The sequence below is a fragment of the Ovis canadensis genome, chromosome 20, assembly GCF_042477335.2.
Source record: "Ovis canadensis isolate MfBH-ARS-UI-01 breed Bighorn chromosome 20, ARS-UI_OviCan_v2, whole genome shotgun sequence".
Taxonomy (NCBI): Eukaryota; Metazoa; Chordata; class Mammalia; order Artiodactyla; family Bovidae; genus Ovis; species Ovis canadensis.
This window is the reverse complement of record NC_091264.1, coordinates 40,116,123-40,260,301: the sequence shown is the minus strand read 5'-3', so window position 1 is coordinate 40,260,301 and position 144,179 is coordinate 40,116,123. Positions and strand designations below refer to the sequence as shown.

The following is a 144,179-nucleotide window of genomic DNA, read 5'->3' as shown; positions in this document are numbered from 1 at the left end:
AATCTTTCTCTTCACTGTTTTTAGGCATGTATTTTCACCTACACATCTCATGTCATTCCCTAGGAATAAATTCACTAAGATTTTGGTAGTATATTCATTATACTTGGGTGCACATTGAGTTAACACTTGTTAGATGTCTCTGAATTTGATGATTTCAATAGATATTTTTGGTATTTAAGAAACAAACATTTTTTAATTAAAAAAATATTTTCCTAGTCTATCTTATTCTAACCATTAGGTCTCACCCCCAAAGGATTTTAGTCTTTTCCCTCTTCAGGTCTGGATGGCTCCTGTACCTCTCTTATGAAATACTGTATTTCACCTTTTATCATTGCTTGTATTTATTTTCTTCATCAGCATGAAAGCTATTAAAGGCAAGATTTGTCTTATTCATCTTTGTATGATCTCTAATACGTAACAAGTGGTAGGACCTCTGGAAATACATGTTGAGCTGAATTGAATATAATTACTTGGCATAAATGGTATGAGTTGTGCTGTCCCAGATAACTGGTACAAAATATCCAAACCTGCATTCATTATGTTCTTCACATCTGTCAAAAGCCTGCTTATTGCCCTGAATTTTTTTTTTTTTTTTTGGCTGTGCCAAGCAGCATGCAGGATCTTAGTTCCCCAACCAGGAATCAAACGTGTGTCCCCTGCACAGAGCCTTCACCACTGGACCACCAGGGAAGTCCCTGCCCTGAATTTTAGATAATGAATGCTACCAAACATTGCCCAGATGCTCATCACTTTCATGAGTCCTCTCCTTCTGCAGCCACGTCATTCTGTTTTTACTAGCTATGGGTCCATAATTTCATTACAAATTCTGTGTAAACACCCTCTAATTCATCTTCTTCCCGTCTGGTGATTCCTTCTCACCACTGCCAAAGTAACTTCTTAATCCAGGTAGAATCTTATTTTTCCTCCTCAGAAACCTCAAAACGCTCTCAGTTACCCAAAACTTAAACGGCCTCTCCCGAAACCCTCTGCTCTGATCTCAAACCAGGTCTAAATGTGCAGCTTTCAGCTCCACGAGCCTCATTCTGGCCACATGACTCCGTGACCTGCTGTCAAAATTTAGCACACTTTTTTTTCACTCTCTGTTGCCTAATTAGTTCCTTAAATTCCAGCTTCTTCTGAAGCTCAGATTTATGCCGATTCAAGTTTAACAGAAAGAGGTAGAAGGGCAGTATCAAACTTCTCTAGCTATTAGAGGTCACACATTTCTTTCACAGTAAAGGGACAGGACTGAAGCTACAAGCAGAGACTCTTAACATCAGGCCTGGGGCATACTCCACAGTGGTGTCAGACTCCTAGAAAGCGAAAAGGTGCGGAAGCATTTTGACTCTGGAAGAGCAGGCCATTGTGTCCGTTTCCTTCCCTGATCTCCAAACTCGGTGAGTGCCTTTGGTAAAGCAAAAATGGGTTCTCAACTCCCAGTGCAGTTGGCCCTCAAACAACACAGGTTTGAACTGCATGGGTCCACTTAAAGGCAGATTTTTTTCAATAGTCAATACCACAGTACTACCGATCTGAGGTTGATTGAATCCAAGGTTGGTTGAATCCAAGGATGCATAGGAAGCCAGGTTTCAGAGGGCCCACTGTAAAGTTATGTTTGGATTTTGGACTTTGGGGCATTGGTATGCCTGACTCCCTCCCTGTTCAAGGGTCAGCTGTATTTTGAATTCAGTAGGTTTGGTTCAATGCCTGGACATTTGCACTGAGCACCAATGGCTTAGGCAATGACTGTGGTGCAGTCATTTAACAGAAATTTTATAAAAAGATAATGTAGTGATGGAAAAACATTACTGTTAACTAGAAGGTTAAGAAAAAGTAGAGCCAGGGAAATCCCTGGCAGCCTAGTGGTTAGGCCTCAGAGCTTCTACTACAGGGGGCATAAGTTCACTCCTTAGGCAGGGAACTAGGATCCCACATGCCACGTGGTGAGGCCAAAAAAACAAAATCAAAAGGTGGAACCAAAATTGCACAACTGTGTAAAAGATGCATGTTCAAACTGAAAAGAAAGATTCAGTTCAGTCGCTCAGTTGTGTCTGACTCTGTGCAACCCCCTGGACTGCAGCATGTCAGGCTTCCCTGTCCATCACCAACCCCCAGAGCTTACTCAAAGTCATATCCATTGAGTTAGTGATGCCATCCAACCATCTCATTCTCTGTCATCCCCTTCTCCTCCTGCTTTCAATCTTTCCCAGTATCAGGGTCTTTTTCTAGTGAGTCAGTTCTTCACATCAGGTGGCCAAAGTATTGGAGTTTCAGCTTTAGCATCAGTCCTTCCAATGAATATTCAGGACTGATTTCCTTTAGGATGGACTGGTTGGATCTCCTTGTAGTCCAAGGGACTCTCAAGAGTCTTCTCCAGTGTCACAGTTCAAAAGCATCAATTCTTCAGTGCTCAGCTTTCTTTATAATCCAACTCTCACATCCATATATGACTACTGGAAAAACCATAGCTTTGTCTAGATGGACTTTTGTTGGCAAAGTAATGTCTCTGCTTTTTAATATGCTGTCTAGGTTGGTCATGACTTTTCTTCCAAGGAGAAAGCACCTTTTACTTTCATGGCTACAGTCACCATCTTCAGTAATTTTGGACCCCAAGAAAATAAAGTCTGTCACTGTTTCCATTGTTTCCCCATCTATTTGCCATAAAGTGATTGGATTGGAGGCTATGATCTTAGTTTTCTGAATGTTGAATTTTAAGCCAACCTTTTCACTGTCCTCTTTCACTTTCATCAAGAGGCTCTTTAGTTCTTCTTTGCTTTCTGCCATAAGGGTGGTGTCATCTGCATACCTGAGGTTATTGATATTTCTCCCAGCAGTCTTGATTCCAGCTTATGCTTCATCCAGCCCAGCATTTCTCATGATGTTCTCTGCATATAAGTTGAATAAGCAGGGTGACAAAAAAGGTGCAAGATCAATATAAAAGGACAGTTTGATTTGTTAATCTATAATACTGAGAGCAAATCATTGTCTTCCTTTTATATCGAGGGCTATAATGTTGCTTAGCTGATTTTTTAGACGTTTTTAATCATTTTATTTATTTATTCATTTATCAATTTTTGGCTGTGTTGGGCCTTCATTGCTGTATGGGCTACTCTTCATTGTGGTGCCCAGGTTTAGTTGCTTCGAGGCTTGTGGGATCTCCCCAGATCAGGGATCAAACCCGTGTCTCCTGCTTTGGCCAGTGGAGTCTTTGCCACTAAGCCACCAGGGAAGCCCTGCTTCGCTGATTTAAAATCTGTATTCATTAAAACAGATGTGGATTTGGGAATTTATGAACACTTTAGGAAATAGAAACAGCCACAAACAATGGTTTCTGCCCTTCCTATTAAAGTTCTAATTAACATTGTTATGTAAATATTCACAAGATTTTAGGAAGATGGCTTCTTGTCAAGAGACAAAAGACACAAGAAACAATACAAAACTATAACCATTAATTTTGCTCATAAAAATCAATAACTACAGTAACTACTACCACAAGTTTAGAACCCAGAAATGTCCACACCAGGACGATTTAGTGTGCAGACACTGTAATCACATTACATATAATATCACTAGCGCTTTCCCAGAGCCACTTAAAAAGCTAAGGAACCTTGACATTTATATGATGTAGTTATTACTAGAATAAAAGGTTTAGATTATTCCATAGTCCCTTAGCATCTTTTGTTGAAATGCACTCTCTGGCATTACAGATAAGAAGAAATGAGTCAAGAAACTTGCTAATTTATATAATAGTGATTTTTCATAGTCTCCTGTTTGGCGCCATATCTGTAAAGTTAATCTCAGACAATAGAAGCATTTAATAGGAATGCTTCTTCCCCATGCCTCTTTGTTTCCCTGTAATGCTCACATTTTCCATTGCAGTGGGAGGTGATGGATGCTAGAATCATTATCAAGTTAAATTAAACCAATTGTTACTTAAGAGACTCCAGCCAAAGTTGATGCTTCTCTATTTTCAGATAACTACCTCTAATTCTCACATGGTCAAGAGCAAACATAGCCATGAAAGTGAAAGTGTTAGTCGTTCAGTTGTGTTTGACTCTTTGTGATCCCATGGACTGCAGCCCACCAGGCTCCTCTGTCCATGGAATCCTCTGTCCAGGCAAGAATACTGGAGTGGGTAGCCATTCCCTTCTCCAGGGGATCTTCCCGACCCAGGGATTGAAACCCAGTCTCCTGCGTTGCAGGCAGATTCTTTACCATCTGAGTCACCAGCCATGGAATGTCTTAAATAATGGACAGAAATAGCTTTCTTTTCAGAACTGACAAACAGGAATAACTCACATTAGTATCTCAAGGACTTGTGATATCTAAAAACATAATGCAAAGTCCTAGCCGTGATCTGGACATTACAATAGAAGTTAAGGGTAAAGTCCCATCAAAGACACAATTTTCATTGAGATTGGGATGTGGGAATTTGGGTAGTATTAAAAATATACTCCTTACCCACCCCCTCCATACCAGCAACAAAACAACGCTATAGATGTTGGTCCAGGTACAGAATTTTGATAATTATTAAAATAGTCAGACAAGGATATAATCGTAGACCTTAAGAGATCTTTAAAAAGAACTAAGCTACACTAATCTAAAAACAGCAATAGTGGCGGATTCATGTTAATGTATGGCAAAACCAATACAATATTGTAAAGTAATTAGCCTCCAATTAAATAAATTTATATTTTAAAAAATAAAAACAGCAATAAATATAAATTGAGAAGATAAAAACTTATTTGGTACAGTTTAGCATATACTAAGCATCTGATTTGCACAGAGAATATCCCTGCTTTTTTTTTTTTTGGTAGAGTATTGAATTCATATTCTAGATGTAGAGATTTTTCTTCTGTGAACTTGGGTTTTCCCCCCTATATTCCCAGGGTTAGAGTCAGTTTCAGCCCAACTCAGATGAAATTTTACTTCTGTAGATGCCTACATCATTCTGCACAGGCTGGACTTGGTGTCCAGCCCCAGTGATGGCCATCCTTAATCTGGGGCAAGCTCAAAGACTTGGACTGTTTCCTAAACTGTGTGGAAGGCTGTAAGGATGTGCTGGTTGTTGTTGTTGTTCAGTTGCTCAGTCCTGTCTGACTGTCTCCGACCCCATGGACTACAGAACGCCAGGCTTCCCTGTTCTCCCTGTTCTTCACCATCTCCCAAAGCTTGCTCAAACTCATGTCCATTGAGTCAGTGATGCCATCCAACCATCACATCCTCTATCATCTCCTTCTCCTCCTGCCTTCAATCTTTCCCAGCATCAGGATCTTTTCCAATGAGTTGGCTCTTCAAGTCAGGTGGCAAAGTATTGGAGTTTTACCTTCAGCATCAGTCCTTCCAGTGAATAACAGGACTGATTTCCTTTAGGATGGACTGGTTGGATCTCCTTGCAGTCCAAGGGACCCAAGGGACTTTTGGGAGCCTTCTCCAACACCACAGTTCAAAAGCACGTGCTGGGGTCAGGCTCAAATCCCTGAGAACCCACAAGATCAGCCCTGCATCAGTTCTGGGTCTTGGGTCTCACAGTGGCTTTCGAGTGTCAGACAATGTCCAACAGTGGGATTTGTCTTAACTGATGTCTCTCCATCTTCTCCCATACCATTTGTCCTCAGGCCTAGTGCCCATTCTGTGTTTGGATCCGTACGTGCCTGGCTTCTGGGTGGTTGAAAACCTCACAAATAGGACAATGTTGGACACGTGAAGACAGTCATTCTCTAAGAACATTCTTAAACTTAAAACACTGCAATTTTTTGAAAAGTGGGTTTCTTTTCTCTTTTTATTTTGACCATGCCACTCAGAAAGCTTGATGTTAATTCACCAACCAGGGATCGAATCTGTGACTCCTGCAGTGGAATCATGTAGGCTGAACCACTGGACCACCAGAGAAGTTTGGGAAAGTGGGTTTCTATAGTTGAAGTATCAAGGAGTCATAACAAGTGAACCTTCTCACAGTTTTGTATAAAAGATCAAACATGTGGCACTGGTATAAGTAGCCCCAAAGCTTACGCTTCTCTTCAGAAGCCAGAACAGATAGAAAGCATCGCTATGATCACAGCGAAAAAGAATCTCATGCTTGTGATTAACATTAACTGTGCCTCACCTATACCTCTCACCTCACTTGAGCCTCTTGCCTCAGATTAGAAAGCTCTTTCACCCTAGGTACTCATTTGATCCCATAACAATTAAGGAACATTGCACTGGGCTTACTGTCAACTTATCCTGTTACAGTAAAGGAAATACTATCTGTAGAAGGTTCTCACTGCAGCCACAAAGGAAGCCCCACCTAGATTAAATCTTACTGTGCAAGCTCTCCTTCCACCCAGGCTTTTCCTCATATGCCTTTTTATACATAGCATATTCCACCAAATTCTAAATTCTTGGGTTCATCACTATTTGCTACCCTCCGCCCTCCTTATAAAACAGACTTCTTGGTGTCATGGACATTAGTGAGACCCTCACTGCATAAATTTACTCATCCTTCTCAGGGTTCCCAATTGTTTCACCTAGTGCCATCTAATAGAACATAAGGAGAAAGCCACTTACGTAATTTTAAATTTTCTAAAAGTCATATTCTGTGCGTGTGTTTTCAAATTTAATTGCAATTGGCGGATAATTGTTTTGGAAGCCACATTTTTTTCAAAGGAAAAAGTAAAATTAATTTTTCAAACTGCATTAAAAATGCAGTTAAATTCACATTTTAACCACTTTTAAATGTACAGTCCAGTGGCATTAAAGTACACAATGTTGTGCAACCATCATCTATCCATTTCCAGAACATTTTCATCATCCCAAACAGAAATTATGTACTCATTAAATGCTAACTCCCATCTCCCTCTTCTCTAAGACCCCTATAATCTCTATTCTACTTTCTGTCTCTATAAATTTGACTACTTATGTGAGTGAAGTCATATAATATTTTTCCCTCTGTGGCTGGCTTGTTTCACTTAGCATGTTTTCAAGGTTCATCTCTGAGTACCATGTGTCAGAACGTTATGCCTCTTTCAGGCTGAATAATATTTCATTACATACATCATATTTTGATTATTGAGTCATTTGTTGATAGAAATTTAGGTGTGACCATCTTTTGGTTATTATGAATAATGCTGCTGGGAACATTGGTATACAAGTATCTGTCTGGGTCCCATTTTCAATTCTTTAGGCATATTCCAGAATTAGAATATGCCTAAAAGACCAATTTTAAAACCAATTTAAAAAATATATTTTACTTAACCTACTATATCCAAAATGTTACAATTTCAAAATGTAATCAATAGGGAAAAAGGAGATACTTTACAGTATTTTTGTGTGGGGGGGTTTCAAAACCCAGGGTATTTACCATACTTCTCAATTCAGAAGACAAAATTTTCAGCAAAAATTGATCTCTGTTTAGATTTCATAAAATTTATAGCTGAAAAAGTAAGATTCACATACCCACATTGTTCTAAATATACTTTGTGTGTGTGTTAAGTCGCTTCAGTTGTATCTGACTCTTTGCAACCCTATGGGCTGTAGCCTGCCAGGCTCCTCTGTCTAAGGGATTCTCCAGTGGGTAGCCATGCCCTCCTCCAGGGGATCTTCTGGACCCAGGGATCAAACATGCATCACTTTACATCTCCCGCACTGGCAGGCAGGTTCTTTACTGCCAGCGCCACCTGGGAAGCCCAAAATATACTTAAGAACATGTAAATTAATTTAAATGAAGTAGAATTTAAAATTCAGTTCCTCAGTCACATTTCAAGTGCTCAATACCCACATGTGGCCAGTGGCTCCCATACTGAACAGTTGCAGGTCTAATCAACTGAGTAGAAACGCCTCCCTTTGGCCCCACTCAGTCTGCTCCATCCAACCTTACTCAGCTTTCTTCCCACTATTTCCTAAGAACTGATCCTGATCATTAACTCAAGAAATATTTATTGAGCACTGACAATGGGCCAAGCATTGTGCTAACCACCGGATATAATGGGAAACAAATCCATGTCTGTACAGAGCCCAAAAACAGGTGAGGCCAGCAGACATCAAAAACAAGCTATAGTTATAAGCTTTATGAGGGAAAAAAAAGGTGTGATGACAGGACAAGCAGATGTCAAGAAAGTCCCATGAAAAACAATATCTTGAAAGTTTTGATAAGTACCTGGAGAAAACAAAACAACAACAAAAAAAAGATCTGACAGGAGTTATAATAGTGGGCTTTATGTAGAAGAGAAACTTCTCAGAGGAAGAAACGTGAAGCTGAGAAGGAAGGACGGATGAGTTGGGAACAGGAAAGAGAAGAGGGCAAGGTAGTAAGGTGACAGGCAGGGGGTCAGTATGTGTGAAAGGCCTGGGGTGGAGAGAAAGTTTCAGCTCCAAGAAACAGAGATGAGAACAGTGCAAGTATAGACTCTGTGGCCCTGAATGGGGAGGTAAGCTCAACCCAGTGAAGACAGTGGGGCAGATGGGAGGTAAGCAGGACCCAGCTTGTACAGGTCTTTATATCAAAGTAAGGAGTTGAGATTTTGTACCAAATGCAATAGGAAAGCTGTTTAAAAAAAAAAAAAAAGTGCTTAAGAATTGGGCTGCATGTAAGTTAAATTGTTGGACTGGCATGTCTTTCTATTTCTTTAAGATTTTTTTTGGATGTGGACCATTATTAAAGCCTTTATTGAATTTATTACAATACTGCTTCTGTTTTATGCTTTGATCTTTTGAGTGTGAGACATGTAGAATCTTAGATCCTAACTCCCTGATTCCCCTGCATTGGAAGGTGCGCCACTGGACCACCCGGGAAGTCCCTGGCATTTCTTTCTTAAGCCCTCCCTGACTGATGAAGAAAAGTCCTGACTCTCTAGCTTGGAGCCTAAAGAACCTTCTCTCCTTCTTCAACCTTTTGACCTACACTGCTTGGTCAAAGCTGAACTGTGATTCTTGCCTCATAGATATCTATTGTCATTGTATGTACTGCCTGTGTTTACTGTTATTCATATGCTCAGCTCATTAATCCACCTCACTCTAACTGCAATTTTTTTCAGTTGGCAAGAAAAGTTTCTCACCCATTTTCTGTGTATCCATAGCCTGGAATGTGAAGCAGTCAGCTCCCCACCCTCCCCCCGACAATCTGTTAAATTGGATTGAGGTCAAAATCGAATCGTAGTTTGCTACTTTCTCCAAAAAGCATTCTGTGACCTAATTAACTCTTTGATCCAACTTTTCTGTACTCCGGTTGCCACAAAGACTGAAGCTCCTGAGCAAGATCTGGGCAGTCCTCCCGTATCCAGGCTGGCAATACGTAATTCTGAAAGGGATTCTGTTTCAAGTCAGGCTAGGTTCATAAAAGACATCAGCCCACATGTGACCTAGTATTTCAGAGCTTCAACGAACTCTCCTACCTTTCAAAGTTCTGACACAGAAACTGTTCTTCACAGACTTTGCAAGCAATGAAAACCCAACTCTAAGAGGCACTGGCACTGGGCTAGATGTGCCAGCCTCAGCTAAGGATACCAAAAGCATTAGATTCCTTTCTACCCTCCATTTATTATGGATTCCATCATCTGGGACTGAAGAAGAGTGGAAAAGGGCCAGACTTTGTGACATACAAACTGACTTTAGCCAGATTAATATCTGAGCCTGTTTTGATGTCTAAAGTAGGTGATAATATCTATCACTACAGACTGGTTAGGGGCATTAGGTGAGAAGTGAAAATATCTAGTGGCATTTGTGGTCAAACTGCTTTCTGCGCCGTAAGGTTTTGGGTGAGAGGGAGGAGAGAGGGGGAGGAAGGAGGGAGTGACCTTTGCCACCAACAGAAAAGCCACTAGGTTCCCTCTTAATTCTTCACCTAATGGTGAATAAGACATTATGGTAGATAGTTCAGAAGAAAAACAAAAGCCCATTTATGAACATACTAGGAGAGATATTGTCAACACCAATTTTTGAAGATACAAAAATTAATGTAACTTTACCTGAACAGAAGCAGCCTTTTGTTTTACCCCCACTTTCAACAGCCTGGACAAACATTAGCAAAGTCTACGATGAAGACTAATTCCTGGGTTATAAAAGATGACAGTGAAAGATGCCTAAGAACTTCAGGCTTCTCTTCCATCCCTTCCCTAGCATCACACTTGGGCTGAGCTGGCCAAAGACACATTTTCTTGTTCATTCATCTTCCCTTTTTCTCCTGCCCCACACAATTCCACCCAATGGCCGGTCTCAGGACGGGGAGCATCCTTTGTGCTAGTCTGGATGTTCCTCAGGGCTCTCTGGGTCCCAGGGGCATGGGACCACTGCAGTCAGGACTGAAGTAGGAAACAAATGGGACCCTAGGTTGGACAGCTGGTGTTTAGTCAAGTGGAGTAAAACAAACTTTGTCCCCTCACCCAGATACTCCAAGAACAAAGAGAGTGGCAGAAGCCGAGCTCTGCTGAAGTAGAGATAAGATGACCACTCCTGAGGTCAAGGAAAACTTCCTTAGGCACACATCCGCAGGAAAGCTCCTTGGGGATCAACATGGGAGAGGACACCACCCCATAATAATGGTGGACATACCTTCACAGGCTTCTGTAGTGGGATCCATCTTAGCAAAAAGATTCACACTCATGTTAGCAAGTGTCCTAGGACTGGTCATGTGTGAAAAAGTAATAAGATAATTGGTCAAAGATAAACAAAGACCCAGAAGGATTATAATATATAAGGGATTTAAACCACCTCTTTATGCTGCTGCTGCTGCTGCTGCTAAGTCGCTTCAGTCGTGTCCAACTCTGCGCGACCCCATAGACAGCAGCCCACGAGGCTCCCCCATCCCTGGGATTCTCCAGGCAAGAACACTGGAGTGGGTTGCCATTTCCTTCTCCAATGCGTGAAAGTGAAAGTGAAGTTGCTCAGTCCTGTCTGACTCTTAGTGACCCCATGGACTGCAGCCCACCAGGCTCCTCTGTCCATGGGATTTTCCAGGCAAGAGTTCTGGAGTGGGTTGCCATTGCCTTCTCCAACCTCTTTATGGGACTACCCTAAAGATCCACTAGTTATCTGAGCTCCCACTGCAGGGGGCATGCGTGCCATCCTTGGACAGGGACTAAGATCTTGCAAACCATGTGTCTCAGCCAAAAAAACAAATTTTTTTTTCAAGTGTTTAACTGGGAAAATGAAATCCTTAAAAAAAAAAAAAGAAAGAAAGAAAGAAAAGAAAAGAAAATCGTCTCTTTACTATGCACCTCCTCACCAGAGAGGATGCCCATACCCTTTTTCTCAGACTATCTATTTCTGTCTTGCTTCTGACTTAAATAAATAAATTGCTTGTCTGTGTGCTCTCCCATATGTTACGCTGTGTCCCTAATAATAAACTTTGTACCTGTGTCTACAGTGTTTGCCTTTTTGAAACATTTTTTGATTTGTCGGGGGCGGGGGGGAGAGGAGGCCAGGAGAGAGCCAGAGCCACTGTTTCTAGCCTCCAGCCCTGGCGGTCCAGAGGCCAGGATTCCTGGCTTTCATCCAGGATGTCCATGTTCAACTCCTAAGAAGGGATCTAGGGTTTCTCTTGAGGGGCTGGCTGCTGCGAGATCAGGACCACTTTCCATTCTTCCACCGAGGCCCTGACTACCCTCAGAACTAAGACTCCACCTTCCAAGCAGCGCAGCTCTCCGCCTCCTCACCCCCACCCAAGTCCCCGCAGGGTCACCGAGGGGCGGAGGCTGGTCACTGCCCGGGAATGACCCCGGCCAGCACGAGCCCGGGCGGGGAGAGGACGAGAGCGCGCGCCGGGCGCGGCCCCGCCCCATCGCCAGATGCGGCGCCATGGGTGCGCGGTGATTGGCCGGCACTGCCGCTGGATGAATGGGGTGACCGTGGCGGCAGAGCTGGGCGGGGGATGCGGAGGGCGGAGGGCGCCGGGCGGGGGCGGCACCGCCCTGCGCCGCTGCGGGCAGTTAACGGTCCCCACGCCCTGCGAGTGGAGGAGGGGTCCGGGACGGGCTCTGGTCCCCGGGCCCGGCGAGGGTGTGGGGGCCCGGAAGTGATGGAGGATCTGGAGGGGGTGCGGTCCAGACTTGGGGGCGGGATATTGGAGTAGCGAGGAAAAGCGGCGCCCGCCCTCTTTGGCGACACAGCGCCTGTCCACCGCCGAGGATCCCTCCTGGAGGCTCGGAGCACGTTGTGTAAATATGGCTCGGACGGAGCTCTTCGGAGGAAGGGCTACGTTAGGAATCCATGTCCGGACACGCAGCGTTTTTCCATCCCTCCACCAGTACCCTGTTTTGACTTCACATTTTACACTGGGCCATCCAGCAAGTGTCTGTTGAGCACATACTTTATGCCCGGCACACCCCAGTGAACAAGGCGGACTTGTTTCTGCCATCCCGAAGTTTAAAGGCTAATTGGGAAGGTAGGGATAAAATTAGTAAGCAAAACAATCGCAGGTTGTGTGAAGAGCTGTGAACTGAGTGTAAACTAGTGGCCGAGGGAAAAGCGACTCCTGAGGCGGGACTGATTTTAGCCGGCGTAATAGGAGAGATCTATCTGAAAAAGGGACTTTTAAGTTGAGACAGGAAAAGGGGAGATGGGCAGTCTGTTAACTACAGCCTTTGCAAAGGCTCTGCTGCCTCAAGACCCTTTTCTCATTCTCTCCAATATCTGAATTTCTGTGGCACCTTTTTATGCACTTCTTAAGGTACATCACCTTTTATTTTTAACCAAGTATTGTAGTTTTATTATCTCAATTTTTTGCACACACCATGTCCCCTAGAAACAATCAGTAAGTATCAACTTAGTATCCACTGACTTTCAGATACCCTAATAAATGCCCCGGTTAATTTAAAAAGTGAGCAGGCTATTCATGAATGTACCTTGAATATTCATTTTGTTCTTTCCTACTTGTGCTATATATTCATTATGCATGCATGCTAAGTCACTTCAGTCGTTCCCGATTCTATGCGACCCCATGGACGGCAGCCCACCAGGCTCCCCCATCCCTGAGATTCTCCAGGCAAGAACGCTGGAGTGGGTTGCCATTTCCTTCTCCAATGCATAAAAGTGAAAAGTGAAAGAGAAGTCCCTCAGTCGTGTCCGACTCTGCGACCTCATTGACTGCAGCCTACCAGGCTCCTCCATCCATGGGATTTTCCAGGCGAGAGCACTGGAGTGGGTGCCATTGTCTTCTCCATACATTCATTATAGCACCCCTAATCCCTAGTCTATGGGAATTTTTCCTGATTTACTTAACCACAACCCAACTTTCCAGGCTTTCAGCTTTCAGAGCTTAATTCTTAATTGGCTGACCCAGTAAAATAAATGGGTACACTCATTAGTGATGAAAGTACAATGCATTATTCTTACCATATAATTGTGTTTGTTTTTGTGTTTTAATAGTAACCTGTAATGCCTCAATTCAAGGCTTTTGTTGCTCAGTGGCTAAGTCGTGTCTGACTCTGCATCCCCATGAACTGCACCACGCCTGCTTCCCTGTCCTTCACTGTCTCCCGGAATTTGCTCAAACCCATGTCCACTGAGTCGGTGATGCCATCCAACCATCTCCTCCTCTGTCGACCCCTTCTCCTCTTGTCCTCAGTCTTTCCCAGCATCAAGGTCTTTTCCAATGAGTTGACTCTTTGCATCTGGTGGCCAATGTATTGGAGTTTCAGCTTCAGTATTAGTCCTTCCAATTCTGAATCAATATTCAGAATTGATTCCTTTAGGATTGACTGGTTTGATACCCTTGCTGTCCAAGGGACTCTCAAAAGTCTTCTTCAGCACCACAATTCGAATGTATCAATTCTTTGGCACTCAGCTTTCTTTATGGTCCAGCTCTCACATCTGTACATGACTACTGGAAAAACCATAGCTTTGACTATACGGACCTTTGTCGGCAAGATGATGTCTCTGCTTTCTAATACACTGTCTAGGTTTCTCATAGCTTTTCTTCCACGGAGCAAGAGTCTTTTAATTTCATGGCTGCAGCTACCATCTGCAGTGATTTTGGAGCCCAAGAAGATAAAACCTGTCACTATTTCCACATTTTCCCCAACTATTTGCCATGAAGTGATGAGACTAGATGCCATGATCTTAGTTTTTCTAATGTTGAGTTTTAAGCCAGCTTTTTCACTCTCCTGTTTCACTTTCATCAAGAAATTCTTTTGTTTCTCTTTGTTTTCTGTCATTAGAGTGGTATCATCTGCATATCTGAGGTTGTTGACATTTCTCCCAGCAATCTTGATTCCATCTTGTGAGTCATCCAGCCCAGCATTTCACGTGATGTACTCTGCATATAAGTTAAATAAGCAGGGTGACAATATACAGCCTTGACATATTGCTTTCCCAATTTTGAACCAGTCCCTTGTTCCATGTCTGATTCTAACTGTTGCTTCTTGATCTTGTATGGTGGTCTGATATTCCCATCCCATAGGAATTTTCCACAGTTTGTTGTGATCCACACAGTCAAAGGCTTAAGCAGAGTCAATGAGGCAGAAGTAGCTGGGTTTTTTTTGGAATTCCCTTGCTTTTTCTATGATCCAACAGATGTTGGCAATTTGATCTCTGGTTCCTCTGCCTTTTCTAAACCCAACTAGTACATCTAGAAGTTCTCAGTTCAGGTACTGTTGAACCCTAACTTGATGGATTTTGAACATTATCTTGCTAGCATGTGAAATGAGTGCAATTGCGCTGTAGTTTGAACATTCCTTGGCATTGCCTTTCTTTGGTATTGGAATAAAAACTAATTCAAAGTAATAAATAAAAATTGGAAGCACTTGACTAACCCCCTGACTTGAAAAAATGTTTATTGATGTCAGAATGAAAATGAGGGTCTCTTTCCAGTAAGCCCTCATTCAGTGCAGTAGCAGTTTAATTTGATTTGAGGATGGCCTGTCTTGATCGCTATCTCCTCCTTTTCAAATGGGGCAGCCTCTCCCCATATGTATAAAATTGTTTTGTGTGATAACAGAAAACCATAATGGGAAAGGCAAGCTCTTGCAGCTGGAATATTGACCTAGTTATCAAAATACTAGGCATATCTAGATTGTTCTGACAAGTAAAGTAAATAGGTTTTATCTCAATTCTTCTGTCTCTGATTTCTGTTTTTAAAAGTAAACTACTGATGCTATCTTCATGTGTACGTGCTCAGTTGCTTCAGTTGTGTCTGATTCTTTTGCAACCCCGTGGACTGTAGCCTGCCAGACTTCTCTGTCCATGGGGATTCTCCAGGCATGACTACTGGAGTGGGTTGCCATGCCCTCCTCCAGGGGATCTTCCCTACTTGCGTCTCACGGCTCCTGCATTGGCAGGCAGATTCCTTACAGCTAGCACCACCGTAGGATGCATACCTATCGCTTTGTAACAATTATCTCAAAACAGTGGCTTGAAACAACAGTTTTTTGGTTTTGTTTTGCTTTTTCCTTCTTTTCTGTCAAGCCACTTGGCTTGAGGGATATTAGTTCCCCAACCAGGGATTGAACCCAGACCAGAGCAGTGAAGAAAAGAGGAAAAGGGGGTGACAGAGGAGGCAATTGCTGGATAGCATCACCGACTCAATGGATATGAGTTTGAGCGAACTCTGGACGATACAGAAGGACAGGGAAGCCTGGCGTACTGCAGTTCATGGGGTCACAAAGAGTTGGACATGAATTAGCAACTGAACAAAAACAGCAATATGGCAGTGAAAGCGCCAAGTCCCAACCACTGGACTACCAGGGAGTTCTCACATTTTTAACTCAAAGCTTCTATATATGAGAAATCAGTGTGTTGCTTACTTAGGTGGGTTCTCTTCTCCAGGGCTTTTCACAGACTATACCCAAGATGCCCACAAGTCAGGATAAAAGATGCCCTCAGGGCCTGTAATCATCTCAAAGCTTCAGTGGGTAAAAATCCACTTTCAAGCTCACCCAAGTGGTTGGTGTCAGGATGCTGTTCCTTATAGACTGTCACATTGAGGATTTGAGTTCCTAGTTGTCTATTGGCTAGAGGTGACCCTTAGCTTCTTATTATGTGAACATTTCCAACATGGTACTTATTTCAACAAAGCCTGCAAGTCAAGAAGCTATATTTATTTATTTGGCTGTGCTGGATCAAAGTTGTGGCTCACAGGAGCTTCAATCTTCCTTGCAGCATATGGAATCATTTGGTTTTGGCATGCAAGCTCTTAGTTGTGGCATGTGGGATTTAGTTCCCTGACCGGGGATCAAGCCCGGGGCCCCTGCACTGGGAGTTTGGAGTCTTGGCCACCAGACAACTGTGGAAATCCCAGAAGTCACTTTTTGCCTATCTAATCTTGGAAATGTCATTCCATCATTTTTGCCATGTTCTTTCTGTTAGGAGCAAGTTACTAGGTCTTTCAGTTAGGAGCAAGTTACTAGATCTAGTCCATAGACATGAAGATCAGGTGCCAGAGATTACTGGAGGCACTTTCAGAAGCTGCCTACTACATTATGAAAGAACATTAAACTGCTGAAATAAACTTGGGCCTCCCAAAGTCTCTCATGAATATCCTGAAACAGCCTATTATGTTTTATTTGATGTCTTTATCATGAAGAAAGTAACAGTCTTTGGAAATCTTGTTCAGTAAACATTCATTGAATATCTACTATGTATCTGGCATAGCATAAATGCTAGAGAACAAAGATAAATGACATGTCTTCTGGCCTTAAGGAAGAGAAGTATAAGCAAATTATTGCAATATTAACATTATAAGTGATAAAACAAAGGCCTGTACAGAATGCTCGGATTACAGGGAGAATAGGAAAGAGACATTTTGTCCTCGGTCACATCAGAAAGTAAAAAGGGTGCAGGAAGGTGCAGAGAAAAGTGAGAAGATTAGATACAGATTAAGACTATGTAGAAATTAATCTTACTGATCAGCAAAATACACAAATAACAAGATATTATTGTACTTCTAATTTTCTAGACTTTAAATAACTTTATGTCTATAGGGTATCAATCTGACAATAGAATGTATTCATTCTATTGAAATACATCTGATGCAAGTCAATGCATCATTTAAACATTCAGATCAGAAGACAATACTACAAAACCATTAAACCTGAAAGAGAGTTGACTGAGTAAATCTGACATTAAGAAATATATGAAATTAAAATATATATATATTCTTCAACACCAGATGCCAAGCAATAGTTTACAGACATAACTGCACAGCAACATATACTTATAGATTTAATTTGAGACTTAAGATGCCACATTCACGCTTAAGGAAATTTGAGATTGTGAAATGAAATGGCGTTGTATATTTTTGACATGTAAGAACATGTCTAGCTCTGCAGGTACACAAAGGAATAAATTTTAGGACATGTTATGCCTAAAACTAATATATTACATAACCTAGAACAATTAAACCAATTATGGCTAATGTTTGGGAAACTTGTTTTATAAATGACAGAATTAGACCAAAGCATATACTGTACAATATCACTAGCACCCAAGCCATCTAGAACCCACAGCTCAAGTAGGACATAGTCCACATAAGCATGTTCTTAACAACAGAACCACATCACTGCTCTTTGCCAGTTGCGCATAGTTTTTAGCTAGAAGTGTGGTTATCATCTGCTTTTGTCTACTTTCTAGAATTCTTTAGCTCTTTCATATGTTGTAGAATGAAATATATCAATTAAGAAATTTCTGTTTCGATAACCAGAAAAGTAAAAGACACATTGAGAAGCTTTCCTGATACAAGATCGTGTCTTTAGCATAGCTCAGCTTGTAAAGAGGTTGAGGACTGAGACCTGAATTCAATCTTAATTCTGCACTAACTGGCTTTGCAATCTTGGGTATGTCACTTGACTCTTCTGTGGCCCAATTTTCTCATCTCATTATGGTGCTGAAAGGGTAAAAGGAGAGTGTAAATGGAAAAGGTTTTAGAAATTTATGAGTAGTAAAAGGAAAAAGAACTGGTACCAAATTTGACTCATCATCTAAATAATTATCATAAGTCTGTACTTCAAAAGAAAGTACTTGATATTCAAGATAACTGATACATTTATAGAAGAATCAGTCAAGTCGCTCAGTCATGTCTGACTCTGACCCCATAGACTGCAGCACACCAGACTTCGCTGTCCATCACCAACTCCCGGAGCTTGCTCAAACATGTCTATTGAGTCAGTGATGCCATCCAACCATCTCAACCTCTGCTGTCCCCTTCTTATCCTGGCTTCAATCTTTCCTAGCATCAGGCTCTTTTCCAATGAGTCAGTTCTTTGCATCAGGTGGACAAAGTATTAGAACTTCAGCTTCAGCATCATTCCTTCCAATGAATATTCAGGCCTGATTACCTTTAGGATTGACTGGTTTGATCTCCTTGCAGTCCAGAGACTCTCAAGAATCTTCAGCACCACAGTTAAGATGTTCATACCAATTTAAGACAATGGTTTGCCTTTTTCATCACAACCAGAGTTACAGTCTTTTATCCTCTTTTAAAAGGTTAGGTATTCTCTTAGAATGTGTTAACTTTTCAGATTTTTTTAAATTTTATTTGTTTACTTATTTCTGGCTGCACTGGGTTTTCATCGGTGGGTGCGTGCTTTTCTCTAGTTGTGGAGAGCCCCAGGGGCTACTCTCGAGTTGCGTGCTCGGCCTTCTCATTACGGTGGCTTCTCTTATTGTGGAGCACTGGTTGTTGACATGTGGGCCTCAGCAGCTGCGGCGCGCAGGCTCTGGAGCACAAGCTCAATAGTTGGGGTGCACGCCCAGGCTTAGTTGCTCCACAGCATGTGGGATCTTCCAGGACCAGGGATTGAACCCATGTCCCCTGCATTGGCAAGCAGATTCTTAACCACTGGACCACCAGGGAAATCCCTAACTTTTCAGATTTTAACATTTCAGAAAGGTGGCAGGAAAAAAACATCATAATGGGGAACAGAAAAATAATACCCATCAATAGTAATTTTTAAAATTATTGTACTTGGTATTTTTTTTCTCTTAGACTTCATTTTTGGCCAAGTGGTACCTAGTACAAACATATCTTACTGATCTTCGTTTCAGTTTTCTATTCATTTGTTCCTCAATTTATCCACTGAATTAAGTGTAAGGATTGCCTGAGGTCCTACCAGGTGCTAAGCAGTGTTCCAAGTGCTGAGGTTTCAAGCAGTGGTGAAGAGAACAGTCTGTGCTCTCAGTAAGTTAATGGGGGGATGAGGATAAATACATATTAAAAGTGAATTATGCTACGTCTAACAATAAGTGCTAGGGAGAGAAAAAAAAAGCAGAGTAAAAGCTTCCAGAATGGGGGAGGCAAAGAGGGAGATTTTACAAATTTAGAGAGTGATCAAGGAGAACTCTCTAAAAAGAGGACATTTAAAGAGATCAGAGTGAAGCCAGGGTTAAAGCCTCAGAGATTTCTGGGTTAGATTATTCTGGGCAGAATTTTGCTGATGCATGGAGATAAGATGTGAAAGAGAGAGAGGAGTTAAACATAACTCTAAGGTGTTTGTTTTGAAAACACCCCAGGGGGAGCATGTCTGGGGAAAAATCAAGAGCTCATTTTTATTTATTATTCTCAGTTTGAGATAACTTTTAGACAGACACCAAGAGAAGGAGTCACAATAGGCAGTTAAGAATATAAGTCTGGAATTCAGGGGAAAGGTCCAGGCTGGAGAAAATACATTTGAGAGTTAGTAGATTATAGGTGGAATCTAAAGCCATTAAAAGGGGAGTGATAACATCACTTGAGAAGTAAAGATAGAGATGAGGACATAGATCCTTTCTTTCATTATCCAGTTGCTCCTAGATAGAATACTAAATACTCTAAAATGAAGTGGAGAAGACAAGACCAGAGAATCCAGAAATAGTTCAAATTGTTTACATTCGGCAGATATTTATGAGCATCTGCTATTTGCCAGAGGTTCTGCTAGTTGTTGGGTAGCAACATGGTAGCCAGGCATGGGCAGTGCCTTCCAGTAGCTCACATCCATCAAGATGACAGGAATAGAGATAAATCTGGGTACATGTTGACCAGCAATAAAGAGGAGTGACAGCAAAGTAACAATGGAAGTACTAACTAATTCCAAGGTCTGAGAAGGAAAGGAAACTTCCTTTTAATCTCTCTCTCCTGCAAAGACAAAGCAGGCCAATGGTAACCCCAGCAACAAGATAACAGAAAACACAAATTAGAAAAGAAGAAAAAAGTAGGATCACAGGGAAGAAAAACATAAGGCAGAGATTGAATAGCCTCAACCTTAGCTATAAACTAGCTTATGAAAGTGAAAGTATAAGTCACTCAGTCATGTCTGACTCTTTGGGATGCCATGGACTGTACCTGCCAGGTTCCTCTATTTATGAAATTCTCCAGGCAAGAATACCAGAGTGGTTTGCCATGTCCTCCTTAAGGGGATCTTCCCAACCCAGGAATTGAAGCCAGGTCTCCTGCATTACAGGCAGATTCTTTACCATCTGAGCCACCAGTTAACTAGCTTATACCTGGCCTATATTTTAATCAGAATTCAAATATCCAGAGGCAAACAGGGGCTTACATTTTATTACAAAGGACAGGTTTCAGTGAGTTGTACAAATACCTTCACAGCATATATAGTATTTCATCTTTAAATCAAACAACACTCCTTAGAATGGTATGCTGGTGAAACTTTCAATCATATTTCTTAATTCAACTTCAGATGTTGTAACAATAGAAAAAAAAAATGTCCAGTATTTCTCAATACTGAAGCAACCTTCTGATACAAATGGAAGTGTATGGTTGGAGGAGGTCTGGGATCACTGAAGGAAAAATGTTGCCAGAATTTAAAAAATAGAGAAAAGCAGGAGGAGGAAGAAGAGAAGGAATAAAACAGTCAACTATTACATGAAGGTAATTCAACAATCCCTTTCTGGGGGACTCCAGGGATGCTTTATGGAACCAAGCAAGAGATACAGGGCTTTGTATGGCACCTACTTAGGTTCATTTTTGACAAGTTGGTTGTCAGGTTTGGAATGACTTCACCACAGGGTGTAGGACCCAACTTGGTCGGGAAGTTGAGTCTGACACTCACTAACATACTTTTCTTGAACCCTGGCATGGAGTCCTAGCCATTCTTTTGATTAAATATATATATATATACAGCCACAGTTAAGTTGGAGATGGTGGTGCAGATGGAGTAACTCATACTGAGGTCATGGTAGCCAGTTTACACTGCACGGCATAAGATGAGTTAGATGAGGGCAGAAGTTCCTCCCTGAATTATATATGTATTGGGAGCCCTAAGTCTCTGGATAGGGAGAGAATGAGAACATGACCTTACTAGCTTAAGTTTGAGAGGAGTCAACAGTCTTGGGATCTATCTGACAGAGTTTTGGAGTGCAGGAGCAGGAAATAGAAGTACCAGTGTGATGATGGTGAGGCAGGGATAAGAACTCACATACTTATTAAAAACATATTTACTAAGCTCTTATTATATATCAGGACTGTAGTAATATCTGAGAATAAATAATGATCAAAATTCAACACATAGTAAACTCCCTTCCAATAGACTTTGCAGTCTAAAGTAGGGGTCTTCAAAGTGGAGGTACAAGCACCCCACAGACTGAACAAGGTGTGGCAATCAGGAAGCTACAATGCAGAGTGAAAAACACCCTGATGGAAGCCCAGATACACAGACAATAACTAAGGCGCGTTTGTCAAGAGCGTGTGAAAAGACACCCTTTGGGAGATAGGAATAAAATAATAAACTTTATATTTATTTTTGCCTTAAAATGAGAAAAAACTTAATATTTAATGTATGACAACGGTTATATAAGTCCGTATGCATGCGTGCTAAGTCTCTTCAGTCGTGTCTGACTTGGTGCGACGCTATGGACTGTAAGCATGTCAGGCTCCTCCGTCCATGGGATTCTCCAGGCAAGAATACTGGAGTGGGTTGCCATGCCCTCCTCCAAGGGAATCTTTCCAAACCAAAGATTGAACTCAGGCCTCTTATGTCTCCTGCATTGGCAGATGGATTTTTTTTACCACTAGCACCACCTGGGAAGCCCATATAAGTCCATAATTAAAAATAAATACAAATTTGGTGGCTCAGATAGTAAAGTATCTGCCTGCAATGCAGGAGACCTGGGTTCGATTCCTAGGTCAGGAAGATCCCCTGGAGAAGGAAATGGCAACCCACTCCAGTATTCTTGCCTGGAGAATTCCATGGACAGAGGAGCTGGGCAGGCTATAGTTCATGGGGTCTCAAAGAGTTGGACATGACTGAACCAACAACAGATATTTTGATAGTATGGGTTTAAAACATTTTATTGATAGGTAAACACAATAAAAACAATTCTGTGTGGTATAAAACTTGAGATTTTTGGAATATCAAGTTACATTTGAAAATTTTAAAACCTGGAAAGATAGATTCGGATAGGGTGACAGAGTTTTGAACCAGCTCTGGCCTTGAACTTCCAGCTGAAGAGTGAAGAGTTAGGGAGACATCTTTGCTCAACTCTTCTATGCCTCTGACAGATGCTTTTTCACATACCCCTTGACAGAAAGGTATTCATCAATTTATGTATCTTGACTTCTGTCAAAGCAGTTTACCGTTCTGCACAGTAGCTGTTTCCCGACTGTATCATTTTACATGGGGAGGGAATTCTTGAAGTTTTTTACACCAAGCATAACATTGCAAACTGCAGTCAGTGTTTGTGGAGTAGAATGGCAATCAGATATTTAAAAATCTTAGTTATTTTGTGTATGTTTGTGTACATTATCTAATTTGTGTATAGTTTCAACATCTGAATTCTTAAGGCAATGGGCAATGGCCCAGTGCCTGGAACACACCTGGAAAGTGATAAACATCACATTGTAAGTATGTAAAATAAATTTACCTGCATTAAATAGTTGGCTATGTCGGATCCATGGGCTTTGGGTAACAGAAATACAATTAGAGTGCACGGGGAGAAAGGTTCAATTTCTGAGACCTGACATGAAGAAAGCATAGGATACTAGGATGATGAAGGCCTTAAATTATCCAAATATCAATGAAACAGCAAGGGTCTACTCATGCCCCGAACACAAAGCACTTTGTCTTATGTGCTTGTATTTGTCTAGTTGAAAAGATGTCACTTACTCCCTCACCTTATTTCCTACAAAAAGTCTTGAGGAGAAATGGAGTTGGCAGTGATCACTAAGGGAGAATCAGGACCCCTAAGAAAAATCACGGTAAATCTACCAACAAGGAGTTAAACTATAGCATCAGTTTCCAGCGCTTTTTTTGTTGCTGTCCTATTTCGTTAGCTCTAGTACTCTCCCTAGGCATTTAACCCTTTCATCTAAAACCAAGAACTGGCTCCCTTCCAGAAACCGCGAGGAGGCAGCACCACAGTGGGCGTCTGCCGTCCAAACACAGCCACACAACCCTGCCAGGCCTGGCACTGAGAGAAACAGAGTTCAGGGCATCGGGAACTTCACCGGTGCTATTGCGCAGGCTCTGCGTTCCACGCAGGCTTATTAGGAAGAAAGCGGATAAAATTGTCCAGAGACACGTGAACCAGAGGGGACCAACCCGGACCACTGCTCTCCACTGCATCGGATTCTGGAATTTACAATCACGAAAGTTCTATTGTTTCACGATTGGCTCCCAGGCCGCATGACATCATAGCGCTAGATTCGGCCTCCTGGCGGCGATTGGCTGGCCGCGCCATTGTGACGTCACGGTCAGCCCACGTTCTGATTGTAGATACCCGGCGCCTTCCTCTTCCCATCGCGGCTGCTCCTGCTGGCCGGTGCCTCCCTCCAGCCTCCTCCCGGCTCGGCTGGTCCCCGGGCTCCGCCGCCACCGCCGCCTAGCCGCTTCTCCGAGCCGCCGCTGCGCTCTGCCTAAGAGGTAAGCGGGCGGCTCCGGAAAACTTCGGCTGGCCGCCGCTCGGCCATGACACCCGCGCCGGCGCGCGGCCGGCACCGAGGGATGCGACCCCGCTGTTGGGTTCTGAACCCGGTGCGCACGAGCGACTGCCGGCCCGGCCCGCGCTGCGCCCGCGTGGCGAAGGAGCCCGCCGGACTCGGGTCTCAGGGCGCGACGGCAGGCGCCCCGGCCGTTTCTGCGAGATGCTGTCTCACCTGTTTAGCGGTGGAAGCCGCCGGCAGGCAGTGTGCCCACTGACTGGCGCGGCGGGAACGCACCCGGCTCCCCTACGCGAGGCAGGGCGGGTGGGCTCTGCGCTCGGGTTCACCCGCCCGGGTTAGATGAACGCGCGGCCGGAGATCCAGGGGAGAGCCCCGAGAGCGATCGCGCTTCCTCGGAGAACAAAACCTCCGTGAGCCGGGAGAACCGCCGGGCGGTCGCGGCGTGGGTCGGTCCCCTCGGGCCTTTCGTTTTCTCTCTTGCCCTCCCGTCTCTGCCCCCGACCGGGAGGCGAGCCCGCTAGCCTCGGAACACTTTGGGTTTTATTAAAACCAGATAACTGTAGCCAGCGGTCCTCGGAGAGGATGAGGCCGGTGGGGAAGCGCGGGGGCGGGGACTCAGGAACAACCTGGGCTACTCTTGAGGGAATCGGGGCGCGAGGGCGGTGGGGTCGCGGGCTGGAGCAGCTCGCGGCCGGGTCGTGCCTGCTGCGAGTAGCAAGGAAAAGTCCTGTTTTACAGTTTAAACGCAGATAAGACTCGCCCCCCACCCTACCCCAGCGTTCGCAAGCCCGCCTTGGGGTGGAGGGAGTCGTGACTGGAGCAAGACTTGTTCTTCAGAATTGTGTCTTGCCACCAAGCGTTCCATGCCCTTGCACTTTTAGGGTGATGGTTTCCCCTGCTCACGACTGTAGTTGAGCTCAGCTCTTGGCTTCTTGATTGCAAATTTGGATAATGCACTTGGCCCACTTTGGGGTGGGGGTGGGGAGTCCCGAATGGAAGAATCCAGTGCATGACCTACGAACTGGGCTGCGGAACCTGGTGTTTCGACGGGAGAGTGGTGGGGAGCCTTAATTCTTTAATAGCGGGACCGGTGGCAGGAAGTGCTTTCTTTACTGGGTGGCACGGAAGAGCTCGTGTTGCTTGTTAGGTTTTGTAACTTGTTTCCCTAACCACTCAGTAGATAACCTGTTGGTTGCACTTGTTTTGCTGTCGCTCAGCTGACAGCACTTGGGGCAGAATCTAGAGATACGGACACAGCCGGTTTGGCATTCGGTGGCTGTGGATGAACAGTTTAACTTTCCATCCGCGGTGAGGGGACAAGCGCATCACTGTTTCAGTCCGCTTGGATGCTGCCCGGGATTCTCCAGGGAAAGTTCAGCACTTGAAAGAGAAATGTCATTCGTGTCCCTCTTGCATTCTTACCCTAGATTGTAACTTCTCATCGACAGGAAGTTTTTCTGGACAGAGTCTCTTTTTCGCTTTTTCTTTTTTGTTTCTAACTGAAGACAAAAGGAGGAATGTTATTGATGGTAACTGATGACTAGTTTTACAGAATATAGAACAGAACTTAGCTGAAAGTGAAAGTGTATTACAATTTGATAGTCCGATTTTTTTTTTTTTTTTCAAGAAGAGACCGTCATTACTTCAGACTCTGTCCTCAGCTTCTTGACTCAATTTCGAAATCATTTCTGTTCAGGGTTTCATGTTGCAGAATTGTTAGGGATTCCATGAGATGATATAATTGAAAGTGCCCAGCATGGGGGCTTGCCAAATAGTGCTTTGATAAATGTTTCTTCTTCACTTATTTTTCTTCTTGGGGAAGGGAAGTGAGGTTTAGGGGATGTGGCCAGGAATAAAGCTGGAGAATCTCAAATAACTGGGAAAATATTTAAAATTAGGTTTTCACAGACACTAATTCCAGTATTCCAGCAAAGCTGCTTTTGAAAATGAGGTGAGTTATCTCTTTCCCTGGGATCAACTGAGCTTTTTCTTTGGGGGGAGGGGTGTCAGAATTCTTAATTTGGGGGTGTTTGCAAGGATCTCTTTGCCACTACCTCCTCATTTTCTCTCAGCATAACTGTTGATTGTCCTCCTGTTTGTAGAAGTGAGTATCAGTCCTTGGGTGTCTTATTTCCAACTTGAATTACAGAAATCACGACAAAGCTGTTTTCCATCTTTTAGGGTGACTTTGATGCCTAAGTAGATAGTAGAGAGTATGAATCATGGTTTTACTTTTTACTCAGCCCCTTACTCAGCCACATCCTGTCCCTCTCCCCTAAGAAAATTTCTAATTATTTTTAAGCCCTCCTTTATGCCTACCAACTCCTTTGTTACTGGTGGGAACAGTTACTGTTTCCATTAGTTACCCAGTGGCTTTTTCTTTGCATACATTCAGTTTGAGGTATTACTGATGTGGGCACCTTCCTATTAATAGTTGCTTTCCATAGATGATTCTTACAGCCTTCCTGTGGGAAGTGATATCCCCTACCTCTTTTATAAAGAATTGAGAACTGAGGCCTAGAGATGCCAGGTGACTTGTCCAAATCATGTAGATCTGCCTCCTGCAACTTACCTGCCCCGTCCTCTGGCCTTGTGCTGCTCGGATTTGTTCAGTGGGCTCTGCCCTTTATGTAACTCTGTTACTCTGTAACTTAAAAATCTAACCTCATGATTAAAGGTCCATCTTCAAGCCTTCCACTATTAACAATTTGCCATCTTTCACATCTATAAAGTCTGTTCCTTCCTTTTAGCCCACATTTGATTCACTCTTTCTATTAGTTTAATTGGCTTGTCAGTTACTGAGTGTGCGCTGTGTGTGTCTTAGGGTTGTATACAAAGCTGAACAACACAGTTTCTGAAGTAGCTTATACTTTAATTCTTTTACACCTGAACTTAATCTGCACCTTATACTAGAAGGGGATCAGAAGCAGATTTCTGAGGGGAGGGGGTGCTTGTCTCACTGTATCTGAGAAAGCTTTATGGCAGAGCTTGCCAGGTCATCAGCGCCTCACACTGCCCAGTTGGTTAGGATGCTTTTTGTGCAAGAGACAGAGAACCCAGTGCCAGATGGACTTAAATGACCACCTGACCTGAAAAGTCCCAAAGGCAGAACTTATGTTCTGTTTCTCTGAAGTCTTCTCAGATGTTTGTTAGGTCTATAGGCTGATCTTGCAAGATGACTGCCAGTTACAGTCTAGACCGCCTATTGCCATATTCACATATGGAAACTGCCACCACCTTCCAGAGAGTGTCCTTGGCCTTGATTTAGGCCTTGGTTACTTGAAGTAATAACTAGAAGAGTGGAAATCTGATATCCTGGGACCTATCCCAAACTGGGGAAGTGCATTTAAGTTTCACCTCACCTACCTGGCTGCTAAACTACACCTTCAGGGAAAGTCTCTGTGGATATAGGGGTGTGCCAGTATCGGCTATAAGGGCCACCAAGGATGTCAGGCCCCATCAAAGAGAGGATTGAATTAAATGAAATGAAACAGAACAGAATCCACATTTGAATTTCACCTTACCCATCATAGAGGAATCTTACAGGTGCACAGAGGACGGGCATTCTAGGAGAGAAAGTTTAGAGAGCAGACAAGTGCATCATTGGACATTAAAGCAAGTAGCCCAGATGCATGAAGCTGACAGGCAGAAGTGAGAAGAAAGGTTAGTATGACAAGTTGTTGATCATAAGGGTTAACTTTTATTAAACTATTACTACGTGTCAGACTCTGCACTGAGCCCTTACATGGATTTTTCTCAAGTACTATTAGTTGGTACTCTTAAGCATTCCCACTTTACAAGTGAGGAGATGGAGGCTCAGAAGTTTAGATGCTTGCCCAATGTCACAAAGCATTCTAGCCTGGGTGGTCTTGACTTGCTAGGCTAGTGTCTTTCCTGAGATGTTGTCACAAGACCACTGAGACTTTTGGACTGGAACGAGTGTATCATGAATGTTGTGCCCCAAGGACATGAGTGTTGTCAGAGTGCGTGGGATGGATTGGTGAGGATGGACATGGGGCATATGTGGGTAGACTGGGAGGCTGTTGGAGCAAGCCAGGCAGTGGTGAGGCCTCACCTGGAGCCACGGCCATGAGCACACACTGGAGCAAGCTCATCGTTTGAGAATGTCTCTAGGAGAAGATCTACGCAACTTGAAGACCAGCCGGATTGAGGGCCAGCAAGAGGAAGGGTGCTCTCAGGTGTGGGGGTTAGAAGAACTGCAGTGTCATAGAGGGAGGGAGAGGAGGCTTTGCACTCCAGTGGAAACATCTCAAGGGCCCATGATCCATCCAGACTGGCCTTTCTCCCCCTCTGGTCCCCATTCCTCTTTGCAGCCAGTGTTTGTCTGCCACATTTGAAAAACGTGTTTCCACCGCATCTCATCCATTTTCAGGCAGTTTTTCACCTTTTAACATACCTGGGTAGTGATGCAGCTTGTAATCAGTGGCATGGTAAAATCACACAAGCCCTCTTTCTCATTTTAATATTACTGAAATCAGGGTGCTTGTGGATGAGAAAAGGAAAGTCTCAGTACTGGTGAGTTCGTGGAGTCAGTTGCTGGCAGAGTAAGAACCAAGGCCTCTAGGTCCTCTCATCCACTGAATTACCTAAACTTACATTAAATGAACATTGCCTCGTAATACAGGATTATAGTAAAGCATACACATATTCCTTTGTTTATTGAAGCAGCAGTAATCTGAGAGGTTTGGAAGGTACAGTGATTTGGGTAGGGTGCCCTGTCCTTGTATGGAACCCGGCCGCCCTGGTTTGTTATCCTAAACCTGCCTTCAACCTGAAATCAACTCTGGGCCTTGGTCCTTTATTTCAAACAGTTATACCAAGGTGAATTTCAGGATCCTTTCAGAATGAAAATTTTTTATTTTCGCTTTTGCAGAGAGCAAATCCTTTGCTTCTGTTTGATCAGGGATAGAGAATGAAAGTTGAAATCCTTTAGGTCTTTGAAAGGTAGATGTCAGAAATCAGGGATGGAAATTACAGTTTTCTCTTTAAGAAGTTAAACGTAACCGCTGGAGTTACTCCGGCCTAGCAGAGTTAGTTGTTCAGAGAGGTAGACCCTCCTCATGTTGGGGTTTGTGTCATAGAAGCGCCTTCCCACCCCACCCTGATTTCAACCCATAAACGTTACCATTACCAAGCCGCTTGGTTCCTTCTGGCATGTTTGCTCCATGAGGATACTTTTATTTGACTCGAATACATTTGCTTTTAAAATTGTGCGGCCCCTGGATTGAAAATAGTCATACTTGCTGAGGTTTTAGGAAGATTGAACCCTGTCCTCCATGCCCGCTCCCCTTCTTGTCCCATTTGAGCACAGTGATGTGTGATAACCTCAGTGTTTCTTGTATCTTGTTAGACTTCAGTACCTTTTGTTTGATGTCTTCTTGCTGACTGGGGTTTAGAGAATAGTTTTTCACTTAAGATTTCTAGTGCTGGGACTCTCATGCTTTCTCTGATTAGAAAACTGTTTTCTTGAAACAACTGCAGCTTCAAATGACAATCCTGATACTAAGTTCACACTCTCTTGTGAGCACATGCTGGTTACAGGTTCCATCTCTATGTTACAGTTCTTCCCCCGTTGTCAACACTTTCACCCTGTCAGAGCTAACCTCTGATACGTGCATACTAAACAGACCTAATTAGAGCCACACTGCAGAGTTGGCCACTCTGGTCTTTATCTGAGTTATCCAGAACCCTGGAGTACCTGTTCCTTTTGTCTTGGCACGGCACATGCTCCTATAAAGTAATTGTTGTCAATTTCTCCTTCCCCAAAGAATAGTTCTCATGACACCAAATTCAATAATTATTCATTTGCTTCACTGGGAAGTTTCGCCATGTGCTGATGGCCCTTGGGGGTAGCGTTTAGGGTACCTCTGCTTCAGGCTTTGGCAGAAAAAGTACATTACCTTAATATTTATAGGAGCTGTTGACACTTGTATCTACCCTGTTTTTGAGCTGATATGTACCTCTGTGAAAATTTGAGTTTTCCCCTTACAAAACTTCGAAATGTTTACTATGGATCTAAAGTGCATTTATTAAAAGTATCTACTGCTGCTGCTGCTAAGTCACTTCAGTCGTGTCTGACTCTGTGTGACCCCATAGACGGCAGCCCACCAGGCTCCCCCATCCCTGGGACTCTCCAGGCAAGAACACTGGAGTGGGTTACTGTTTCCTTCTCCAATGCATTAAAGTGAAAAGTGAAAGTGAAGTCGTTCAGTCATGTCTGACTCTTAGCGACCCCACGGACTGCAGCCTACGAGCAGGCTCCTCCATCCATGGGATCTTCCAGGCAAGAGTACTGGAGTGGGGTGCCATTGCCTTCTCCGAAAAGTATCTACTACACACTTTTAAAAGTTAGCAAACTAGTAGGAAGGGGACTGGAGAAGAGGCCTTTCAGGTTAGCCGCTGCAGGGAACCAGGGGTCCAGCTCTGCCCTGAGAGCTGGACAGGCATTGGTAGGCCAATCACTCCACCTCTTTGAGACTTCTGTGCCTACTTTGGGGCAGAGGGGCTGTTGAGACTATTAGTATTCTACCTAAAAGTTAAGTAGGGGACTGACTGAATTTGATGAGCATCATTAAAAAATCTCTCTATTGACTAGGATGTTCACTGAAGCATTGTCTATAATAGAAGATTGAGTCAGCTGAGTAAGAAGAATGAATGTTCTTCAGAAGAATGAATGATGCTACAGTTGGGCAGTGTAATACTTTGGGGCTTATGAAGAGAATGAGGCTGATCTGTGGGGTGCTAAATATACTACATGTTAGGTGCTTTTCTAAGGTGCTTCACCTCCAAGGCCCCCCCATGAGGTCAGTACCCCCAGTTTTACAGATGAGGAAATTAAGGCCCAGAAAGGTTAGGTGACTTGTTCAGGCTTCCCAGCTAGCAGGTGGCAGAGGCAGGGTTCAGATCCAGCCTGGTCGAAGGCGTCCAGCATCAGTTTCCTTGTCTGGCCCCAGGCCCACCTGGGTTTGATCTGTAAGGTGTGTAAAACCTGAAGGGTGTGGGCTGGGAGGGAAGGACACCCTCATCCTCTAGGGAGCCTCCAGATTGTTTTGCTTTCCCTTGGGTAGAGATGTACATCGTGTGTGTTTTGAGAACATCTAGGTCCTTCTGACACAGGCCTGATTAAAGGCTGCTTGTTCAGGTTATTGAGACTAACACCTTCCCTACCCCTTTAGTTCTCTTGGGATTCTTTCTCTTTTAGGACTTCTTAGTTTTCTTTCTGGGTGTGGCTCTAAGTAGCATAATGCCTAAAATATGAGGATCACAAAATTCAGAGTGGTTTATATATTAGCATGGAATGTAACCAGGTGGTGAAATAACTGTTGGCTGTAGAGGAGATGATAGATAATTACTGGGTTGTGTTTGCTTTTGAATATACCACATTGTAGTAGGCTTTTTAAAGTACATTTTAACTCTGCCTGTTCCTCTTCTCACCCTCCTCGCACCCTGCACCCGAACAATTATAAAATGTGGGAGTTTAGATTGAATTTTTTTTTATAAAAAAGAAATGTGTTTTCCTGTCATATCTTTATTTATGTTACACTGTTTGAATTAAAATCTAAGACCTTTTCTCTCGAGAGGGTGCATAACTTATCTTTGTTAATTATGTCCCTCCATTCTCTCTTCATTTCAGCTGAGGCTATAACACTGCCTTTGTATATTTTGTATGAATTATCTTGGAGAACATGATAATTTATTTTGAATATTCAAGTAATCACATCAGATAAGAGGCTGCAGTCAGATTTAGAATTACAAGCAGCTGCTCACAGCAGCTGATGTTGCTTAAAAGCCTCTTAAATGTTTGTCTCCTGGCCACGTGCAATTGCAGTCTGATTTGTATATTAGAAATGGGGTTGAAGTAGAGCTCAGTCTCCTGAAGTAGGGTCTTTAAGGGACCAGCTAGAGACTTGCAGAGGATCACCTGTCCTCATCAGTGCAGCCGTTGATTGTCTGCAAGTCTGCTTCATCCAAGGTGGTTGCCTTGTGAAACAGGTCAGAGCTTCTCCAAATAGCCCCTTAAATACAGTGTTTCGGGACTTCATGTCCCGGAGAATGCTTTATATACTGTGCTTGTTATGGCAGCTCCTTTCTGTTTGCTTTGCAAGACATGGTAGGTTTGGAAGAGGCTCAGTGACCCCAGAGGAAGGTGGCTCCAAATGCAGAGTGATGGTGGGTCCCCTATATCGGGCCCTGGTGCAAAGCTCCATGCTTGAGTTTAACATCGTTTTGCAAATGGAACTGGCAGTTTATAAAAGACTTCCAAAATTCAAAATGTAGGTGAATCGTTGCAAAGTACTGTTGGAAACCCAATCTCAGTGGGTGATTGCCTTGCCCACAGATTCACGTATCCACCTGCCCACCTGCTGTCCATCTCAGACATTTATTTCTAATCCACTTCTGTCTTCTGAGCTCCAGATTCATCAGAAGCTCCAACTTCTCATCAGCTGATTCACTTGGTCTCCCTCCAAACCTGTCTCCTGTCTGCCAGCGTGACCTGGCGCATCCCCATCACCAGTTTGCCCAGGCCATCAGTGCCAGGGTCCTTCTCCCATCAACCACATCCTTCCTCCTTTCCTCCATCCGTCACTCGCCAAGTGTTGTCTATTCAGGCTCTGCTGTGTCTGCTGCCACCCTGCCTGCACAGCATGCCAGCCCTTGCAGGGTACCTGGTTTTCCCCAGCTCCTTCCTGCCTCTCTGTGTTCAGGTCCCAAACTGGCTGTCACGGAGATCTTCTGACATGTCAGTGGGATCCGTGCACTCCATACTGAAAGCTTCGCTTACTTTCACTTAGAGCCATCCTTGATCCCGCTTCACTTCCTGCCTGCACCTCTCACTCTGAACACCCCACATCTCCCCACCCGTGCCCTGTCAGCTCCATCTCTGCTCTGCACCGTCTGTGTCCGGATGGCTTCCCTGATTGCTCCCCACTGACAAAAACACACGAAAGCAAAGCCAGCTAAACAGAAAAGGCCCTGTTCCTTGTAAGTCAGACTCACACCCTGGAATCTGATGCTATTTACTCAATTAGCTATTCCTACCCCTTCCGGCTCTTGTAACCTTGGTTATAGCCAGCTGACCTCTGTGTGCGTCAGCCTCCTCATCAGGGGAGGACAGCTAGTGCTTTCCTCCCCTCTCTGCTCCAGGTCTGGCGTGTTCCCTGTGTATCCTTGGTACCTGTGTGCTGTCTGGCATGTGGTAGGTATCTGGCAATTATTTGCATGAATGTTTCTCTCTCTGTGTACCTTTTGGGTATAATCAGCTCTGTAATCTGTGCTTATGGCTTTGTGAAGGTGAGTATGCCTCAGTAGCCTGAGAAGCTTGAGAGTTTGTAACACTGCACAGATGAGGAGCCCCCGCGGGGAAGCCAGCTCTGGGAGATAGCAGCCGTAGGGGGCTGGATTCTCTGCTTAGGGTTGCTGTTCTCCCACCCAGGCTGAGGGAGTAGAGCAAATTGCGAAACGTCCCCCCGCCATCTGCCAGGAGCAGAGGATGCTGTTTCAGTGTGCTGTGTTAAAGGGCCTTGCTTATTTGCATGTTACCTTGTAGAGCTTTTAGGTGGAATAAGCCAGGGATTTATTGTGGCACTGTGCCCAAGGAAGGAAGAGAACCCACACCGGTGTCTAAGCACTCGGCTGTTCCCTGGTCAAATAATGGTTGAAACTGACACTCTCTTTTTAAACTAATTTTGGTTGGCCTCAACACTGAGCCATGGAGAAGGAAATGGCAATCCACTCCAGTATTCTTGCCTGGAGAATCCCATGGACAGAAGAACCTGATGGGCTGCCGTCTGTGGGGTCGCAAAGAGTCCGGCATGACTGAAGTGACTTAGCAGCAGCAGTACCAATGCTGAGCCAAGGTTAAGGAGCCGGTGTAGGTTGGACGGAGCCTGTCTGCTTCAGTTGCCACGTGGTCATTGATTCACTGACCATACGCACTTACTCCCCATTGTGTTCTCTGCTGCCCTCTGCTCCAGTGCGAGGATCCTGCAGAGACTTACGACAGTACACCTACTGACAGATCGTAACCCAGTGGGAGAGGTGAGGTGTGAACTTGATACAATAGATCGCTATTGGTGCTGTGGGTAGGGCTGTGTGTTGCCATTAGGTTTGAGTGCAAGTGACAGAGATCCCAAAATAATCACGGCCCCACTAATGGCATCTCAAAACAAGGTGTTACTTGTATTTTGCACAGAGGGCTGGGGAAAGGGTACGGGGTGACCAGCTGCAGGCTCCTAGCTCACTGTGTGTCGGGCTCAGAGGCAGCAGGATGGAGAAGGAGACAGAGTAGAAGGGGCTGAGGATTCAGTTGTGTTTTCTCTTAAGGGACGTTCCCAGAAACCAACCCCCGACAGTGTCGCTTATGTCTCCCTTGCTGCTGCTGCTAAGTCGCTTCAGTTGTGTCCGACTCTGTGTGACCCCATAGACGGCAGCCCACCGGGCTCCCCCATCCCTGGGATTCCCCAGGCAAGAACACTGGAGTGGGTTGCCATTTCCTTCTCCAATGCATGAAAGTGAAAGATGAAAGTGAAGTCGCTCAGTTGTGGCCGACTCTTCACGACCCCTTGGACTGCAGCCTACAGGCTCCTCCATCCATGGGATTTTCCAGGCAAGAGTACTGGAGTGGGGTGCCATTGCCTTCTCCGATGTCTCCCTTAGCCAGGACTTTAAACATACAGCCACACAAATCCGCAGACAGACTGAGAAATCTCATCTTGATTCTGAGTGGCTGTGGGCAGCTCAGAGTCCTGCTGCTGTACCCGGAATCCTGGTGACCGCCCCCCGGCCTGTACTAGGGTGGATGAGAGTGACTGTGCTGCCCACGTGGAAGTTGGAGTCTGTGGAAGAGACCGACAGGGAACAGATAGTGGTGCCACAGTGATGAGCACCGAGAGCGCAGTGTGGGGTGCTGTGGGCAGACAGGAAGGGACCCCCTAAATCAGACCCAGCGGGCCGGAGAAGGATGCCTGGAGACTGAGCAGACATCTGCCTGCTGGAGAGAGGAAGCAGGCGTTCAGGCAGAGGCTGTGAGGGAGGAGGCAGGTAGCACATGAGGAACTGATTCTAAGGAGAAGCAAAGGAGGAAGTAGGGGCCCGAGGCCGCACTGAGGGATCTGAGCTTTGTCCTAAGAGCCTTTAACTGGTTTTGAAAGGAGTAATCTGGAAAGATGCTTTTTGGGAAGTGGGAAGCAACGCCAAGACCAGAGGCAGGGACCCTCCGTCAGAAGGGAGTGCAGTAGTTCAGCTGACATGATGCTGACCTTGATTAGACAGTGGCTTTCGGGATCGAGGATTTCCTAGAACTGGGAGCAGATTTAGAAATAGTTTGGGCTGCTCTTCACCTGACAGCTGATGAAAGCAAGGCGGAGAGGTCAGATGGCGGGGCCGGGCCGCACAGTCAGCTGGCGGTGGCGCTGGGTCACCCCTCTGCCTGAACTCTCTGTGTCCCTGCCAAATGGCCAGCTGGGGCCACAGGGCTTTGTTGGGCGTCGGAGAGGGCAGGTGGTGTGTGAGCTGGAACGTGGCGCGCGTCTGCTGGGGCGAGCACGGTGCGGACACTGGGAGTGGCGCTGCAGCGGGTGTGGAGCAGAAGTGGGTGAGCTGGGTGCTCCCAGTTCTGCAGGTTGAGATCAGTGGTAGGGGACTTCAGGGAGGTCGGGTAAGGTGAATCGCTCAGGAGTGTTTCGAAATCAAGGAAGGCTTCCCTGTAAGATTAAGTGGTTTAGGCTGAACTCTTTAAGCACTAGGAACCAATTTACATTTGGTATTGAAGAACTGACTTGAGCTTGACGGCACAGTCTGCGTTTAATGTTGGCTATGCCCAGGGCCTCGTATAACGTGCTTGTGGTCAGCAGAATAAAGTCCCTCAAAGATGTGTCCCAGTTTCCCATCACTGTGACTATGTGGATAATTAAGGCTACAGATGGAACTAAGGCTGCCAGCCAGCTGAAGTAGTGTCCTAGGTTATCTAAGTGGGCTCAGTGTAACCAACCCCCAAGGATCCTTAAGGGGCTTCCCTTGTGGCTCAGCTGGTAAAGAGTCCACGTGCAAGGCAGGAGACCTGGGTTCAATCCCTGGGTTGGGAAGATCCCCTGGAGAAGGGAAAGGTTACCCACTCTGGTATTCTGGCCTAGAGAATTCCATGGACTATACAGTCCATGGGGTCACAAAGAGTAGGACATGACTGAATGACTTTCACTTTCACTTTTCAAGGGTCCTTAAATGTGGAAGGAGGGGGGTGGGAAAGAATGAGAAGGGTGGGGTATGAGGAGACTGGGCCCAATGTTGCTGGCCTTCAGGAAGGAGAAGGCAACTGTGAATGGAGCAATAGATCGCAGCCTGTAGAAGCTGGAAAAGGCCAGGAGAAGGATCCTCCCATAAAGCCTCCAAAAAGCAGCAATGCGCATGCCTGGATTTTAGTCCAGTGAGACCCGTTTTGGACTTCTGACCTATAAGATACACTTGTGTTGTTAAAAGAACTTCTGGGGCTTCGTTGGTGGCTCAGACGGTAAAGAATCTGCCTGCAGTTCAGGAGACCCAGGTTCGATCCTTGGGTCATGAAGATCCCCTGGAGAAAGGAATGGCAACCTGCTGCGGTGTTCTTGCCTGGAGAATTCCATGGACAGAGGAGCCTGATGGGCTGCAGTCCATGGTGTCACACAACTGGACATGACTGAGCGACTAATACAACAACAAGCCACTAAGTTTGTGGTCCTTGGTTGCCTGACACAGCGGTCAGTGTGTGCTGAGTGAATGAGTTGTGCTTTAAGAGATCAGTGTGAAAGCTGTATGTATTAGATGCATTGGGTGTGGGGAGGTTCTGGAGGCCAAGGAGTTCATAGGAGATGGTTCTGGCAAAGAGGTGATAGGACAGGACAGGGTGGGGGTAGGGTGACTGGAGTCATAGGGCTGGCCTGGGATCCGTGCAGGGGGGAGCGTGCTTTCAGGACTGGTTTCCTGGAAGGTGATTGGGCAAGAACAGAATCACCTGGACGGAGTCAGGAGGCAGGGAGGCTTGGCTTGTTGGGACTGAGGTGCAGGCACACCATGTGTTTGTAGGTGGCACGAACATGTGGAAACAGCGCTTGAGTGTGGGGTTGGGGACACAGGACTGGGTGTCATTGGTCATGACTTATCTGTTCCCTTTCTTTAAATTTTTTTATGGTGACGAAACTCAGCAGCTCTTTTGAAGGATTTAATAGGTCAGATTCCTTAACGTTAAGAAGTTTTTCCTAGTGTTTTTTGCCTACATTTTTTTTTTCTGCCGCTTGAATTCTATGAACCTTTAAAAAATTTTAGTAAATAAAAATGTTAATACTAAATTATTGTTTTAAAAAACTAGAAATAACATAATCATATGACCCTTGCATAGTTCACCTGGTGTCACACATCATCTTCCCAGAAGCCTCTGTGGCTCCCGTTGGTCTGTCACCCACCCAGTCACTAGTGGTCACATGGTTACTATCCCCGCCTCCAACACACACACCCTGGGTTCTGACCCTATCAGATCTCACCTGCTGAGCTGAGGAGGATGGAGCCTAAATAAAACTTGGCTTGTCCTAGCAAAAGGAAAATGGATGGTACTTGCTAGAACATTTCCACATCTTTTCCTTTTTTAATATCAGTTTACCACTGAACTATATATACACTTGTTTTAGATTTGGTTACGTCCTGAAAGTTCTTGATTTCTGAATTCCTTTGTTCTTTATAATGAACTTGGTTGTAGTGATTGAAGTTACAGGTGTATTGACGTTAGAGGTGTCTTCCTGTAGCACCACACTCAAATTGCCTTCTTACCTGTCAATTGCTGCCGTCTTCCCTCTCTGATCACTGACCTTCTACTTGGTGGCAGTTGCACCATGTAATTTGCATTTACAAGTTTTCAGTGAAGATTGTACTAAATTCAACTTTGAAAAAAGTTTAAAGCCTATAAGATGAATTGACCAATAATGGTGGCGCTAGTGGTAAAGAATCCACCTGCCAGTGCAGGAGACTTAAGAGACAGCGGGTTTGATCCCTGGCTCCGATCCCTGGGTCAGGAAGACGCCCTGGAGAAGGGCATGGCAACCTACTCCAGTATTCTTGCCTGGAGAATCCCATGGACAGAGGAGCCTGGCGGGCTACAGTTCATGGGGTTGCAGAGAGTCAGATATGACTGAAGTGAGTTACCATGCACAGTGTCCGTAAACCACATGTGAAGAAAATGAGTTTAATTTCAGGGAGTTCCACTTCATTCTCCAGAAAAGGAAATAAGATTATTTCCTCCTTATTCTTAGAATGAAGATCCCATTCTTTCTAAGTTAACGAAGTAAACTTTCTCTTTCTTCCCTTTGCCCGTTGATTTGATTAAATAAGACTCGTGGGTGCTACCTTGTTCATTGTCTTTCATGTCAGTTGGTGCCCTGGTAAGATAGAGCCCCCACAGTATCTGGGAAGTGTAAGCAAGGAAAGCAGAGGTAAGCCGCGTTGATCAGGAGGCGGGAGAGGACGTGCCCCTTCTTGACATTTCAGCTACTGTCCCCTCAAAACAGTCATGCTGTTTCTTTTCTCTTGAAATCAAATTGTTTCCCTTAATGAGACGGTCAGCTTGGCATGCAGTCATTTTCTCTGATGTATTCCAATCTCAGAAAGCAAACAGAAAGAACATTTTATAGAGGAACCTGCAAATAGCTCTTCTGTGGCCGTGACCTGCGGTGAATGCCCTGAGCTCTGGTCTGAAAGCCCTGGGTTTCTTCACAGACAGATGGGAGGGCATGATGCACCTTAATAGCAACCGAGTGTTCAGCGGCACATGGATTTCATTCTCTTGTTAGCACTGCTCTCTGTCAAAGGAATAAACGATGGCGATCATGCTTGGAGCTCTGAAATGTCACTCTCAGATTCTTATTTTGGAAAGAAGGGTGCGTCCTGTAAATTTCTCCCTCTTACTCGTATTTATTCTGTCTCTGCTGACCTGCTTTTCTCCATTCAGTGGGGACCCTGCTTTCCTGTTGGTGATTACATTCCCCAGGTGATGTCAGGGACATACTGCCACTGACACACCATTTAGAGGAAGAAGAAAGTGAACCCTGGACAGGGAAGACAGGCTCCCTTGAGTAGGCTGAGAAACCTCCTGCATGAAGCTCCCTTGAGCCCATTAGCATCATGAATCAGAGAACTGAAGACCCGGTGACAACTGGACAACTGAGGTGATAGGCAAATGGAAAGTGTGGTTTTGTTGTGGCAGAAAAATGCTGATTCTGAGCTCTCTCTTTCTCTCGTATATATATGATACATATGTAAGTACTTAAGCACTTTAGCATCTGTATGCTGGCTGATGAGTTAATCCATTCTATTTGTATTACTACCTAATGTGACTTCACCACAGGATGCTTAGGTCTTCTTATTACTTAAAATTTTAGGTTTGGGTGACTGAGTTTCCATGAAGAGTATCTTCATTTGAAAGGAAAGTTAGTATTGTGCTAAAGAAACATTCAGAGTTTTTCACCCACATGCTAATATGAAAATCAGCCCAGCCTGCTATATACAGTCTGATTTACTGGGAAATTGGTAAGAACTTACTTCACAGAGTGCTTTAACTTATGTATATTGTATGTTTTATTCATTATTGCTAGCTGGTGCTTTTTGAGGTATATTTGGGAATTTTGCATTTAAGTTGAGAAGCCAAATTTATAATGCCAGTTTAGAGATGAAACCTTACAGAGGAGGAGAAATGCTGTTTGCAGTTTTTAATACAGCAGCTCTCAGACTTTTTGTTCTTAGGACTTGCACTTTTAAAAGTTGAGAAACTCAGAGAGCTTCTGTTTGTATGGGTTTTGCCTGTTGACATTCATCCTGTTAGACATTGATTTTGAAATCACTTTAAAAAAAAAAAAAAAGAAATCACTTTGGATCTCTGAAGGTTACCTTCATATGTGAACTTCATCAGGTATACTGGTTTTGGTCAATTTAAGGTCTGTAAGTACCATCCTTAGGTAGGGTAATATTTCAAAGTAAATTTATGTCCTCTGACAATGCTGGTTGCTTGCATAGATGCCATACTGGAGGACTGTCAGTTTTTAAAATAAAAATCCAGAGCAGAAAGGAGTAACTTAAGAAGGTCTCAGTGTGGTGTAAATACCTTTTTAGATGTTCACTTTATTTATTTTTTAAATCTCATTCTCTTTGCCATCTGTACATTATTGTATTGGGCCTTCAGATTGGCTGTCTTTTGGAATAGTTGTAAAAACAGCTAATTTCTTTTGTGTTCATGTCTGTTTGATTGATACTTCTTAACTTTTTTTTTTTTTTAATACTAATGATTTTGCTTACCCTCCGAGCTATCAGGGAAGCCAAGCGTCGCATCCCCACATCTCCACCTTGTTCTTTTTAACCATTTAACCTTTACCGCTTTCTTCTGTTACCAGAAGGTCCTTCTGGCCTTTTTGTATGTCTGATCATGTAGCGTTCTGCTTTGGGGAACTGTCGACACACATCCGCCTGCCCTGTCCTTTACTCTGGGGACTTCTTTGAGGCTGTTTATACCCTCGGTTTCTGTGATGTCTTGAGTCCGGTGCCACTGTAGAGGGAGCTGCTCGCTTCCACGTGCTCAGGTGTTTCTATGGGGTACGTTTCCCATTGTCCAGTATAGTAGTCACAAGTCACGGGTAGTAGTTACTACAGCACTTGGAAACTAATGCAACAGAGGTTTTCCACTTACTTTTAATTTACCTTTAAATAGCCCTGTGCGGCTCCCATCTCTCCAGAGGATACAACTCGCAGGGAATCTGAGAGCTTCCTTTTTACTGACTCATGCCTGCCTCCATCTTGACCTCAAGAGTTTCTTGCAAGTTCACCCATTCATTTTTATAGGAGTTTTGTGTATATCTTACCTGTCACTTTTAGAAGTGTTTCGTAGCATATAGGTTTCAGCATCTGTAGACTGTTTTACCACCAGAAACAGAATTAAGAAAGCAAAGGCTATTTGAAGTTGGCTGCTTTTTATGAAATCTTGAGACAGTTCTAGGTGACGTTCAAGGGTAGAATAAAGTTAAGAGAAGGATTTTAGGTTGGGGAGACTTGAACAGACTTATCAGCTACTAAAAAATTGAAGATAAAGGGGGAAGCAGAGTTGAGCAGTCATTTCTTGAAGGAGGCAGGCAAGTAGGAGATGCTGAGCCTCCTTTTATGGATTGGGAGGGAAAGAGTAGCTTTTTTTTTTTTTAAGTATTTGAATTTTTTTTGACACAAAAGTCATATAATGTTAACTTTTTTTAAAAAAATGTTTCGGCCTCACAGCATGGCATGTGGGACCTTAGTTCCAGTTCCTGATCAGGGATCAAGCCTGCCTTGTGCCCCCTGCAGTGGAAGCGTACAGTCTTAACTATTGGACAGCCAGGAAGGCCCCTGAAATTAACCATTTTAAAGTGGACAATTCAGTGGCATGCAGTTCACCCACACTGTGGTACCCCAGCCACCTCTGTCTAATTCCAAATCATTTTCACCCCCCAGAGGAGACCCTGTGCCCATCAGCCATTCTCAGCCCTGCCCTTCCCCACCCCCAGCCTTTGGGCAACACTGATCTTTCTGTCTTTAGACCCTGATACTGGGAAAGATTGAAGGCAGGAGGAGAAGGAAGTGACAGAGGATGAGTTGGTTGGATGGAATCACTGACTCGGTGGACATGAGTTTGAGCTGCTGTAAGGACAGGGAACCCTGGCGTGCTACAGTCCATGGGTTGCAAAGAGTTGGACACAGTTGTGCAACTGAACAACAAAGTCTGCATATTTCATATAAAGCGGATCATACAATATGTAGCCTTTGACGTCTGTTTTCCTTCACTTGGCATAATTGGAGTTTCATCCACCTGTAGCAGGTAACAAGCACCTTGACATTTGAAGGAGAGAGAGAGTTTCAGGGAATGCATACCAACAAGCCTGAATCTCAGCAGAACATGCCAGTTCAGCTAGTTAGATTGTCCAGATTAAGGCTCCACAGGGGCAGATGTGGCAGCAAGAGTATCTGTGGGATGGTTGACTGAAGACACACCCCAGGAGCCAGCACTGGGATGGAGGGGGCAGGCATCGAAGTTCTGGATCTGGTGATGGTAATCGCCACCAGTGAATTGGCTGCCAGCGGGGTAAAGGGGGAAGAGTGGGTGGGGAGGAACCTCCCTTGAGAGGGGCAGGAGTGTCCTGTTTCTAACCGGGATAAATTTGGGAACCTAAGTCAGAGCCCATCTGTAGCAAGGGACCGTCTTTCACATACAGGCCGGGGCACTGTCCCGCCTGCTGCGTGAACCAGTGGACAGACCGCACTTCTGAGCCAGTGAGGTGGAAGCCATGTCTTCCCTTCCGAGCTGGGTGACGAAGCAGTTCTGCTGGCTTGGGGGCTTCTCACACACCCAGAAGCAGGGGATTAGAAAGCAGACCCAGCCTTTTTTGCTGCTGCCCTTTGATGAAGGTCTTAAAGCTGAGTCAGCTGCCCTGGTTGGTGTTGGGAGCAGTGATGGAGACCGCAGTGTTGCCAGCGAGGCCACGCAGAACCAGGCTGTCTTTGCCCAATGACATGAAGGTCAGAGGACTTTCATATCTTCCCATCTTGTCCCCAGTCTGCTCTTGAGCCCAGCGACCATGCACCACTCATCCATCCCACCTTATTATGGGCCCAGCGCCAAGCTGTCCTCCCTGTGAACCTTGCCCTGGAGGGCTGATCGCATCTGGGCAGTGATTCGAGTGCAAACAGAGGAGCTTCACCAAGCCTGGGGCTTTGGGGGAGAGGAGTCAGGGGAGATTTCTCTGAGTGAGGACTTTTATGTAGAGGTGAGTGTAGGGGTCCGAGGGGCAGGAGGCAGAGGGAACTTACCCTGCACAGGGCTTGCCTGCAGAAAGGAGAAGGTGGCAGGAGGTGGGTGTGGTCGGGCCGTGGGCAGGGCAGGGCGGGGAGGGCAGGCTTGGGCTGGAAGCCGGGGTGAGCCAGTGATGCAGGGGCCCTAAGCAAATGAGGGGTTGTGGGTTGTCTGCAGAGAACAAGGTGCGCAGTTGTTGAGAGGCTTCAGGCAGTAGTTGGCCTGCCGGTTTTGGTGGCTCTGGTGCAGTGCGGAGATAGGGGGCAGGGCACGGCAGGAACAGGGTGGATAGCTGAGACTGGCCATCTGGGAGAGCCGGTGGAAGAACACGGTCTGGGGTGGTCGTGCGGCTGGGAGAGGTAGATGTGTGTGAGGCGCAGGGGGAAGCATCAGCGCACGCAGAGATGGTGGTGGTGCCCAGGTGCACCGCCGCTCACCCCCTGTATCCTTCCACGCCTCCTTGCATGCTGTGCTTCAGCTTGAAACAGTTATCCACATTCGGCCTCCTAGGTCTTTGACTTGTTAACCCTTAATAACCTGGCCCCATGCCACCTGTATGAAGTCTGCCCCGATTCCACCGAGAATCAATTCCTTTAACATTTACAGAGCGTTCACATGTTTCAGTATGCTTTAAATCATTGCTGTCAGCTTTCAGGTGAAGGCAGAATCATAGCCCATGTGACCGCTTCATCCTTCTCAGGGCGTCGCAGCCCCCTTTCCCCTCTGCTCTTGGATCGTGTCTTTGCTTTGGCATGAAGTGAGGCGAAGCGTTAATCACTCAGTTGTGTCCGACTCTTTGCGACCCCATGGTCTGTCCATGGAATTTTCCAGGCAAGAATACTAGAGTGGGTTGCCATATCCCTTCTCCCGGGGATCTTCCCGACTCAGGGATCAAACCCGGGTCTGCTCCATTGCAGGCAGATTCTTTACCATCTGAGCTACCAGGGAAGCCCTTTTCCCAAATCCCTTGGCCTGACCACTCCCACTGCTCTTTAAAGGATGGGTCCTAGCTCCACTCCTCTGCGGACGTCTCCCTGGGTGCCCCAGCCCCAGATCTCTCCCTCCTCCCCTCTGTGCTCACCCCTTTGGTGCTGCTTCTCTTTTACCAGGCTCCTTGTGGTCTTAATTTTCTACATGTATGTGATTCCAGATAGACTGGACAGTTGTGGATTCCTCCCGGTCCCCTCCATCAAGAAGAGTGTATGTAAATGGCTGGGATGCTTGTCCAATCCACAAGGGGCTCCTATCCTCAGTTCCTGTGATATATAAGATGTGGGCACTGGAATAGATAACGTTTGACATTTGGATGTAAGTATCATGTGCCTGGTTTGTGATGCAGTAATGGCTATCTTAATCTAGAATTTGTTCTGAAGAGTAATACCCGAATGATTCTTCGGTGCTGTAGTTTTTCTCCATACATGGTTTTGTTCTTGGACAGGACCCTAAACCCCTGAGAGGTTGCTCAGGAGTAAATAGAGAGTGACACACATAGCATCCTGAAGGACCAGCTGGGCACCAATCTTCCTAACAGAAATCAACCCCCTGCTGGGATCTTTACCTTGGAAACTGGGCCTGGGGGCAGAACAGAGACCTGGCAACCTTTAGCATAGTGCCTTTCTACCTTTTTCAAGGGAATGGGGTTATTAGTGTCCAAAAAATAGTCCTTGGCCTCAGGTTAATCTGTACTCCCAGCTTTTGAGGGAAAGTGCTTGTTTATGTAATATCCCACAGGCTATCTCTGCTGTTTGCATGTCTCTGAAAGTTCTTCTGTGTCAAGCTATTTCTACTGTTTCTTGATCCTCTTCGTAGATGGAAACATGCTGATCTGACAATAGAGCATTCCTCAGCTTTTTCTCTTGGTCTAAGACTAGATCATTATCCCAAACTCATTGCTGTAGGTGTCTTTATTTTTAATATCTTCTACCTGTATATCCTTGTTCTAATAGACTGGACAGTTGTGGAATCGAGCATATTTTTAATTGCATCAGTTCGTGTAATATCTAGAGATAGATCCATAACTGATTATATGTGTCGTTGTTGTTGTTTGTTGTTCTCCAGTCACTAAGTCTGGCTTCCCTTGTAGCTCAGTCAATATAGAATCTGCCTGCAATGCAGGAGACCTGGGTTCAATTCCTGGGTCAGGAAGATCCCCTGGAGAAGGAAATGGAAACCCACTCCAGTATTCTTGTCTGGAAAATCCCAAGGACACAGGAGCCTGGCAGGTTACAGTCTGTGGGGTCACAAGAGTCAGACATGACTGAGCGACTAGGCACACACAGTCACTAAGTTTGTGTCCAGTTCTTTGCAACCACATGAACTGCAGCGCACCAGGCTTCTCTGTCCTTCACTATCTACCGGAGTTTGCTCAAATTCATGTCCATTGAGCTGGTGATGCCATCCAGCCATCTCCTCCTCTGTCGTCCCCTTCTCTTCCTGCCCTCAATCTTTCCCACCATCAGGGTCTTTTCCAGTGAGTCAGCTCTTCACATCAGGTGCCCAAAGTATTGGAGCTTCAGCTTCAGCGTCAGTCCTTCCAATGAACACCCAGGACTGATCTCCTTTAGGATGGACTGGTTGGATCTCTTTGCAGTCCAAGGGACTCTCAAGAGTCTTCTCCAACACCACAGTTCAAAAGCATCAATTCTTCGTTGCTCAGCCTTTTTTATGGTCCAGCTCACATCTGTACATGACTACTGGAAAAATATTTTAAAGAAATTTGAGGATTCATTACTCATCTTGGCTCTAGAAACCAACCAGGGCTGCACATGGTAGACACATTTCTCATTCCATATTATGTTATCCCTCAGGGCACTCAAACCAGAAGTCTCCATGTGAGATTTTTTTCAGTCATAGCCTCACTGAAATTACTTTATCACTTTTATTTGCTTTTCTATCATTTCTAAGCAGGTTTGCTACATAAGATTTAATAGGACCGCACTGATGCTGCGTGCAGGACACCAAACTTCTTTCTCATTCATTTGAATGGGGAGGAAAAACAAAATCAGGTTTGTCGTAACCATGGGCCCAGTGACATTCTGCTTTGCACGCCTCTGTCTTGGTGGTTAGGATGCCTCGGGCATAAATCATTCCTTACAAAACCTTAGTTTGTTACTTAGAACCCAGCAGTGTGTTACACATATTTGAAGGTGGCTTTTGGATGCCCTTTTGTATTTTCCTTGCCAAGGTAAACTTAGTCTGATTTTAGTTTGAGCAGTAGTGAAGAACTTAGTTTGTATCCTCTGAAGCAAGTACAGGCTCTGTCATCATGTATAGTACCCTCCAGTGTGTGAGCCTCCGTTTCCTCCTCTGTAAAATGGGCAAAAGACCCTTTACAAGGTTACAAAAATTTGAACTAGGTGGTGCATGTCAGGGTGCCTGGAGTGACACTTAAACACATTGAGTATTCAGTGTCAGTTACTACTCTCATGAACATCATTGTATTTTTTATTTTTAATGATCTTACCACCCTGATGGCGGGGATTCTCTAAAGGAAGAATATTATGATTTTTGTAACGAAATCCTCTTAACTCATTAGTGAGGCATTACAGTCTGTGATGATCCAAGGTTTGTTTGATCCTGGAACAAATCAGGCCAGAGTTAATGCTGTTTCATCCTATTAGACCTGGGGTAGCTTATCCCAATGCCCGCCTGACATTTTGTGGGTCGAAGTTTTCTTTCATTGGGGCTTCCTTTTCCCCAAGGGTGGCCCACTTATCGTCAGGATTTTTACGATGAAAGTAGCAGTTGGTTGATTCTCAGTTGAAGCTTTGGGTTCAACTTTTTTGTTCTGGGTGTGGGTAAGGGGACTCCTTGGGGCTTCTCATTTGTATCCTGTGAAATGCATGGGGACTTTCTCTGTGAGCAAGTCAAGCTATTTTTCTGACTGCTGACTCAGTGCCTCCACATGGGGTTTGGAAAAAAAAAAAGCTGTATTATGATGCTTTTTACTGACAGTAATACTAATGACATAAACGGAATTGGCTGGCTTGGCTACTAATGAGCAAACAATGGCCTGTCCTCTCCAGAATGTTATGTACACAGTTAAAAACCACCTGGAAGCACTATCTTACTTAAAGTTCTTAAACACAGAAAACATTTGGCTTTCTAAAAGCTAGTTTTATGAGCCTCTGTTACTAGAACTGGGTTTACTGATAATTCTGTGGGGTTCCTTTGTGACTGGGTTTGTAGATTCTGTTTTTTAAGAAATAGCCCATGTCCCTAGGCAAAATAGATACTTAAACACTTGGTGTGTACTTTGTTAAATGCAAGATTACTATTGTGTGTGTAAGATGCATGCTTCCTTGGTTTAAAAATTATTAGCTAGACTGAATTCCTGGCCTTAAGGGGGGATCTTTGTGGCATGCAGACAAGTTCCATTTACTAATAACCTGTGTGAGTCGCTCAGTCATGTGCAACTCTTAGCAACCCCATGGATTGCAGCCCACCAGGCTCCTCTGTCCATGGGATTCTCCAGGCAAGAATATTGGAGTGGGTTGCCATTTCCTTCTCCAGGGAATCTTCCCGACCCAGGGATCGAACCTGGGTCCCTTGCACTGCAGGCAGATTCTTTACCAACTGAGCTACCAGGGAAGCCCAGAAAAACTTAAGTGACCAATTAAATACCAGCTTGCATACACAAATCAATCTTTCAGAAAGTAGATGATACACAGAATTTATTATTTTTCCTTTACAACCATTCGCCAGAAATGACTACATACATATATTCGATGTTTCTTCAGCTATTAGGCTTTCTGTATGATTTATATTCTTAATAACATAGAACATGTTGTATCAGACTAAAAAAAAACACCTCTTTTCCCTTCATAACATTACCTAGTCCTGGCCAGGATGCAGTTTTATAGACTACTCACAAATTCCCTGCAGGTGGGAACATTAATAGGTGAAAGTGTTTTGGAAAGAAATTTTGCAAAATATATTATATGAAGACTCTTTGACATAATTGGCCAACTTCTGGGAATCTCATTCAAGAAAATAATACACAATTAAAGTTTTATGTGCAAAGATGTTCATCACAGTGTTATTTAAGAATGCTAAAGATTTGGAAACAGACTAAATGATTGATAATGGAATAATGAAAGCATTTATATAAGCATTACTCTGAAGCTTAGATTAGATTTATGAAGAAAGTAATTGCTGCAGTGTTGAAATGCAAGATTATACAGGTATATGCTTTGTTAAAGCCCAGAAAAAAGTGAAATATATTTGTATTTCATTTCTATATTTATTATGTAGTGTTAGTTCAGTCGCTTAGTCATGTCCAACTCTTTGCGACCCCATGGATCGCAGCACGCCAGGCTTCCCTGTCCATCACCAACTCCCAGAGCTTACTCAAACTCACATCCATCAAGTCGGTGATGCCATCCAACCATCTCATCCTCTGTCATCCCCTTCTCATCCCACCTTCAATCTTTCCCAGCATCAGGGTCTTTTGAAATGAGTCAGTTCTTTGCATCAGGAGGCCAAAGTATTGGAGTTTCAGCTTCAGCATCAGTCCTTCCAATGAATATTCAGGACTGATTTCCTTTAGGATCAACTGATTTGATCCCCTTGTAGTCCAAGGGACTCTCAAGAGTCTTCTCCAACACCATAGCTCTGTGCTAAATGCTATACACTAACCATTTCATCCAATTAGGTATTATTTGCACTTCCATTTGCAGGGAATACTTCAGGTGAGGCGATTGAGGCTTTCAGAGGTTGGCTTGCCCAAGGTCACTCTGTAAATGGCAGAAAGAGGGATGTAGATTTTGCCACACTCTCAGAGGCTTTTTGTTTCTACTTTAAAATAAACCCCTTCCCCCCCCCGCCCCCCAAAAAAGCCCTCTTCGATTTTTTTCAAGTTTCTGCAATAAACATCCCTTTTTTATTTTTATTGTAACATAGAAACTAGAGTGATGGTTAAAAGAACAGCCTCTGGAGTCAGTCTGCCTGCTATGGATGTGACCTTGGATAAAGGACTTAACTGCCCTCCGCCTCAGTGTACTCCCCTGTGAGAAGGGGATGTGGAAAATGCTGGTGGGGGTCAAGTGAGGCCATCCTCGTACAATTATAGCAGAATGACTGGCACATAGTAAGGACTGTTAGTTGCCGTTAGTATCATCATGCTGCTCTTCAGAGAAAAGGACTTGAAAATAAGAAAAATCATTTGAAAAGGTGGGCTGGGCTGTCCTAAGTGGCTTTCAGATTCTTTTGGAGAGATGGGATGGGGGAGTAACTTTGGAAAACTTTTTCGTTAGCAGTCATTAGCACACCATTTAGTGGAGCGAAATAGCAATTTGCTAAATAATTCAATCTCCCTCAAGTGTGTAATTCAGGTTAGAGCATAGCTGGCTTAGTGTTTTCTTAGCAAGAGCACAAATCCCTAAACACATGTGTGGCTTAGGTCCCAGCTTATTTAACCTTGAACTTCTTATACTTAACATGACAGACTCAGTGCCCAGTTCATCTTGCAGACTTTTCTTACAAGAGAACATGTCATTACAGAGAACGTTCACTAGTTTGCACTCAGTAACTCAGTGCACGGCCTGCCTCCTGACTCAGCAGGCACGATGGGTCTGTGATGAATATAATTAGTAGCTGACAGCACATTTCTAAGATCCTCAGAATTTCCCTATTTCCCTTCCCCCCACCCCTATGACTCTGTGCTCCCTGACTCATTGACTATCCTGCCTGTGGGGTGCAGAGTCAGAACCCGTGGGTTTCCTCCTCTCCCTCACCTTGCCTTCCTGCCATCTCTCCTGTGGCCCCTGCCTGATTCCCTCCCCTGCCATGGCCTCACAGTGCCTCCATCTCCTGCGTGGACTATTGTGGCAGTTTTCTGACAGCCTTGATAATCACCCTCTTTCCAGCCTTCCACCCACCCCCAGTTTAAAAGCAAACACTAGCACTCTTACCTGCTTCTCCAACATAGGTTTTCACTTTCCTCTCTCCTCCTCCCATCCCATTTCCCACTGGCAAGCCTCACACGTGCCCCTGTGACCCACTGGTCCCTGCGTAGAATCTGCACATCCTTTGTCAGGGCATCTCCTTCAGCTTGTTAGTTACCTCTTCTCTCTCCCGTGAGACTCTGACTTCTCTGGAGGCGGCTGTACTGTCCTATGGTCCGTGTCCCAGTCCCTCCCAGAATGCCGTGAATGTATGTTTGATGATCATAAAAACAGCTGCCACGTGTGTCTTGACAGCTTGGAGTTGAATTGAGGTGCCCGTGCATTGCCCCCAAGTGTCTCTTATAATCTCACAAGAATCCTGTGGGATGAAGGCATTATTGCACATGTTTATAGATCAATAAACTGAAGTCTGTACAGCCTACCAAAGATCGTACTATAGTGTGAAAGTGTCAGAACCCGGAAGGTAATAACCCACATGACACACAAGTTTCGCGAGATTTTTTTCTTGTAGGACTAGTTGGCACTTCATTATCAGTTCAGTATTAGTTTAGGGCCCATCTGGAGATCTGTCAGCCGTTTACAGCTAGGGCTCCTAATTTGGGAATTGAGGGTTCCTAGGATGTGGGGAGACTCTGTCAGTTTTACCCAAACTCTCTGTCATCTGGGGATAGAGAGGTCACCTTTTTTTTTTTTTAACTTTTGCTTTAATCATATTTTTACAATTGGAGTGGAATCCCCAAAAGGTCTAGAGCTACAAATATCACAATTTCTATGGAAAATAGAATACAGAAAATAGAATTTTCCAAATGCCAGATGACTAGTTTATAAATTAACATCTGGATCACAGGGCTGCCCAGCGTGGCACAGTGGTGAAGAATCCGCCTGCCTATTCAGAGGACGTAAAAGACAGACTGATCCCTGGATTGGGAAGATCCTCTGGAGAAGGAAATAGCAACCCACTTCAGTTTTCTTGCCTGGAAAGTTCCATGACAGTGGAGCCTGGCAGGCTACGGTCCATGGGGTCTCAGAGAGTTGGACACGACTGAGGATGCACGGAAGAACATCAACTATCTGGAACACAGCCCTTTTGTAAAGTAGAGATTATGTGTTTTGATAACTTGAGGGAGTGAATGAATGAAAATGATTCACTTTAGAGGCTAGGTTTTTTAAAAGTAGCAATTTTCTTTAGACTCTGTAAACAGTCATTCCCTTTATCTCTTAAAACCACCTCTTTGTTATTACAGACAGAATGTTTGTGTGCCTCCATTCCACCCCGCCCTCCCTTCCATGGTTCATATGCTGAAACCCTAACTCTCAGTGCCATGGTATTTGGAGGTGAGGCCTTTGGGAAAGGTTTCAATGAACTTTGACCTTGGTCTTGCCAGCCCCTCAAACTGTGAGAATTAAAGGTCTGTTGTTTAAACCACCTGTCTATAGTATTTTTGTTATAGCAGTCTGAGCTAACAAGACACACTCCCTTCCCTTCTCCAACCTGAGGGTATATATTAAATTGTTCATGTATATGAAGATCATCATTGGAGAAAGCCATAATACATTTTCAACATGTCACTGCTTCTGTAGTCCTATTAATTTTCTTCAAGTGCATTTATTTGGTTCTTTCTAGGAATATGTGATAATTTTCCCAGGTCAAAGTAGGATATCATGTATTCTTTTATATCTGTCCCTTCCCCCCCAGTTAAATGTCTTGTCTTGGAACATTTGTGTTTTTAAATGAGCTAAGATTGTTGAGTTCCAGCTAGACAATAGCTCAATTTCTGATCAACGGACCACATTGCCTATCTCTGCCTTTACCGTGATTCCTTAAACACATTTGATGCCCATGAAAGGCCTGTTGCTAAATAGTAACGTGTGCCATTTTACCGCCTAAATTCTTTTCTTGAAATTTCCTGACTGAGCTCTCCTGGAAAGATGTCTTGCAAGTTCTATACATAAATATGTTTTTCTCCTCCTTAACTGTGTCCTTCATTTTCACTTTCAGACCTGTTAGTGCCTCGCTTTCCATGTTCTGGCTGTAGGTGGGCACCTAATTGACTTCATGCTAATCCAGTCACTGGCTTCTGAATCTTCATTTTGTTACAGCAAAATGACTTTTATGATGGCTTGGAGTTGAATGCTGTTACTTGGGGAGAATTGAAATGAAGGGAAAATCTTGTTCTTAGCCAGTCAGAATATTCAGTTACACTCATGTGACTTGCTGAAATACTTGGAGTTCCACTAAAATGGAATCACCTTAGGGCCTCATTCTCTGTATTTCACTTTTAGTGGTCGCCAAGGGGGTTTTAAACACAGTGGCACAATCGTTGAAAGTAGCACTTGGTGAAAAGGAGAAAAGCTTTGCTCAGAAGAGATCTAATCTTGCTGGAGAATTTCCAGAGAGGGTTACAGAAGTCCCCACAGCCCTTGCTCGCCGGTGTCTGTGCTCTGGGCAGTTGTGGGTGTCGAAGCCTCCTTCCCATCCAGGGACACCAGGGCCCCCTGCAGGATAGGACTTGCCACCTACACCGCACACACCCAGGAAACTGGGATCCCAGAACAGTAGGACTCCTCCACTTGATAAAAGTGCTTCTTCACCGTTTTGTGCTTTTCACTGGATGGACAAGAAAATGGCCCCAGAGATAGAAGAAAGCAGTTTTTATTTTCCATAATGGAATAAGCTTTTCTTGATATTTTAATAAAAAAGCATCTAGAATGTGACAGCTCGAAACTGTATTGATACCTAAAGTTTCCTGTGTTCTGTGTAGGAGAATAGAAAATGGCACAGAAGTAACGGAGGACGTGAAGTTCGTATTTAAACCAGACAAGCATAATAGATTTACAGATGTATCCTAGTTATCTATGCCTGCTTTCATCCATGGTTCTGTTAGATTTGATGGGACGTTCAGAATTTGGACTCTAGAACCCTTCAGGATCACAGAATGCCCCCGAATCATCAAAGCTTTGATTTTATTTGGGAAGATTTTATTTGGTATGCTTAATGATTTTCCTACTCTCTGAAAACAAGCCTGTGTGAGAGGTATGGTCCCTTGAAGTTAGTCAGAACATTAGACTGGGGACTTTCCTGGCAGTCCAGTAGTTAAGACTCCATCCTTCCACGGCAGGGGGCATAGGTTCAATCCCTGCTCAGGGAACTAACATCCTATATACCGAGAGGCACTGCCAAAAAAAAAAAACATTAAACTGCTCAAATAGTACTCCCATCACCTGCGTAGTCTGGGTAAATCATATTGGAAAACTAAATCAGATATGAAAATTAAAGTACTGGGAACTCCAACATTTAGGTGAAAGGTTAAGTTTTCATGAATGAGGTCATAATTCACACTGTTCCCTTCTGGCAGAAACTTTTAGGATGCCAGAAGGTGACAACTCTGTGTCAGTGGGCGGTGCGAGGGAGGTGTTTGAATTGTTTAAAACGTCGGTTGCTTACTGGGCTGTTGTTGTTTTTGCTCACTTTTGTGGATCTTTTTAAAAAAATGTGATTTGTTATTTTGAGGTAATTTCAGGTTGAGAAGCAGTTGTAAGAAATAACAGAGATTCTAGAGCCCAGGTACCCTTTACTTAATTCCTTCTCCCTGGTGGCATGGTGCAGAACTGTAGTTTGGTACCACAACCAGTTGCTGACATTGTTAGAGAAAAGAAGTAAAATGTTTCCATCCGCACATGTTGCCTTTTTATAGTCACATCCCTTCTTTCCTGCCTTCACTCCATCTCTGACCCCTGGCAACCACTTATCTCTTTTCCATCTCTGTAATTTTGTCATTTCAAAATGTTATATAAGGGGGTTGGCTTTTTTTCCGCTCACATTAGCTCTCTGGGGATTCATCTGGGTTGTTACGTGTATCAGCAATGTGTTCTTTTTGTTGCTGAGAAGTATTCCCTGATGTGGATGTACCCAGGGTTTGTTTAATTACCTTTTGAGGACCACCTTGGGTGTTTCTGATTTGGTGCGGTTACAGATAAAGCTGCTCTGAGCATTTATGTACAGGCTTTTGTGGGAACGTCAGTCTTTTCTGTGAGATACATGCCCGGGAGCTTCATTTTAATAACAACATACTGTTTAATTGTGTGCCTGTCCCATAATTTAGCAAATTTCTTTTAGATGGATATTTAAATTTAAAGGTCCCCCCAATTTTTCTGCTGCTGCTATCACTGATGACAATCGTATAAGTAAATCCTAATACACTTCTGCTTTTATTTTATTAGTATAAGGACTTCTACAAGTGAGCTTGAGAATGCAGAATTTTAAGGCTTTTTAAAAATATCTCTGTTTTTTTAATGTTTATTTTTAATTTTAAGTGCATCTAATTCCAGAGCATTGTCATTACCTCAAAAACCCCATACACATGGGCAGTTATTTCCCATCCTTCTCTCCCCAGCCCCTGGCAACCACTAATGCACTTTCTGTCTGTATGGATTTGCCTATTCTGGACATTGCCTACAAAATGGAATCGTATAATATGTGACCTTTTGTGTCCGACTTGTGTAATTTAGCATAATGTTTTCAAGGTTCGTCTGTGTTGCAGTATGCATCGGTACTTCATTCCTTTTTATGAATGAAAAACATACAATACCGCCTTTTATTTATTCATCAGTTGGTGGAAATTGGGGTTTCACCTTTTTGGTGAGGCTATTTTAAATATCGCTGCTGTGAATATTTGTGTGCAGGTTTTTATGTGAACATCTGTCTTCATTTCTTCTGCGCTTACCTAAGAGTAGAATTACTGGATCATATGGTAGCTCTGTGTTTCACTTTTTTAGGACCCACCAAGCTATTTTCCACATCAGATGTATGATTTGACAGTCCCAAATGATGTATGCGTGTTCCAGTTTCTCCATGTCCTCACCAACAACTGTGTTTATGATTACAGCATTCTGGTGGGTGTTACATGGATCTTTTTAAAAGTGAAAGGACCAGAGCTATTGGGATGGTACTACCTTGCTGACTGGTAGCCCCCTGACCTACCACGTAGGGAGATCCCTTGGGCACTGCTAATAGAGGACTTGCCAGTGGGGTCAGCAGGCTCTCTCTGGGCTTGTGTAGAGGAAGAGGAGACTGTGGCCCTGCCTGCACCTCATGCCAGAGCACCTGACTTGGGTGCATATCTTCAAGGGCCCAGGAGGCTGGATGTGGTGAGTCGTTGCCTACTCATCCTCTGTGGACCCAATTGCAGAAACTCAGGCTGAAAATTTTCCTTGCTGGCTTTTATCATAACAGTAATTGTTTTACTTTTTTGCGGGAAAAAAGTCTTTCTTGGATCCTGTGAGATTAAAGGCTAGAAAGGCTTGTGGTTTTCGTTTTCACTGGTGACATTTCAAAATTCATTGCAAATCACAAGCTGTCAAAATGATAGCTTTAAGAAGTACTTTTTAAAAAAAAGTCAGCTGTGTGGTGGTTTGCAGAGAGCACAAGATTCATACATAGTAGAGTAACTGACTCTTATCCTAATGTGCCTTTTTCTTTCCCTCATATTGAGTCCCAGGAAACCAAGTTCCAATAAACTAGGACACCTGGCTGCTTTAAGTCATATAAACCTGCAGATAACTAAATGGAACTGTTTGTTGTTTGGCCAGGTTACTCAAAGTCTCTGAACTTTAATTTCCTCATGTAAAAAATGGGGATAAGTCTCCACTGAGCCTTTGAAATTCTGGGTGTGTAATAGATAATAAATGTTAGATTCCTTGTCTGTCAAGCTTCAGACTAGCAATGAAAGTTTTATACTCTTCATAACCAGATTCTGTGCTTTAGAGTATACAAGCCTTTTCATTTCCTTCCAGGTTCTAGTTAAATCAAGGTGTGTCTGTGTGTGTGTATTGGGGCCATATTTCTAGTTGGTGCCTCAGTTGAGTGTGGTAACCAGAAGGAAAATCAGCAAGGGAAAGGGGAGTTGGCTTTGAAACACCCCCTCTAACCCCCACTGACCTGTTAGTTTACTCTATTGCTAAGTAACAGGTTACTGCAGAATTCAGCAGCTTAAAACAGCAGACATTTATTATCCCACACAGTCTCTGAGGGTCAGGAGGCCCAGAGAGGCTGAGCTGGGTGGTTTTGGCTCAGGCTCTGTGATGAGTTGGCTGTGGGGCCGCAGTCACCGGCAGGCCCAGGCCAGAGGGTCCACTTCCTTACTCATGGGGCGGTCATTGGGAGAGGCCTCGGTTTCTTTGTGCATACCCCCCGCCCCCGAGCAGAATGGCTCACAATAGGGCAGCTGGCGCCCCCCGGAGCAGCTAGTCATCTGAGCAGCGTGCTGACCACAATGCCAGTCTCAGTGGCTCTTATAACCTCATCCCAGAAGGGACACACAATCCCTTTTGCTGTATTCCGCTGGTCACACCCACAGCCCCGGTCCAGTGCAGGAGGGGATCGCTGGGGACCATCTTAGGGGCTGCCTTCCGCAGCTGCCAAGTTGATGTGAAGACACCTCAGTCCTCTAATCCAGGAAATGACACCGATCAGAAGTGTCTGAGTATAGGACTGACAATAACGGAGCCTGAGCCCACCACTCGGCCAGGGTCCAGATTCTTCCCATTGTCCACCTTGCGTCCTTCCAGGTAGTATGTCTAGTCGGCTGAGGGCAGATATGTGCCGCGAGTTCTGGCATTGGCAGACACTCGGTGACACCTTTGTATTACCCGAATTAGTGTGACCAGGCACGTGGTTACTGAATCCATCCTGTGCCGAGAACAGCTGCTGGGGGTCACAGGCAGCAAGGCAGATGCTCCCTGGCTGAGCTTTGCAGACCTGGCCACCATTGACACCTGTCAGCCTGGGAAGTGCTGGTTAAGGGCTTCCCTGGAGGCTCAGTGGTAAAGAATCCACCTGCCAGGAGAGCTGGGTTCAGTCCCTGGATCAGGATGATCCCCTGGAGGAGGAAATGACAACCCACTCGAGTATTCTTGCCTGGGAAATCCCATGGACTGAGGAGCCTGATGGGCTACAGTCCATGGGGTCGCAGAGAATCGGACATGAACAACCACAACCACCGACTACTACCGGGGAGTATTCTTTATAATAGCATTCCAGAGTGGACAAGGATTTTACACTACTTAATATGTGCTGACTATATGGTATATATGCTATGTGATACTGTGTTTTAAAAATATAACTGACCTCTAACTTAATGGGCTTAGAGATGACCTCCCCACCCCATCCCCTGCTCCTGCTGGTAGAGCTAGAACAAACAGGGAGTTGTAACTTAATTTGTAGGGATCAAAAACATTTTGTCCTTGACTACTGTCCTAGTCTAGACTGTCATTGTAATACGTAATATGGATACTGTCGGCTGCAGATTTCACTAGTGTCCAAAAGCCCAGTTTATATACACAGAAGTGGTTCCCAGAGAAGGTTACTCATCAAAATTACTGAAGGAACTTAAAAAAAAAAAAAAATTTCTCAGTCCCTTGACTACTAAATCATTTTCTAGAAGTGGGTCCCCGAAAAATTTGTTTTTTAAAGCTTCTAGGTGATTCTGAGATGTGGGTTTATTCATTCATGTTTTCAGCCAGGAATTAGCAGTCTGTCAGGCATAGCTCCAGGCTCTGAAGATACAAATGAGAAGGCCAGAGGTTCTGCCTTTGAAGAGCTTGGAGTTTAATGGGGATTGTGAACAAATGAGCACATAATTACAGGGTGACTGACAGTCACAGCACTTTAAACATCAGCCTGTAATTTTATCACTGATTAAGATAGTGAAAGTAATGATGGGCATCTGAAGATGAGGCCAAGGTGAATTGCCACCATTTTCCCACTGACTTCCCAAACAGGTCTTGTATCTTAGTTGCTCAGTTGTGTCCGACTCTTTGCAACCCCATGGACTAGCCCTCTAGGGTCCCCTGTCCGTGGAATTCTCCAGGCATGAATACTGGAGTGGGTTGCTATTCCCTTCTCCAGGGGATCTTCCCAGGCTAGGGATCAAACCCAGGTCTCTTGCATTGGCAGGGAGATTCTTTATCATCTGAGCCACCAGAAATTTCTAGGGTCTCTTATCCAAGCATCATGGGTGAATACACTGCTTACCACTTTGTTTCAGGAGGGCAGAGGGATGTCCATCTCTGCCGTTTTCCTAGCAAGCATACACTGCTTAGCACACAGTAGGTGCTTGTTAAATATCTGTTAACTTAGTGAGTCAGCAGCCTTTCCAGTGACTGGGGGCATGAAGGGCAGTCGTTCTCAGCATCACCGGGAATGCAGAAATAAAGTCAGTCACCAGACGACCTGATCCCGACGCTTGACCTTTTGCCTTGTCTCCCCTCAGCCTTGTGCGGATTGATGAGTTTCTGTTATCTAAGCTCCTCAGGGGAGCGGAGCTCTCCACCCATCCACAGCAGTCCGGTCTGTATCCACCGGCAGGGGGTTTTCTGTGTCTAGATTTGCTTTGTCTTCTAAATGACAGTGTGCTTCAACCCAAGCCAAATGTCACCTGTCTTATTCTCCTGGTTTCAAATGAAAATTAAGTCATCCAAGAGTAATTTTCTACAGTGAACCCTTCTCCAGATGCTTGTGGGGTAAGTGGGTTGGTGGGTGGGGTTTCTAGTAGGAGAAGAACTTTGATAATATGTTGTATTCTTTAGTTGTGAATAAGAATACCCCCTGGAAGCTAACCAGAGGCCAAGGGGGGGAATCATTTGACATCTAACCTGGGCCTTGGAAAGAGCATAAAGACAGAATGGGGAGGAAGGACCACAGATGATTCATTTAAGAACAGAGCCCCTGGGTGATCCTCCACCACTTTAAAAGAATGGAATATCCTTCTCCGGCAATGGTTAGAATAGTGCTTTTCAGTTAACTGGTGGCCAGCCAAGGAGCTAGAGACAATGGAGGGGGCTTCCCTTTTAACCTATTTTTTTTTTTAATTTTAAAAAAAGCTTTCATAGTTATTTACTTATCTGATTTAGATGGGTCTTAGTTGCCGCAGTCGGGATTTTTCTTTGCAGTGTACCGGCTTCTCTAGCTGCCCCACGGCATGTGGGATTATAGTTCCCTGACCAGGAATCGAACCCATGGCCCTGGCATTGGAAGGCAGATTCTTAACCACTGGACTACCAGGGAAGTCCCTAACCTGTCTAATTTTTGTATAAGGGAATACTTGAGTGTGGCAGCACTTAGCTTCCCCTCGATTGTCCGTTGCACCAGAATGAGGGCCTCAGCCTTCAACCACACTGCTGACCTGCAGCTGGAGTTGGTGGTGCCCCAGCTTTGCAGTGACTTGTCTGAAGCCCAGACAGAGCCATGTCCTTTCTCAGTACACAGCCAGAGAAAACGACTCCATCAGAACATTAACAGGAGTTGGACGTGCCCTTAGAACGAGGGTAAGAAAGTATGAGAAACCTGTGGAGGAAGGAGGAAAGGCACAGATTCCTGAGTTGTCAGAGGGAGGAGGCTGCTGTCGATGTGGCGGATAATTTCTTCCAAGCCAGGATGTAGTCTGGAGTTAACATCTATTTAAGTGCCGGCTTTCTGAAGGGATTCTCTCATCAACTTGCTTTCCTATCTGGAAGTACTTGGATGTTTTTTCCCTTGAGGGTCTTTAGGATAGTTTTATATTTGAACATTCTGAGCAGGTGTGGTTAGCTTCCTCCTCTCACTCCTGAGCTGATTTTCTCCATCTGAGAAAAACCTTTGTAAAGTCAAGAAACAGTGTTGTGACTACCAAATTAAAGTACCATTTAATGTTTTGTGTTGTTGGCAGCGACCTGAACAGCATTCCCCTGCCTGCTTAACAGGAGTGGACTGTTAAGGGGGTGAATGGGTCGGAGAACAGAAAGCGGAGGGAGACTTCCTCCTGACCCCGGGGAGCTGGAAGCTTGGCTTAGCTGACTCATTTTTAGCTGGACCGTGAGATTCTAAATGAGTAAACAAGTAGAACAAGGCATGATGAGGAAGTTAACAGAAGTTAAGTGTCTGCCGAGAGCAGTGTGACTTGACTGATTTCTTACAGAAAAGGGAGCTTTCAAAGCAGACTAGCTGCTCCCTGGTACCACTGTCTTGGCAGCAAGAGAAACCAAGGCTTGACCCTGAAAATAAATCTTCACTGCTAAGCTTTAGAGTCACCAAGAAGCCTAGTTGTGGGTTTATGAAAATTAACCTCCTTTCCTATAGTAATTTTTAAAAATCTTGGTTATCTTTTGAAGCAGATTTACCTTAAGATCCTGGTACTTTTCGTGTGCTCAGCAGCTTTCTCGCTTTCTCCAGCTCCTGGTGTAAACGGCCAAGATGGTTAGCATTTGCACTCTAACTGAGACTCATAACTGCATCCCAAGACCCATGACAGGAGCAGCTCTCTTTAAGCCCAGCCACCTTCCCTTGTGGCCACCCCCTCTGCCTTGTTTGCTCGCAGCTTGTTGTCCCTCTCCAGGGCCAAGTGGAAAGCGAGGGGGGTGGGGGGGGCGGACTGGTTTGCTGGGAAACTTGTAGTATCTTATTTCAAGCCTCCAGCAAATTCTGTGTGATTCTGGATCATAGTGAAAAAAGAATGCTTGTTTAGCCTCACACAGGTGACTCACCTGGCACTTCTCCTGGGCAGAGCTGACTCCTGGACAAATGGATCGTCCACAGGAGCCCGGCTCTCTTTAGGGGGTTCGGATTTTGGCCTTTTGTACTCTGCTATTTCCAGGTTTTTTATTTTCTGAGCTCTGGCAGTTTTGACACTTCTCCTGAAGTTAGGCCTGAGGCTAACCTCAATCCTGAAATGCGTAGTTGGTGTGCCAGGAACTTGCCCGGGGTCACAGGATTAATGCTCCATTTAGGTGAAGGTGCACTGAACTCTGTCGCATCCTGTTTTTAATACAGAGTAATTCCTAGCCCCAGTTAGTAATTTCTTTTCTTAGTGAGGCACGTACAGTGAGACACAACTGTAATACAGCCACATGGTTACCAGAAACACTCTAGAATTTGGTAGTGGGAAGTAATGTTCAACAGTGTCTTTTGGAAAGTGTGCGTAAAAGAGGGATTCTTCAAAACCTGTTCTAATGTACCCACCTCTGTTTTCGACCCTTAGCGTGTTTTCCTTATCATCATTTTGTGTGTGTGGCCCTTGACCTGGTGGAGAACTTTTGGATACTGTCGTGGTTAGATTTTTTTTTTTTTTTTTTTTTTCCTTTAATGGATCCAACCCCTCCCCGTCATGACCTGTGGTTCTGGAAGCCCCTGTAGATTGGGCGGGTGCCAGGGACTCCTGGTTAAAGACGGTGGGGAGGTGATGCTTGGCTTGGTGTCAGCACGGTCAGCCTCCTGGGAGGACTGACATCCCCTTTTCCCGTCTCAGTGTGGGGAACCAGTCACATCAAAGAATGGCTTATTCTTTGCTGAGCTCAGGACCAGAGCTCCTCTCGCATGGGCCCAGTGCCTGGGCTTGGTCCCTGCCAGTACGATTGTCCAGAGCAGCTGTGTGCCTGCGTGGCCCAGCTCGCCCGGAGCCACCAGTAGGATGACTCTGGTGGTAAAGTGACGTTCCCGGCCCACGAGTGGCTCAGAAGATGGGAATCTGCCATGGGTGGGCGGGCTGCAGACCTGGCCATGCACTTGGATTGTGCAAAGTGGGTCATGCCGTTCCCGTGATCCCCAATCACCAGGCAGAGTGTCAAGGGCTTGGCAGGGCCCCCTGCCTCTCCTGTTCTATTAGAAAAGTACAAAAGAGTACAGCTCAGCCCACAGGCCACTCAGCAAGTGCCCAGTTCATCCAGCAGGGCGGGCCGCCCAGCGGGAGAAGTTCACTCGCTGGGACCTTTTGTCCTGTTCTGCAGTGGCTGGGCAGCTGGGGAGCTCACTGTGAAGGGGATGTGGGGACAGGCTGTGAGCACAGCTAAGGTGCCGCCTCTCCTGCCAGCCTGTGGCCACATGCTCCCCACGCCTTGGGGTTGATTTCTGTGAATCTTGGTGGGCAGGAGGAGGGGGGCAGATGTCTCCGGGCCACTGTCCCCAGCCGGCCCTTGAACTGGAGTGCCCTTTCTCTTTGCTCTGTGGTTACCTTCTGCAAGTGGCAACTTCATTTTCCAAAGGAAATTTTTGCTCCACGATCCCATCCCCTTTACCGTGCTTTATTTTTTCATGCCAACATTTACTTTACATATTTTACGCATGTGTGTTCCTGCCCCAGCCTGGAATTTTTGCCCCCAAGGGGCAATTATTATTTCCCACATGTTGCGGGTAGGAACATGGGAGGGACTTCTGTGGTGGCCCAGCAGTAAAGAATTCTCCTGCCAGTGCAAGAGATGCAAATTCAGTCTTTGGGTCGGGAAGATCCCCTGGAGAGGGAAATGGGAACCCACTCCAGTATTCTTGCCTGGAGAATTCCATGGACAGAGGAGCCTGGAGGGCTACAGTCTGTGCGGTTGCAGGCGAGTTAGACACAACTGAGCGACTAAACAGCAACAGCAGCGGGTTGGAGGTTAAATAACTCTAATGGTCCAAGGTCATATTATAGTAAGTGGAGACAATGGGTTTCAAGCCCAGATTGTCTGATAAAGAGCCCGCATGGAACCACGTAACCCCCTGCCAGCCTGTTGTGCTTCTCTGGTTGTATAACTGCTGAGGGGCAAAGGTGGCGTGTCTAATTGTTGGCATTTGGTTGTGTGGGGAGCTGGTGGCTTCTTGGCTGAAAGGAGTCCGCCAGGTGACCTCCTGAGTCACCCCCAGGGAAGGACAAATGTTGGGCCAGAACACTAGTACCTGTGGCTTTCAAAATGTCACTGATGGCTACGCCTGCACCTCCCGCAACCAGGCTGGGTTGACTCAGTTGTTGTAACTATTAGAATCCATTAGGTAATTCCAAACTACTTTAAGGTAGTTATCCATGAAATTAGGCAAAGGATAAGACGTAGGCTTCAGTGTGGCCAGCGAAGGGAGAGACGTTGCATTAAACTGCTGGTTGATGAAACCAATTTTGCCTTTGCCCTTGGAAGGAAAAACACTTGTGGTTGTTTCTGTAATAGTAACGACCAAGACAGTTAAAAATGTGCCTCCTGACTTTCATATAGAACATATAGTAAATAAATGCACAGATGAAAAGATGCTTCGCTAACTTGTAAATGTAAATCTCAAATGGGGGGCAAGTAGTGAGCTGTAGAATCTTTGAAGATGGAGGTAGGTCTCTAACCACTGTTAAGAGACAATCTCCAAGATGTCGTACTACACGTAGTACTCAGCGTACATGTTTTCCCAACTTTTTTCTTTTTGTGCTTACCTCAGTAAGAATGTAGTTTGCATCACACTCATAAATAATGGTACAGTAACACTGAAGATTCATGGCAGAATTTATTCATCCTACCTAAGGACAGAGCACTCTGATTATGATAATTAGTTTGTTCTTTTTAATGCAAAGTTGGCTTAATCATGTATCGATATTAATGGGTTGCAACCAACAGTTACAGAAACTCTCATTCAGCATGTGTCATCTTTTGTGCTTAGAGGAGAGAAACCTCCAGGAGTATATCCAAGAAATGGGACAGTAAGCTCCTTCTGACAGTGGGTCTGAGGGGTTGTGTTGGAGCAGAATGATGAGATTTTTCTTACTGCCTCTTTTCATTTTAAATGTGTGAATTTTTTGCTGTGGACGTGAAGCATGTTAGGACAGTAATTAATAAAAACACCCGACAGAGGAACCATTTCCTCCCCATGGCAGTCCTGTTTGCCCTGATGGACTTTCCTCCTGCCTGCTCTCTATCAGTTTCTGTCCTTCTCCCCTCTGAGATTTCAGCTTCACAGAGAGAATTTTTATGGAGCTGAGAAAAGAAGCACAGAAAACTGGCGCTTATTTATGAATTCACGGGATTGTGTCTTTCCTTTTGCTTTTCAAATGAGAACTTAGCATGTAAATTACTTTTGTGAGTTTAAAAAAGTTGTTGTTTGAACATGAGGAACTTAACCTTGTCCAGAGTGTCTTCTCTGAAAAGAATTTGTTCTTGTTTTATGAAAAAAAAAAAAAACTACAGAGAGCATTTTGAGTAGAGATTAATCAATGTCTCCTTTTCTTAATAGGCTTTAAAATGGAGCACTTCGATGCATCGCTTAGCACCTATTTCCGGGCATGGCTCGGCCCCCGAGGTAAGGTGGTTTTGAGTCTTGCTCTCCCATCCTTCCTGCCACTCCTTGTTATAGGCAACTTGTGAATATTGCATGAAGACAGTCTAGAAACCATGCTCATTTTCCAGTGATTAGATACCAGGGGCTTGGAGTCCTGAAGTCGTGAACAGGTGCAAGGTCCCCTGACTGCTGGGGCAGAGACACAGGTGCTGGGAACCTCTGCTGACTTTAGTGGAGATCGGACTATGTTGCAAGCTTACAGCCTGAGCATACCACAGATTTCACCACTGTTGGTGGCACGGATTGCTCAGTTCTTGTGAGTCTCCAGCTGAATCTGATTTTCAAAATACACTGCTACAATAGGGGTTTAAAAGCCTTCCCGTTCTACAGTTTTACGGGCTTTCTAATGTCTTTTTGTGGTGTGTCACGTCACTGGAGAAGTATATGTGCCTGAGCTCTCTTCTTACCCTCATCTTTCATTGTCCTTCAGGACAAGTCAGCCAGCTCCAAATAGTACACCTTCCTCTAATGTCATCTCTAACATCTCACCTGTAAAGAGGGAACTTGGGAGGTTCACAGAACAGTTCATAGGAAAGCTCCCAGAGGGTTTTAAACAGCTAGAATCTCCATTTGACTCATGGTTTTTAAAATACAAAGAAAACAATAAAAGGAACTTCATCTGTTAGTCAGGCAGAGATGCAATAAGGCTTATGCCATCTGTGATAATAGTGAGGAAGTGGAGAAATGGGGTAACCTCTCTGGAGGGCAGTTGTGTTTTCTGTTGAAATTAAAATGCACGTGCCCTTTGAATCATCAGAGATGTGTATAAGGACGCTGCTTAGTGGCACTGCTTGTCAAAACTTGCTCCATGGGAAACAAGCTAAATTACTGTGTGGCCCTGGAAAAGAACAAGCCAGATCCATCTGTCTGTGCTCATGTTGGGATGATGCCTTCTTTCAGTGTTGTGGGATCAAAACTCTAATTTTAAATGGCTGAAACTGTAATAAAAATTATTAGCTTACATTGGAAGGACTGAAGCTCCAATACTTTGACCACCTGATGCAGAGAGCCAACTCATTGGAAAAGACCCTGATGCTGAGAATGATTGAGGGCAGGAGGAGAAGGGGATGACAAGATGATATGGTTGGATGGCATCACTGACTCAGTGAACATGCGTTTGAGCTGTTGTAAGGACGGGGAAGCCTGGCACACTGCAGTCCATGGGGTCACAGAGAGTCAGACACAACTTAACGACCGAACAACAGCAATAGTAACATCATGAGATCTGAGTTATTCTAGGGGCTCTATGATGTTACCCAAGGACCCTGTTCTTGTCATTTCCTATTTCCTACCTTACGTCCTCAGTGTGTCAGCAGCTCTGTGCTCAGGTCAGGCCCCCAATCTTTTGTGGTTGCAGATTGGCTGCTGAAGCTCCAGGCTGCACCTCCAGAGGAGGAAAAAAGTCTAATCTTTTGCATGGTTTTAAGAACCAGAAAACCCTTCCCCAGAGCACTTCACAAACTGTCGTCTCCTCAGAGCTCAGTGGCCACAGTGGCTCCACATGCTCTCATCTGAACCAGTCCCCTGGGGGTGGGTTAGGGCTTCGTGATCGACTAGCCTCTCTAAGGATTTACCACCTGGGGTTGGGGCCGGCCACCCAGGAAACGGACTTCCCTGGTGGCTCAGACGGTAAAGCGTCTGTCTACAATGCGGGAGACCTGGGTTAGAGCCCCGGGTTGGGAAGATCCCCTGGAGAAGGAAATGGCAATCCACTCCAGTACTATTGCCTGGAAAATCCCATGGACAGAGGAGCCTGGTAGGCTACAGTCTATGGGGTCACAAAGAGTCAGACACGACTGAGCAACTTCACTTCACCCAGGAAATACTTGGATACTTGGTGACATAGGAAAATGAAGATCTGTTAGAAAATTAAATTTAATTAAAATAAATTTGCAAGATGCAAAACAGCTTTAAATAAAAGGAAATGGGAGCTTTTCGTAGGTGCAGTCATTGTGTTTGTGTTGTTATGTACACATAAACATATATGACGATCTGATGTTAGTTGCTAAATAGGAACTTGTGTTCTCAGAATTGACAGCGTTAGGCCCAGAGCTGAGAACATTAGGTGTTAAGCATCCTCTTGTTACTAATAAGTTCGCAGGGGCAGCCACTTCCCTAAAGGGCTTCTGAGAAGCACGGATCAGTGAAACTACCATCACCAGCACGCTAACATCAGTGGGCAGAGGATGGAGGGAGTCTCCCTCTGAAGCCAAGAAAAAGAGACACTGGGAGAGTTTAGGGTGTCTGCCAGGAAGGAGACTGACAGTGGTTCCCCAAGTGGGCGTATGTTCTCCTTAAGCTGTGCTTGTCCTGCAAGGTCAAGGGAGAGGGCCCTGGAGAGAGAGTAGCAAGATAGCTGAGCCAGGAGGTCAAAGAAAGGGCTGGTCCACTGTCCTTTTCCCCCTCCTTCCTGCCGAGGGGAGGGGTTGGGGAGGCAGGAGGTCTTTCCTGCATCAGTAATGTCCTTGAATCGGTAATGCAGGTCTTCTCTCTCACGCTTCTGCTCTGCTCTTATCCGGTCGTTGCCGCTTCACTCTCACTTTTTAAAAGGTTATCGCTCCTGCTGCTGTTGACCATGGCATTCCGCAGGCGAGGCCTGTTGAATCAGAGACAATCTCTGAGCTGGCCGAGTGGCACGTTTTCTGAGTCTGCACACGCCAGACAGACTGGCTGACACTGGGCTGACATGGCGAGCTTCGGAGCTCAAAGATTGCCACTTCTAGGGTTTCCTGGACCCATGCGTAATTCAGCAAGCCTGGTTAATCAATCCAGTTAGTGAAAAACTGAGCTTTCTCCTTGTTTTCTTTAAGATTCTTAAGAACAGATTTTATGAAAGTCATTTAGCAAAGCCCCTGATAGTATGCACATTGTTGTTTAGAACATGAATGCGAGCCTCGCCTTGAGCCTATGTATTGAAGACTCACAGTTCCTCTTCAAGTTGCTTTTCTGGCTTGGGAACATGGTGGTTAGAGAAAGTGTTTTCATGTTCGAAGCACATTGTTATTACTTTTATGTCTACTTTATTATCACTGCATGTTTTTTCTTTTACAATTGTCCAGATACTCGAGTAGAAGGATGGCTTCTTCTGGACAATTACGGCCCCACCTTGGTCTGTTCCGTCCTGTACTTGCTAATCGTGTGGCTGGGGCCAAAATACATGAAGACTAGGCAACCGTTCTCCTGCCGGGGGATTCTAGTGGTGTACAACCTCGGACTCACTCTGCTGTCTCTCTATATGTTCTTTGAGGTAAGTCAGAGGCTGGCACGGCTTCCTCTTGCTTCAGGGTGCTTGGGTCACTGTCCTGAATCTCAGGCCTGAGTGGAGAAGGCCAGCGGTGGGGTGGGGGAGGGGAGGACGGGTACAGGAATGCGTTTTGAGGATGTTCTAAAATCGATTTTTCAAAACACTAGAGTTTTTTGTACAAATGTGCCTTCTGGAATATCTAAAACAGAAGCCTTTGCTATTGAGTCTTTTGTTATGTATGTTTTGTGTTACACAAACATTTTCAGAAATGCTCTCATGCAAGCAAAATACAGAGTAGAAATTGAACAAAATGCAAAAAAAACAGATCTGTGAGCATTTTATTAGGAAGCGTTTAATAAATGCCTGATTCTTATTGGGAGGTGGTCGGGGGAGGAAGTGGGCAGAGTCTGCGTCTGGTGTGTTTGTGGTCAGCCAGCCTCTCTCCATCTTGATCTGATCACTGTCAACCGCTTGGAGATTGAACAAGTTATTTTTATAAAAAGCTGAGAAGAGTAGATAGGTTAGTGTTTAGGGTTTGAATGGTCTGTGTAAGTTCAGGCCAGATTGTTTCTGCTATAAAACAAAGATGCTGAAAACCAAATTTGATGATCTCAAAGGCTTAAGTAAGAGTGGAAGATAACATCAGATCGGCACGTAAGCCTCCTGTTTTGACAGTACAGTCAGGCTTTAAAGTAGGAGAGGAAAGCTCTCTCTGGGATAAGCACGATTTATATGCATTTTAGGAGCAGAACTACACTGTTGAGGTTTATAGCATAAAACTACTCCTAAATCTCTGGGGCGGAGAATGACGCCATATATAAACACTTTCAAGTACTCCTGTTTAGATTGTTACCCTTTCATTGTGACTTAAATTCTCCAAGGAGAGGAAAAGGAGAGAAATTAATATGACTCTTACGGTGATTTCCCCACCAGCCTCGAGCTGTGAGGGGGTCTGTCTGACTGTGTGGGTATGTGCAGGGGTCTGTGATGCAGGGGCTGGTGGGAAGCACCGTGTCTGATGGTCAGAGACACAGCCACAGAGGGAGGCCTGGGTCAGGTTCCCCCACGTAAATCTCATAAAGCAAGGTAAAGGTTTTATGATTAAGAATTTATAGATGCTGTTCTCATTGCTTTTATGCCAACAGTCTGTGAAATGCTTACAACTCCTTTTTTTGCTTCTTTTCTGTCCTGTTCTAGAGTGAAAGCAGTTTAATTAGCCTCCGAGATGGAGACTGCGGGCCTGGAGGCAGGGGCAGTGACAGGCCTGGGCCCAGCCCTGTGCTCATCTCTGTGTTCCAGGGACAAAGCCGCAGTGAGCTGTCAGGTGTCTGAGTGAACCGCATACTATCCCATACTTGATAGATAAGAGAGCCATTTCCTTACGAAGGCTCCTATAGAGTTAATTATTACACATAGCAATATTCTAGAGAAAAAGTATTTAAGACTATTGAATGTTATAGAACTTACGTTATCTGCCATATATATTTCTCAAGCCCTAGAGATATAATCACAGCTTCATAATTTAACCTCTCAAACAGCTAATTCACTGGTAAAGAGGGGAGGAAAGTGCTGGGTAAATTGCTGCCAACTGCATGTGACTGAATTTGGGAGATCTATTAATAAGAGCGTTGTAATAGGAAGTACCAATTTTTCCTCCGCGACAGCTTGGTGGAAACATTAGAAAATGTTGAGCAGTATCTAAGCCCTGAATATAGAGATGTAGGAAATATACAAAGGAGGTTAAATATGTTTAACTCACAACTTAGATAGAGAAGTAATGGATAAGGGGACAATAATCCTTAAACCAAGTTTATAAAAATAGAGCCAGAGCAGATACTCGCAAGTTGAAAATTAACCCTAGTATCTGCATTAGATGATATTTACTTTGGATTATTTTGTCTGACTTTTTTTTTTCCTGTACTTACATAAACCCTTCAGGAATATCCTGATAACATATCTTTTGTCAACTTTTAAATTTCATTGTAGCTACTGGTTTTTCCCTTTTTTCTTTTCTTAGCACTTATAGTCCAGTGAATACTAAAACACAGGACAATTATGGAGTTTTATAACCGAACAAATTAAAGGGATCCTGGAGCCCACCTGGGCCCCTCACTTCAGGGAAATGTGCCAAGAGTTAGAGCCATTTAAGATGACCCGAAGAAGGAAAGTAACCAAATGACTATCTTAAAACTGTGAAATTCGTAGATTCACTCAGGTGGCTGCTCTGTCCTGACCTGGGACTTTTCTGGTGTGTCGCCATGCTCTCCTCGCCTCTGGGCTCTTGTCACCAAAGCCAGGAGGATCTAATTGCTTGGTTTGTGGCAGTCCAGAGGGGAGCGTCCCGTGCAGGAATCGTAGGACTCAGCACTAGCAGCGGGAAGCAGAGTCAGCACGTAGACCTTGAACTTGAATGAAGAGAACTGCTGGCTGCCTTCCTGTACCCCTTCCACTCAAACCCCCAAGACCAGGTTCTTCCTTTCTAGGGGTCTCTGCCCCCTAGAAACTCCCAACTTCTTCAAACCCAAACCCGCCTCAGTTTGACAGTCCCTGTCTCATTTCTGAGGACCTGTCTCAAGGTCAGTTCCTCTGTGTCCTCTTGAGGGCTTGGCTCTGAAGCAGTGATCCCAGCCCCTCCTGCCTCCTCGTGGTCCCAAGGAGCCTGATGCCTTCTCCCCCATCGCGGTGCCCTGGGGGTATGCCCTCCAGCCTGTGTCCCTCACGGGCACCTCACTGGCTGTGGTTACAATGTTCCTTCCACATCTTTTTTTGTCCTCTTGTTAGCATGGCGCCAGCATTGAGACAGAAAAAAGCAAATGTTGGAACCATGTTTCATCAATACTTTAACAAAGAGAAATCACAGACTAAAAGCACGATTGTTCTTTGAGTGTTAGTTTATTCCCTTGCTGTAAGAACTGTGTGTTGGTAAAGTAGTGTGAGAAAATTCAATAACATACAGCAAATATTCAGAACATTTAAAATGTAATTTTTTTGGTTGCCAACTGGATCGGTGATCTGAATTGGCATAGATTCAGAACTTATTTTTTTTCTTTCCTTTCTCAATTTTTACGTAGAATTGTAAGTTTGAAACTACTTCAGAATATGGAAAATAAAATCACAAATATTTCTCTAGGTACCTAACAAAGATTGACATTACTGGTTTGAATTTTTTGTTTAAAAAGAAAACATGACAAAAAGGCATCAGAAGTGTAGCCCCTTCACAGATGTAACTTTCTTCTGAAGGGCATGTTTCTTTCCTGGCTATGTTTCTATACATTTTCCACATGTGTATGTATATATGTGACAACTTACAGGCTATTTGAGGACAGGTTTTTTTTTTAAAACTTCCATGAGCGATGTATGGCTTATATATATACTCTTTTTCAAGTAGCTTTTTTCAGTCAGCATTATGTTTTGAGAAGATACTTTGATACTTTGAATCTTAGGGATTTCATTCATTAGTTTTAACTCCTCTTTATTACTTAACTGTTAGAATTTCTTACGTCATTTGATCCATTTTTCTTTGGGGGGACATGTACGTTGTTTCCAGTTAAACAGTGTTGAAATCCTTGAAGAATTATCTCCCAACACTATCTTTCTCCTTCACAGAAACTTCATTCTTGTTTTGCATTTTGTATTTTTTTATATAGTACATAAGCACAGGTTTGTTATTTTCCTATTTATTCTCCTAGGCTGCGGTTCTCATATGCTTTACTAGCTAGAAATAAATGTATATGTTGGCATTTGAGGTAAAGGGCTTTTGCAGTTAAGAAGGAATTAAAACGTACTTTTTTTCCTCTCTGATCAGAAACCTCCCCCCCAAACAAAAAACAATGCTGCATTGAATGTTCTTGGATGTGTCCCCTGTGCCAATGTGAGTGAGTGAGTGACTTTCACCAGGCATACAGTTAGGAGTTAATGATTGAATCTTGACACTTTTAATGGGGAAATTTTAATCCATTTTCACTTAGTATGCTCATTATTATTTTAGAATGATATCTATCACCTTCTGTGTGTAAGTTTTCTTTGCTCTTTTGCTTTCTTTCCTGCTTTCTGTTGAACTTTTTTTTTTCATTTTGCTGATTTAAAAGCTACTTATTATATTATTTAGTAGTTACTTGTAAATTTTCAACATGCACCTTTGACTTAATAAATTCTAAAGTGAATTGCTGTTTCTACTCCTGAACATTGCAAGGATCATAGATGGTTTGGGCTTTGAGCCCCCATCATCCATGATATTGTTGTCAGGGTTTCATTCCGCCTCTTTCTGAGACCCTAAACAGTCATCATTACAGTCCGTGCTTACTGATTTTTTTTTTTTTGGTACACTGTTCATCTGTAAAACCCATTCTTTGCTTTGAGCTTCAGTTTTCTTCTGAAGTAGTTCCTTTTCTGTGAAAGCTAAGCTCTTAGTCCCTGAGTATCACGTATGTGTGTATATGCTGGAACATATTTTAGCAGGGCATAGAATTCTAAATTAGCAGTTATTTTCCCCCAGCACGTTGCAGATTTATTCCAGAGAAGTCTGCTGCAGTCCCATTTTTTGTTTGTTTTGTAGGTAACCTTTTTCTTTCAAGATGTTTCTAAACTTGTGTTTAAGAATAAAAACAAAATGTACCTAAATAGCAGTTCACTCTTGTCTCAGGATTGTATGCATCCAAGCCAAGGATTCATATATTTCTTAGTTTTGGAAAGTCCTCAGGCGTTGTCTTCTCCGTACTTCCTCCTCCTCCTCCATCAGTCCTGTCTGGAGCTCCTGTTAGACGTGTGCTGGACATTCTCACACCTGCGTACTCTCTCTCAAGTGTTTTGCATCTTTCTTTCTCTTCTGCATTCCTCTAATTCACTTGTACTCTCAGTTGTGTCTAATCTGCTATTTCACCCATTTCTAGCTTCAGTTACTATGCATCTTATATCTCTAAAACTTCACTGCTTGTTCTTTCTTCCACTCCATAACCAGGAAACTTTTTTTTCATCCGTGGTTGGAGATAACTGGGTCTCCAACTTAACCATTTGCTGTATTGCTTTTTAAAATAGCCTTTAAAAAGTGTTCTTTCAGCTGTATCTGTGAGGTCATGCGTCTGGGATAATTATTATATCTATGTTAAACTTCTTTTTAAAAACAAAAACTGGACGGTTTGTTGGGTGTCCCGTGTAAGCATCTGACGCTGATATCGGTGGGGTCATCTCAGGTAAATGTGTCTGCCCCAGAGAAGAGAGACTTTTTTTAAAGGACTTGAATATAAGCTCACTTCCTCTTTTCTGAGTTCTTTCTCAGGGCAGCAGCACCTTATATCAGGGCTTCCCTGGCGGCTCGGACAGTAAAGAATCTGCCTGCAATGTGGGAGACGCAGGTTTGATCCTTGAATTGGAAAGATCCCCTGGAGAAGGCTATGGCTACTCACTCCAGTATTCTTGACTGGAGAATTCCATGGACAGAGGAGCCTGGTGGGCTGTAGTCCATGGGGTCACAAAGAGTCAGACACGACTGAGCAGTTGACGTGATACTCACCTTACAGTTAGGCATCGGTGGTGTTGGAGCTCCTTTGCTGGTCCCTGTAGCATTTGTGCATTAACAGTGGGGGTGATGGTTGTGCTTTAGTCCGGTTGGCTGCACTGTGAGAACAGTAGTCATTTTTTCATTTGAATCTTCTCATCAACACGTCCGGGACTTCTTTATAGGGAAGATGAAAGACATCGAGCATTTGACAGGACAGGTGTTTTATTTTCCAGCCTCTCTGTCATTGTGGAGTCAGTGCCGTCGACACGTCTCCCCAGGCACCTGCAGCACTGCCTCCCCGCCTCTGGCTTTGAAGGTCCTCAGTAGAGCTGCAGAGCAGTTGCTCTGGAAACATTATATTCTAAACAGCCTTGTTTTTCTTTCCCGTCAGGCTTTCCTAAAATAGCTAGGTTATTGTGGGAAAAACCAGATTTGGAAAAACACTTGAAAGACCTGGCGAGTAATTATTGCATTTTATTTAAAAATGATTTTGTTTACAAAAATATTTTGAAAACGACATTTAGTACTCTTCTGCTTTTGCCTATTGAGCAGAGGTATAGAGAGGCTGAAATGTTGGTGAGGTTAATACTTACAGGAAAGGCCTGACTGTTGCCTCAAACACTTCTTACTCACAGTTCCCTGACAGCTGAAATTCCTTTCTCAGAAAGAAACCTCTCTCGAGGGGAAGCATTGCCTCAGTTACTTGCCCATCCATTCACCTGGCACTGCCCTAGAGAAGGATGCAGCCCAGACAGCCTCTGCCTGAGCTACATACCCAGGGGACTGGGAGGGAAGGCCTTTCAGTAGAGACGAAGCTTTGGCGTTGGTCCAGAGCCAGGCTAGACTCTTCTTAACTGACCTGCAGACCTTGTTAACCCGGCCTTCAGCTACTGTTAACAAGGTGGTGGTGGGTTGTTCAGTCGCCGGTTGGGTTGTCCAACGCTCTGTGACCCCATGGACTATAGCCTGGCAGGCTCCTCTGTCCTTGGGATTTCCATGAATCCTGGAGTGGGTTGTCATTTCCTTCTCCAGGGTTGCCATTTCCTTCTCCAAGGGATCTTCCTGACCCAGGGATCGAACCCGCATCTCCTGCATTGCAGGCAGATTCTTTACTGCTGACCCACCAGGGAAGCCCAGTATAACAAGGTACCAGTCTACAAATGCTCAGCTAAAGCAGACTCAGTTTGCAAAGCAGGAGTCAGTAGGTAAGCTGGAAATCTCTCTTTACACAGAGGATGCTCTGCTGAGGCTTCTGTATACAGCAGGAACAGACCTAGTCACGAGCCTTCAAGTATTTGGGCAGGAAGAGCGGACACTTGTCTGGAATCACAGCAAAGACATATACAGTACCTGCCTGTGCCTGGTACTGGTCCTGCTCACTCAGTGTTCATCACATGGTTACTGACTCCATCCTGCAGAGGCAAAGTCCTGATTGGACCTGGGATTGGAGTCTGAGATTCAGGCCATTGCGCATCACCTTCTCAGAACACTATCTCAGCTTGGGTTTTCTCTCCCAGCCACCAGCAGCCCCATAAAATACAAAATGAGTGTTTTTTGTGGGACGTGTGGAAGCAGCCTACCGGAAACCACCGCTCAGGAGACTGAACAGTGAGTGAAACAAAACTGCAGCGTAAGAGAACTGGGCCCGAGGCTGGGGGAGAATGCCAGACATACCTGTGTCAGGCTGGTCTGAGGACGAGCTGTTTTTTTCTGCTTTGTTCTGAAGCCTCCTGTAGTGCACAGAGCCTGCCCTTATGACGTAACCAAGAATATTGCAGTCAGCTGTAACCCAGGGGTGTTCCTGGTCCTAAGTGGAAAAAAGCACATTTGGAGGTCACGGGTATGAACTTATCTTAACGGGCATCCTTCTGTGCTGGACAGGAGAGATGTGAAATTCAAACCCACATGCTTCAACTTGACCCTGTTCCATAATAGCACTGCTAAGATTGATCAGCTAAACCGTAGAGAAAAGGTACTTTTCATTTGGGAGTATTCATGGTTCATTTTATTTTTTTAATTTTTTTAGACTTTTTGTATTGGGGTATAGTTGATTAACAATGTTGTGATAGTTTCAGGTGAACATCGAAGGGGCTCAACCATCCATATACATGCATCCATTCTTCCCCAAACTCCCTTTCCATCTAGGCTGCCACATAACATTGAGCAGAGTTCCATGTGCTATACAGGAGGTCTTTGTGGTTATCCATTGTAAATCTAGCAGTGTGCACATGTCCACCCCAAACTCCTTGACTATCTCTTTCCCCCCATCCTTCCCTCCTCCGACAACCATAAGTTCATTCTCTAAGTCTGTGAGTCTCTTTCTGCATTCTAAGTTGATTTGTATCATTTCATTTTAGATTCCACATGTAAGGGATGTCATGATATTTCTCCTTCTGTCTGACTAACTTTACTCAGTATGACAGTCTCTAGGTCTTCAGTTCAGTTCAGTCGCTCAGTAGTTTCCAACTCTTTGCTACCCCATGAATCGCAGTACGCCAGGCCTCCCTGTCCATTACCAACTCCTGGAGTTCACTCAGACTCACGTCCATCAAGTTGGTGATGCCATCCAGCCATCTCATCCTCTGTCGTCCCCTTCTCCTCCTGCCCCCCAATCCCTCCCAGCATCAGAGTCTTTTCCAATGAGTCAGCTCTTCACATGAGGTGGCCACAGTCCTGGAGTTTCAGCTTTAGCATCATTCCCTCCAAAGAAAACCCAGGGCCGATCTCCTTCAGAATGGACTGGTTGGATCTCCTTGCAGTCCAAGGGACTCTCAAGAGTCTTCTCCAACACCACAGTTCAAAAACATCAATTCTTCAGCACTCAGCCTTCTTCACAGTCCAACTCTCACATCAGTACATGACCACTGGAAAAACCATAGCCTTGACTAGACGGACCTTAGTTGGCAAAGTAATGTCTCTGCTTTTGAATATGCTATCTAGGTTGGTCATCACTTTCCTTCCAAGAGTAAGTGTCTTTTGATTTCATGGCTGTAGTCACCATCTGCAGTGATTTTGGAGCCCCAAAAAATAAAGTCTGACACTGTTTCCCCATCTATTTCCCATGAAGTGATGGGACCAGATACCATGATCTTCGTTTTCTGAATGTTGAGCTTTAAGCCAACTTTTTCACTCTCCTCTTTCACTTTCATCAAGAGGCTTTTTAGTTCCTCTTCACTTTCTGCCATAAGGGTGGTGTCATCTGCATATCTGAGGTTATTGATATTTCTTGCAGCAATCTTGATTCCAGCTTGTGCTTCTTCCAGCGCAGCATTTCTCATGATGTACTCTGCATATAAGTTAAATAAGCAGGGTGACAATATACAGCCTTGACGTACTCCTTTTCCAGTCTGTTGTTCCATGTCCAGTTCTAACTGTTGCTTCCTGACCTGCATAGATTTCTCTAGGTCTTATGGTTCATTTTAAACCAAACATCTGCTGAAGGTAAAGATCTAGTGAAAGGTCTGCTTTTCTATAAAATTCTTCATGTTAGAGTATCTCCATTGTGTTCTTATTAAGGACTCAGAACAGACAAAGAAAGTCAGAGGAGCTCGGAAGTGCTGTTGGAGATTACATTTGAACCCAGAGTCAGGTTTTCTTGGGTGCTGGTCCCACCAGTGCCATCGAGAGGTTGAGTGACTTTGGACCACACACGTCGCTACTCATGTTTCCTTAGTAAAAACATGAACTTGATCCAGGTCTAAAAAGTACACACTTGTACACACCCACAGGGACAGTCAAATCTGTGAAGACGTCAGCCTCACACACTACCGGTGGTGTTGCTCATTTTAGCAAAGTCCCTCGGGTCCTAGGATGGTTGTATGTCAGCATGGTTGGTGTCTGTTCTCGTTACCTTTCATTCCGTTTCTGCTAGGATGGATATAACCACACAGCTCATGAACCTCTCATCACTAAAACCATTAGCCCCTTTTCAAAAGGGATCATCTTGCTGCTCTGAGATCTTGGGATGTCGGGTGCATGCCTGATAAGGGCCACACAGGATGACATTTTTCTTCTTAGTATTTCAGGTGACTTTGTTTTCTTAGGCTGCTGTGGCAGCGTTTCAGTAAGTGCCGTGGAAGTGGTTCTCATACTACAGGGTATGTGCCCTTTTTGTGGTTAAATTGTGGTATTAGATAAGAAAAGTCATCTCTCGCCCAGAAAATCAACTTGAAATGGTTCTCCATGAACTGCGCCATCCAGACCCAGCAGTGATGTTCCCCTGAGTTTTCTTCTTTGAAAAGATGCATGAAACCCCCTTTGCTTATTGAATTTGTCTCATAAGGAGAGAAGAAAGCTTCTGGCTGGGCTTTAATTATAGCTCTGCACGTGCTCCTGGCCTAATTGAAGTTTGCTTTACTCCAGAGAAGAGGAGCAGTGCTTTGCCGTGGTGCTGTGTGTGTCTTGGTTACTTGGGAAAAGCCAGATGTAGATGCCTGGCGCTGCCTCGGTTGCTCTTGGAGTGGCCGGCGGGATCAAGGGCTGGGGAGGGTGGTGGCCAGCTGCTCGCTATGGCCTGCTTTTCCATTGGAGCACGGTCTTGCCCTCTCTAGGTGATGCTCAGAAGTCAAGGGTGAGCCCTGCTGCCCTCACTTCCGGTACCTCACCGCTGGCCCCGCCCCCTGGGTCCTCCCCCAGGCTGCAGTGTGCTGAACGTTCAGGGACAGACCAGAGTGGCTCTTGGGAGGAAGCCAGGCCTGGCAAGAGCATTGTCTTCTCTGAAGCACTCCTCGCAGGCTGGAGGGGAGGCCAGGCCTTGGCTCTGAGAGCCTCTGGGCGTTACTCAGACACACTGTTTGCTTCTGATGGGAACAGAGGGACCAGGGTCCTGATACTGGCCACTATTACAAAAGGTGGCAGAGAGGCTTAGATAAATCAACTCAAACTCCAGTGCTCGATCCTCCTGTGTTAAGTCATCCTGCTCCCTGCCTCCCCACCTCCTTTTTTTTATCCTATCTCTTTTGAAGCCAAGGATATTCAAGAATTAAAACTTTCCATGTCCCCAGTAGGACGTTTGATGAGGACTGATTTTCATCTTGTGAACAGAAGACTTTTTTTTTTTCCTGCAAATAAAACAGCAGGTCTAGATTTAAGGGACAAGAAGCAGCACCTGGAACTCTGTGGTTAGTTGAGCAGATACTTGTTCAGCCTCTCTTGTGTATGAGTCCTCCCTCTATGGGATTTTGTGGCTGAGGGAGCTGCAGCCAGGGCCGCCAAGGGCTTAAGACAGCAGAGCTTAAGACAGAGCCAGTGACACAGGGCTTAAAGACCACGTGAGCAGATAGGTGTAAGTCATGGTAGGGTAGGCCCAGAGGCAGGAGACTGGGCTTGACCTGGAGTGCTCAAGGGAGCAGTCATGAAGAAAATAGAATTTTAGCTGACCTTTGAAGGATAGAGAAAATTCTGAGAGCTGGAGACGGAGAGCATTGCAGTTGAAAAGGATAAAGTAATGGTTGTTCGCAGTAGTTACTGTGCTTATCTTTTCTACCAGGCTGGGTGAGGCAATCCGTCCACACTTCATCTCATTAACTTCCCATGGCAGCCTGAACAAGACACAGTCTTTGTCCTATTTGAGGGGTGAGGAAACTAAGACCTAAAGAGCTGCTGTCTGTTTTTGTAAATAAAGTTTTATTGGTTTCCTGTTTTATGGTATTTAAGTACACTGCTCTCCCCCCGCCCCTCCGCCATTGGTGATATGAAAGAACTACAAGTTTCTTTTTTTTCAAGTCTACCTTTATTTTGGGGGCTTCCCAGGTGGTGCAGTGAAAGAATCTGCCAATTCAGGAGACTCAAGTTTGGACCCTGGGTCGGGAAGATCCCCTGGAGGAGGAAATGGCAACCCACTCCAGTATTCTTGCCTGGATAATCCCACGGACAGAGGAGCCTGGTGGGCTACAGACCTTGGGGTTGCAAAGAGCCAGATACTACTGAGCACAAACACTAACTAACCTTTATTATTATTGTTTTTTAAAATTTCTTTGGTTGGGAGAGCTCTTCACGTGACTTGAGGGCCATAGCATGCGGGATCTTAATTCCTGGACCAGGGATTGAACCACACCGCCAGCTTTGCAAGGAGGAGTCTTAACCACTAGACCACCAGGGAAGTCCTTCAAGTTTCTGGTTTTAAGAGAAGGCTTCCGTGAACAAAGACCTTACATTCTCTTCTGGTATATTTGAAAACATTTGCCCCTCCTTACTGTCAAGGGGAAAAAATGCACGTAATTAGAGCAGATGCCGAGAAGTGGTGTCGAGTTTGCGTTGAAGTTTCTACGCTCTCTCTACTCGCTGCTCCTGTGATCAGAAACATCTATTCAGGAAACAGCCCACTGGGCTCAAGGTGCATTGGGCAGGGGTGGGGGGAGGGGGTGGGGGTGGTGGGTGCACTTTGTAGATGAGAAACAGATTTTGCCCTTGGATTATGTATCCCACCTAGGAGAGGATCACGCCTGTGATCTGGGCTTTTTTGTCTCCATCCTTTAACCCAATAGAGTTCCAAAAAGTTCTTTTTCCGTACCCTCCAGCCACAGAAGATAATTTATCAGTTTCCTTGTAGGACAGAAGGAAGGGGAGCAAAGAACAGAGTTGAGGTGACACCTCTCTCCCCTCAGGTTTCCACCCTAGCACAAGTGCTACACAAACACACACACTCACTCTCTCTCTCTCTCTCTCTCTCTCTCTCTCTCTCTCTCTACTTTAGACTCAGGCTTTATTTCTTGATTGCTAGGACTTCTAATAGGTCTGTATGCAGTATGCTTAACTGGCATGACTTTAGAAAGGAAAGACCAGAAAGATAATACACCTTCCAATAAATTCTCTATGGGTCTGGTTTTTTGAAAATAGTAGAATTATAGCTTACATGTGACCTGTTTTCAAAAAATCTTAATGTAGTACTGTAAAAAAATAGAACCTTTGAAAATAATTTAATCCAGCTTCCCCTTCTTAGAGTAAAACATGATCAAGGACTAGGGGAATTTAGGTGACTTGCTAAATTCTGCTCCCTACTCCTGGATTATTTGCATTATAAAATGATGTGCTCTGAATCATTGCGCTTGTCTTTGGCCACATAACTCGTGCTTTTTTCAGGTGCAGAAGATGACAATGCAAAGCAAAAATAACAGAAAGGAAGTTAGCAGAAGGAAAGTCAGATTGAAGCAGGGTGTTGAGTGTGAGCGCAGTGGCTATACCCACTGCTGGCTTCTGTCTCTGAGGTCAGACTGGATGGAAGTTGAATCGTTTGTCCTCAGACTCTTGCGATCAGCTGACATTCCCTGTATGCAGCCCCCGCCCCTAGTCATGCTCTGTGGGAGAACCTTGAGGTTCTCTTGGGTCTCAGGCACATCTTTCTCACAACACTGGTAGGCGAACTGTTTCTTACTGTATCAGATAGTATGAAACCAGTGGCTCCCATTCCTGGTTGCACATTCTAGTTGCCTTGAGTGTGTTGTGAAAGGCCTCACAATGGCCTGGAGGAGGCCAGGCTTTAGTCATTTTTAAAATTTCCCCCGGTGAGCCTGTCGTATAGCTGGGATGGGAACCACTGTTTAAAGCCAGTTCTAAAACATCAGTTGCCTCGAAAATCACCTAAACAGCCTGTTCTTACACCACGGAACTTCACGCCCAGCAATGTCTGGTTTGGTGGGTCTAGGGTTGGGCCCGAGATTCTGTATGTCTAGCAAATTCCTGGTGCTCCTGGGAGAGGTTGCTGTTGGGTGGGAACCACACTTTATAAACCACAGTGTTAGATTCTCTGGGGTTTTGATTCTGACAGTCCAGCTGGGGCCATGGCATTTGCATGTCACTTGAGTTCCCTTGTGATGCTCGTGCATCTGGACTGGAAACAGGCCACGAACCACACACTGAGGCCCAGGGGCCGGTTCCTCGTGTGGGATCTGCGGAGGAGCTCAGGCATGAGGTAGACCACCTCTGATTTCTCCTCCTCTACCCCGCTGACCACCAGAGGGAGGGCCACCAGGAACACTTGAGGACGCCAAAGCTTCAGAAGGAGGTGGTGAGCTGCAGTCTACATGGAGAAAGAGGCAGATCTCGTGGGTGTCTGTCTGGCTGGGATGCAGTGGGTAGACAGTGTGGACATGCACAGGGGCTCAGATCACACCTTCCCTCTGGAACAGGTCCTTAGGTCTTCCCCAGCAGGTTGACCTGGTGTGGCAGCTGAGGCCCCCATGGAGAGCTGGCGACCCTGCACTTTGCCCCCCACGTCAGGGTCCTCTGTGGCACCGCAGTGCCCACTCTGCCGCAGATGAATTCTGCATTGTGGGCACAGCTCAGTTCTCAGAGGTCTGATCTGTGGATCTGCAGGTGACACAGAAAACAGTGAAGAGGCTGAGGCTGGACTCAGTTGCCCCAAGCTGGCAGCAGTGGTTCTCTAAGTGAGGGCTCTAGACCAGCCTCAGGTTCACCTGGGAACCTACGAGAAATAGGAATTCTTGGGCCCCACCCTAGACTTGCTGGGTGCCTATCCATCTGCCTTTCGACGTGTCCTTAACTTCATTCTGGACCTACGCGTTCAGGTTTGAGAAAGCCAGTGGTTTCCCCCGAGGCCGTGGCAGGGCAGGACTCTGATCGGATCAGAGCAGGAGCCCACACGTGTTTGGATTCCTCAGGCCTCAGGACTGGGGAGGTGCTTGTGACGGAGGGTTCTGAAGAAAGGCAGCGTGGCCAAGCAGGGCCTGTAGAGGCGGCTGCAGTGGCTCTGGGCCCGCCCTTCAGGAAATTGAGTCCCTAGGCTTTTGAACTCCCCCTGTCATCACGGTTTTCTTGCCCAGAGCACCCTTGACTCCGCACAGCCCACAGTCTGCACGGATTCTCAAACGATGAAGTCTAATTGAATAGGGCGTTTCCTGGTTCTGATTTTGTGGGTGACTGGCTTTTCCTCTCTTTTCCTTTTTTCCCCAGTTAGTGACGGGAGTATGGGAAGGCCGGTACAACTTCTTCTGTCAGGGCACACGCAGTGGAGGAGAAGCGGACATGAAGGTACTGGCTCTTTGTTTTCTTAATAAAGAAATTGTACAAGAGACAAGATGGCTGTCCAGGTAGTCCCTGTGGACATTCTTTAAAAAGAATTTTAAAAGCGGTGTGTGCCTATGGTCAGGGAAATTAGGCAGTCTGGAAAGTATAGGAGGGAAACTAAAGTCTCCCTGTCTGCAAAAGTGAGTCCTGTTAACTTCCGGGGAAGACAGTGCATGCACTTGCCAGTATTTGCTCTCTGTTTACATAAACAGGTTCATCAGGTGATGTCTTTAGTCATCCCTCTGAGTGTGATCTGAGTGTGATCCAGCTTCCATACTGGAGTATTTTTCAGGGTTTTGTTGTAATAAAAGGCTGCAGTCTACCCTCAGCCTGGCAGTCATTTCCTCAGAGCCCCCTGTATGGCCTTTCACTGGGCACAGCACAGCACTGGACGTCCAGATTTCTTTCCCGCTCCGCCGTGTATCCTGCCACCTGCGCCACGCCAGCCCCTGAAATCGGACGTGCCTTTCTCGTGGTTTTTCCTCCTCTGATGGCTCCAGAGGAAACAGGCAGCCTACAGGGATTTGTTAAAGAGTCGTGAAGGGCATGAAGCCCTTGTAGAGCTTGCCCTTCACAACCCCCCCCACCCACCCCACCCCAGCCCCCCGGTGTTCTGGTCAAGGGCCCTGCAGAGAGGCCAGCTTCAGTGGGGCTAGGGGGGCGGTGAGGTCCCGGGGTGGGTGCACAACCCGGCGGGAGACGCTGACGGCCCCTTCGTCCTAGATCATCCGTGTGCTCTGGTGGTACTACTTCTCCAAGCTCATCGAGTTCATGGACACCTTCTTCTTCATCCTCCGCAAGAACAACCACCAGATCACGGTCCTGCACGTGTACCACCACGCCAGCATGCTCAACATCTGGTGGTTCGTGATGAACTGGGTCCCCTGCGGCCACTGTGAGTCTGAACGTCTTTGGGGACAGGTGTGAGCAGAGAGGCTGAGTTGAAACTAAGGCTTTGAGAGGAAAGGTGCTGCTTCTGCAGGTTTCTAGGTCAGGCCTTTGACCGTGGTGTCCAGATTGCCTTTAATGACAGTCTGCGTGGCCTGTGCACCCAGCAGGCTGACAGATCCTTTCTCTGGTTTGGGGTACATCCTGTGCTGATGTGGCAGGATAAGGGAAAAACCAGATTCCCAGCCTGGGGCACTTGAACAAATCTGGACAGAATTCTCTGTTCCAGCTTGTTCATCCTTGTTTCTGTACCCATTTGGAAGGTGTTTGACTGGCAGGGGCAGACCAGGAAGATGGAATCGCGCCAAGGAGTGGGCTCCAGGGAACAAGCTTTCCCTGCAGTACTTCAGGGTGTCTGCACATCCTCTGACATAGTGACCCTCACGTTCCTGAAGCGTGTTTAGCTGGGCAGCTTCTGGGACAAGCACCAACATTTGAAGTAAATTCTCTAAGCAGGATGTGCAAAGCTTGTGGTCTGGAAGTGTCCCATGAATTAGGTTGTCCCTGTGGGGTTCAGCCCAGGAGGGCTAATAAGTCCCAGTCAGAGTTCCTCATATCCATCACCAACAAACTTGATCCTCTCGGTCTGCTCACGTGTTCCCCCCAGGATAGCACCACCCTTGATTAACTTGGCCCACCAGGATGCGCACAGTCAGAGGAATCTAGAACCAACAAGGGCTTTCCAAGTACAGCTCCTTCCACTTTGGGAGAAACCTGAGACAGTAGCAGGGTTAGTAGAGCTCATGCCCCCTGGCTGCAGGTTATCTGACTTACCTTTCTAATAGAAATGGCACCTGCCCACATTTTAAAGTGTGTTAGTCACCCAGTTTTATCCAACTCTTTGTAACCCCAAGGACTGTAGCCTGCCAGGTTCCTCTGTCCATGGAGTTTCCCAGGCAAGAATACTGGAGCAAGTAGCCATTCCCTTTCCCAGGGCGATCTTCCTGGCCCAGGGATTGAACCCAGGTCTCCTGCATTGCAGACAGATTCTTTTACCGTCCGAGCTACCTGGAAAGCCCCAATGGAAGAAGGCTTTAAATGTCAGATCCCTCAGAATGACAAATGAGAAACAACCAGAGAATGGATGTGACTCGTCGAAGGTCATACACCCAGTTACTGTCATAGCCCAGCCTGACCACAGAGGGAGGAGAAAGCTGGTTGCTTTGCTTGGTTGCTGGCTATGGGGGCAGAGGACAGAGAGTCTAAAAAAAGACCAGGTGATTCTACTGGAAATGACAAATTGTGATGTGAATAATGGGTCTCTCATCTCTAAGGAACTGGGCTCTAGACTCTCTCTTACTGATAAGAATATATGGCCTCTGCACCACAGCCCTCCTCCCCAGACCTCAGCAAATGTGTAGAGACGGCCAGCTTTGAGCTTCCCACCCTTTGCAGCTGTCTTTCCTTAGGCTTCAGTGCAATATCAGAGGCACTTGGGCAGCATCCTCTGGGAGTGGTTGGGGGCCTGGCAGCAAAGCCTTTAGATGCTAGAGTGGGGTGGGTGGTTCCTGACTCCTGGTTGGATGCCCACCTGGTAGCTGACCCTGGGCTTAAAGCCTCTTGACGTCTGCCTGACCAGATGGCAATTGACTTCTGGTCACACGCCCATGCAGTGCCAGCTTGCTGCTGCAGTGTTTACCTGTTCAAAAACTTTTTTTTTTTAATTTTTGAATTTAAAAAGAATCTTGGGTTTTGCTACCTGTCACATACAGAACACTGATGCATCCTCCTCGCCAATTCCCTCTTTTCCTACAGCTTACTTTGGCGCCACACTTAACAGCTTCATCCACGTCCTCATGTACTCGTACTATGGTCTGTCGTCCATCCCGTCCATGCGGCCGTACCTCTGGTGGAAGAAGTACATCACGCAGGGGCAGCTGGTGAGTAGTGCAGCCTCTTTCTGGCAGGACTCACCGCCTGGGGGACACCGAGCTCTTCCTGGGCTGCCCTTGCTGCCCTCCTGGCGTCAGTGTTGTTGACTAGCTCCTGAGAGGTGCCTTTCCCATCCTCCCTCTCTTGATCCAGTTAAACACCTTAAAGTGAGCAGAGCGGGGAATTCCATCCATTTCAGTCAATGGAGACAACACGCTGGTGGGCAGGCAGCTAGTTGAATTGGGGAACAAAGACTAAACCTAATCCTCAGACTGTTAAGTTCAGCCCTTTCTTCTTAGTTTGTGCACAGAACATCCATGTGTGTCCGTGTTTTCTAATTATAATCCAAATCCAAGGTGCAGTCTGCGTACCTGTGTTTCCAGGAGTGCCAGGATTTGCTGGGAGGAGCCCAGGTCCAGGGTGTGCTAAGTCACTTCAGTCATGTCCAACTCTTTGCGACCCTATGGACTGTAGCCCGCCAGACGAGCCCAGGATGCAGGTGTCAAGCGACCTCTCAGCCTGTATGGTGGCAGGGATGGCACTGCAGTACCCCGGGTGGCAGCCCCCTTCCTGGGCCCACGTCCCAGCAGCTGTTTGCACTTGGTGGTTATTTCCCACCGTCCTTGTAAAAGCTTTCCTTGGTTGTCAGTCATGTCCGATTCTTTGTGACCCCATGGACTGTAGCCTACCAGGCTCCTCCCTCCATGGGATTCTCCAGGCAAGAGTACTGGAGTGGGTTGCCATTTCCTTCTCCATGTCAGTATATTATAGAGCATTTTCCTCTCCCCTTGTGATTTCTTTCATAAACTGATTAATAATACTATCACTACTGTTCAAATGCTGACATTCCTTGAGCTTACCACGTGCTCATGTCAAGCGAGCAGTTTTATAGGGATTGTTCCAGTAGCCTGATTTTATGTTATTATCCCTACTTTATAGAGGAGGATGCGGAGGCGATAGGCCAGGGCTAGCTAACTTGTTGACATTAGATACTAAATTCTTAGCCCTGGTCTTGCCTTCTTAACACTCTCTTTTCTAAGGAAACCAAGCTGACTTAGATCCTCTGTGTCAGTTGTGATTCTTCAATATTGAAAAATAACCATCTGGGGAAAAAAGATTTAAGAAGACCTTCTGAGCTGCTTCTGTGTTTGGTGTTTCATTAGCACCTCTTTGCCGGCTGCCGGACGATCCTTCTTATGTTGCCTCACCCACTTGTGAGGAAGGGTCACTGTTCTTCAGCCTCCTCATTACACATGAGAAGTGACGCCAGGGTTGACTTGGCTGCACGTAGTGTGGTTCTTCTGAAGCCAAATGTAGAGCAGGCTGGAGAGCTGGTCTCCTGTTGACCTCTGCCCTTTGAGGTGGAAGATTGCCCCCAGTTTCCCTGTATGTATTCTGTGCGCCGCTTATAGTTACAACAGCAACAACAACAACAACAAACAGTTCCCTGCATAGAAACACTGAGAGGTGGCCCGAAATCCCGTGGGCGGGGCCTCGTCCTCCACTCACTCCTCAAAGATGCCCGTCCAGCAGCTGTCCCTTATCTTAACCCCGTCTCGCCATTTCCCTGCTTCTCAAGATGTACCTGTCAGAAATAATCTATGGAATTAGTGTTATATCCTAGGAAGAGAGTAAGTCTGTCTCCCAACCTCAGCCTTCACCAGATCAGAAGGTCCTCGGATAAGGATGGGGAAAGAGTCCAATGGGATTGCACATCCTGCAATGAGGTTCCTGGTCCCTCTAAACATACACTCCATGCCTATCTTTCCTGTATGAAGAATAAACAAAAAGTACTGTTGCATCTCCTGTACTGTATTCCTGAAGTGTGTGTTGGGTTTTTTAAAACGTTTTCTCTTTTTTCCTTCCTTCCAGCTTCATTGAGAGCTAATTCACGTATAATACTGTATAAGTTTGCAGTGTACAGCATAAGGATTTTGATGTGTGTATGTTGTAAATCTACTCCCAGAACTTCCAAATATACAATGAAAGCCTTGCTGGCTATTCCCCGAGCTTTAGAGAAGGTGACTGCAGCAGTTGGAAAGGGAGGAGTGTGTACATAAGATAAACACAGATGCATAAGAGGTTTGAGATACGTTTAGCATATGCCTCATGATTTTGAAATGACCTCTGTACCTACAGAAAGGTTAGTAAGTGTTCATTCCCAAACTCGGGGGTGCAGGGTAGAGCGCCCATTTGGCAGATGCCTTGACCGTGGGCCATGACCACATATTCAGCTATGTCTCCTCCCCACCCAGCTTCAGTTTGTGCTGACCATCATCCAGACCAGCTGTGGGGTCATCTGGCCGTGCACCTTCCCTCTCGGTTGGTTGTATTTCCAAATCGGATACATGATTTCTCTGATCGCCCTCTTCACAAACTTCTACATTCAGGTAAATCTCACTCTTCGGTGGTGATTGGGATTTGGGGTCCTTGCAGCCAAGGCCCTCATTCATTCCTTTATTGAGGAGCCCCTGCCTTGGCGGGAGCAGGGTGGAGGTGGGGTCACTGCCTCTGTGGAAGGTGCTGAAGTCTGGCCAGACCTTGGAGTTCTGGGGCTTTGGCACAAGCAGCTCCAGGTCCTTGTGGGAAAGCAGAGCTGTCCCGTTCTGCTTCCCTGGGGCTGCTGCAGACATGGCATAGGTGAGTCTCAGTCTCAGTCTCTCAGCCCCACTGCCCTAAACGCCAGGGCTAAATTAAATATCTGAAGAATTTTCCATTACAGTCCCCAGCTACAGATAGAAATCAGCCCTTTTTCCCAGTTTCCTTACACTTCCTCTCCCCACTGCTCAGGTTTGGGGGCGCAGATCGTTCCCAAGTGTATGATGTGGTATAGATTTCTGCTCACGGAAGGGTTTGTTTAGGGCTGATGCCTTGGGGGAGCCTGACCTTGTGAGGTCACTGTTGACTCTCCTACTTCCCATTACCCCTGCATCTCGTGTGTCCCTGCTCCGTGAGCTGGGCCTGGCTCCGGGCAGGCACAGGGGCTGGGCAGGAGCAAAATAAGAGGCTCTGAGCAGAGGCAGGAAAGCCAGATCACATGCAGCAGCACCAACCCCCCTCCATGCCAGGGCAGGGGCTGCCCAGCACACTTGCGCCTCCCTGCGCCCCCTCCAGACAGACACCTTTTCCCAGACATACCTGGAGGGGGACTCTGGGTTGCATCTTCCTCCTGCCTGGCTGGTAGCTCATGCTGCACTTCAGGGCAATGACAGGGGAGGTTAAAGAAAAGATGGGGCCCAGCGAAGCTGAAGTCACACCTGTTTTGACTGCCATTCATGGCAGAGTGCTTTTGTAAGTAAAGGACCAAGACAGTTGCTAAAGCCATGAGACAGTTTTGAAGGCAGAGGATGTGAGTGACAGCGGGAGACAGCAGGGCAGAGCCAAGTGACGTGTAACTTGTATTTTCGGTCTAATTGTCAAATAACAGCCATACCTCCACCCATGACTCAGTGAACATACCCAGGCTGAGCCTCAGAAAATGAAAGAATGATTGAAACCAGTGGCAAAAAAAAGACCCAAAACATTTTCCAGGTCGCTTGAGCAGACACTGCTTCTTAATACGGTAGCACTGGTCCCCAGAGGCTCTAGCCCTGGCATTAGGGATGTGGCCGGGCCCCACCCCCACCCCCGCCGTGGCTCCCATCTGCCCTTCTGTGTTGCAGACCTACAACAAGAAGGGCGTCTCCCGGAGGAGAGAGCACCAAAAGGACCACCAGAACGGCTCCGTGGCCGCCGTGAACGGCCACACCAGCAGCTTCTCTTCCCTGGAAAACAATGTGAAGCCGAGGAAGCAGCGGAAGGACTGAGGTCTGAGGGCTGGCAGCCTCTGAACCACATCGTCTGATTGTAAGCACATCTGAGTTGTGCCCGATGCTCGTTAACAGCTGCTGTCACTAGTCAGCCTACAATAGTGTGACTCACGTAGGACCTCTTCCATCAGTTCCAAACCCCTAGAAAACGTAGACAGATTATCCAAGTAGGCATAAGATTTTTTAACATTTCTGGGCTCTCACCGACCCCTGCGCTAGACTGTGGAGGGCGTGTTATTGTAGTACACGACACTGCTGTTGCCTTATTAGTTATAACATGATAGGTGCTGAATTGTGATTCACAATTTAATAACACTGTAATCCAAACTTTTTTTTTTAACTGTAGATCATGCATGTGATTGTAAATTTGTATAATGTTGTTACAGTAGAGAAACACACATGCCTTAAAATTGAAAAAGCGGGGCCCAAAGCTTATTAGTTCAATTAGGGTATGTTTCAAGTTTTTATTCATTTCTAATAGCTCCGTTCAGAAAAATCAACAACCATGATTTATGAAACTTAACGTGTGACACAGGACTTCAGGTGACTTGTCCGTGTGAAATCGGCACCTTCAGTTTTTGTAATGTTGGCTTTAAATCAGGCAGGTTCAGATCTAGTGGAACAGTCAGTTTAACTTTTTAACAGATCTTATTTTTTTATTTTGAGTGCCACTATTAATAATGTAAAAAGGGAGGGAGGAGCTAAAGCAGTCTTGATGAAACTTAAATATATATTCTTTGTCTTCAAGATTTCAGGAAGTGTGTAGGATGAGTAGGCCGTTTTAAATTTCAGAAGTGTAAGTGTTTTTATACAAGAAACAAAGCCCATTTTGCTTTCCACTTAGAGAAGATATATACTTTTCAAGAGACATGACTGAATAGTTAGCCATTTGACAGAGGCCCATAGATGAGCAGTGGGGGAACTGGTTGCCAGGGTCCAAATTTGGATTGATTTCTCTACTGCTATCTATCTGTTTTGACACAAACGTCCTTTGAAAATGTGCCTAGCTTACCATAATGAATGGGGAAGGGTGGGGTGGGAAGGACCTTAGAAAAAATTCAAGGTAAAATTAAACAGATAGCTGCAGCATGAGAAAACTGGAGAACTGAGTAGAGATGGTTTGGTTAATGTGACTCTAATAGCACCTGTAAGGTTTTTTTTTCTCCTGCTCCAACTCTAAAGATTTGTTTAGAAATGCTTGTTTAAAAATAAGACTGCTTATCATAAAATCATGTCTCATACCCTAGAAGCAGTGGTCAAACAGAAAAAGACTGTTTAGTGTGTGTGTCATTTTTAAAGTGTTGGAATTTAGCCTCTGAATACCTTCTCCACTGGAGGAAAAATACATTCGTTGAACCACTCGTGACACATCTGAGAAGGTCATTGACAATGTATAAATGAATGGTTTGATATTTATGTAAATATCAGTTTATCATGCTTTAATTTTGCACATTCATATTACAGGGAGCCAGTTGGGTTCTCTTAATTAGTCTTGTGGGTTTTCTGTTTGGAAGGAGTCACGGCATCTGTTTACATTTACCTTATCAAATCTAGAACATGTATATTTGTAAATGTATGTCTTCCTAGGTACTAGTTTGAGAATGTCTTTACATATTTCAACACAAAAACTATAACATTCAATAGTGTGCTGTCAAAGTGTGCTTAAGCTCATCTGGATATACCCACAATGTTAAATAATGTCTAAAATTAATCATTAAAACATTTTTGATTACCTGTGCTTGGATTTACATTGTAAATATGCTGCTAATTCTGAAAGACTGGAGAAAAGCCTGCTTTCTTCACCATCTAGGAAGTCACCCAAAGAAATGATGTAAATAATTCAGTTTGGAAGGTTATACTGTGGCTCAGCTCACATTAGGAGGGATCCCCACATTGTTAGGCATGGTGGCGGCTGCATCCCAGTTCCTTTCTCTAAGCTTTCCCTGGTTTCCATACTGAAGACCCCAGCTCTGAACCCACTCCTTTTTCTTCCTCCCTTCCCCTCCCCTTTCCTTTCCCCAAGCTGTTAGAATTACTTTCCTAGATCTAGACCAGAAGTCTGCACATCCTTTCTGGAAAGAGCCAGCTACCACCTGTCTTAGGCTTTGCAGACCACACTGCTCAACCACCTTTTGTAGAGCTCAAAAGCAGCCTATTACACAAGTAATTACACAGATAATATGTAAATAGTGGGCCCTAGCCACGTTCCAGTAGAACTTTATTTGCAAAACAGAAGACCTGTGGCTATAGTTCTGTGACCCCCAGTTTAGAGTAACAAGGGCCCACCTCTGTCACTTTCTTTGCCAAAGACCATTTCATGTCCCACGTCCTGCCCCACGCCACACACCCCCACCCCCCACACCTTCCCCAGTCTGACTTACTGAGTCCGTCCATACCCATCATAGAAGTGAGGAGAGTCCCTTCCTCCACTTCATACCACGCGGTTACTAGTGCAGGCCTGACCCTGGCTTTGAGTGTGTTCTGGTTTGTCAATATCACCTTCAAAATGTCATCAGAAACTGAATTTAGTATTGGGAATATCATTTGAAAAGTGCAGAGGACTGTTGGGGTTTGGTGGTAATGATTACTTACATCCTTGTCCTTCCCCTCTGAGTCCAGAACAAATTGAAGACATCAAAACCAGACTGATGGAAATCAGCATAGTTTATCTGTCACTGAGGAGGCTGGCTGGTGACAAAGACCGCAGTAGGGCTCTCCGAATACCCTGTTGACATACCATGGTCAGCTCCAGCTCACTGGTGGTTGTGGCTGCCCTAGTCTGTTGGTGTGGTAATCAACTGATGATTAAGATGTTTTGAACATCTGCCCTGCAATTTACGCAGCTTTAGCTGCAAGCTCCCTTTCTGTGTCAGGCTGTGCTCTGATGCCTATGATGCTCAATAGTATCTCCAACTTTAGCAACCAGAGTCACCCTCTTCCTTTTAGAGAAGTGAGTGGGTCAGAGGGCAGAGTAGGCCAGATGGTTTCCACCCTTTTCTCTCGTCTGTATGGAAGTGGAAGGGCAAGTTCACGCACCCGTATGGAAAAGGGAGGATTCCCAGTTACCCTTCTGAGCAGCCTTGCCATTTACAGGAAAGGCAGTGTAGCCTAGCGTGGGAAGCACAGCTTGGAGGCCACACTGCCTGGTTGCAATCCTATCTGTATGACCTTTAGGCAGATTGCTTTAACTTGGCCTCAGTGTTCCCATCTACCCGATTGGGATAAAGTCAGTACCTACCTTACAGGCTCATTACAAGGGTTAAATAGATGAACAAAGTATACACAGTTCTTGGAGCCACATCCAGCAAAGCATGAACTCTGTGTTATCTATTACCTTCAGGCCATACCACTGGTCTCTAAAGATTAGCTGTTGTTTTACTGTTAGTTCCTTGACTAGTTGCTCTAACAATCCTATCACAAAGGAGAGGAAGTTCTTGGGTAGGATACTTTGTTGAATCGAAAGAGTTGAAAAGTGGACTTCCCTGGTGGCTCAGTGGTAAAGAATCTATCTTACAATGCAAGGAACGTGGGTTCAATCCCTGGTATAGGAAGGTCCCAAGAGGTCTGCATGCCCACAATGAAGATCTGATGCAGCCAAATAAAAATGAATTTTTTTTAATTTATAAAAGTTGAAAAGAAACCAGCAATTGTTGGGAGTACGACTGTATTATTCCAAATTTTGTCCGAGTTTTACATTACACTACTGTTTTGGAATTGCTGGAATCTGCTTTATTCCCTCTTGGGGAAACGGCAGGTTCATGGTGTCTGGTCTGTCGCATCATTCCTGCAGAGCCCTGCTGGTAGTTCTGTGATCCATCCACAGACATGGGTATCTTTCATGCGAACTGATTTTAAACAGATGTCTCACACTCTTCCCTTATCAGTCCAGGATTTCAAATACTAATAGCTTCTCCTCTTCAGCATCAATTTGGAGAATAGTGCCGTCAGTGGAGATGGCAGCAGAATAGTGTTTGCCTCAGTTTGCTCTCTGCTCTCACTAATTCTCATTCCAGGCGTAGATTTAAAACTCATCTGTGTTGTCCTTGACGTTTTTATGAGCTTCATTTTCTCTCTTTCCCAACATATTTATGGCAAAGCGAGAAAGTTCCCAGGCTGACTTTTGCCATAGTTTGTGTGAGATGTTGCACCCAGCTTATGAAGATGTCTTGGAAGTTGTAGGAACAGGCAGAGTGGGCCCCCGTGACTGGTGATGCAGTGGTGACAGAGAGCCAATTGTGGTGGTCAGTGGGCATCTACTCTCTCAGATCATCCAAACCCTTCTGCCCAGTGCTCGCCATCCCCTGTGTCTCCCGTGTGTGTGTTTTGTGTTGACCATCTGGTTCACTGGGAGAACACCTAGTGCAGAGGACTGAGGGGTATTGGGCAAACAGGGATGTGTGAGAAACGTCAGTCCCCAGAGGAGCCGTTTCTAGACTGGGATCAAACATACACACAGATGACTCCCGCACAGGATGGTTTGTGCTGGGAGCATGACGTTGACAGGAGCCATGAGAGACCCAGGAGAGAGAATCTTTCTAGCAAGGTGATCAAGAAGAGCTCGTCCAATCCGAGTCTTCAGAGATGATCTGGCTTTCAGTAGATGGTGGCTGAAAGTTGCTAGGGAGACAGCATTGCAAGTTCAGGAAACAAGTACGGAGAGACACAACACATTTCACAGAACTATTGCATGTGTGGGAGAAACAGCTTATTTTTAAAATAAGAGGTAAAGTGGGAGGAGAGTGTAATTTGGGTGTTCCCATTGATAAATGTGCAGAATGTTACTCAGAGTTCCCAGGGCTCTTTCTCTGGAATTACGCCTTCCTTCCTTCCTTCCTTCCTTCCTTCCTAGTAATTAGCCTTAAAAGAATCATCGGTAGCCATGCCTCTTGCCCAGATGCCCACCTCCTCTTCTCCCTTTCAAGCAGAGCTAAGGAGGAACAAGAGGGTGATTACAACAAGAACTGGCACTTATGTCATAAAATGAAGGGAGTCATGCATGGGACTTCCCCGGTGGTCCAGTGGCTAAGACTCTGTGCTCTCAATGCAGGGGGCCCAGGTTCAATCCCTGGTCAGGGAGCTAGATCCCACATGCCACAACTTTAAAAAAAAAAAACATATACAACTAAGACCCACTGCAGCCAAATAAATAAATATTTAAAAAAAAAAAAAAAAAACCTGAAAGGAATCATAAGAGGGAGCAGACTCAAAGAGGACTCGGACCTTCTGAAGAATTCCTCCAAACCAAAGACAGGGCTTTAGAGTCTGAAAACTTAGGTCATGGGCCTGATGTTTGGAGAATATATCTGAGAAAGAACTTACGGTATGTTTTAAATATATCTCAGTACAGAAAAGAATAGATGGGCAGTGGTTTAAATGTGGCCCTTTATGAAAGGAGGTCAAGGATTCAAGTACCTGCCAAGTGTCCACACAGACCCAAGATCGAAGCGCACGTGTCTTGTGTCCCAAGACCTGCAGTGGGATCAGTGATGAGGTTTCTGAAGATACAGAGGCAGGAGAAGAGGAAAGTACAAAGTTCAGATTAAAAAAGAAAAGACGCACCGATGGAATAAAAGCACCAGAAAGGGAGTGCGGTTGTAGACGCATCAGTTTCTCTTCCCATCTGATGCTTCAAATCACTGAAGGCGCACAGCGTGGTTCAGGTGTTCTAGAAGGGAGTCAGGTGAGGGAGCACCGCTGTGGTCTGCATGTCTGTGTCCCGGTAAAGTCCTGTGTTGAAACCTAAGGCAGTGGGATTGGGAATGAGGGTGGACCCCTTGTGATTGGGATGAGCGCCTTTTATAAAGGAAAGAGGCCCAGAGAGCTTGAGCATCCCTTATGCCAGGTGAGGTTATGGGGAGAAGAAAACCAAATCTGCACCTTGGTCTCAGTCTTTCCAGCCTCAGAACTGCCAGCAAGAAACGTTTGCTGTCCTAACCCTGCTGGTGTGCAGTGGTGTCACAGCAGCACCAACCAGCTGAAACTTGCCCCCTGTACCTTGTGTCCACCGAGCATGAGACACACATGCTTTCCTCCTCATGTCAGGTACTGGCGTCTATCATCCCCACTTTACAAATGAGGAAGCTCAGACCCAGAGAGCATCCGTGACCTGCCCGGGTAAGCATGACATCAGAGCTCTAATGGACCCACCTGTTCCAAGCTGATGCACTCACCCTGCAAGGAGCTGCCCAGAAGGCAGCCCCTCAGACCAGCTCCTAAAGCACAGGGTTACAGCTGCGTTACTCCCATGCTGGCTGCTTCCCTTCCAACCAGGGTGATCGTTTAGCTCCATGCTACATTGGTGTGATTTTAAATTATTCGGAACATACACATTGTCTAGTGAGAGGTTTCACTTAATGGATTAGAGATTCTGGGAGAATTGTACAAAGATCCCCAAATATTAAACTATCTGATTTAAAACTATCTGATTTACGCTTATTATGTATATTTCTTCCTTCTGTGATGCCATTGAGTAAAGAAAACTGCCAAGTTCTAAAAGATAATACCAAATCATACCTATAAATTTTAATAAAAATTTTTGTCAGAAAAAAAATCACATTTTGCATTATTACTGTTTTTTAAAGAACTGACAATAGCATATATTTACTTAGATATCAATACAGCACTTATTTCATCAGCATTACCATAAAACTTTTGAGTCAGTTTCTCAGACACTAAAGACCGTTCCAAATTGCTTTGGTCACTGGATGAGATGGCTGGATGGCATCACAGACTCGATGGACGTGGGTCTGAGTGAACTCCGGGAGATGGTGATGGACAGGGAGGCCTGGCGTGCTGCGATTCATGGGGTCACAAAGAGTCGGACACGACTGAGCGACTGAACTGAACTGAATAAGTAAATGCCGTCTCAGAAATATGCCCTTCCCCCCACCCTTACTGATGATCCAGCTCTGCTCCGGGCATTTTGCCAGTTGCTGGGGAAACAGCAATGAAAAGATAACCTCATTTTGGAAGAAAGACGAAAACAAGCAAACCGAATAATTACATATTATTGTGACTGTTCTGAAGGACACAAGCGGGGTACTGACCCTGAGAATATCTTGAGTGCTATTATACTTGAGATGGTGTTGAGGCATATGGAAGGATATTGGGGTGTCTGCCTATGTGTTTAAATTGGTGGTTCTTATTTTCATGAGCTAAATAAGAGATCACTGGAAGTTTCCCACATTCTCTCAGAAGCCATCTGGAAGGTCTTGATAGAGCTGTCTGTCCTCCACCTGAACGGTGGCTCTCGGCAGAGGGTGAGTGAGCCCCATGCTGGGCTCTGACACTTCCTTGAGCACCCGGGGTTCCTGCTGCTCTCCACGTGATTGGCAGGCTTCCACACTGATACCTTATCATTTCAGCCCTGCACCATACGATGAGCTCTTAGAAGACTTTTTTAAGTGACAAGGATCCAAATTTAAGCGACATCCCACTGAATGTTAGTACCAATGTCATCTGAGGACAAATGGGGCAATGGGTGATTTTCATGCCTGGCAGTGGCTCATGCTGCCTGGCAGCTGCCAGCATCCTTTAATGAGAAGAATAAAACAATCTCCATTTCAGAAAATCTCAAATGGTGTGTGGGAGTGTGGGTGCGTGTATGGGTGGTAGAGGCTATGTTATAATCTCATTCCTTTCTGGGAGATGCAATATGGATTCTGAACAGCCCATTTGATTGTAAGACACTTGAGGGGAGGAACTGACTGTTTCTTGTGTCTAATCCCTGGTATGTGCCTAGCGTAGCAACAGACACAACAAACGTTCAGTGTTTTGATGAATGAACGGAGGACTCAGAAAGGACTGGACAACATGATGTACAGTAAGAAAAACAGGCTTTCAAGCCAATTCGATCTGAGTTTACATTACATCATGTGTCATGGACTGAATGTGTGACCCCCAAAAATGCATATGTTGAAACCCTAATCCCTCTACCCCATGTGACGGTTTTAGGAGATGGGCTTTGGGAGGCAATTAAGATAAGATGAGGTCCTGAGGGTGGAATCCCCATTTATGGGAGTATTGCCCTTCTAAGAGTCATAGGAGAGCTCGCTTCTCTGCTTTCCGTCACATGGGGATGCTAGGAGAAGTTGGCAGCCTGCAGCCCCAAAGAGAGGGTCTCACCAGAACCTAACCGTGCTGGCACCTGATCTCAGACTTCCAGCTTCCAGAACTGTGAGAAATACTTGTTTATCAGGAAGGAAAAGAGGAGGGGGAGGGTAAATTAGGAGGTTGGGGTTAGCAGATACACATTACTATCCATAAAACAGATAAGAAGGACTTTCTGTATAGCACAGGAAACTTTATTTAATACCTTGTAATAACATAATGGAAAAGGATCTGGAAAAGAATAGATACACATATATGTTTAACTGGATCACTTTGCAGTACACTAGAAAGTAACAACATTGTAAATCAACTATACAGGTCAATTAAAAAAAAAAAAAAACCTCACTAAATGCTCCCAGCTTGTTGGAACTCAAGGTGGTCACCACTGGGTTCAGGGACTCCAGAGTGTGCAGTGAATGGCATTTGGAATACAGCATGGTAGAGCTGACCAAGGTCCCCTCAGGATCACCAGCTTCCCCCTGCCTCAGGGCTACCTCCAAACAATTGCTCGCCAACAATAAAAAACCTAGATCTTTCCCATGGCCTGTAGGATCTCCCTGACCTGCCAAACTCCCTCAGGCCTCCCGCCACACTCTTGCTCAGGTCTTCAGCCACACTCCTCTTCTCCGGTTCCCTCTCAGAGCCCTTACCTTTTTGAGGCCTCGTCCTTGCTTCTTCATCCAGATAAGCTATTTCTGTGACGTGATCTTGCCACCTTAAATGCCACTTCCCTAAATTTGGAGGCCTTCTCTAAGCAGTAGTTGTTGAGTTGCTCAGTCGTATCTGACTCTCTTCGGCCCCATGGACTGTAGCCCACCAGGCTTTTCTGTCCATGGGACTTCCCAGGCAAGAATACTGGAGTAGGTAGCCATCTCTTCTCCAGAAAATCTTTCCAACCCAGGGATCAAACCCAGGTCTCCTGCATTGGCAGGCATATTCTTTACCACTAAGCCACCAGGGGAGTGCCCTTCCCTAAGTAGCAGCTCTAAAATACCTTCCCCAGACCCTCCTCACACAGGCCTGTCTCTTAACTTGGCTTTATTTTCCCTTGTAAGAGTTTCATTGTTATGTATTTATTTTGTCTCCCACCTAGAAGACTGAGGGCTTTTTCTCTTGCCTGGCACATAGGAGAGTCTCAGATGTTTGAATAAATGACTTTGTGAATGAATGGACAGGAGATGATTAGCATGAAGGTCGATCACACCATCTCTGAGTGGGGTGGGGGGCTGTAGTCATCTTGTCCTTCACAAGAAGGACACCATCCTGGAAGAGAATGTAAAAGAAGAATGTCTATATTTATGTATATGTGTAACTGAACCACTATGTTATATACCTGAAACTAACATGACATTGTAAATCAACTGTATTTCAATAAAAAAATTTTAAAAAGGCACTAACACGTATGTATGGAATCTAGAAAGATGGCACTGATTAATTTATTTGCAGGGCAGCAATGGAGAAACAGAGAGAACCAACCTATGGACACGGCGGGGAGAGGGGGAGGGAGAAGATGAGATGTATGGAGAAACCATCATGGGAACTTACAATACCATATGCAAAATAGATAGCCAATGGGAATTGCTGTATGACTCAGGGAACTCAAACGGGGCTCTGTAACACCCTAGAGGGGTGGAATGGGGAGGGAGACGAGAGGGAGGTTCAGGAGTGGGGGGACATGGGTGTACCTATGGCTGATTCTTGTTGATGATTGACATAAAACTACAAAATTCTGTAAAGCAATTATCCTTCAATTAAAAAATTAAATTTTAAAATAAATAAAGGTAAATAAAGGGGGAGGTCCCTGAGCTAAACAAACGCAAAAAAAAAAAAAAAAAGTTCAGGAAAAGAAAGGCGTTGTGGTTATCAATAAGATATCTATGTCATCTCAGCAAAGTGGGCCCAAATGTATTTCGGAATCAAATATATGGCAAACAGTCAAATCCCACCACTGTGAAGAATAAATGAGCTGTCTGTTCTCTTATGAACTTAATGTATAAATTCTGCTGCTCTGTGCTGTTCAGATTTAGAAGTGAAGACAAAAATAATTGTGAAGGTGAAGGACAGCGCTGGAAACTATTTTTAGAAGCCTGCAACCCAAGAGATTCTTTTTTTTTTTTTTTAATTTTAGAAGGTGCTCTGATGCTGCTGCTAAGTCACTTCAATCGAGTCCGACTCTGTGAGACCCCATAGACAGCACTCCACCAGGCTCTGCCATCCCTGGGATTCTCCAGGCAAGAACACTGGAGTGGGTTGCCATTTCCTTCTCCAGTGCATGAAAATGAAAAGTGAAAGTGAAGTCACTTAGTCGTGTCGTGACCCCATGGACTGCAGCCTACCAGGCTCCTCCGTCCATGGGATTTTCTAGGCAAGAGTGCTGGAGTGGGGTGCCATTGCCTTCTCCTAAAAGGTGCTCAGTTAGGCCTTATTTGATTTTATGACCTCTCTTCATCTGTTTCTTGAATTATAACTTGGAAATAATGATCAACCCAGTTGTTGTTATTAGAACTCACCAACTAATAGTGCCTGATGAGAAGAAGATGTTAGCCTGGTCCAGCGAGAGAATGAGAGCAAACCCCAAGATCACCTGCTGTTAATTACCCCTGGCAGGGCAGTGGGCTGCACCCATAGGAAAACCAACCATACAGTGATTTGCCGAAGAGTTTTGTGCACCTGACTTCAGATACCGTGACAAGGATGCCTCAAGGACGTGCTGCTCTTAGAAATAATTTTTCAAGCACTGAGTTGAGACACAGAAAACATTCATCAACAGCCGGCGAGACCAGGAGGGCTGTGATGAGAGTCATCCCCACGAGGCAGGGACCAGGGGGAGCAGGGGCTGACAGCTGAAAGCACTGGCAGCTACAGAGGAGTCTGACATGATGAATAGTGTGAAGGCCACGTTAGGGAGCAGAAGTGAGAGCACGCCAGAAAGGGGCCCTTTACAGAGGAGACACTCGAAAGCAGTGGCCTCACTTCTCTCCCTCGCCAACCGACAAAAGTCAAGCTAATGCCTAATACCTGTCTCTCTATCCGCCCCCATTTTAAATTTTTTGCAAACCAACACTCAGACAAATCACTGGGTGAAAACATCACTAGATTTTTATAAGATCAAGGATGTCCATTGTGGAAGTTTTAAAAAAAAAAAATAACAATCTAAAGGTCCCTCCAATGGGCTAAATGAATTAGGTACATCATTCATAGGATAGTATGCAGTGGATCAAACGTGCTTTGAGAAAAACTGAATCATGTGAGAAAAATGGTCATGGAAATGATAAATGAAAAAGCAAGTTATTAATCAGTTTATACCACATTGTTTTCAGTTTCTTAAAAGATGGTTCTAGGTGCCTGAAAAAAGACAGGATATCAAAATGTCAACAGCAATTATACTGTTACCATTGTTATAACAATTATATAACAATTACACCTGAATGGGAAATTGCAGGTGATTTTTATCTTCCCCTTGGTGTTTTTCTAAAATTTCCAGAGTTTCTGCAATAAACATTATTTGTAAAATGAGAAAGTCATTAAATTTTTTTTGACGGAATCAGTCTATCACCCAGAGATTCAAAGTATCTAACTAAAGTGAGTGCTTTGCTACAAAAAAAAAGGGTGGGGGGTGGGGTGGGGGGGAGAAATCCTCCTTCCCCTTGAGGATGCTTCTTTTGATGTTTAAATTGTGATTTTATAGAAAAACATCTTGATTTTAGAGGCAGCAAGAAACTATTTGATCTTGCATGAGTCATTAGATAATTTCCAGCGAACTGACAGTCGCTACTGTGTTAGAAAGACCCGAGTTCAAGGTCCAGGTTCCTGAAAACCTGGGACATGACGGTCCTTCGCAGTTTCCCAACGTATAAACAGCATGCTTGCTTTTCTGTTCACCTCACAAGATTATTTTTGAGTCTCAACTCCTCACATTACATGGAAAGTAAGACAGGGCCATTTTCCCAGAAATGCAGTCAGGGCTTCTTGCAACATAAGGGATCTCTCACTGGAATGCCAGAGGGGAGGCTGGTTCAGAGAGATAAATCCCTGCAGAGATAAGCCGTGAGTCACCCGGTGAGTCACGGAGGCCAACGGCAGAGGAGGCAGGACCCACCGAGGTCTGCGGCAGGAATGTAAGTTCAGCCTCTTCCCAAACAGCGTGGGCCTCACAGTAAATATTGTGGCTGCTGTACCATCTGGCAGTATCAGTTCTCAGCCAGCCTGGTTCTGAACATCTCTTCTGAGAGATTCTTGGCCATCTCAACAAATAAGGAGTGAATTGTTTTGTAGTTCTACTTAGCCAACACTCAGCTTCAGGGTCACAGGTAGGCCAACTGGTCAAGCCACCACCACTTGACACCAGCACCCTCAAATTTCCTGCCTTTATTCTTTCCCCATCTTCCCTTGACCTGTTTGGTTTCTCCATCTGCCCTGCTTTCCTGCCCACATTTCTGCCTACCTTCCCTCCTCCCCCCAGCCCTGGCTGCCCCCAGGCAGGTCCCTTCCTTCTTATCTAACTTCTCTCAAGTTGCACAGAGACCCATCACTTTTGCTTGAAATCTTCCCAAAGCAAATGTTCTCCAGAAGAAAACAGCTGTCCATTCTGCTCGAGGGTGGCAATAATACACAGGAGAACTATACAAAAAAGTGTTGGTGATCTGGATAATCATGATGGTATGATCACTCACCTAGAGCCAAACATCCTGGAGGGTGAAGTCAGGTGGGCCTTAGGAAGCGTTACAATGAACAAGCATAGTAGAGGTGATGAAATTCCAAGTGAGTTATTTCAAATCCTAAAAGATGATACTGTTAAGGTGCTGCACTCTATGCCAGCAAGAGTGGCCACATAACTGGAAAATGTTAGTTTTCATTCCACCCCAAAGAAAACCAATGCCAAAGAATGTTCAAACTACCATACAATTGTGTTCATTTCACATGCTAACAAGGTAATGCTGAAAATCCTTCAAGCTAGGTTTCAACAATACATGAACCAAAAACTTACAGATGTACAAGTTGGATTTAGAAAAGACAGAGGAATCAGAGATCAAATGGCCAACATCTGTTGGATCATGGAAAAAGCAAAGGAATTCCACACGCACACACAAAAAATCTACTTCTGCTTCATTGTTTACACTAAATCCTTTGACTGTGTGGATCACAATAAACTGGAAAATTCTTAAGAGATGGGAATACCAGACCACCTTACCTACCTCTTGAGAAACCTGTATGCAGGTCAAGAAGCAACAGTTAGAGTCTTACATGGAACAACTGACTAGCGCAAAATTGGGAAAGGAGTATGTCAAAGCTATATATCAACACACTGCTTACTTAATTTATATGCAGGGTAAACCATGCAAAATGGCTGGATGAATCACAAGCTGGAATCAAGATTGCTGGGAGAAATATCGATAACCTCAGGTACGCTGATGATACCACTCTTATGGCAGAAAATAAAGAGAAACTAAAGAGCTTCTTTATGAGGGTGAAAGAAAGAAGAGAGTGAAAAAGCTGGCTTAAAACTCAGCATTCAAAAACTAAGATTATGGCATCTACTCCCATCATTTCATGGCAAATAGATGGGGGAAAAGTGGAAACAGTGGCAGATGTTATTTTCTTGGGCTCCAAAATTACTGGAGATGGTGACTGCAGCCATGAAATTTAAAGACACTTGTTCCTTGGAAGAAAGACTATTACAAACCTAGACAGTGTATTTAAAAGCAGAGATACCACTTTGCCAACAAAGTCAAAGCTATGGTTTTTCCAGTAATCATGTACAGATGTGAGATTTGGACCATAAAAGACGGCTGAGGGCTGAAGAATTGATGTTTTTGAATTGTGGCAGTGGAGAAGACTCTTGAGAGTCCCTTGGACTGCAAAGAGATCAAACCAGTCAATCCTAAAGGAAATCAACCCTGAATATTCATTGCAAGGACTGATGCTGAAGCTGAAACTTCAATACATTGGCCACCTGATGTGAAGAACCAGATCATTAGAATAGACCCTGATGCTGGGAAGGATTTAGGGCAAGAGGAGAAAGGGGCAACAGAGGATAAGATGGTTGGATGGCATCACTGACTCAATGGACATGAGTTTGAGCAAACTCCAGGAGATAGTGAAGGACAGGGAAGCCTGGCATGCTGCAGTTCATGGGGTCACAGTCAGACTTGACTTAGCAACTGAACAAAAACATCCTGCTTGATGCAAGTGAATTTATCAGATGCTTTCCTGGAAGCAGGCTTCAGTTTAGAGAAGCAAAAGAGGACGGAAGGTCCTGGGGCTGGTGACTGTGTACAAGAGCCTCAAAAAAAAAAAAAAAAAAAAGGTTCAGAAAGGTGGGATCAAGGGTAAGCTTTCATTTTACGAAACCAGAGCCCTCTGTCTGCACTAACGCATCTCATCTCCTGGTCGGCTTAAAGATTGTGGGCAACCCTGGCTCTGTCCTTCCCTCTCACCCTCAGCCCCTCAAATGCTTCAAGAAAACATTGTTGGTGAGCATAGAAGAGGTTAGGCGAGCATTTCTTTATGGCTCTGGGTATCTGGGTACAGAAATAACCCAGGGTCAGTCTCTGGGCCTAGCTCTGGACTGGGGTCCCCTCTGCACTGTTCCCCAGGCAGGGCCCTAACTGGACACCACAGGAATCCCAAAGGATGGAGCCTTGCAGAGGTTGAGACCAAGGCTCGAATTCCCGTAATCAAGCAAACTGCTCCTGTGGGGCCTCCTGATGGATTGCAGTTTCCTCTGTGCACGGCTTAGAGTCTCTGCCTCATATTTGGGTCAGAGCACCAGGAGGGGCACATGACTTGCTTTAAAATTAACCTCAAAACTCATTGTACAACAGCTCTCACTGTCACTAAACGGAAGGCTTCCTGCGAGGATAAGCACAGCGTTTGTAATGAAGTCTGTCTGGAGGTGTCATCTGGGAGAAAACTCTTTCGGTTCACCAAGATTCAATGTTTCCACCTGTAAAATGGGGTAGCTTTGTGTGAAAGAATAGGAAGAAAAGGCAACAAAATAAAAATGGCCACTTCATCCAGATCCCCTTCCCCCAAGCACCACCACCACATATACACACTCATACATACACACTCAAGACACATTCTCACACATACTTACACAAACATACATATATATACACATACACTCACATATACACACTCATACACACACACAGTTATTGGGGTCATCAGCTGATAGAGGGAAAAACTCTAATTCCCAAAAGATAGGGCAAAAGCAGAAAAGGAAAGAAATACCTTCTAAATCATGGCATCAGCAGTGTCCAGTGTTGACGTTCTGATAGCATAGCGAGCTCAAAGAATATATTTTAAGCCTTAAGAAAATAAACTTCTCTAAACTAACTGTGTCTCCTGGGACATACAGATAGTCTTCGCATGAATTCAAAATCAACAAAAAGAAACTCACGAGAAACCATCCTGACGGCTGTCCTTCTCCAAGGAAAGCTAGTTCCTCCAGATCTCTGATTCATCTTGGCAACATCTGTGAATAAACCCCAATGACCTAGAAGTTAAAGAGGTACAAAGAGCTATGTGTGTGCCTTAAATGTTTGTTTATAACAGGAAATTGTGTTCCCGTGATTTAGCATAATAGTTGGCTGTAATTTACACCGCACTTTGGGGTGGGGTGGCAACAAAGCACTTTGGGAGAGGGTTAGGGTTCGGGGAGAGGGTGCTAAAAGAATTGGGCCTCTTTTTAAATAAGGAGTTGCGGGGCAGGGGGCGGCAGCGTGGGTGGGGAATATATGACACTCAACAGGAGCCACCAGACGAGGGCCTTGTCTCCAGGACAGCTGGACGAACCAGGCAAGGAGGCTTCCCCGAATGCTTAAAGGACGACTTGGGAGTCAGTCAGAACTGGATCCAAACCTAGCTTATAAGCCATGCAGCCTTTGGCAAGCTACTTTGCCTGTTTGAACCTCACTTTCCTCATCTGTAAAATGGGGATAATAAAAGCACATATCTTATGAGGCTTAAATGAGATAATGCTGGTTTAAAAAAGTCTCTCTTTAGCAGAGTGCCTGGCACATAACAGGCCAAAGAAATGCTCAACGTGATTAGTGATTATTGCAATGAGCCCTGATTTCCTGGGGCTGTCATGACAAATTACTACAAATGTGGTAACTTGAAACCATAGAAAGCATCCTCTCCCAGTGCTGGGGTCAGAAGTCTGGAGTCAGCAGGGAGGTGCTGCCTCTGCTGCTGTCTCCAGGGGAGAATTCTTTCTTGCTTAATCAGCTCCCAGTGGCTGCCAGCTTTCCTTGGGTTGTGGTTGCATCACTCTAGCCTCTGGCCTCCCCACCTTCTCCCTCTGTCTCCTCTGTTTGTCTTATAAAGAACCTTTGTCCTCTCACAGGCCCTACAAGCGTTGGCAGCTGGCCTGACTGTGCTTCTGAGTCTCCATCTATAACACCGGGAAGCCTCTGCACTTACTGAGAGTTTTCTTGATTTAGAATGTCTTTCTCCGGACCTTTGTCAGAATGATACCTCACTCATGCAAGAAGAGGATTAGCACTCCTGGTTTTCCAGGCTCATCGAAGGAAATTCACAGAATGCACACAGCAGACCATGGGTAGCTTTGGGGAACAGCATCTCTTAAACTCGGACCATCGGAGCTTGAAACTCAGCAGCACCCTCAGTGGTCTGCCCTCACTCATAAAAGTGCACCGTATTATACAGAGTGTAGTAAGTCAGAAAGAAAAACACCAATACAGTATATTAACGCATATATATGGAATTTAGAAAGATGGTAACAACAACCCTATATGCGAGACAGCAAAAGAGACATAACGCACAGACTTTTGGACTCTGTGGGAGAAGGCGAGGGTGGGATGATTTCAGAGACTAGCATTGAAACATGTATATTACCATATGTGAAACAGATGACCAGTCCAAGTTTGATGCATGAAACAGGGCAATAAAGCCGGCGCACTGGGACAACCCTGAGGGATGGGATGGGGAGGGAGGTGAGAGGGAGGATCGAGATGGGGACACATGAGCACCCGTGGCTGATTCATGTCAACGTGTGGCAAAAACCACCACAATATTGTGAAATAATTAGTCTTCAATTAAAACAAATTAGTTAATTGTTTTAAGTGCACCACTTTCACTCACCTCTGCAGCCTCCTCATCACCTAGGTCCTAAAGTTATAAATGGACAGCCTCTTCTAGCCCTTTCCTTATTTCTAAACTACCTTTCACTCACTCCTACAGAATCATTGCCTTAGTTTCTGACCATGTGTTGTTTGAAATTCTAATTCTGCTGGTATACAGTTGAGGATCTCTCCTGGTTGGAGGCTCCCCAGTGTCGCATCCTGAGTCCCGAGGTTTTCACGTGTGAAGGTCAGTCTCCTGGGACATGTGGGATGCAGTGGGAGGTGGAGCTTGGCTTCCCCACGATGGGGCAGCTGTTGGCTGGGCCCCCTGCTGAGAGAGGTCAGGGCTGCAGATCATATACCAGGTGGTCTCCTAGCCCTGCTCCTGACCAGCCCAGAGGGACACTCTTCTAATTCACCCACCAAGGATGCATTCTTTTTGATCTTGACAAACTCATCTGTGTCGGCTTGAGGTAGCCCATCTGGAGGCTTCCATTTAGAGCCTCCTCTCCCACCTCTACAAACCTGGGGTCAGAAGGGGCTGGCATTTACCCTAGATGAAGTAGAATAAGATAATAGCTCACAAGCTGCTTATACTGCAAACAAGCCTGTCACCTGCCCAGGTGAGTTGCCTTTTGAAACCTGTGCTTCCATAACAAATGAACAACAGCCAGAGTGCCACCCCTGAACAAATGATCCTGAGCTCTCCTGACCTGGAGGCCAACTTAGAGACAAATATGCACACCAGCTGGACGCCCCTGGAGGCTCCTACCAGCCCACGAGCTCCAGCCAGAGGTCCTGGGAAAGGCTCCCTCGCAGAGTGTGCTGTCAGCCTAAGCTCTCTAAATGCGTTTTTTTTAAAAATCTTTTATTCAGGGTAGAGTTGATTCCCACTGTTGTGTTACAGGTGTACAGCAAAGTGAGTAAGTTATGCATGTATAGAGATCCACTTTCTAGATTATGTTCCCATATAGGCCTTTACAGGGTATTGAGTAGAGTTCCCTGGGCTATACAGTAGGTCCTTATTAGTTAGCTACTTTTATATATAGTAATGTGTATAAGTCAATCCCAATCTTCCAGTTTATTACTCCCCACTTACCCTCTGGTAACCGTAAGTTTATTTTCTATATCTGTAAATCTATTTCTGTTTAGTAGATAAGTTCATTTGTACCCTTTCTTTTAGATTCTACAAGTAAGTAATGTCATATGATATTTGTCTTTCTCTGTCTGCCTTACTTCGATGAGTATGATCATCTCTAGGTCTATTCATGTTGCTACAAATGGCATTATTTTATTCTTTTTTTACGGCTGAGTAATATTTCACTGTAGGCTTCCCTGGTGGCTCAGGGGTAAAGAATCTGCCTGCTAATGCAGGAGATGCGAATTTGATCCTTGGATTGGGAAGATCCCCTGGAGGAGGACAAGGCAATCCACTCTGGTATTCTTGCCTGGAAAATTACAAGGACAGAGGAACCTGGTGGGTGGCAGTCCATGGGGTCACAGAGAGTGGGACATGACTGAGCGACTGAACAACAGCAACAATATTTCACTGTACATATGCAGGCTCTTGGGCTTCACCTACTGGCTTACCACTTCTCCCTTTCCCAGTCTACGCCAGTGGTTCTCCACTAGGGCACTGTTGCCCCCCGAGGGACATTTGGCAATGCCTGGGGACATTTTTGGTTATGACAACCTGAGGAAAGGGTGCTGCTAGCATCAGATGGGTAGAATGCAAGGACGCAGCCAACCTTCCTACAGCACAGTCCCAAATGCCAACAGTGCCAAGGCTGAGCTAGCCTCCTTGTACACCCTGCACTCGGATCCCTCTATTAGAGTTCAGTTCTTCCCATTTTACTGATCCTTGATGGACTGACATGTCAGCCACCATTAGTCATAAGCCCACTCTCAACTTGGAAGTAAATGCCAGGTACCTTTCCATTCCACAGCCTGAAGCCACTAAATACAGTCAAGGCTGCCCTCATCTCCCTGGTTTCCTAAAAGTTCTTTCAAATGCTGTCTGGGGCTCTGAGATGACTTCAGACCCTCCTCAGTGACCTTCCACCCCTAAAAGCCAAGCAAGGCTCTGTAAGACTAACTTAATGCTATTATTAATACAGGCTTGCTTTGTAAATGGGGTGACTTTAAGATATTTAGTTCCGTTTTGTGAAAGGGTGATTCACAGCAGAGGAAAGGTAATCTTTCACTAAGCCTCCCCTCTGTTCAATGCTTCTAACACTGTTAACTAGCATTACCCTATTTTTATTAATGTTGTAACATCTTCTTTCTTGGATTTTTTTTTTTCACACCAACTCTCCCTTCCTCTTTGTACCCCACAAATTAAGCCTAATTTCAATTTTTTGTGACCTCCTTTAGTTTCTCAACCCATACACTTCTGTAAACAATAGATTTCATCCATGTGGTAGGCAGAATAATGCCCACCCCCCGCCAACTCCCAAAAATGTCCACACACTCATCCCTGAACTTGTAATGCTTTACCTTACATGACAAAGGGGACTCAGCAGATGTGGTTAAGTTAGGGACCTTGAGAGGGGGAGTAATCCTGAAGTGTCTAGCTGGGCCCAACCTAGACACATGTAGTAATCACACAGTTCTTTAAAAGGGGAGACCCTCTCCCAGTTGTGGTCAGAGAGGAAGATGTGACAGAGAGCATAGTCACTGAGATGCAGTGTTGCTGGTTTTGAAAATGCAGGAAGGGAGCCACAAGCCAAGGAATGTGGGCAGCCTTTAGAAACTGGAAAATGCACAAAGTGAATTCTCTTCCAGGGCCTCCAGAAAGGGACACTATCTTGCTGACAACTTTGCTGAGTCCTGTAAGACCCATGTCAGAGCTATGACCTCCAGGACTAGAAGATAATTAAGTTTGTTATTATTTTTAAATATATTGTATTTATTTGGCTGAGCTAAGCATGTGGGATCTAATTCCCTGACCAGGGATGAAACCTAGGCCCACTGCACTGGGTGTGCAGAGTCTTAACCACTGGACCACAAGGGAATTTCCTTGTTGTTTTTAAGCCGTGAAGTTTCTGGTGATTTTTAGGCAGCCATGGGAAACATTTGCCATCCTTCACACTCAGTAAGGTATTTTTTTCTCTTAAAACTATTATTGACTTTTAAAAGGCTTTTCTCTCTTAAGCCTTTTTCTTTCTTAAGCCTCCATCTCCCATTAGCAAAGATTTATCTAGATATCCCTCCCTAATGTTTCTGAGAGCTGTGAAGTTGCAGATTTTTAGTTTGTTGGGATGCAGCCTAGTGACAGCCTACAGATCCCATTCTGCACATAAGAGCGGGAACTTCAGTGCGGGCAAGCCCTTGTCAAATTCACGCAGTTTCCAGACCAATACCACATCCCATGTCCTGACACACCAACTGCTCATGTTTTCATTTCCTTCCCCTTAGAAAAAATAAGACTATCCTACTGGTTCAAGAAGAGGATACTTGCTTCTTCTGCATCAGTTCAGTCCAGTTCAGTCGCTCAGTCGTGTCCGACTCTGCGACCCCATGAATCGCAGCACGCCAGGCCTACCTGTCCATCACCAACTCCCAGGGTCCACCCAAACCCATGTCCATCGAGTCGGTGATACCATCCAACCATCTCATCCTCTGTTGTCCCCTTCTCCTCCTGCCCTCAATGTTTCCCAGCATCAGGGTCTTTTCCAATGAGTCAGCTCTTCACATCAGGTGGCCAAAGTATTAGAGTTTCAGCTTCAGCATCATTCCTTCCAAAGAAAATCCAGGGCTGATCTCCTTCAGAATGGACTGGTTGGATCTCCTTGCAGTCCAAGGGACTCTCAAGAGTCTTCTCCAACACCACAGTTCAAAAGCATCAGTTCTTCAGTAATCAGCATTCTTTATTGTCCAACTCTCACATCCATACATGACTACTGGAAAAACCATAGCCTTGACTAGACAGACCTTTGTTGGCAAAGTAATGTCTCTGCTTTTTAATATGCTGTCTAGGTTGGTCATAACTTTCCTTCCAAGGAGTAAGCGTTTTTTAATTTCATGGCTGCAGTCACCATCTACAGTGATTTGGGGACCAAAAAAAAAAAAAGTCTGACACTCTTTCCACTGTTTCCCCATCTATTTGCCATGAAGTGATGGGACCAGATGCCATGATCTTCATTTTCTGAATGTTGAGGTTTAAGCCAACTTTTTCACTCTCATCTTTCACTTTCATCAAGAGGTTTCTTAGTTCCTTTTCACTTTCTTCTGCATAGGCAGGCTCTAAAAATAAACCTACCATTGATACTGTATAGATCACGGTTTCCTGGCAAAAGACCCATGGAAATTAGTTCAGGGAGATACTCTAGGAAAATTGTTCAAAGCTTCTGCTGTCAAATAGTTTGGGAAGCCCAACATGTTTAGCCTTGTCTTGGAAAATTAATATATGCATAAGCATAATAAAACTTATAAAAAGAAACCAGTTCTAACCCTTTCATATCTAGCCAGTTTACCCTTTCATATCATACCTGTTTACCTGCAATGAGAAATTCTCATATAGGGATACCCCGCTTTGGCCCTTCAGCTATTGCATAGTTGGTTTAACTCAGTATGTGGAATTGGCCTGAATACACAGTGTGGGATCCTTTGGGAGTCAAGCAAATGAATGCTGAAACAGACTGCTGATTACCTTTTTTTCCTCATTTTATTGGGGTCAACAAGTATTGAACTAAAACTATTTGATTTCTCAAGCTTCTTTGAAGTTAAGTGTGACCATAGACACAGTTCCAGCCGATGAGATGGGAACAGAGTCTATAGAGAGACTGCCAGAAAATCTCCCACACGCATATCCTCTTTATCTTTCATCTGCTTCCAGCCTAGAGTATAGAGGCAATACCTGGAGTTCCAGCAGCCATCTTGTGACCATGAGGTCAATAGCCATTTACCAAGGGTGGGCAGAGAAGAAAGTTAGCAAGAGCCTGAGCCCCTGATCATGTGGAATCATCTCACCAGCTTTGGACAGCTTCTGGCCTATTGGAGAATGTGAGAAAATAAGAAGCTGCTACCGGGTTAAGCTTCTGTGGTCAAGTTTCTGTTCCATGTAGTCAAATGTCTTTTTAACTGAAATCAGGTTTCAATATTTATCTCTGAGTCTCATAGAATTTTGCTCTGTGAGTGTTGTGTTGGCTTTCTTTATGAAAGGCAATTAATTACTGGGGAGAGTATAAGAAGCTTACAAAGCAGTCCAGCACCAGCGTCAGGTCACCCAAGTCAGCAGTTTTCAAAGTGCACCCCAGATGGGCTGCATCAGCCCCACTTGGCCTCTTACTAACAGTGCACATTCTTAGGCCCCACCCCAGACCTATTGAGTCAGAGACTCTGGGGACGGGGCCCAGCAATCTATGTTTAGCAAGCCCTCTTGATGATTCCCTGGTGGTTCAGCCAGTAAAGAATCCACCTGAAATGCAGGAGACCCAGATTTGATCCCTGAGTTGAGAAGATCCCCTGGAGAAGGAAATGGCAACCCACTTCAGTAGTCTTGCCTGGGAAATTCCAGGACCATAGGAGCCTGGCGGCCTATGGTCCATGGGGTCACAAGAGTCAGACATGACTGAGCGACTAAACCACCACCACTTGGTGATTCTCAGGTGCGCTGATCTTGAGAGTCCCTGACAAGTTAAATAGGACAGCCTCAGTGCCTTCAGACCCAAGGCAGGAAACACTCTGAACAAAAGAATTGGGTCCAAACAGGAAGAGCCATGCCAACAACTAACAAAGCTCTCTGGGAAGAGGAGTCTTGTCGTGCCCTGACAACTCAAACTGAGACAGAAGCAAAGATGATAACAAGAGAAAGCACCACCACTCGACAGTGAGGTTAATCGTGGTTCATGTCAAGACTCCACGGGGCCCAGCTACAATTTGGACAGGAAACCTTCACCTTACTTTCCTCAGCTGGTCACAGTTTGTTCTCTTGCCTCCAACTGTGGTCACAGGGCAACCAGATCAGAGGGGAGATAGGATTCACATTGCTGTTGTTGTTTAGCCGCTCAGTCATGTCTAACTCTTTGCAACTCCAAGGACTGCAGCACGCCAGGCTTCTCTGTCCTTCGCCATCAAGCTCAGCAATTTAAACTTTGCATACGTATATGAAAGCAGGGGTGGGATGAGGGTGTGATTAGAAACAATCAGTGTGTCTGGAAATGTTGCCAAGATGCTTCAGGGTCTAAGATGAGATCACTCTAAACATGAAATCTCTAAACCCATTCTGTGCCTGCTCTCCCCCTTCAGTTAAATAACCAACAATACCGATCACTCTTAGTGTCCCAAAGACGCATACTCTTGTTTAATGAGAATCCCAGGAGGCTGATCTTAGTGGTGGATGTTTGGTGAATTCTTGAAAGCAAAGGGGACAGGAAGTCCCTGTACTGTGGAACTTTCTGGACACAGAAGCAGTTGAGAGTTACTCAGAGCGGCAGCGGGCTAAGTCGCTTCAGTCACATCTGACTCATTATGACCCCCTGGACTGTACCCCACCAGGCTCCTCTGTCCATAGGGATTCTCCAGGCAAGAATACAGGTGGCATGCTCTCCTCCGAGGGATCTTCCTAATCCAGGGATGGAAGCTGCATCTCTTATGTCTCCTGATTGGCAGGAGGGTTCTTTATCATTAGTACCACCTGGGAAGCCCAGAGCAGCAGGGGTGATGCTGAGAATTCAGCTCTGATACCAACGCCCAGGGTGCAGTGGAGATGATGTCAATCCCAGTTTCCCAACCAAACATATCCTGAGGCTTCAGTTTTGCTTGATACTGCTTGTTCCCAGACCTCCCTTGATTTCTGTGCATTTTACGAGCCTCAGTATGTGAGCCTCCTTTCTATTATGTGAGTTGCCCCAAATTCATCCAATAAATTCCCCCTTTTGCCTAAGTAAGGCAGAGTCATCTTCTAACGCTTGCAACCAAGAAGTGTGACTAATACATTATTACCATCTTTTTCAGCTGAAGAAACTGAGACGCAGAGGTTTATCTACTTCTGAAACATGTGGTGACTAACCAGCCTCCAGGACGGTCCAGATAATCCTCACCTCTTGGGTGTTCACACCTTTGTGTATTCTTCTCTCACCCTGAATCAGGACTGGTATGTAGGGCATGTCACAGGTAAGCCTGTTTACCTTAGCTGGCTGTTCCTTCTTGTGGAAACTACAATAAAAACTCCTGTCCATGTGTTTTGTGGTCTCACAAGAGGAGGAAATCTAAACCAGAGCTGTCCATCCAAGCCACTTGCAAATCTGCCAAAGATAATACATGGTTGGTGTTTTTAAGTCACTAACTTTTGAGATAATTTGTTCCTCAGTAACAACTTATAGGAAGTGAGAGTGGAAACCAAGTCCTCGTGACTCTAAAGCTGGGGCTTTCCTCCTTGCTTCTCCTGGGAGCAGGCATAAGCTACAGTAAGATACTTTTGGTCTCTGATTCAAAACATAAGACCAAAGTTTTTACCTCGCATAGCAAGAATTCAAGAGGTAGCGGGGTTCCAAGGTTGATTAAGCAACTCAGCTACATCACCAACTCATCAGCTACGACCCAGACGACTCGCCTAAATATCTATACGGTCATTCCGCCCATCAGTTCAGCTTTCTCATCCCCATGGCATTGCATGCAGACATGACAACATGTTCTTTCCCAGAAGTCTCTCAACTGACCACCCCCATTGGTTAGAGCTGCAGTACTTGTCCTTGCCTGAACCAGTCACCAGTGAGGACGGAAGGAGACAGAAGTAGTGATTGGCTCTCAAGGGTTTCTGCTTGAGGATGAGAGACCTTTGGAGACCTTCACTAAGCTATCTGGGGTCTGGGCCACCCTTGAACAAAATCAGAGTTCTGGCAACAGGGAAGATGTTGCAGAAAGGTTGGAGTGGTGAATGACTTGGGTACATTATCTTCTATATAAGCGACCTTGGAGCCAGCTGCACAGCATCTTAGTTGCTGCATAGAGGATCTTTAGTTACAGCATGGGAGATCTAATTCCCTGGGAGTCTGGAGTTTTAGCCACTAGACCACCAGTGAAGTCCCTAATAACGGTTATTACACCCGTGGAAAAAATTTCTATGCCCAATACTATGCCATATCTATAACCTCATTTTCTGAAACACAGAATTGTTGGCTAAAATGTTCTAACAGTCCTTCATGTCTGTTTGGAAATAAGAACTATACTTGCTATTGAGACCTTGATTTTTAATGTTGTCTAATTAGACTTTCAAACGCCACCCTTAAAGGGTTTTATCTGGTGTTTACCGAAACAGGTCAAAAGTCCAGCTAATAATATTGTCATCCACTTAAGTTGCTCTCCAATAAATTACATAGAAAGTTATTGAGAGTAATACTTTTCCAGTGACAGGCGAAATTAGGGACTTCAAGCCTCCAGTTCAAGAGTTCATTGGACTCATTACTTCAAAGAGAGTGTAAATAAGCTTCCTGGGATGATCTTTCTAAAATAACTCTTCTCTCTTAACAGCTGACTTGCAGAACTGACTTTGTACTCAGATCCACATAACTGGGTGTGAAGGACTTAATGGGATTGGAAGAATATTCCAAGTTTTATCTTCTTTGACGATTTTCACTCTTGGTTTCTTGTTGTTTGAAGAAGTCAAAGGGAAGCTTCATATGCCAACTGAGTGGGTCTTTTTTTCATCATTTTCTATAACTTCCTTTTACAAGATTCATTATGACTCTGGAACTGCGGTAACATCTGTCATAAGGGACTCTAATAAAAACCAAAGCTGATAAGGTGGCTCTAGGGGACTCGCGTGTGTGTGTATGTGTGTGTGTGTGTGTGTGTGTGTGTGTGTGTTTATTCGGGGTAGGCAGAGTTGGGAAGAAGATAAATTTTGGAGTTGCAATTGGAGCAAAAGAGGAGATTTAGTGTACACCCATAATTAATGTGCATCTTCATCGTTTTAGGTATTATTATCCCAAGCAGAATAATTTAAAGCATTCAAATCACAGGTTAAATAACTGATTCACAGATAAACAAAGGCAGTTTGTCAGTAACTATCATTACTTCGCCTACTAATTTTCAGGTTGCCAAATGACTATCAGGAAAAAATTTTTAATCAAGCAGACTATGTAAGATTGATTTGACCTCACCCCACTCCACTACCCTTGCCTGGAAAATCCCATGGACAGAGGAGCCTCGTAGGTTGCAGTCCAGGGGGTCACTGCAAGTCAGACACAACTGAGCGGCTTTACTTTCACTTTTCACTTTCATGCATTGGAGAAGGAAATGGCAACCCACTCCAGGGTTCTTGTCTGGAGATTCCCAGGGACAGGGGAGCCTGGTGGGCTGCCGCCTATGGGGTCACACAGAGTCGGACATGACTGAAGCAACTCAGCAGCAGCAGCAGCAGTAGCAGCAGCATCTAGGCACATAAGTGAATGAGCAAAGGTGGGCTACAAACAAGATGAGCAACAAACCCTGATTAAACAATTCATTCACTGGGATTTTCCTGGTGGTCTTGTGGTTAAGACTGTCGGCTCCCAATGCAAGGGGCTGGGTTCCACCCTTAGTCAGGGGACTAGATCTCATATCCTGCAGCTAAGATCTGCTGCTGCTGCTAAGTCACTTCAGTCGTGTCCGACTCTGTGCAACCCCAGAGATGGCAGCCTACCAGGCTCCCCCATCCCTGGGATTCTCCAGGCAAGACCACTAGAGTGGGTAACTAAGATCTAGAGCAGCCAAATAAACAAATATTAAAAAAAATTCACTCATCAAATGCACAGCAGACATTTGCTTGAGACAGGAATTTTTGCTACTATAAAGGAAACTGTAAGCAGGGAAGGCAGACTCTTGATTCTGTCTAACACTTTTCACTTTTATGCACTGGAGAAAGAAATGGCAACCCACTCCAGTGTTCTTGCCTGGAGAATCCCAGGGACGGGGGAGCCTGGTGGGCTGCCATCTCTGGGGATGCACAGAGTCGGACACAACTGAAGCGAGTTAGCAGCAACACTGTAGTAGAGCATGTATGGGAACATACTGGTGAGGTACCAATCCTGATTTGAGCAAAGAGATAGTCCAGGAAGAATCTCAGGAGGAGATGACATTGAGCTAAAGGTGGAGGGATGGGTCAGTGTTAGGCAGACATGGAGGTAAAGGGAGCAGGAAAAATAAAATCTTGGAGGCATGAGGGGGAGGGTGCAGGTTCCAGGACCTGAGAGTCAGTATCACAGAGGCATGGCGGGGAGTGGGGAGGGAGGAGATGATGGGTGTGGGGGTCCAGGGGTTGGCTGCTACAGAGCTGCATATGCCTCACCAGACCAGACTGAATGCTGAGAGCAGTGAGAACTATTGAAGACATCACTTCAAGCAGATAAGATTTATTTATTTTAGATTTGTTTACATATTTATTTTGGGTTTACTGGCAGAGTAGGGAGGTTGGTGTTTGCCTGTGTGTGTTGAACTTGGTAAATACAAATACAGTACAAGGTACCCAAGATGGAAAGTGCCAACACACTATTGCAACATTCTCTTCATTCACATAGGACATGAAGATCAATGCACTTGCACTGAATATTTAGGACATGAGGATCAATATACTTGCATTGAATGTTTCCTTCTTCTCCAACATGTGAGCAGAGTCACTGTTTTGTGAGAGAGAGGACAAATAGAAGAGATGCCAAACTTCAATGACATTCTTTTTAAACTTCATTTCATTTTATTTTTGAGATTTCAAGTTCTGCTTTTTTCTTTTTCTAATTGCAGTATAATGTACATTATTAGTTTCGGGTGTGCACCATAGTAATTTGACACCTATATGCATGACGCATTGATCACCAGGCTAGGTTTAGCAACCATCTATCACCATACAAAGTTACTGCAGTGTTACTGACTATGTTCCCCACAGGGTGTTACATCCCTGTGACTTATTTGTTTTACAAACGAAAGTGTGTACCTCTTCATCCTATTTTGCTCCTGTCCCCACCCACTTCCCCTCTGGCAGCCACTAGTTTGTTCTCTGTATCTGAGTCTGTTTTTTCACGGCTTTTTGTTTTGTTTTTTAGATTCCACATATGAAATCATATATTATTTATCTTTCTCTGTTCAGTGACCTCTATTTGTCTCAAATATGGTTTCACCACTGATGCTTCATCCCAGCATTTCACACTGGCTGCCTTAAACTGTTTTCATCAAAGTCTTAACAATCATCCTGTCGATGTGACCTTAAAAATAAACTGTACAAAAGGTAGCTTTGGGGGACAATATGTTCATGGGGAAAAAAAAAACTCTGTCTCCGTTCTTCCCACCCATCTGTGCTTCTGCCTAAAGTCATTTGTATTTCAGAGCTTAACACTGTGTTCTTTACATCTTAGGTGCCAGTTATCACTTGCATGAGCCATACTAAAGAAACTGAGAAATCCCTCTTTTGATTTGACTCCTTGGAACCTTGTAAAGGATGAGTAGTAAGATTTCCTGTCAGAGTCAGGCTTTATTTAAACTCTGCTTTAGTGCATACAAGGGCAAATTCTGTTTATTTAAAATTTTAATCATTACATATGAAGAACCACCATCACAGGACTCAGCACAACTTTAAAACACAACAGCTGATGTTAGCAAGATCACCAAATGTATCCATTTTTCGTTGCATTCAACCTCAAATATCATTTTTGGTTTTCTTACTGGTCACCAGAGTCTTTAAAAAAAAAATAAAGAAACAATACATTTTATCCAGTAAGTTGATATTAGGAACTGTTCATTACTCACATAGAGTGTGCTTTCATGTTGTAGGTATGAACATTCCCAAAATGTAACTATTTGTGTGTAGAGTCTTCTCTTAAGAAAATTTATCTGAAAGATGATCTTTTTTGATTTTGAACTCCATGACAGAAAATCCTAGTTCCCATTCTGAGAATTTTTTTTTTTTTTTAAGATTAGTAAAGGGAATTTCCCAGCAGTACAGTGATTAGGGATATACAGTCTCACTGCCAAGGGCCCAGGTTTGATCCCTTGTCTGGGAACTAGGATCCTGTGGGCCTCGTGGTGAGGCAAAGGAAAAAAATAAAAAACATTAGTAAAGGATAACTTAACAAAAACAAACTACAGAATGAAGTTAGATTTTTTTTAAAGTATTTTGTAGATTTATAATTTAATATTGACTTCACCTGCCTCTGCATTTTCATGACTGGACTTTAGATATAATCAAAAGTTTATCTCACAAGGTTCTCCCAAACAAGCCACTGTTCTGCGAACCTAATGGAGATGATTTGAGTGGAGGTGGAGGCAGAAGATGGAGAGCTAGGGGTGGGTGGTATGAGGCAGATCGAAAAAGATGGAAAAAAAAAAAAAGTCTGATTTCTGTTTGGGTTGAAAGTACATTTTTGCTTCTTGCTTCCCCAGAAACAATTGGAGGAGGAAGCAGGGGTTAATGTTACGGAGTCACTAGGAGTTAATCACTCAGGGTACAGATGAAAGCAAGAAGAAATTCTAAAAGTAATGCCTTCTTCAAAACTGAAGCTGTTGGCAAGAAGCAGGATGGGAGCGAGAGCTCATTACCTCAACTCCTCTGCCCTCTGCAGCTCACGCTCCCAGTTGAAATTGGGCACTTTCTAAGATGAGAGTTCACTCTGAGAAGGTCAGAAGAACTGAGGACACCGAAGAACAGCCATCAGGTGAGCTTGGTGGCTCAAACAGCGAAGTGGCAAACCCACACTTGTGTCGGGGGCTCCTCTGACCCCCTCGGCCGTGTGCGGTCCGCAGAGGAAACTGGAAAGGAGGCAGCCAGCCAGAGCCGCAGTGGACGGCCATCCGCCTGGGCCGCTGCCCTGCCATCCTGCCCGCGGTCATCCTCCGGTATCAGTTGCTCTGGGAGGAGCAGGGGAGGGTTGCCAAGGCATTCATTTGTCTGTCCGTGTCCTTTCTTATTTTCTGTGCCCTTTATGCAAAAGAAGCCCTGCTACAGCCCCACTTCCTCCTAAAAACTTGCCACCTCGCCCCTCCCTGTGCCTTTCTACAAACCCTGAGAACTGTTTTACTCCACGTGGAGACCCCGTGACAGGTGCTACATGGTAGAGCCCTTCCTTCTTTCTTCTCCTTCCTCCGTCTTCCTGCCCTCAAATCGTCTTGGCCTTGCACTAGATGCTAGAGGTACAAGGAAGACAGGGAAGTTCCCTGCCCTCGAGTCCTTCTCAGTCCAGTGAAGGAGACAGAAACCGAGGTCTGAAAACTTTGACTAATGAAGCAGCATGTCACAAGAGTTCCAGCTCATACGAAAAGGAGAACTTACCTCTTTGGACTCATAATGACGGCCTCCGGGCTCAACACCACACACAAAACATTCTATGTACACAAGGATGAGTTCCGTCAACAAACAGATTGATCATTTCAGAAAAGGCCATTGTGCCCAAACAGCAGCATTTCAAGTGCTGCCTTTTCCTTCTCCCACTTGCTAAAGGAAGGCCTTATCTGAAAGAATGTGTTCACCCACGACTAGAGAGGCTGTCCGAAGGATGTAGGCCTTTCTTAGCGACAGATGTGCAGTACAGGTGAGAAGGCCCTTCCCTTGTCACAGGGCTCACTCCCAGCACTGTCACAAAGGAGCTCCTGAGGCAGATAGAGAGGCAAGGCCTGGCCAGCCAGGGCTGCCTCCTGGAGGGCCCAGGGCCCTGCAGGTCCGTGGCTGGTGGCCCAGCAGAAGCAGACATCAGGCCTTCTGGGAAATTCTTCCCTTGGTAGACAACAATGTTCCGCTGCAGCTAGGCTTTTAGAGGGTGGTCACATAGCAGCTGGGCTTCCCTGGTGGCAGTCGGCAAAGAATCTGCCTGCAGTGCAGGAGACCCAGGTTCCATCCCTGGGTTCTGGAGAAGGAAATGGCAACCCACTCCAGAACTCTTGCCTGGGAAATCCCAGAGGAGCCTGGCATGCTGCAGTCCATGGGACCGCAAGATTTGGACATGACTTAGCAGCTAAACCACAACCACCACTACTGCCACATGGCGGCACCCAGAATTTAAGTTGCAGGGCTGGACATCAGAGACCAGGAGAGGTACCAGAAGGGATGAGAAGCTTACAAGTTTACAGACAGCCTGGTCACACAAAATCGGAGAAAGCATTAGGGACATTATTTATTTCCTTATGAACAACTCTCAAATCTTTCTGCTTTCAGCTGTTGCAAACTCAGCCCACCAACTTTGAACCCATAGGTCTCAGAAAAAAACAAGTCTTGAGTAACTACTACTTCACTTCTTGTCTTTAAACCCTACCCCACTGTGAACTGCCAGGCCCCTTCCTCTTTCCCCACAGATCTGAAAATGGGTCTTCATTTATTTATTTAGACCTTGCCCCACTGCACATGAGATCTTAGTTCCCCAACCAGGGATTTAACCTGTGCCCTCTTCACTGGAAGTGTGGAGTCTTAACCACTGAACCACCAGGGAGGTCCCCTGAAAATGGTTCTGTAAACACAATTTGAAAACCACTGCCATGGTACAATATTGGAAAACTTGTTCATGTGCTAAAGCTGAAACATCCATTCTATTTCAAAGGACACCTCCTTGATGATGTGGTTAGCTGCAGCTGCGTAACAAACTACCCAAAACATAGTGCTTGGAAACAAGGAGGATTTTATTTGCTCCCAGCACTGTCACTTACCAGCAGTGTCAATGTGAATGATTCTACTTAGCAGGAATTCAGGAAGCTCAGTGCAATACTTCTGCTGTATGTGGGGTCAGCTGGGGTCATCTAATGACTGGGCTGGGCTGACTGAGCTGGGCTGGAAGGTTTGAGAAGGCTTCACTCACATGGCTGATGCCTGGGTACTCTGCCAAGTGGTGCCTCTCTATCCACATGCCTAACTTGAGCTTCCTCACAATATGGTGGTCTTAGAGGAGTCAGTCCTAAGTCCCTTATGGTTGGCCTCCAGGGGAAAACATTCCAAACTACAAAGGCAGGATCGGCAGATCTCTTAGGTCCAGCCTCAGATGTTACACAGCCTCATGTCTGCTGTATTTCTGCCTGTCAAAACTAGTTACAGAATCAGCCCAGATTCAAAGGGAGGGTAGGTAACTCTGCTCTCTGTGTGGGGGAAGGGCACAGAATTAGCAGCCACCTTTAACCTACCACAGTGAGGGCAGTCTTTCCAGATTTCCAGCTGAAGCCTCAGAGTCTGTTATGGTCGAGCCTTGCCCCTTGAATTTCTGTCTCATGACATCATTCATCATAAGTTAGCTATGTGACTGAGCTGTCTCCCTCCTCAGGACCCTTGTGGCCAATGAGGGCAGGAATCTGTTAGACTAATCACCCTATACTCACTGCCTGGGGCAGAACTGATGCATTGCAGGCTTTCGGAAAATGTTCAGTGAATAGGATAAGCCATGATAAGGAAAATAGAAAATGCATACTTAGGGATAGTTAGAACAGCACATTGTAGCTCATGTGATACAGTTCTGTCGGAAGAAACAAGATAAGATAGTGCTCTGGGTCTTTGAAACACATCTTTTGGGGTACCGAATTTCTCATTAATCACCTAGAAACCTCATACTTCCTATCTCTTCCACTACGGAGGAAAAATCTGACATTCCATCTAAGTATATCTATATATGAATATTGTGGAATATCTATGTATTTTTTAATTGTGGAAAATTACACAAATGGAAAATTTACCATTGCGACCATTTTTAAGTACCTATTTTGATAGTGTTAAGTATCTTCACATTGTTGTGCAATCATCTCCACCATCCATCTCCAGAACTTTTTTCATCTCGCACAACTGAAACTTTATACCCATTAAACAACAACTCCCTGTTTCTCCATCTCACCAGACCCCATTTCATTTCGTGTCTCCTTATCTCTATTGTCGTATAAGGGGATTCATATAATATATATTTTTTAATGTCTGGCTTATTTCACCGAGTATAATGTCTTTAAGTTTCATCCATTTTATAGTATGTGTTAGAATTTCCTCTTTTTTAAAGACTGAATGATTTTCATAACCATCTATATTTTAACCTGTTTTTTTCTTCTAATTGTGAAATTAACAATATCTATCCTGCTGCTGCTGCTGCTGCTAAGTCGCTTCAGTCGTGTCCCATTCTGTGTGACCCCATAGACGGAAGCCCACCAGGTTCCTCCGTCCCTGGGATTCTCCAAGCAAGAACACTGGAGTGGGTTGCCATTTCCTTCTCCAATGCATGACAGTGAAAAGTGAAAGGGAAGTCGCTCAGTCGTGTCCGACTCCTAGTGACCCCATGGACTACAGCCCACCAGGCTCCTCCGTCCATGGGATTTTCCAGGCAAGAGTACTGGAGTGGGGTGCCATTGCCTTCTCCACTATATTTATCCTAAGAGGGTGTAAAAGAACGGCAGTGCTTCAAAACACTAAACTTTTCTGCCCATGCACATCAGGTAGATTTATTCTTTTTTTTTTTTGAAGTACAGTTGGTTTACAATATTGCTAGCTTTTGGTGTAGAGCAAAGTGATTCAATTACATATATGTATTCTTTTTTCAGATTCTTTTCCTTTATAGGTTATTACAAAATGTTAAGTATAATTCCAATGCATTTTAATTATTCCTCATCTCCTCCGGAAGATGTCACTGGTCCTTGAAAATGGAAAGTCACATCTGGCCATTAGGCAATTAGGTGATTGTTCAGTTGCTCAGTCGTGTCTGACTCTTTGCGAACTCACAGACTGCAGCACGCCAGGCTTCCCTGTCTTTCATCATCTCCCGGAGTTTGCTCAAACTCATGTCCATTGAGTCGGTGATGCCATCTAACCATCTCGTCCCCTGTCATCCTCTGATAGATTTCCCTTCAAATAATTCCTTCTTGGTTACCCTGACAAAAGGTTGCTCAGACCCTGGACTGAGCATAGCCAGAGAATGGTGCCCCTGACATCTTCCTCTTAGCCTTTCAATCTCTTTTCCTCTTGTTATTTAACACAACCTCCCTATATCATGGGAGGAGGGGGAGGCCCTCCTCCCGTCTTTTACTACTAACCTGTTCCAGGAGTCTCTCTCCTGGGCATCACCTTGGAATTCAGTGATCCCTTTCTTACCCTGAAGGCTCACCTGCCGCGTCTCTTGTATTCTAGTTACTCTTCCCAGTTAACACCCAAATGTGAATAGGATTGAAAATGATATTTGTGAGTGGAAGATTTATAGCTCTTTTGTCCCCCCTTTCTGTTTCCCAAACTTTTTTTGAATTGATTACACATTTTATAATTTAAAATTAGTTTTTAAAAGTTAGGCCAAGTTTTTACCAGGTCAGCGATGCCATAATTCTACTCTCAGTTCAGTCTTTTATACCTAGCCTTCTTGATTTTTGCTGTTACTAAGCACCACCTGTGCTATTTGCCTAATAACTTTAAAAAAATTTTTTTATTGAAGTAGAATTGATTTACAATGTTATGTTAGTTTCTGGTATATAGCAAAATAATTATATATTTGTATGTATATATATATTCTTTTTCAGATTCTTTTTCATTATACATTATTACAACATATTGAATATAGTTCCTTGTGCTATACAATAGAACCCTGTTGTTTTTCTATTTTGTATCTAGTAATGTGTATCCCTCTCCCACCTCCTATCCCCTTTGGTAACCATGTTTGTTTTTCTGTGTCTGTGAGTCTATTTCTGTTTTGTAAATAAGTTAATTCGTATAGTATTTTAAATTCGACATATAAGGGATATCATATGGTATTTGCTTTTCTCTGTCTGGCTTACTTCACTAAATGCAATAATCTCTAAGTCCACCCATGTTGTATCTTTTTACAGTTGTATTGTATATTTACACCACATGCCTTTATCCATTCATCTGTTGATGGACATTTAGGTAGCTTTCACGTCTTAGCTATTGTAAATAGTGCTGCTATGAACACTGAGGTGCGTGTATCTTTTTGAGTTGGAGTTTTCTCTGCAATCCCAGGAGTGGGGTTGCAGGTCATATGGCAGCTTTATTTTTAGTTTTTTAAGGAACCCCATATTATTTTCAATAGTTATTTGCCTAATAACTTTTATTAAACCTATTTTTTACAGAGTTAAATAAATATATCCTAAAGGATAACTTTCAGTTCAGTTCAGTTCAGTCACTCAGTTGTGTCCGACTCTTCGCGACCCGATGGTTCACAGCACATCAGGCCTCCCTGTCCATTACCAACTTCCAGAGTTCACTCAAATTACATCCATCGAGTCAGTGATGCCATCCAGCCATCTCATCCTCTGTCGTCCCCTTTTCCTCCTGCCCCCAATCCCTCCCAGCATCAGAGTCTTTTCCAATGAGTCAACTCTTCTCATGAGGTGGGCAAAGTACTGGAGTTTCAGCTTTAGCATATTTCTTCCAAAGAACACCCATGTGACATCTTAAAATAGAAAACACATTTGGCACAAATATAAAGTAACCGGAAAAAAAATATATGGCAGAAATAAAACAATATTCTCAAATCAACTTTAAACCTTGCATGAGGGAAGCTGGGATCCTTTGTTAAAAGGGTGATTAGCAAGTGTTAGGGATCTTCTCCTAGGAGCATTGAGTCATTGTGAATTAGTACAATGGACCTCATATCTCTTGAGGGTTCATTTGCACTTTAATGAAGTAATCTTGGAGACTACACCTTGGCTGGAGGGAAAGACTTTCAAAGCTGTATTTCAGCTGTAGGGACTGACAGGGGTGAAAGAGGTCTGTGAGCACCATTAGGCTAGATGGACTTGTCCAGAAAGTAATACCTGCTGTGCGTGCATGCTCAGTCACTCAGCAGTGTCTGACTCTGCAACCCCATGAACTGTAGCCCACCAGGCTCCTCTGTCCATAGGATTTTCCAGGCAAGAATACTGGAGTGGGTTGCCATTTCTTACTCCAGGGGATCTTTCCCGCCCAGAGATCAAACCCCAGTCTCCTGTGTCTCCTGCACTGGCAGGCAGATTCTTCACCACCTGGGAAGCCTTTGGTGGCACTGAACTGTCTGGCCTGTGCCCAGGCCCCACAAGCAGGGATTAAGGTTCGAAGATGATGGAGCATTCTACCAGGGCCTGACCATATCTCCTGTACTCACAGATATTCAAGCAGACAAAAACATAGTTTGTTTGTGTGTGTGTGTGTTTTTTTCCCCTGCTGGGAACAATAATCACAGCACAGAAGAAAATAAATGCAGAGCAACTGAGGGCCGTGGTGGTGGTGCTTTAGTCGCTCAGTAGTGTCCAGCTCTTGTGACCCCATGGACTGTAGCCTGCCAGGCTCCTCTGTCCATGAGATTCTCCAGGCAAGAATACTGCAGTGGGTTGCCACTTTCTTCTCCACAGAATCTTCCCTACCCAGGAATCGAACCGGGCTTCTGCATTGCAGGCAGATTCTTTACTGACTGAGCTACAGGGCAAGCCCTAACTGAGAGTAGAGCAGAGTGCTGCAGAAATAGACTTTCTGCAAAATTGTCTTTGCACCTTTTCCCTCTTCAGTATAGTCTTCACTCATTGCTACAGTTGTCAAGTCAACTGCAAGTGAAGACCCAAATGCTAGATAAATCCATAAGTATTAGGCTGTAGTAGAAAGACCTCTAGAGCTGGAAGTAGGAAACCTGAAATCCAACTCTCTTCCAACACTTCTTGGCCCTATGATCACCAAGACCCACGTACCCATCGCTTACCATTAAATCTTCAAATCCCTCCCTCTTTATTTGAATAAATTAGGCTCTGAGGGTCCCTGTAAGATGAGAACAACATCTTATCCCCTCCGTGAAAGTCTGAGGACTAGGACAAATAATCCCTTGTACCCACAAGTTCGGGGGTCATAGAATCCCATGAAGTAGAGAAAATCAACTGTATACTTCCTGAGCATGAAGCAAATACAAGATATACGAGTGTCTGAGCAGCCAACAAAGACACATAGTTCTGTATAGATAGCCAACTACGCACAATAAGGATGATGAAGATTTGTAGTTTTTATTGAATATTCACTCCTCACAACAGCCCCCCATAAATTAGTTTCATTATTACCCCCGCTTTAAAGGTGTAGAAACCAAAGCACAGGGAATCCAGGTCAATTGCCCATAGCCTGTCACCCACATGCAGCAGAGATGCTTCTGAACAGACACCATCTCTGTCTCAGGAGCTGTGCTTTTAGTACTAAAGTCACATCACTTGGGAAAATAGGAGGAAGAAGATAGACAAACCACTGCCTTGCCCTCAGAGCCTTGTGGCCTAAAGGGAGCCGGCAGAAATGTAAGCTTGAAGCCAGGTAGAATGCAGAGGCAGATAGAGCTGTTAGGACAAAGGGTTCCTTCTGGATGGGAATTGTGGGCAGGAGTGAGGAGCAGCTGGCCCAGGCTTCCTCATCTGTGTGGGGACTCCCTGGGGAGGGTCACACCAGAGACCCTCACACAGAGAGGGTCACACAAACAGAGCAGCACAACTCTCAAAGAGGACTTGATGGTCCCTTTCATGCCTGGCCTGCCACTTGCATTCTGACATCGATAGAACTGAGCATCACTAATAGGGACAGTAGGCAAGAGGCCCTGATGGGATGGACCTGAAGCCCACTGCCTCTCCAAGAAAGAAGTCTTACTTCTGTTAAATCCATTAAACAAGGAAGCCAGAGACCAGAAGTAGCTTTAATGCCATGATGACCTTCACAAGCAAAGCAAACTCTAAGCCTGTGACCGCCTCAAGGTTATGAAACTAAAACGTAAGGACAACCAATGGCAAACTAGGCTTTAAGTTACAGCCAATCAATAATTTCCTTGCTCTGTTTCTGTCTTCTCTCTCTAAAAGTCTCTCCCAGCTCCCTTTGGTGAAGGACTCAAAGCCATTCCTGGTTTAACATTGCCCAATGTGGAATCAATTTTTGCTCAAACTCTTAAAAATTGTCATATGCCTCAATTTATTTTTTAACATGCCCAACAATCTAATGATTCCCTGAGAGCTAAGCTTACATGAAATGCAGGAAATAGAGGAGAAAGTTAAATGATGCCACATGGAAGCAAGATGGCAAAGCCAGAATATGGAAACATTCTACAGAAAAACAGAGGTGCTTTCTGTAAGTCAGTGACATGCAGGTCAAAGGAGAGGGGACTAGTCTGGGTGAAAACTCTAAAGAGCCATCACAACCTTGTGTAATATGGGCCCAAATCCTAAGAAACCAACTGGAAAAAGACATTTTTGATATAATCAAGGAAGTCTTACAAGGAGCCGTAGAATGGATTTGTTGTTTTTCAGTCACAAAGTCACATCCGACTCTTTGTGACCCCATGAACCGCAGCCCACCAGGCTTCCCTGTCCTTCACTATCTCCCGGAATTTGCTCAAATTCATGTCTGCCGAATCAATGATGCTATCTTACCACCTCATCCTCTGCTGCTCCCTTCTTCTTTTGCCCTCAATCTTTCCCAGCCTCAGAATCTTGTCAAATGAGTCGACTCTTCATATCAGGTGGCCAAAATGTTGGAGCTTCAGCTTCAGCATCAGTCCTTCCAATGAGAACTCAAGTTGATTTCCTTTAGGATTGACTGGTTTGACCTCCTTGCAGTCTAAGGGACACTCAAGTGTCTGCTTCAGTACCACAGTTCGAAAGCATAATACCAAGAAAAAGTTATTTAGTTAGGAGTGAATTTGGAATTGTGAAATGTCATGTTTAGAGATCTGTCATGCTTTTAGGGATTTGATATGATTTCTAGCATCTTCTTTAAAATATTTTAGCAAGAAAGAAAAAAAAAAGGGATAGCTTTAGAAGACACAGCACGATTTGACACTATTGAATTTCAAGGAATGGGTATGGGTAGGATTCCACTACTGAATTCTCTCTAATTTTATATATGTTTGAATATTCATAATAAACTAAGGAGTACAGAGAAAACTGTTTGCAGACATTGATAACAGCCTTACTCGTAATGGCCCCAAACTGGAAACAAACTAAATGTCCATCAACAGATGAATCAATAAACCAATAGCCATACAATGGAATACTACTTAGCAATGGAAAGGAATAGACTGCTAACACATACAAGGTGGATGAATCACGAAAGCTATTTGCTCTATGATTCCATTTATAGAACATTCCGAAAAAGACTAAAGGGACAGAAAGTTGAACAGTGGTTGACAGGGCCCAGGGTTGGAGGCTGAGATTGACTACAAAGTGGCAAGGGGAATTGGGGGGGCAGGGGTGCATATCCTGGTGGAAGTTATCTGTGTCTTGATGGTTATGTAAGTTTATGCTGTGTGCTGTGCTAAGTAGCTTCAGTTGTATCCCATTCTGTGCTGCCCTATGGAACTGTAGCCTGCCAGGTCCATGGGATTCTCCAGGCAAGAATGCTGGAGTGGGTCACCATGCCCTCCTCCAGGGAATCTTCCTGACCCAGGGATCAAAGCTGCAATTCATAGGTCTCCTGCACTGGCACGCAGCTTCTTTACCATTAGTGCCACAGGAAGCCCATGTAATTGTATTCATTTGTCAAAATCCATAGAAGTGTGCGTTGAAAAAAGGGTGAATTTTACTCTCAAGTAAAAATTATATTTTAATTAATCTGACCTTAAAAACAAACAATTAGAGTGAGACCAAGAGCTAAGGAGGAAAGGGAGGGAGGGCGGGAGGAAAAGAGCAGAGAGGGATCCTCTGCAGGCTTGGAGTCTGGAGATGGAGCAAAACTCCTTGCACACAGGGACCTATGCAAGGTCAGAGTCATCTTGAGACCACTGTCTCCCTGGGACTGTTGCCACAGCCTTGGGGAGTAAAACAAAAGTATAAATCCTGCTTCTCTTTTCCCTTTGTGTTCATTGGGCAGTGATGCTTTTCCTCTGCTGTGGCCCCTTCTCCTTGCCTTATTCACACTCTTTTAGGAAGACAGTCCCTGCACAGACTCAGTGCTGGCTGATGAAAGCAGTGCTGAGACATTTGATCTCACCTTGATTAAACTAGAACAGCCTGTTCAGGGGCTGGAACAAGCAGTGACCCAGGAGGTTTTTGTTAGAGTCTGGCTGTATTGATCCAAGTAAATGAAAGAATAGATGAGTATTTTTACTGCCAGCCATCTGGCTAGGAATGGATGGGGAAACATTCAGGAAGAGTTAAATAGAAAACAGTGACGTTTCCTTGCCAGTATCCTTTTCAGCTGGTGGGGAAATCATTTCAGATTTCCATTTTTGCAAATGTGTCCCATATGTCCCTAGACTGGAGCCCAAGACCCTCCTCAGGACGCCTTCAGACAAGGAGAGTTGCCTAATCACAACCTGTTTGTGTGTCCTGTGCTTAGGAGTTTGTGTGTCTGACTCTTTTGTGACCCCGTGAACTGTAGCCCACCAGGCTTCTCTGTCCACGGGATTCTCCAGGCAAGAATACTGTGAGGTGAGGTGAAGTCACTCAGTCATGTCCGACTCTTTTTGCGATCCCGTGAACTGTAACCTACTAGGCTGCTCTGTCCATGGGATTCTCCAGGCAAGAATACTGGAGTGGGCTGTCATTTCCTTCTCCAGAGGCTCTTCCCCACCCAAGAATGGAACCCAAGTCTCTAGCGTCACAGGCAGATTCTTTTACCACTGAGCCATCTGGGAAGCCCCCTGTTTATTTCACCCTAAATTTTACAGTCCTAGGTCCTTTGCTGAGTTGTCATTTTTGTGAGATCAAAGTACATTTGCTTTAAGAGGTAAAAGCTACTATGAAGAAAATAAATAAGCTACAAGGATATATTGTACAGCATAGAGAATATAGCCAACATTTTATAACTATAAATGGAGTGTAATTTTTTTCTTTTTTTGGGTTCAGCTTGTGGGATCTTAGTTCCCCAACCAGGAATCGAACCTGGGCTCTTGGCAGTGAGAGCACGGAGCCCTAACCACTGGATTGCCAGGGGGGTATAACTTTTAAAACTTGTATATCATAAAGTTGCACACTGGAAACTTATATACTATTGTAACTCCAATATACCACAAGAAAAAAATTAATAAAAATAAAAGAAATTCTCCTGCTAAAAAAAGTATGTTTGTGAATGATTGAAAGTTGATTGATTAGCAAAAAATAAACTATCTGATCATTTGTTGATGAAGTCTTATCTCTTGTAATAAGAATTTTGGTGACCATCAAGAAATCAAGCTATTAGAATTTTAGAAAAACATTATTTTCTCATTTCATAACTCAAAATTTTATTTTTAAATATAAAAAAATTGTTTACAGTGTTGTGTTGGTTTCCGTTGCACATCACAAATCAGCATAATTATACCTACATCCCCTCCCCTATTCCCATCCCTCCAGTTCATCATAGAGTGCCAGACTGGGCACTCTGTGCTACACAGCAACTTCTAGTCTAAATTTTATTCTTTAAAAAATATATATATATTTATATATTTACTTATTTAATTTGACTGTGGCATGTGAAATCTAGTTCCCTGATCAGGAATCAAACCTGGGCCCCCTGCATCGGGAGCTAAGAGTCTTAGCCACTGGACCATATGACAAATCCCAAGTTTATTCTTCAAATATTAGAAGCATCTTCCATTCTGATAGTTGAAAAAATAAAAAATTAGAATGAAAATTTTCTTTCCCACAGTTGTCCCCATTTTCCTAGCACCTCCTCCCTAAAAAGAGTTTCTTCTGTATTTCTCTAGGGACTTCAGTGCATATGAGTGTGAATATTTACTTACTCCACTTTTAAAATCTAAACTTTCCATTAAAGTATATGTCTGAAGGAAAATGTACACAAATGATAAATGATCAGCTCAATATTTTTTCTCAAAGCAAACATACTCATCTCCTCCTCGAACAAGAAAGAAAATTTCCTCAAACCCTCATGGTTCATGAGGCTCTTACCATGAGCCTCTTAGAAAAGAGATATTCAGGTCTTTTGCTCATTAAAGGGAAAAAAAAAACCCACAGGACATTTATTTTTTTTACTGATTAGTGGTTCTTTACATTTCTGGCTATGAGTCCTTCATTAATTATGTGTATTGCAATTAACTTTTCCTCTCTGTGGCCTCCTTTTGATCCTTTTAATGGTGTCTTTGAATGTACAGAGGTCCTTAGCTTTAATGTACTCCAATTTGTAATTATTTTTTTTAACCAAGCCTCATAGCCTGCAGGATCCTAGTTCCCCGACAGGATCCAACATGGGCCTCCTGCATTGAAGCACCAAGTCCCAGTCACTGGACAGCCGGGGAATTCTCTACATTTTATTATTTTATGGTTACCATTTGTTGTTTCCTGTTTAAGGAATCTTTGCCTTCTGTAAACTCATGAAGATGTTTATGTTTCCTATTAGCTCGGTTGTTTTACGTTTTCAGATCTCCAAGCCATTGAATTGGTCTTTGTGTATGTGGTAAGGTAGTGGTCCAGATTCTTTTTCTTTCCATTTGAATATCCTATTAACTTAGCACCACGTTTTGAAAGGACTGTTTTCTCTACTATATACAGTAACACCTTCATTGTAAATTAGCCATTCAAACGTGTGCTTCTGGGCCCTAATCTGTTTTATTGGTCTATTTGCCTTTCATTGCACCAAAAGACCACACTGATTGAACTACTAGAGCTTCATAAGTCTTTTTTTCCTCCATATATATTGAGGTAGTATTGACAAATAAGATGATAAAATATTAAAGTGCACCAAGTAATGATTTGTTATTTATGAAGATATTCCCCCATCAAGTTAGTTAGCACATCCATCACTTCTTATATGCATATTATTTACATGCATAATAGTAAACATGTATAGTATAAATATAATAAACTCCATAAATGTGATTAGTTTATGTTTACTCCTTCATGTATTCTTAAAAGACTCCTACCTATTTAAATACATTTATGTTTCTTAAACGTGTGGATTATTTTAGGAACAAGTGGAATGATAATTATGAGTAAGTGTCCACTCCTAACTTTTCCTTTGCATTATTTTGGGAAATTCTGCTTTGATTTACAGAATTTGGCCTTCCTCATGGACTCCAAGAAATCGAATACTGCATGAGAGCCTTTGTCATGCCTTGAACATGAGAAGAACAGGAACACAGGAGACAGCCTTGGGAAAGCTGAGAACAACACTATTTATAGGAGGGAAAAAAGACTGAGGTCCTCAATTTCACTTTTCAAGCTAATAACCTGTGATCTGTGCAAGTTACTTACGCTTTTAAAATACTGGCATCGTTACAATAGAAACTGAGGCATATTAAGATTCTGAAGAGTTTATTTGAGCAGAAGTGTGTTAGTTGCTCAGTCGTGTCCAACTCTTTGTGACCCCATGGACTGCAGCCCACCAGGCTCCTCTGTTCATGGGATTCTCCAGGCAAGAATACTGGAGTGGGTTGCCATGACCTCCTCCAGGGCATCTTCCTAATCCAGGTACTGAACCTAGGTCTCTTCTGTCCGCTGCAGGCTGATTGCAGACCGATTATTATTTTGAGGAAAAACTGATACAAATCAGGCGCACCAAATTGGACTTGGTTAGGACAGCTTTGTTGACAGGCGCAGGGGAAAGACATACAGAGAAGGTGCAAAGCATAGAAGGAAATTGTGGGATTGGCTGCAATTTACAGCCCTATTGACTGTTAGCGATGGTTTACCTTTAGGCTTTGATTCTTAGACATTTCAGGCTTAGGTTTTGGTTTTCTTATTCAGTCCACTTCATTCCAAGGACCTCCACGTTTAATGAATGTTGTGGGTAAAATAGAGATAGCACATAATGTTTAATGTTGTTGAAAAATTAAGTACAAAACGAAGGCGAAATATCTAGCACATTGACATTCAGTTGATTCATTCAACAAACACTCATTGAGAGGATTTTAGTTTCACTTGGAACTAAATAACTGATTTGAACAAAACAAAGATGTCTTGCCTTGTGGAGTGAGCATTGTAGTAGCTGCATAATAAGTACATGGTAAAATATGTTGTGGAGAAAGAAATGGCAACCCACTCCAGTCTTCTTGCCTGGAGAATCCCATGGACAGAGGAGCCTAGGGGACTACAGTCCATGGGGTGGCAGAGAGCCGGACACGACTCAGCCACTGAATGACCACCACCATAATATGTTGCAAGTTACAGGGCAAGACCATACAAGAGTGCAAGGCTGAGGGAGCAAGAGGCCAGGTAGAGCTTTACTGCAAAGGCGACGTTCCAGCAGATTTGAAGGTGACAGAGGTTCCCATGCTGCATCTAAGGAAAAGCATTTGAGGTCGAGGGAACAGTCAGTGCAAAGGCCACAGGTGGGAGCAACACAGTGGTTGGCTCAGAAGCCACAAGCAGGCCATGCGTTGTGCTGAGCAGGTTAGCTGGAGATAACCAGAGAAGAGATCAGAGAGGTGGGGGTGGGGAGGCAAGATCAAGCACAGCCTTGTAGGCCATTCAGGGACATTGGCTTTTCTTTCTCTCTGAAGTATGTGTCCGTATGCTCAGTCATGCCCAACTCTCGGCAACCCCCTAGACTGCAGCCCGCCCAGGTTTCTCTTCCATGGAATTTTCCAGGAAAGAATGATGGAATGAGTTGGCCATCTCCTACTGCAAGGGAACTTCCCAAACTAGGTATCAAGCCCAGGTCTCTCTCACCTCTGGCATTAGCTGCAAATTCTTTACCACTGCACCATGTGGGGCTTCTCTTCCGAAGCATACTTGATATAATCTGTGTTACAGGTATACAACATGTGATTCACGATTTTTAAAGGTTATACTCTATTGATAGTTATTATAAAAAATCTCTGGCTTTTGCTCTGAATGAAACACGGAGCCAACACAGGGGTCTCTTGTGACTTCCATTTAACAGGAATTTTCTAGCCACTGGGTGGAGATAATATCTGATAAGGGTGGAAGAGAGGAAAACTGTTAGGAGGGTATTGCCATAATTTAGACAAGCTGATGAGATGGTGACACCTGTGAGAAATGGTCAGAGATACTAGAAAAATTATAAATGGAAAGCCAACAGAATCTCCTGACCAAGTCTAGGTGGAAAAAAGAGGGTGATCAAAATAATGGCAAAGATTTAGGCTGAAAGGAAGGATGGGGTGACAGTAACAAAGGGAGGGAGGGCAGGCAGGGGGTGGTGAGGGACTGGATCTCACTCTGGACCGCTGCTTGGACTGGGATGTTGACTCTCTTAGATGCTCCCTTGGTGACGCCAAGTGGGCAGTGGGTAACAAACATGGCTCACAGAGGAGAGAGGCCTGAGTGGGGTATTTATTGGGAGTCATAAGCCTAACCTGGGTGTGGTATTGGAGAAGACTCTTGAGAGTCTCTTGGATAGCAAGAAGATCTGACCAGTTCATCCTAAAGGAAATCAGTCCTGAATATTCATTGGAAAGACTGATGCTAAAGCTGAAACTCCAAAACTTTGGCCACTTGATGCAAAGAACTGACTCTGATCCTGGAAAGATTGAAGGCAGGAGGAGAAGGGGACAACAGAGGAGGAGATGGTTGGATAGCATCACCAATTCAATGGACATGAGTTGAGTAAGCTCTGGGAGTTGGTGATGGACAGGGAATCCCGGCATGCTGCAGTTCATGGGGTCGCAAAGAGTTGGACACGATTGAGCGACTGAGCTGAACTGAACTGAACTGAACTGAATAAGCCTGAGAATAAGCTTTAAGCTTTGAGACCGGAGAGGCAGAAACAGAGCAAGGAGGTCCTGGGACTCAGCGATAAGACGGGAAAAGAGGAACCGAGGGAGGAGACTATAAGGAAGCATCCAAGAGGCAGGAGAAAAATCCTGAGGGTGTGGTGTCTTAGAAGCCAAGTGAAAGGAGAGCTTTGAGGCTGAGAATCATCCCCCATATCACAGGCTGTGCAGCAACCAGGTAAGATGAGGTGGGGATGGGTCACTGGGTTCGCTTCACAGAGGCTGTTTGTGACTGATGGGAGCACTTTCAGTGGAGTAATGGGGATGGTTTAAGAGAGATCCGGGGAAGAATCATGGCCTTAAAGTACAGATAGTTCGGGCAGAATTTTGGCTGTGGATGAGAGCAGTTGCTGATGGGAACAGCGGGAAGGACAGGAAGAGGTTTCTTTCTTTTTATTCTTTCTAGGATTGGAGAAATTACAGGTTTTTGGTATGCAAATGGGTGCGATTTAGTAGACAGAAAAACTAGTGGTGTCGAATTGGGTAGAAATAATAGGGTAAACATTCTGAGTACTGGAGAAGGGATGGGATTAAGTGGTTTTGGGTTGGAGCACAGAAGGTGAGGGGTCAGAAAATTCTTTCTAGAAAGAAGCAGATAGTAAATATTTCAGTATTTGTGGGTCCTCTGGTCTCTGTCTCAACTTTTCTGTTGTGGCTGTAAAGCCACTGTGGGTGGTACATAAATGAATGGTCATGGACTTGTTCCAATAAAACTTTGTTTCAGCTCATAAAAATTTTAACTTCATATACTTTTCATATGTCACAAATATATTCTTCTTTGGGTTCCCCCCACCTCCGATCTTTTAAAAACAAATGGCAGGCTGTGCAGAAATGGGCAGTGGGCTGGATTTAGGCCACGGGCCAGAGTCTGCAGACCCTTAATCGATATAACTGGCAAGTGTAACCTAGATGGGTACAGAGAAATTGGACATAAGTGGTGAGGGGAATCTGAATTCTCTGGAGTGCTTCAATTTTCTCAGTGAAGTAGCACCCTGAGAATGAGGATGAGTGAGCAAATATAAACGATTTCAGGAGACAAACAAAGGAATAAAATATAGAGCGTGGATTGACCTGAAACATCTAAGTAGAACGCATCTTCCCACTGCACTGACCCCTTTTGAGGTTGGTGTCTTGCATCTGAAGTCAAAGCTGTTCAAGGAGGCTGAGTGTCTCCGCTGCCGCGACGCAGAATTGTCACAAAGTTGGGCTCAGCAAACTGGTTCTGCTGTTGAAGTGTCAGGCAGGAGGAGACCAAGGTTGAGAGTTATTGCATAAGAGAGTGTTTATAATGATTGTAGGAATAAGAGAGATTTATTAAACAATAATATAGGATACCCAATTAAATCTGAATTTCAAATAAAGAACAAATCATTTTTAGTGTAAGCCTTTCCGGTGATTAGGAGAGGGAGAGAGACTATAAAGCCGTCAAAGGAGCTTTGCAAACTGGGGCATCAATGGATTGAGGTCTCCTTTGGGAACGTTGGGGAGGGGTACCAGAGAGGTCCAGGCAGAGTCAAACAGCTGCCCTTGAGATCCCAGCAGGGGCAGCCACTGGTGACGACAAGGGTTAGGGGTCAACCACTGGAGAAGTGAGTGCCACTGGGGGGAGGAGGAGATCACTGGCGGTAAGCCATTCAAGGAACTAGCTGCTCAGAGGGATTGAAGGTAGTGATAGTATCAGTAGTGCCAGGGATGACAGATAATTCACACTCATCATCTGTTCAGCACTGTGTGGGGACATGAAATAAAAATTAGTCAGGGTTCCAGTTCAGCGTGACCTAGAAAAGTCATTTAGAGCTATATCAGGGGTCCTTGAATGTGATGCTAAGAACTTAGGACCACTCATTTCTCTTATTTTTTAATTTTTAAAATATATATTTGGCTGCACTAGGTCTTAACTGAGGGCATGTGAATTCTTAGCTGTGGCATGTAGGATCTAGTTCCCTGACCAGGGATCACACCTGGTCCCCCTGCATTGAAATCTTAGAGTCTTAGCCACTGGAAAACCAAGGAAGACCCAGGACTGCTGGTTTAACAGTGCCTCCCTTTCCGGGTGAAGAAAAGCAGTGAATCAGTGAAATCAGTACACCTCACTCGATTTGGTATACCTGAATGTGAAAGTGATTTACATACATGGAACACATGCTATGGTTATAAATAAGGGTTGGGTTAGCTGAAGCTTTTTTCTTTTTTAAGCTTTTATAATCTTCTGATTATTTTTAAATGAAAGCAATTTAGAAAATACTTCAAGGACTTTTTTTTTTTTGGCCTGGAACAAGTGAGTAAAATTAGACTGAATAAAAAGAGAAAGGTTGATCCCTTAAAATATGCACTGGACGCTTGCATGGGCGCTGCAGGGTGGGCTTAAGGAGGAGTCTGGGAGGAGCCAGTGAAGAGGGTCGTGACCTGAACCGGGTGTAAGTTCTGACCTTCCAAAAGAGGGAAGGTGAAAGCGAAAGTGAAGTTGCTCAGCCGTGTCCGACTCTTTGCGACCCCATGGACACCAGGCTCCTCCATCCATGGGATTTTCTAGGCAAGAGTACTGGAGTGGGTTGCCGCTTCCTTCTCCATCCAGAAGAGGGAAGAGGCACACAAATGTTTCCCGAGAAATCACGTCCCTCCCTGGCCCACTTCAGTGTGCACTCCCCACTCCCCTTCTCCATCAACATCCACGTTGTCACTAGGATCTGGAAACAAACAGCTCCAGGGAGACACAGAGGGCCTTTCGAGTTTTCAAAATACAGTCCACTGGGCAATGCTGGCTAAGATGTGTGGCCACCTCAGAAGAAGTGAGCTCTTGCTATCCAATCAGAAGTGAAAAATGCTTTGGTTCTTATGATTACAATAGAGTAAGTCCAGGAAAACACGACAGGGTCAGTGGAGAAGCAGCAAACCCACAGCGTCTACAGAAATCCTCCCTGGGGGCTGGTGGGGATGGCAGAGCGGGACAGGAAACAGACTAGGTGATAGTGAAAGACTCTAACCCACCTCTGGAGGCTAAGTTCCCAGGGAGCAGTGGGGGGACGTCTGTGCACAGCCTGTCCCCAATTTCCAGAGCAGCTCCTGACAGAGAGGAGATGAATAAACACTTGTGGAGTCAATAAATGAGTACAGAACAAGGAAGGAAAACCTGGAGAAGCTCCTTGGCTGCCTTTGGCCTTGGGCAAATTAATTTGCATCTCTGAGCCTCAGTTTCCTCCACCTCCACACCTTTTGCAATAGCACTGAACTTTGAGGAGTAGTGATTCTTGCTATTACTGAAAGGGAAAGAGGTGAGGAATCATCTTTGCCTGGTAGGAACATAATTTTATTTTATTTTATTATTTTTTTAAATATTTTATTTTATTTTTGATTTTTAAAATTTTTACTTTACTTTACTTTATAATACTGTATTGGTTTTGCCATACATTGACATGAATCCACCACGGGGGGAAAAAAGCTCCCAATCCTGAATCCCCCTCCCACCTCCCACCACATGTCATCTCTCTGGATCATCCCCATGCACCAGCCCCAAGCATTCTGTATCCTGTATTGAACATAGACTGGCACTTCGTTTCTTACATGATAGTATACATGTTTCAATGCCATTTTCCCAAATCATCCCACCCTCTCCCTCTCCCTCAGAGTCCAAAAGTCCGTTCTATACATCTGTGTCTCTTTTGCTGTCTTGCATACAGGGTCATCATTACCATCTTTCTAAATTCCGTATATATGTGTCTGTATACTGTATTGGTGTTTTTCTTTCTGGCTTACTTCACTCTGTATAATCGGCTCTAGTTTCATCTGGAACATAATTTTAGAAATAACTTGAAAATTTTTAAGGGGGCCAGTGCTTTAACTACATTTTTGGGAAATCTGGGACTTTTCTGGAGGTCCAGTCGTTAAGACTCCAAGCTTTCACTGCAGGGGGCATGGATTCAATCCCTGGTGCGGAACTAAGACCTCATGCCACACGATGCAGACAAAAAAAAAATTTTTTTTTTTAAATTGGGAACTCCTGAAACTTAGAAGAAAAATATCCAAGTAAAGGTGAAAAATTACTTTCTAGTCTATGTCAATTCATATAGAAGACAGTTACATACAATATCTACAGAAAATCCCTGGGAACAGATAACATCCTAGGAAAAAACATGATATGTAAATAGATAAACAGCAGCATGTAAATAGGGACCAGGGCTTCAACCCCAAATTCAGGCTTATGTATCCTGGAACGTGAAGGGCAAATTTCTAGAGGGAGTCTCATCTCCCACGCAGAACCCAGACCTTCTCAGCAATAGTGAAATCTAGATTTGGAGCCAGAGTTAAACACCTCCTAAGACAGTCCAATTCATTTTGAATTAGCCAAAGTTTTTTCCTTCCAAAAAATTAGTCTCTAGCAATTCCCACCTCCCCACGCCACCCTTGCTTTGCCACTGGCTCTGACCTCTGAAGCCTCCAGAGGAAATACAGGCCAGCCAGAAGGACAGGGCGTCGTGTCCTTCTGACCATTGTTACTGCTTCTTGTAGCTGTGTATGCAGGGGACACTCTAGAAGTGTTCACTGCATTGAACCTGGCCTTGCCTTTTCTCGCAGTGACATCTAACAGATGAAACAGCCCTGGTCTCCATCACTACAACATCAGGACTGCTGTTGCCCTGTGAGATGTCAGCTGTAAGCATTGATCTGAAAACCCTTTGGGGAGATAGATGTCTGCTCTGATTAACTCAGTCAGTCAAGAAGCAGCTGTTGAGGGCCTACTACGTGCCAGGCCCTGTTGTAAGTGCTGGGAGCCTATCTCCTAAAAAAATAGGCAGGTCATCCTCGTACCTTCTGTGTGAGAAAGCAGAATGCATAAGGAATATCAGATCTTCCAAAGAGTGATAAGTGCTAAGGGGAAAAATAGAAGCAGGTATGAGGCATTAGGAGTGTTGAATGGGAGGTGTGGTGGTTCCAGTGTAAGCAGGATAACCACTCCTTAGGGAGCGTGGCAGGCTGTGTGAAGTCCTGCAGGGCCAGCCTGTGTGGTGGGCAGGAGCAGAGTGAGTTTAGCGGAGAAGGGGGACCCCAGAGATGCTGTCAGGGAGATGGAGAGGAGGGCTGCAGGAGCCCCCAACCACAAAGGGCTACCGAGCTCTTGATATGTGGCTACGACCCACTCCATTTCAAAGACTTTGAATGGAAGCAAGAATGTGAACTTTCTCAATTTTTACATGGATCCCACGTTGAAATGGTAATATTGTGGAGATACTGTGTTAAATAAAATATACTACTACAGTCACGTCACTTGTTTCCTTTTACTTTTTAATCATGGTTGCCAGGGAACTTAAACTCCACATGTGACTCCTATTCTGTTCCTGCTGGTTGGGGTTGGTTTTGGGTCTTGCACACCCTTCTAAGAACTTTGGCTTGTATTTCAGTTGAAATGAGGATCCCTTGGAGAGCTTAGAGCAGAGGAGTGACATGGTCGGGCTTTTTACAAAAGATTCCCTCCAGCTACTGTACTGAGATTAAATCGCAGGAGGTCGCTCATGGAAGAGGAAGCCCCGTTAGGAGGCAGTGGCCATGATACAGGGGAGATGCTGGTGGCTTAGCCCGGAGGTAATGAGATGTGGTTGGAACTGGATGTATTTTGAAGGTAGCGCTTACCAGGATTTCCTGCAGGATTAGATGTGGGATGCGACACAGCAGAAGGAGCCACAGGTGCCAGCAATGATTTTGGCCTGTGGGAGCTGGAAGGATGGGGCTGCCACTGCCTGAGCGAGGAAGAGCAGGAGACTGTAAGGATGCCCATGAGTTTAAGAATAAGGGACTGGGGGGCAAAAGCGGAATCAGAAAAGGACTAAGAAGGGAGGAGGCAGAAGGTGGTGACCTGGAGCCAAAAGGAAGAACGTGTCTCCAGGGAAAGCAAAGACATCAGTGTGTCCCTTGCCACGAGAGGCAGAGTTGAGAACAGAGAGTGGACCATTGGATTTAAGTGATGGAGGTCAAGAGATTTTTTTGGAATAGTCTGACCAAAAGCCTGATAGCAGTGGGTTTGCCTGAGAATGACAGGAAAGGCTTTGGACACAGCAAGCATGGAAAACTCCAGGAATTTTACCGGAAAAGGGAGGAGAGAGATGAGGCATAGCTGACAGGTACTTGGGGCCAGAGAGGGATTCTAAATTTTGATGGGGTCAATAACAACAGGTATGGGTGCTACTGAGAATAACACAATAGAGAGGAAAACTGATGATGTAGGGTAAACATGGACCACTGCTGGCTTCCGGTTTCCCTGGAGATGAGGAGGGATTCCATCCAGGGCACAGGCAGACTTGCCTGTAGGAACCAGGGCAGTTCCTCTTCACTGTAAGCATGTGGATGCTGGTGCGGACATGGTGAAGGGTCTCTTCCAGCTGCTTCATTTGGTCAGTGAAGTGGGAAGCAAACCCATCAACAGCTGAGGTCTTGCAAAGTGAGTTCAAAGTGTAAAATAGGCATCCAGGAGAGAGCTAGAGGCAATGAACCGGGGAAACAGAGGCTGATAAGGGTCCCCACGGTGTTGATGGGTGTGAGTTTAAAGCGAGACCAGTCAGCACGGCAGTGTGTTTTCTCTAGCCGCTTTCCACTGCAAAGGGCTAGAAGTAGCCTACACCCAAGGCTGTGGCACCTGCCAAGCTTCCCTGGAGCTTCCCTGGTAGCTCATACGGTAAAGAATTTGCCTGCAATGCGGGAGACCCAGGTTTGATCCCTGGGTCAGGAAGATCCCCCGGAGGTATTCTGACCTGGAGGATTCCATGGACAGAGGAGCCTAGTGGGCTACAGTCTATGGGGTCGCAAACAGTTGGACACGGCTGAGCATCTAAAGCTTCACACACATAGATTTGACCCTTCCAAACAAATATTTGCTGAATGGCCTCTGTAATCACAGCAGTAACGTTAATAAAACTGCTTTTGCGCGGAGAACCGCCAACTCACCCGCCTCTCAGGTGAGGCGGCGTGCTCTTGCACTGCCTCCCTGTGGCCCTGGAGGGAACTGCGGCTGCTGAGGCACCAGATTAAACAGTGCTGCCGCCTCCTGGCAAATTTCTGCTACTGCAAATACGCCAAGACCACATCTACAATGATTTTCTCACTGCTCTGGGCTGGTGAGCACTAAAAACAAGGGCCTGACCAAAGGCTAATCCTGGATGGCCAGGTCATCCCCTCCATTTTCCATTCTCATTCTCAGTACGGAGCAAAGTAATCCCTACTAAAGGACTCTCCTTTCCTGGGAAGGTTTCCATCTTAGCAAACTTTAAATATCCAATACCCCTCAGGAGCCAAGGCAATTAGTCATTGAATTTCAAGCATCTGTGGAAAGATCAATGCAAGAAATACTTTAGATGCAAAAATTTGCATTGTGGGTACTCCCCTGCACACTGTCTTATAGATGGACTATTACTATTTTTGTTCTCTTTGACTTTTGGTTTAACTCTCTGGTTAGTAGGTTTTGCTAATTTTACTTTCCTCCTTGTTATGTATTTTTCATTTGATTGTTATATTTACAGTTTTCTGAGTCCTTTCTTGCTTTCTGATGTTCTTTTTCTCCATGGTATTTTGCTTGTTCCATCCTCAAGGACTTTAATGTCATAGTTGCCTCATTTTCTTGCACTGTTCTCCCTCCAGGGCTTGACTAGGGTTGATTGGTTGGTTTGAAATCTCTCTCTTTCATGTTTGGGGCTTTTGCCAAATGTGCAGCCATCCTTGACTATCATATTGAAAAGTGAGGCCACTTTTTAAAAAGCTGATTTGATGTTCTACACATATGGGTTAAACTTGTTGACTGGTCGGTTCTTTTTTATGGGGCTGGTCATTTTTATTATGGAACCCTGAAACATTTGCACTTCTTTTTTTTTGAGGCTGTTAGATTTCTACACAAAAAAGAGGGTCATTCATTTGTTATAGCCAGAGTGGTATCCAAGCATAGGCTTTGCGGTTGAACTTCTGAGGGCAGGGTGGGGAAAAGGGCTGTGATCCTGACAATTATTTGTAGAAATTAATTGTGTTAATTTCAGCCTGGTGCTCATCCCAGTTTTCCCTTGTTCTTTGTGTCCCCAGATTTCAAACTTCTTCAAATCCAAAGCTTTGGTTATTTAGTTTCCCAAGAGAACAGATCTCGGCTGTCTTACTGGTTGTGGCAGGGGGAGATTATTGTCTGATGAGTGCCTGGGGGACAATGACCCAGCTGGTCAGTACTCGAGACACTCAGCTAATGCTTTTCCCTCCTGAAAGTCTTGCCGACCCTGGTCCCTAGGGTCTCCAGGCCCTGAGCCTGTGAACCAGTTGGCTTTCTTTTCTTCCAGATCCACCTCCACTTAGGTTGGAATGTCTCCCCTTCCTAGGTTAGTTTCCCTGATGTCTATTTTGTGTCCCCAAAATTCATGGAAATCTCTCTTCTACTGTGTCCTCTTTTTTTTTTTTTTTTTCAAATTTTTATTCTAACTCCATTTAAAATTCTTTTGCAGCTACTAGTCGGTTTGAGGAAGGTGGGGAAATAAGTGTCTATGGGGCCTCTACCATTTTTAAACAGAAGGTTTTGGGGGTTTGAAAGATATTTATTTCATTGCCCCAGGTCTTACTTGCAGCTTATGAGATCTTTAGTTGCAGCAAGGGAACTCTTAGCTGTAGCGTGTGCAATCTAGCTCCCTGACCACAGATCAAACCCAGGCCCCCTGCACTGGAAGGCAGATTCTTAACCTCTATACCACCAGGAAGTCCTCTAAACAGAAGTTTTAAATGGGCAAGTTTTGAAGAGACAGAGGGAAAAGTACAGAGGATGGGGGCATTGTCTGGAAAGAGGGCTCAGATGGCGCCTGGTAGGGCTGGGCACATGGGACAGCTTGACGGGACTGAGCTCCTGGGCAGAGCTGAGAAAGATCTGTTCCAAAAGTTGCAGAGAGGAGACCAGAGGAGCCTGGAGCACATGGGGGCAGTGAACATGAGCATTTCATAGCTTTGCTCTAGGGAGTCCTGCTTGGGCCAAACCATCATACATGTGATCAACTTTATGCCAACCTTTTCTAAGCTAAGCATGAGCGTCCAGGAGCAAGGCTCTTCCTACCCAACCTGTTCAACTCTACCCTCTTCTGTTGTGTTTTTCTGAGTCCCTCCCATTATTGCAGCGTCTCTAACAGAACTTGGCATTATTTCACTATTATCTAAATGTGAGCAGGCCTGATCTCACAGACCTATCTTCATATTTAAAAAGGAGTTATAAACAAACAACAGGGGCTTCCCAGATCACTCACAGTTGGTAAAGAATACACCTGCATTGCAGGAGACCCTGGTTCAATTTCTGGGTCAGAAAGATCCCCCGGAGAAGGGGTAGGCTACCCACTCCAGTATTCTTGGGCTTCCTTTGTGGCTCAGCTGGTAAGAATCTGCCTGCAATGTAGGAGACCTGGGTTCGATCCCTGGGATGGGAAGATCCCCTAGAGAAGGGAACGGCTACCCATTCCAATATTCTGGCCTGGAGATTTCCCTGACTGTATAGTCCATGGGGTCCCAAAGAGTTGGAAACAACTGAGCGACTTTCACTTTCACCTATAAACAACAAGGTCCTACAATACAGCCAAGAGAACTATATTCACTACCCTGTGATAAGCCATAATGGAAAAGAATATTTTTGTAAAAAAAGAATGTATGTACACATATAAAAGTGAAAGTGAAGTCGCTCAGTCAAGTCTGACTCTTTGTGATCCCACCGACTGTAGCCTACCAGGCTCTTCTGTCCATGGGATTTTCCAAGCAAGATTACTGGTTTGGGTTGCCGTTTCTTTCTCCAGGGGATCTTCCCGACTCAGGGAACAAACCTGGTCTCCAGCATTTCAGGAAGACTCTTTACCATCTGAGCCACCAGGGAATCCCTTTATGTATACATATATGTGTAACTGAATCACTTTGCTATAAACCAGTAATTAATACAATACTGTAAATCAACTATACTACAATAAAAAATTTAAAATAAAAAATAACAATAAAAATAGGGTTCACTGTCATGGAAAACTGTCACATAAAATATTAAGGTTAGAAGGACCTTAAGACACTGTCTAGCTTATACTTCTGTGCCTTGTGGTGGAACTGTACTCAGGAAGTGACTTGAAATGGTCATCACGACTACCGACAGGCCACGTGGACAAAGGGACAGGGCTGAAGCTGGTGCTGTAAAACCTCTGGAGGAGTTCCCTGTACCACGTTGCCTGGTGGTGAGCTGATGGCTGAAGCTCTCAGCTTCTCCACCTACAAAATTGCACAAGTAAACGCCCTGCTCGTCTTATAAGACGGTTGTAAAGTCACATGTTGTAATTCAGATCAAAATAGATCATTAACAGCACACTACATTTTGTATTCAAAGATAAGGTAATGGAATTTGCTAGGAATTTTGCTACAAAGTATGTGGAATGTGCCGTACCTTCAATCCTTCTTTAAATTCAGTACATTCCCT

At 44.7% G+C, this 144,179-nt stretch overlaps 1 protein-coding gene, 1 long non-coding RNA gene and 1 other non-coding gene across 5 annotated transcripts; 2 read left to right on the top strand and 1 right to left on the bottom strand.

Annotated features, from left to right (window-relative positions):
* Positions 1-23,370: 23,370 nt before the first annotated feature.
* ELOVL5 (ELOVL fatty acid elongase 5) lies at positions 23,371-99,649 on the top strand. Of its 3 annotated transcripts, none has more exons than XM_069563916.1 (9): positions 23,414-23,762; positions 63,522-63,587; positions 66,686-66,873; positions 81,278-81,355; positions 82,115-82,286; positions 84,095-84,219; positions 86,467-86,601; positions 87,874-88,057; positions 98,258-99,649. In XM_069563916.1, the coding sequence occupies exons 2-8, from the start codon at positions 63,530-63,532 to the stop codon at positions 88,015-88,017; spliced, it is 900 nt and encodes a 299-aa protein (XP_069420017.1). In that variant the 5' UTR covers positions 23,414-23,762; positions 63,522-63,529; the 3' UTR covers positions 88,018-88,057; positions 98,258-99,649. The 3 variants fall into 3 exon arrangements, with proteins under 3 accessions (XP_069420014.1, XP_069420017.1, XP_069420016.1); XM_069563915.1 differs by lacking the exon at positions 98,258-99,649 and adding an exon at positions 94,063-96,469; XM_069563913.1 differs by lacking the exon at positions 98,258-99,649 and having other exon boundaries at positions 23,371-23,762; positions 87,874-89,752.
* LOC138425711 (uncharacterized) lies at positions 91,620-93,759 on the bottom strand. The gene is made up of 2 exons (XR_011251348.1): positions 93,580-93,759; positions 91,620-92,637 (listed from the first exon to the last, which is right to left on the bottom strand). It is a non-coding gene; the product is annotated as an uncharacterized lncRNA (long non-coding RNA).
* Positions 93,025-93,097, top strand: TRNAE-CUC (transfer RNA glutamic acid (anticodon CUC)). The gene has a single exon. It is a non-coding gene; the product is annotated as a tRNA-Glu (tRNA).
* Positions 99,650-144,179: the final 44,530 nt, after the last annotated feature.

Bases quoted from the DNA above. Each gene is read 5' to 3' on its own strand.
- ELOVL5 (XM_069563916.1), top strand. From the start codon at position 63,530: ATGGAGCACTTCGATGCATCGCTTAGCACCTATTTCCGGGCATGGCTC. The intron at 63,588-66,685 runs GTAAGGTGGTTT...ACAATTGTCCAG, and splicing joins GGCATGGCTCGGCCCCCGAG to ATACTCGAGTAGAAGGATGG. The intron at 86,602-87,873 runs GTAAATCTCACT...TCTGTGTTGCAG, and splicing joins TCACAAACTTCTACATTCAG to ACCTACAACAAGAAGGGCGT.